General features: G+C 35.1%; 1 protein-coding gene and 1 long non-coding RNA gene across 2 annotated transcripts; one reads left to right on the top strand and one right to left on the bottom strand.

The window, feature by feature from the left end:
- Positions 1 to 79841: 79841 nt before the first annotated feature.
- On the bottom strand, positions 79842 to 129758 carry LOC145667998 (uncharacterized). The gene is made up of 3 exons (XM_081735441.1): positions 129523 to 129758; positions 105383 to 105933; positions 79842 to 81697 (listed from the first exon to the last, which is right to left on the bottom strand). Exons 2-3 carry the CDS (start codon positions 105877 to 105879, stop codon positions 81289 to 81291), a joined length of 906 nt encoding a protein of 301 aa, XP_081591567.1. The 5' UTR covers positions 105880 to 105933; positions 129523 to 129758; the 3' UTR covers positions 79842 to 81288.
- A 721-nt stretch (positions 129759 to 130479) lies between these two features.
- LOC145667999 (uncharacterized) lies at positions 130480 to 141706 on the top strand. The gene is made up of 3 exons (XR_014127936.1): positions 130480 to 131645; positions 135628 to 135762; positions 137225 to 141706. It is a non-coding gene; the product is annotated as an uncharacterized LOC145667999 (long non-coding RNA).
- Positions 141707 to 144179: the final 2473 nt, after the last annotated feature.

Here is a 144179-nt window from a genome sequence, read left to right as displayed (position 1 = left end):
AAAGTAAAAGTGGTAAAAATAGTAATATATTTACTGTATGCAAATGTAACATGTTAATAGAATTATTTTCCTTGTTTAAAAAACATTAAAGACCGTTTGTAATGTTCTATCATTACAAATGTTTTAGATTTTAGTTGGTTTACTTTATAGCTGTATTATACAAGAAACATTAGGAGTCCAAGTACTATATTTGTTCAAATTAAGCAATTCACATATAGAGAATAGGCCTATGAAGGCCGACGTATTATGTATATTATTTATTTTGAAGATTTTTTTTATCTCCATGCTATTATACTTCGGTTACAAATAAGCGCTTCTTGGGCCAAAACACTCTTAATCCCTTTTAAAAAGTTCACATGTTATTACATCCTTGAAGTGTTTTTGCTATTTACTGTACACAATAGTAATTGGACACCTCATACCAGCACTACAACTAATCTTATATCAATGCTATAAGAATTGTGTTATACAGCGCATTAGTTTTCTACTATATTCCTACAAGGGAAAGATTCCGTCTCATTTCGGTGGTTTGAAGCTGAAGAAAGCTATAGCGGATGGAGATACAGATGGAGGCTACCTAAAGAGCTGCATAAAGAAAATAAGTCCTCAATAGCTTTCCTTGTGATTAAGGCGCCGGTTCTCAAACCAAGGCATCATAATAATACAATTTCATAAATGGGCTTACATAATTGTATTTTGAATTTGACTTATTTAGGGGCAAGTCCCACATTTCCAATCGCCTTGACTACCTGCCGCAAAGAATTTTTCGTGTCTAAACAAGATGAATATTGACAGATATTCTTTATGTATTACATGTGTTGTCACTTTGAAAAACTTCAGCTTTTTCCTTCAATAACATTATACGAAATAGTGTTCTAAGTATACGAACATAAGTTTATTTATACTCTTCCTTTCGTCAGCTCTGAGATGTTTAATGTATCGTGGTACATTTGCAAAATATTATATCGTGAAAATATTGTGTTCTGTGTTCAGAGGCCCACAAGTAAAGAAAAAAGCAAACGTTAGAAGAGTTCAGTCTTTTTTAAAGCTTAATCCGCGTAGATTGATTTCTGTTATATTGTTTCTCTCACTGGAACAGAATATTGACTTTATTACTCATCATGGCATATCATAAACGTTCATTATCAAAATACACAATGGATCAATAGTAGAGCGCTTACCTCTAGTGTGACGGGTCCCAGTTTCGAGTCCAAGCCACATGAGTTTGTCGTGTATAAGATTTGATTCGTGTGTTTTATCGCGATTCTGACGTATCCTCCCACATGATCATACTACCGATACTCTTATAATCATTCAATCTCATTAATCATCGATCTCTCTTTGCCTACAGGACATATTTGTGGAATGTAAAAGTAAAATTTTCATTTGATTTTGTTCAGTAATTAGCCAATATCTCCTTTGTTATGATTACTGTATTTTGTATCTCTTTATTTATTATTTTAAATGTTAACTTGTATCTTCAAACCACTTACGCCGATCTGTAAATTTCCACATCGACTAGTATAAACAATTATCGTGTATAAAGAAAACGACAATAAACGTGAAAATATTATGGTGAAATAATATCGATAATGTGTAAAGTAGTTCGATAATAATACTGTTGAATTATCAGACTGCTCTTGAATATGATTATAACCTTCACTTTGCGCGGCCTTGTGTTGGCCTCAGTAAAGAATGTAGGTTATTTTTACTTGGGATTTTTTTTATGTATTAATTTCCTTGGGCTTCCTTCTGAAGGTATAATTATCAAATCCGCGACGAACTTGCATACGAGAATTTACCAATCAAATTACTTTGTTTTATATTGTAGATTTTTCTTAAGAATGAATAAAATTCGCTTCGTAAGATCGGTGGATCACACAGACAGGAGAACATTAACTAGTTTACTACTTCAGGCTGCAAGCAATGTCAATAATATTGCAAATTATTACACTACAACTTTGTTCTAAGGTATTCAAGTATATTCAAATAGCTGGTAATAAATGAATATACAAATAGTTTACTTCTTAAAGAAGTGTTAAATTCTGCTACTTTTCTTATTCTTTGTTTCATTAGTAACACCATTCACATTTGAAACACATGCATCGTATATTTTGCTAATCCATTTCCCTGGTGAACGGCACAGTCATTTTACCCTGTACTTACCTATAACGTACAAACATGGTGGTCATTGTATTAAGATTACGAGTAGCAGACCTGAAATCAATCGCAAATTTCGACTACTTAGAATCATCACATGATCTAAAGGAAGTCTTCTACGTAATCAGCTAACACTGAAGTGCTTTCTAGAGTAAAAAAATATAGCGGAAATGTCCATTACGTGGTATATACTGCGTTGTGCGCTTCAATAAAAAATGTTTCATGCGCCCGTTCTACTGCTGTGAAAGTGTAAACACTGTAGCAAGAATCGAAGTGACGGCCTCGAAGAGACGGGAGTACAGTGACGTAAGGAAAGTCAATTTCCGTGGGAATCGTCACGTCAAACGGCCCATGACTGCCAAGGGAACTATCAGTATCAGGGAATTGCGTGAAAATAGAATAGTGCATACACAGCACCCATTTACTACACAAGTATGTGGCGTACAATGGCACGGATGAAGTTCAACAAGAGGCGAACTATCTGTTACTGACTCCAAACGACTTGCCACAGCCATCTATGTCCCGCGTGGGCATAGAAATACGTTAATGAAACTGCGGAAAATTGGATAATGTTGTGATGGGTTCACAAGTCATTATTTGTGCTACGCCTCTTGGACAGACTTTTGCTTATGTGTCGCCGACAGCACCAGTCTATTAACCCATTGTGCATGATGCGTATTGTAGGCACAGCGGGGCAGCTGTAAGATTTCGGGACTAATCTGTTGGTATGGACTGGAACCTTGATGTGAATAGACCGCAGTGTGACATCCACTATGCATCCGTAGTTGTTAGAGGATCCCATGCACCCTTCAGTGCAACGTACCTAACCACAAGGAGAAGGCTCTTTCAAGGACGACAGTGCACTCTACCCTTGAAGCAGGAGTGTATTTGCTTGTCTTAAAGGACATTCAACGGAGCAGTAGCACATGGATTGGGTCAGGAAAGCACCGGATATTAATCCAATGAAACGTATGTGGCATGTGGTATGTTGTGGAACGACATCGTTTCTCTATGATACATGCACTGACATCTGTGTGTTTATTGCGGAATGCCATCAGGAAGACATTGGATATAACACCATGTATACGTGGAAATATAATAGCGACTTCCAGAATCTACGCCAAACCATGTCCATGCAATCTTTCACGTATAACGAACATTAAGCTTGCATGGGTATTATACCTCTTTTTGAAAAATGTTTGTAATAATAGCAAAATGTCATTTCATTAGAAAGGGAACAACAATTTGCGAACAGTGATATTTTAAAAGATACAGAGTTATTCGCGGAATGAACAAAGCTAAAATGAACAGAGAAGTCAGGAATGTATCTTCAAAGGAGGATTTTCTCTTGGTGAAAAGCGTAAAGAGAACCTAGTAATTATGTAAATAGAATCCCCTGGAAACTAAGGTTCAGAAAGTTTACTTGCTCATTCAGTTCAGTGAACCACTGTTGAAACAGATGTTACTACGCTCCAGCCATGTTGTATTGGCTGTCCTACGAGTTCAGGAAGCACAGTCGGCTAGACCATGAAGTCCACGACGAAGTCGCAGTACAGAAGTGTCGGAAGATGAACTGTCGATGTCTAAATCTAGTCAAGGGAATAGGGTCCCAAAAACGGCCACGAGCAGCTGCGAACCCATGACAATCCAAACCGGAACGTAGCAGTGATCTTCACTTCAGCAACAATATGAATACCTCACAACAAGGAAGTAAGATTTTCTCCGAAGGATTTGAATCCAGCAACTGAACTAACAAGATCAGGTCAAACCTGTTAATTAGTGCGTCGTTAATGTGATATTGGGTATTGATGCCTGCGCAGTTCTCGAAGTCTGCGGTCTGCTAGTTTACATTTGTGAGTAAGAGAAACAATAGTTTCCTTTTCCGTAATGTTAAATACGTAAGGAATAAGTCACTCAAGAACTCTATTAAATTTCTGCACACATAAACTTGCATTGGCATATATATTCAAATTACTTTATTTAGTTCTGAAACTAGACTTCCTCTATCAGAACTTTTCACCACATCAATCTGACCTGACCCTACAGGTCAACGAGCAAATCGTTAATTAGTGAAATGGATTTAATTTCATAATTTCTTGATCTCCCAGATTCATTATCTCATTAATTAATCAACATCCCTTTCTGCAATAAAATTTGAAATTTCCAACTTCAGTAGTAATCGCCCCACTTGAGGCAAATTTTTCAGCCCCCTGGAGAGTGGCGCCCGCCATCCGCCGCCAAAATTTTGCGCCCAAAGCGCATGGCGCCCATTTTTGGGTTACATGTTATGACGTCATAGGGTTACGTGATGTTAGGCCATGCCTTTTTTGGGTTACGTGATGTTAGGCCACGCCATAAATTTTTTGGGAGGCCAATCTTTTAAATTTTTGAAATTGTCCAGTTTAAGCATTCGGTATTATAGTACATGACCTCAATATGTATCATGTAAAATTTGGGTGGTCCACCTTGTTCCCTTTCATGGGTAAAAAAATTGCCAAAATATAAACATAATCAATATGTTGTACCACGTGTTTGGTTTTTGGCCCAATTTATCCCGTTTGATGTGGTCTTATTACCGTATATGGTTATATGGTCTTGTATATAGGTTCAATTCCTATCATAAGACATGGTACATTGATGCACCCTTTAAAATTTGGGAGGGGTATCTTGGCTCATCCACTCAGTTTTAGAAATTGTTTAATATAAGCATTTGGTATCTTCGTACATTTCTTCAATATGTACCACTATAAATTTGGATGGTCCACATCGTTCCCTTTCATGGGTAAAGAACTACCAAAATCAAATTTCGGAGGTTATTGACCCTTTGATAAGTATTTAACACGTTATATGGTTTATTACCTTTATATGTTTATGTTCCCTTTTAAATTTGGGAATTATCAAATAACATAATTCGGTAAACGTTTTCTAGGACCCATTGTAGATGTTGGTGTTCCTCTTATGGCCAAACATTCAAAATTTAAAGGTTATTGACCGGCTTTATTATTGAATAACTACAGGATTTACTACTTTTTCATAAGACACAAGTGTTTGTGTAGCAATCTTAAATTTTGGGAGGGGTACATTTCTTATTGTCATATCAATAATTGGTAATTGTTCTTAAAATTGGATAGTATCTCATTCATTGGGTAAATCATTGTCAAATATGAGTATGATCACGTGATCAGTTATTGACCTATGATGGATTAGGAGTCCAGGACATTGGTACATTTGACCATTGTAGGATAATTTGAGAATTGTCAAATGAAATTGCGTCATTGGTTTGATCAGTTATTGACCTATGATGGGATTAGGTGTTCAGGACATTGGTACATTTAACTTTGTAGGATAATTTGATAATGCGTCTTGGTTTTGATTATTATAGCCAAATATAAACGTAAGCAATACGATGTACCACGTGACTGACCTTGATGAGGTAGTGTACAGGGATTCATTCCCTTTGTTGTGGTACTTCTTAATTTGAGTACACGTTTCTAGACGGTTCTGCTAAGATAAACAATTGACGGACATTATTGACCTTATTGAACATATAATAATATGATTAATTCTGAGACTTAGGTATATCAAGAGAAGTATTCTTTAAATTTGGGAATTGAGTTAAACAGAATTTTAACATAAGGCGCGAAATTTGAAACAATACATTGAACTTTAGTCACAGCTCATAGTTTAAGATCATTTGTGGTGATTGATTTGACCTTGAGCTTTAGAATCTGATAGCTAACCTTATTGAATCTTATGACTCATAGTCTTAAGGGAATACATGCTACAACACTGGCAAAGTTATTGTTGATGCAATTTGATTGGTTAGTCAGTATCTTTCGTGCTATCTGACTGGCTGATCACTATCTTTCGTGCAATCTGATTGGTTGATGAGTTTCAAATCTTTCCTGCATTTAGTTTTGTTTTAACATTTAAAAAGTTTTTGAAATTTTTGTTTGAAAATTTTTTGTTTGAAACTTTGGTTTGAAACTTTTTAGTTTAAAAATTTTTGTTTCGAAACTTTAGTTTGAAATTTTTTAAAATTTTTGTTTCAAAATTTTGTTTGAAATTTTTGTTTCAAAATTTTTTGTGTACAAAATAAAATTCTGTTTCAGAAAATTTTTTTGTACAAAACAAAATTGGTTTCAAAAAATTTTTTGTTTGTAAATTTTTGTTTCGAAATTTTTTGAAAAATTTTTCGTTCCAAAATTTTCTTTGATTTTTTTGTTTGAAATTTTGTGTTTCAAATTTTTCTTCCAAATTTTTTTCTTTTTAAAAATTTTTGTTTAAAAACTTTTGTTTGGAAAATTTTGGTTTCAAATTTTTGTTTGTGCACTCATTAGTAAAGAACAGTAGCTGTTTAGAAGAAAATTTGGTTTGAAATTTTTTTGTTTGAAAATTTTTGTTTCAAAATTTTATTTGAAATCTTTGATTGATTTTTTTTGACATTTTTTAAATTTGTGCACTCATTAGTAAAGAACCGGGACTGTTTAGAACAAAAACATCTGGCAACATTGTGGCGCAATAGTACACGTCAGAACATGGTAATGCAACGTCATCCGTTTTGCATCATATATGAGCATCGTTCGTGTTAGTATTCATGATAACGTCATCATGGCTACTTGTCTGCAGTTTCTAAACACACGTGATGTGATGAAATCATTTACCAAGATTACTGATTTACAACAGAATGTACCTTATAGAATTTTAGCTAGCCAAATGATCCCTACAAAGTTTGGATTAAGAATCGTATTGAAGCTTAAAAATGATAAGGATATAATTTTACCAGCAAGATATTTACCCATGGAAGCTTCAAAACAAGAAGAACTGTTACGTTTCTTAAACACTGGATCTGTATCTTTATGCTATAGGTCGAAGTCATCAATTTGAATTTAGTACACAGCCGGTTTCGTCAGCAATTGTAATGAAATCATGAATTCAAACGTCAGCACATCAGACGTAGCTGTATGCAGAATGCGATATATGAATTTGGTGAGTCAGCATGACGTCAGCAACTGTGATGAAACCATGAATTCAAACGTCAGCACATTCCTTTCCAATGACGTGAGCAATAACTATGAAATGAGCAAATACAGTGTCAGCCCATGAAATCATTTGAGCAAGTGCGTTTCAGGAGGAAAGATGTGTATTTCTAACGATAAAGAATTCCTCTTCGCAAGCTATTATCCAATAAATATCTTTCAAACAAAACATGTGATGATTGGTATGAGTGCTAGAACATTTGAACCTGTGATTCGATTGGGCAAAGCAGAACAATTTGGTGTACAACTGACCTGTGAAGAATGGCAAATATTATGTTCACGAATCGGCCAAATGAACGATTATTTTCATGATGAGCTAAATGTGACCATAGTCAAATCATTAGACTCAAATCATGAAGTGGTGCTGCGTACAGTCCTCGAAGAGAAGATGGTGCTGTTACGTAAAAAGAGTACATTCCATGTCCCTCGCAACATGATGTATCTAACGCAAACGGAATGGAACAAATTCATCAGCGTATTCCACTGTGTTAAATATGCAGTGGAAGTGTGCAACAAAACAAGTATATTCCTGAAAAAGTACTATTTTGAAAAATGTGTTATGCATATTGTACAACATGTTTCTAGATATTGTGATGGTTGTCAACATCGTTCGTGGGTGCATACCTGTATTGATAAACAGTTTATTTGTGATCAAATGGACATTGAGTTTTCACCAATTGATATTGCAATAGACCTTAAAAGACTTCAATTGGAATTAAAATTATATGCTAAAGACAAACTAGTGCAAGAAGTTCAAAATACATTGTATCGACAATATCCAGATCCTATATCTGGTATGGATGTATATGGAGTGTAATAAAATGATCCATTTCAATGAATTGTGTTTTTTCATTTCAAGTACAAACGAAATGTTCTGACGTGTACCATTGGTCCATAATGTTGCCAGATGTTTTTGTTCTAAACAGTTCCGGTTCTTTACTAATGAGTGCACAAATTTAAAAAATGTCCAAAAAAATTTCAAACTAAAAGATTTAAAATAAAATTCTGAAACAAAAATTTTCAAGCAAAAAATTTCAAACCACATTTTCTTCTAAACAGTTACGGTTCTTTACTAATGAGTGCACAAACAAAAATTTAAAACCAAAATTTTCCAAACAAAAGTTTTCAAACAAAAATTTTTAAACAGAAAAAAATTGGAAGAAAAATTTGAAACAAAAAATTTCAAACGAAAAAAATCAAAGAAAATTTTCAAACGAAAAATTTTCTGAAACCAATTTTGTTTCGTACACAAAAAATTTTCAAACAAAAATTTCAAACAAAATTTTGAAACAAAAATTTCAAAAAAATTTCAAGCTAAAGTTTCGAAACAAAAAATTTCAAACTAAAAAATTTCAAACCAAAGTTTCAAACAAAAAATTTTCAAACAAAAATTTCAAAAACTTTTTAAATGTTAAAACAAAAGTAAATGCAGGAAAGACTTGAAACTCATCAACCAATCAGATTGCACGAAAGATAGTGATCAGCCAATCAGATAGCACGAAAGATACTGATCAACCAATCAAATTGCATCAACAATAACTTTGCCAGTGTTGTAGCATGTATTCCCTTAAGACTATGAGTCATAAGATTCAATAAGGTTAGCTATCAGATTCTAAAGCTCAAGGTCAAATCAATCACCACAAATGATCTTAAACTATGAGCTGTGACTAAAGTTCAATGTATTGTTTCAATTTTCGCGCCTTATGTTAAAATTCTGTTTATCACAATTCCCAAATTTAAAGAATACTTCTCTTGATATACCTAAGTCTCAGAATTAATCATATTATTATATGTTCAGTAAGGTCAATAATGTCCGTCAATTGTTTATCTTAGCAGAACCGTCTAGAAACGTGTACTCAAACTTAAGAAGTACCACAACAAAGGAAATGAATCCCTGTACACTACCTCATCAAGGTCAGTCACGTGGTACATCGTATTGCTTACGTTTATATTTGGCTATAATAATCAAAACCAAGACGCATTATCAAATTATCCTACAAAGTTAAATGTACCAATGTCCTGAACACCTAATCCCATCATAGGTCAATAACTGATCAAACCAATGACGCAATTTCATTTGACAATTCTCAAATTATCCTACAATGGTCAAATGTACCAATGTCCTGGACTCCTAATCCATCATAGGTCAATAACTGATCACGTGATCATACTCATATTTGACAATGATTTACCCAATGAATGTGATACTATCCAATTTTAAGAACAATTACCAATTATTGATATGACAATAAGAAATGTACCCCTCCCAAAATTTAAGATTGCTACACAAACACTTGTGTCTTATGAAAAAGTAGTAAATCCTGTAGTTATTCAATAATAAAGCCGGTCAATAACCTTTAAATTTTGAATGTTTGGCCATAAGAGGAACACCAACATCTACAATGGGTCCTAGAAAACGTTTACCGAATTATGTTATTTGATAATTCCCAAATTTAAAAGGGAACATAAACATATAAAGGTAATAAACCATATAACGTGTTCAATACTTATCAAAGGGTCAATAACCTCCGAAATTTGATTTTGGTAGTTCTTTACCCATGAAAGGGAACGATGTGGACCATCCAAATTTATAGTGGTACATATTGAAGACCTGCACGAAGATACCAAATGCTTATATTAAACAATTTCTAAAACTGAGTGGATGAGCCAAGATACCCCTCCCAAATTTTAAAGGGTGCATCAATGTACCATGTCTTATGATAGGAAATGAACCTATATACAAGACCATATAACCATATACGGTAATAAGACCACATCAAACGGGATAAATTGGGCCAAAAACCAAACACGTGGTACAACATATTGATTATGTTTATATTTTGGCAATTTTTTTACCCATGAAAGGGAACAAGGTGGACCACCCAAATTTATCATGATACATATTGAGGTCATGTACTATAATACCGAATGCTTAAACTGGGCAATTTCAAAAATTTAAAAGATTGGCCTCCCAAAAAATTTATGGCGTGGCCTAACATCACGTAACCCAAAAAAGGCATGGCCTAACATCACGTGACCCTATGACGTCATAACATTTAACCCCAAAAATGGGCGCTGGGCGCCCGGGGCGCAAAATATGGGTATATTAATGCACCCGTTGAAAAATTTTGGGAGGGGTACCTTGGCCCACCCCTTTCATTTTAGAAATTGCCCAATTTAAAAATTTTTTATAATAGTATAGAACCATAGTATGTATCACTATAAATTTGGGTGTTCCACCTCGTTCCTTTTGATGGGTACAAAATTGCCAAATTTTAGTACAACCACGTGTTTGGTCTTTTGGCCTAATTTATCTTCTTCGATGAGGTCCTATTACCTTATATGGTTATATGGTTATGTATAAGGGTCTATTCCTTATCATAAGACATAGGTACATTTGTGCACCCCTTTAAAAATTTGGGAGGGGTACCTTGGCTCATCCCTTAAATTTTAGAAATTACCCATTTTACACATTTGGTAGAATAGTATGGGACCCTAATATATATTACTATAAATTTGGGTGGTACACCTCGTTCCCTTTTAGGGGTACAAAATTGCCAAAATATAAACGTAAGCAATACGATGTACCACGTGTTTCGTTTTTGACCTAATTTATTTCCTTGGATGAGGTCCTATTACCTTATATGGTTATATGGTCATGTATAGGGGTCCATTTCCTATCATTAGACATAGGTACATTTGTGCACCCCTTTAAATTTTTGGGAGGGGTACCTTGGCCCACCCCTTCAAATTTGGAAATTTTCCAATTTAAGCATTCGGTATCATAGTACAGGGCCTCAACATGTATTCGGATAAATTTGGGTGTTCCACCTAGTTTCCTTTCATGGGTAAAAATTGCCAAAATATAAACATAAGCAATATGTTGTACCATGTGTTTGGTTTTTGGCCCAATTCATCCCCTTTGATGAGGTCCTATTACCTTATATAGTTATATAGTCATGTATATAGGTTCATTTCCTAAGACATGGGTACATTGATACACATCTTTAAAAGTTTGGGAGGGGGTACCTTGGATCATCCACTCAATTTTAGAAATTGTTTAATATAAGCATTTGGTATCATATTACAGGACTTCAATATGTACCACTATAAATTTGGATGGTCCACCTCGTTCCCATTTCACTGGTAAAGAACTACCAAAAAATCAAATTTCGGATGTTATTGACCCATTTTATTTCATTTGATGAGGTCTTATTACCTTATATGATTATATGGGTATGTATAGGGGTCTATTTTATTTCTTAAGATATAGATATATTGGTGTATTCGTTGAAAAATTGGAAGTAGTACATTCTCCTCTACCTTAAATTTTGGAAATTGCCAAATTTAAGCATTTAATATAGTACTATAAGACCCTAATATGTATTAGTATAATTTTGGGTGTTCCATTTTGTTCCCTTTTATGGATAAAAAATGTTACAAATTTAAATTTTGGAGATTATTGACCCCTTTTGATGCGGTCTTATTATCTTATATGAATATATGAATGTGTTCAGCGGTCTATTTTATTTCTTAAGATATAGGTTCATCGATGCTTCCATCTTAAAATTTGGCAGAGGTACATTGGATCACCCTCAAAGTTAGGAAATTGCCCAATTTGGCATAATAATATAGGTTTTTATAAATTTCGTTTCCTTTCATGGGTAAAAGAATTGTCCAAAATGTAAATTTCAGAAGTGGTTATTCCCTTTGATAAGGATGAATGTGTACAGAGGTTTATTACCTTTATATTTTTATGTTCCCTCTTAAATTTTGTTGGGGTACATAGAACCATTTCTTAAATTTGGGAATTATCAAATAACAAGTTGGTGTCCCTCTTATGGCCAACTATTCAAATTTTAAGGATTATTGACCTATTTTATCTTCTTTTATACGGCTTTATCATTGAATGAGTACAGGATTTATTACTTTTTTCATAAGACACAGGTGTATTTATGGACCAATCTTAAATTTTGGGAGGGGTACACTTCTTATTGTCAAATTAATGATTGTTCTTAGAGTTGGGAGGTATCTCATTCTTTGGGTAAATAATTATCAAATATTAGTATGATCACGTGATCTGTTATTGATCTATAATGAGATTAGGACTCCAGGACATTGGTACATTGAAACTTTGTAGGGTAATTTGAGAATTGTCAAAATGAAATTATGTCATTGGTTTTGATTATTCCCGCCAAATATAAACGTAAGCAACATGATGCACCATGTGATTGACCTTGATGAGGTAGTGTACAGGGATTCATTTCCTTTTCAAAATTCGTGGAAGTCATCAAATAACACGTTTCTAGGCAACAGTTGGTTCTGCTAAGATAAACAATTGATCTAATTGAGACCTAACTACAACATATAATTATATGATTAATTCTAAGACTTAGGTATATCGAGAGAGGTATTCTTTAAATTTGGGAATTGTGATAAACAAAATTTTAGTATGAGGCGCGAAATTTGAAACAATACTTTGAACTTTAGTTAAGCTCATAGTCTAAGATCATTGGTGGTGGTTGATTTTACCTTGAGTTTTCAGAAATCTGATAGGTAACCTTATTGAATCTTATGACTTATACACGAAAGGCAATACATGCTACAACACTTTGAAATTTAATCACAAGGTGATGTAATCTGACACTGGCAAAGTTATTGTTGATGCAATTTGATTGGTTGATCACTATCTTTCATTCACTCTGATTGGTTGATCACTATATTTCGTGCAATCTGATTGGCTGATTATTTTCAAATTTTTGCTGCATTCAGTTTTAAGTTTTGTTTAACATTTAAAAACCATTTTTTTCAAAATTTTGTACTCTCTGATAAATATGATCAAAACCGTTTATTTGTTAATCGAATAGTTTTTTTGACGGTTAACCGTGAAACGTAAATTTTTTTGTTTGAATTTTTTATGAAAATTTTTTTCGTTCATATTTTTTGGTAATTTTTTTTCGTTTCAAAATTTTGTTTGAAAATTTTTTGTTTAAAAGTTTTGTTTGAAATCTTTCGTTTCAAATTTTTGTTCGAAATTTTTGTTTGAAATTTTTTGTTTGAAATTTTTCGTTTCCAAATTTCTTGTTTGAATTTTTTTCAAAATTTTGTTTGAAAAATTTTTTCGTTTCAAACTTTTGTTTAAATTTTTTTGTTCGAAAATTTTTTTTACTTCTTTATTTTATTCCAATACAAGGAAATAATTTTAATGCGCTGTATTTGAGTATTAAATGGAAGTCAAATAGTAAAGGGAATTTTGCCATTTCTCTCACTAGGGTTTGGTAATATGGGTACTATCCGCTGAATTACTCGCTGAATTACTGTTTGTCTGCAACATTTCCATGCAACGTTTAACTAAATTTGTCGCGTTAATCGTTAGAGTGTAGTAGACCGTTGAACATGACAGCTCCATTGTCGATCTGCACAAAGGACAAAATGAGGGCACTGATTCGTTATTTCTTTGCGGAATGAGTTGGAAACCTGCGGAAATTATTCGTTGATTACAAGCGCAGTGTGGTGATTCTTGTTTATCGCCAAGTAAAATGTATTAATTGACATAGCGTTTCAAACAAGGAAGAACTTCTTTATGTTTGAAGAATAGATCGAACAGGTTATCGACATCAACAATGGTTGATCCTCACGAACCGGAAAGTAAGGCTGAGTGCATGAATTGGAAGCACCCATCATCACCTGAAGTTAACAAATTCAAACGTCAACCATAGGTAGTAATTCATGAGGTGCAAACTCGGTTAAAGGTGCGATCGAAAAACATTTTTCCGAAAGAATCAAATACCTTGTGAAACATTGGGGAAAGTGCGTTGAAGGGCAGAGAAATTATGTACAAAGTAATGTATATTTCAGTGTTCTATTATTAGAATAAGTGTACCTTTTTTCAAATGTCTTTACTTTTTTAATTACCATGATAAAGGTAATTGAGAAATAATTTTCTCCAAATGACAAGTAGATACTACTAAAGGTGCTACTTTACATATTATAAGATTATGTTATATATCTTATATTATATACGGCGTCTGATTATGACTTGTTACACAAGTAAAAGGTTTACCAGTAAATTAATAGGTAGGGATTGCAATTTAGTGACCACGAAGGTATAATATTCAAATAAAGCATGTGTATAATTTGTGAAATATGTGATGTGAAATGTGTAGAAAATTATGCTATTATCCAATTCCAATGCCAAAATGTGTTTTTGAAAAAAAAATCTAGTATTTTCAATGTAATGACAAAAGATATATTTGGTTATATATCAATTCATGGTAATGATAATCCAATAAAAATGACAAAATATGAATTACCTTTTATCAAAACGATGACTTGTATACAGCAGATAATGTATTTACTTGGGTTAGTGGTAATTTTAGTAGCGTGGTTTCATATCTACAACATCCAACAAATAAGTAAGTGAGACTAATTTTTAATCTATCTAAATAAAGAAAGGTATTGCAATAACACTAGTTTACTATTCAAAGTACATCCTTCTTGTTTCTATATAGCGAGTGCCACGATCATGCAAGAAGTAGAACGACCTCTGCAACTCACATTGTGGTATGTGCTGTAATTTTGTTGAATGTCGTCCACATTGTCAGAAATGCATCCTTTTAATGGTTACTTCAGTTTAGGGGAAAGACAAGTGTCGACAGGGTACATATGTGGAGAATAGTGAGGTGTTGCAGCAGACACACTTTTTCCAAGATATTCCTGAGCAAGCATTGCCTGGTGAGCAGGTATTTCGTTATTGTAAGGAACCAGCAACCTGATACTAAGTATGCAGAACGAAATCAACGAATTCCCTTTATGAAACGCACCAAAGTACTTAAATAAAACGGAACATTCACTGTATGACCTTGAGGTACAAACTAATGATGATAGATACTCTTATTGTCGTAGAAACGTAGCAGTGTTTCAGTTTCAAGTTCTGAAGTTGAGGTTTCTTGCCTTTTGGAGATTCTGAGAACTTCCACTCGGTTTTCTGGCGTTTAGCTGGATCATTAAAATATCACCAACTTTCGTCATCCACAACAATGGAAGGTAGCAAATTTCTATTCATACGGTCCGTTGCCAGTATGTCACGGAAGTTGGCAACGCGCACTTGTTTTTTGTTTCTCAAACAATGAGTGTGATGCAAATCGAAATGAGATCTTCCTCATGCCCAAGTATTTCATTAAGATAATATGAATTGTCTTTGTGTTAAGACTAAACTTATATGCTATCATTCTTACAGTCATGCAACAATCATCATGCACACATTAATGTGCCTTTGCAATGAGTTCCTCGTTACGAACAAACACTGGACGACCAGGTGGAAGTTCATCTTTAATCGACTCTACAACACGTTTAAAACATTCACACCGTCTAAAGATCTGAGCACTAGATATACATGCATGTTTACACACTCTCAACATAAAACGAATAGCCTCTATGACACTTTTACCGTGTTTAACAGCGAATTTGATATTCACTCTTTCCTTTATCATGAATTCTATAATGAGTATCCATATGTGGATGTGAAAATATAAATATGAATCAGGAAACGGATTGAGCCAAGTACAGAAATAATGTATTTCTGTTTTTTAAAGTTGAGTTGTTTCAAGTGTGTCAACAGCTTTTTTATTGTTTTTAAGTATGTCCATATAATTATTGTTTTAAAAAAATCAAGGAAATGTTCGCATTAACACTTTCCGAGTAACTTAAACGAAGTAAGGGTATAGTCTGTCCTTGGGAACATTATTTTCGGGGAACCATTTTAATTTCAATTAAGAGTATGTATTCTTAGTTTTGACTTACTCACTTAAGGTTGTTTCAAATATCCCTCTTCTTATATTCTATTTCTAACAATATTTCTGCTTTCATTTGGGTATCTGTTTTAGAAGAAAAAAATAGTGTTTCTTTTTCCGTCACAAGTTTCTAGCTACAGTATTATGCCTGGCCGATAATCGCTGCGCACCTTCTGCTCTCTTACGTCTAGTTAGAGTATTTTTTGGTTATTTTAGGCACTACGAAAAGTGTGCTATTTTTGCTAATACAAAACGTGTATGCTACTTACAGTCTTCCGAAGAACACTTAGATTCAATGTGGTAAGTATATCGTCATTTTCGTACTGAATAAATTTGTACAAGTTGTTTTCATTCATGTTTGCAACATCATTTAAAAATTGACTGTATTTCGACCTCTGCATTTTCACCAAATTTCCAAATATCCTGAAAAAATCACCAATAAGAAGCAATATTAAATATTTATGAAAAATGAATCGAAAACTAATATGGAATTTCAAATATAAATGCTCGAAATACTTTGAATTGGTTATCTTACTTAAGTGCCAATTAAAATTCGTATCTATAATTTAGAGAAATAAATCATCCTAGTAGGGGAGATATGTATGTTTTGCCCCACTTTGCCCCTCTACCCCCTAACTGTCCAAAAAAAATTATGAAGCCGCCATTGACTATATTCTTACGCTTGTGCATTCGGTAGGAATGCTTTCGTCGTCGTTTTGAAGAAAGAAAGGAAACTATTATCGTTAACTTGGGAAATATAGCTCACTGGTAGAATTGAGAGGTAACTGAGAAGACGACGAGCGTTTTAGTTTATAGGGCATGTGGGTAGAAATAAATAAAAACAAATATTTAAAAAAAAAAGAGAGTCGAGAGTTTGTTTAGGAAGAAAGAAAAGGAAGGTTGTTTGGGCGTTTAGGACCTTGGATGTGTATTCCGTACCTCCGTTCCTGGTCGTCGACTGGTGGTCTCCATGTCTCGGCTTCTGTGTCGAATTGGCGAGGAACTTGGTATAGGTCTCTCCTGTCGTTGCTCACACTCGCTCCTCGTGAACTTTACCGCTCCTCGTGTACTTCACCGCTTCTCGAGTGCTACTCCCCTCTTCCGGGTCCTGGGACGTTTTTATATGAAACAAAGTAGGAAGATGGCCGACGAAATTACGGAAAAACATCCAAAGTACGCACGTGTAGGATTCAGGAAAGTGCAAGGTAAATGGAATTCTCGACTTATTTAATAATTTGTCAACAGTTACAGAACGCTTTGGTTACATCAGATTACATAAGTTACATAAATTTACCAAGAATGAAGAATGAGGAATCGTCTACTAAAGAGAATTTTGAAATGTTTGCTGACTGTCTTATTATTCCAAGTTGTGTCTGTCTCTCATCATCCACAGAAAATAAAGAAAGAAAAAAAATAAAAAAATAATATCGTTTTTAAATCTTGATTTGTTTATATACTGAATATTAAAAATATTAGGGAAATTCAATATCTCTACATTCCCGCCACTAAATCTTACTGAACGACGAAAAGAGGAACGCTGTCGTTTCAGGTCCAATTACTTATTGAACGCACTGTATATCTTTATGTATGTTAAATACATATAAAAAATAATTAATCACACATCACTAAAAAAAAAACACTTAAATCACTAGCGTTAACAGATAATAAAATGTAGCACTAAACCAATCAATCAATCAATATTTGAAGAATAAACACACAAGAAAGTTAATTTGTCAATTTGAAAGCATCATCTTTCAATGTCTTGGATAGTTCCTGTCTTTTCTCCCATTTAAATAGTTGACGTAATCGTTAAGATACTGAAGCACATGGTCTTGTTTATAACATTGAACTTGAAACTGTAGAATGCTGAATCGGCAGAGTCTCAGCTGCAAGATAATCTACTCCAGCTTGGTCGTTGACCATATGCAAAGGACGTAGTGAAGTTGAAGTAGCTGTCACCAGATGGCAGATGTTATCGGCTTGGCTGGATAGATGACGCTGGGCGTGATGGGGTGTGGCTGTGAGCTTCTTGAAGATGTATAATTATAATATATTTATATTTGCAGTATTTATGTCCGTGACGTGTGATAAGGTGAGTTTTACGTGCATCAAAAAAATTAGTGTGAACAAAAAGTGAGAGAAAAAAACGTTCAGCAACATATCATTCCTTGCGTCGGTTGGTGGGCAAATCGTGAGGTTCAAATCTGAGCGTCGATATCTCTTGATGTCCATAAATCCTCTTCTTCTTAGTGGTGTAATACTGCATTGAGGTACGGAAAGGGGTTGTGGGGAGATAAATTTTTTTATATAAAAAAATATTAAAGGAAAAAAGGAATAGTGATTGAAGTTATCAGAAACATGTGACTCTGTATATGTGTATCTAGGATGAAGATTAAGAAAGGGTGTATATCAGAAGGGTAGAAAGTGAAAATTATAGATGTTATAATATAAAGAAATAGAAATTGTAGCGAAAATATGGCAAAGGAACACAGTTTCTAAGCCGTGGGAAAATGTAAACATGAAAATTTTCAAGATGGCTGCCATGACGCTATGACGGAGGGATGGGAGTTTTCGCAAAGGCTCTCGGTATAGTAATGGCCGATGTTTGTTTACAAACAGAAGGATAAAAGCAAAACGAATGACAAGTTATAATGGCTGTTTTAAATTTGGGGGGGGGCACAAGAGTTCAAAAACAAGGATAATGATATTGGGAAAGTAAGATTTGATTAAGATAACTATTATTAGGCTTTTGAAAGGCGATTTCAAAGTCAAGGTACCTAAACGTGAATCCAGTGGCGTCTCGGGGGGGTTGGTTTTACGAAATAATGGAATTGTGGAGAAGATTTGAAAGTAAGGAAAATTAGAGTGAAATGCGGTAAGGTTATTGTCCGAAGACTTACTTCCGGTGAGAAACAGGGTTGGCAACTCAGGTAAGAATATCAAGGTATCGTAAAAAAAAAAATCAGGGAAGATAAATAAAGGAAGTGTCGTTATTTGAGGACTGTGAGGGTGATTTTTATGAAAGCCTGAGAGTGATCGTAGTATTTCAGTAGAGGTGGGTAGGAGGCATCAGAAAAATTAGGAGAATAGAGAAACATAAAAAAAAGAAGAAAAAGAAAGAATTAGTATTAGTATAAGTACTTCATATTCATGATCTGACCAAATGCCCAAAATATCTAAACAATTTCCTATTAAAATCTTAAATACAATTTCCTTAATATCATATTCTAAAGGGGGCCGGGGGGGCTCATTATTTCCAACATAAACCTAACCCATTTCCTGATTAGGTTGGGAATTTAAGGTAACTAGAGGTTGGATTGGGTTTTATCGCCCAATACTCGATTGTGTTAGTAAAATTATGTTGGAAATAAAAATTGTGGGGGGGAAGGTCTCTAAATTCATAAAAATAGGTATGTCCGGTAATGATTCTCAATTTTATATGGTCGTGCGTATATACGTTCTAATATCTTCTTCTAGATGCTGTTTCACAAAATGCGTGAATTACTCGACGTCTCAGTTTCCGTATCCGCTTTTAAGAATACACTATGTAGTTGGAAATGTACGAAGATTTTACGTTAGAATTCCTTAATTCCAGGACGGTAGAAGGTGGTACTATAATCTCTGTACCAAAACTTCCGTCATTAACTATCAATTCTTCCGGAGGAGGAGGTAAACTCAATTCTGACACTGAATGTGCATCCTCATTCCTGTTCGAAGTGGTGAACTTTTCTGGGGTCACTTCAGGTTCTTGATCTCTTTCTTCAATCCTCTCGTTACATCTATTCTCAAAACTCTTCATCTGCAGTGGCGTATCATCACCAATTTTTTTTTCATTAAACTTTTCATAACTCTATAGAGCAAAATTAGACTTACAATTGCAATAACGGTTTGCACAATGTCTAAAAAGTAGCTCAATTCTTGCAAAGAAAATTCCGTAGACGCACTACATTTTCTACAAAACCATATAAAATTGAAAATCCCATGTTCTCTTAGCAAATAAATAAGTAGAAGAGTTATGATGATATTCCAAATAATAATAATTCCTGGTATAAAATATTCATGCTTATAGATAGGCATCTTAATGGGCGTCTGGTCAATTATCGTAAATGCTGATATATTCATATGTCGGATTGAAGAACTCCAAACATCGTTAAGTAAAGATGAAACATTAAAAAATTCATTCCCTTTATACGTAGATCGTAATAGCATCAGATCATTAGAGACTAGCTGGCTCGGAAAAAGATGTAAAAATACAGGTTCTGTAAGATCATTGTCGAGACACGGAAAATCCGATCTGACGAAAAGATTTCTCTCCACAATTAATTTAGTATTGCATGGTATCGAGAAGCCTGTACACTCTTTCGACTCCTCTGTAATCGGAATTTGGAAGAATCCTTTGGTCAAATCACTCGAGGTATAAAGGAGATGTCCTGCCATACGATTGATTATGTCATCCACCGACGGTGTCGCAAAGTTCGAAGGATGGGACTGCTGATTTAGACCCCTCAGATCACTTACAAATCGGAACTGATTATTACGCTTCCTAATCAGCAAGATGGGGTGGTTCCAGGGCGAGATTTTTTCCCTCAAAATCCCTTGACGAAGCATCGTGTCTAACTGCTGCTTGAGTATTCCACGAAGATGATAAGGCACTGAGTAGGGCGTCTTATTCACGGGTGTGGGATCGGATAGACGAATTTCATGAAGGTAGCCTCGTGCGAGTCCTATGTCCTCCTCAGACCAACTCCAAACATCAGGAAATTCTCGTATGAGACTGTAGAATCTTTCTTTCTCTTCTGGAGATAGCTCGGGGTTGACATCGACACGACTAGGATCACAAAGTCGCCTGGAAACCTCCATCTTCTCCGGGGACGGTAGGCTTTCTTCTACCGACGAAAAACTCCTTTCCTCAGGCTCCTCTGGGACCTCCTCAAAATCTTCAGCATCCCCAAGGTGTGTACCTTGTCGCAGTTTGATCTCCTTAATGGTGGGATTCGTAACATACACCACGGGGCATCCTTCATTCACTATCGCACATGGAATAAATTGTCCAGTATTTCTTCTATCCGGCGAGAGGGTGACAATAATAACTTCTTCCCCAAAATATCCCAACAACTGCGTAGCTTCACCAGAGTATGCGAGCGAGGTGGTAAAATCGTGTTTTCCAATACTCTAAAAATAGCCCGAGATCCCTGCGCAAGCCTGGATGTTAAGACTTTTGACAAATTGACTTCTAAATTCCTCGGAGGTAACGTTTTTGAAGGAGGGCGTCCGAATCGAAAAAGAGTTAAATTTTGCTTATTGTAATCTAAAACAGCCCTGTGCTTTTCCAAAAAATCGGCGCCAATCAAAGGCCCATAATCAAAATTTGGAATAACTCTGAATACATGAGTAAACCAGTTTTTACCAATCCTAAATTTTAATAAAGCTATCTCAGAAACTTGTATAAACTTCCCTGTTACTCCCCGAAGTCTAGTATTAATACGGAAACGTTTAGCATTTTCCGGGACCAAATTTTCCCCCAGACAACTGATCTGGCTGCCGCTGTCAATCATCAGTTCTACGTCTTTCCCGTTCATAAAAGCTGACACATGAGGCAATTCGTTAAAGGACACTATAGGGACTATAACGGAACCTTGAGTAGATTCGTCCCGACCATCTACTCTGTCTGCGTGTTTAAAGAAGGCATACGACAATATCTCGCAATATGATTCGGTAATTTGCATTTGTAACAAATAATTTGGCCTCTATCCGGAGTCGAACCCTGACCTGGCGAAGAATTACTATTACTTGAGGACGCAAAATCACTGCTGGACTTTTTATTAGTATCAGCATTATTATTCTGACTTCTGTTGTTTTGATTACCGTTCCGTTTTCCTTGGTAATCCTGACCTACATTTTTCGGCTGATTAAACTGCTTTTTCCTATATTGAAAATCATCGCTTCTTTCACAATTTGTTGAAGGAGCTAAGGCTGAAATCTGCAGCGTCAACTTTGACAGTTGTTGCTGTATGTCAGTCAACGGGTCGATTACCGGTTGGTTCTGTTGAGTCTGCTGGTTTTGCAAGTATGCTGACTGTGTATTATATGGTTGAGCAGTAATCGAACTTTGAACCCTTACTTCAGCATTATTCTGAGTATTAGCATCTATGCTAGTCGGAGAAAATAAAGACGACTGCAAAACAGCAGAATTCTTTTTCAAGAATTTCTCTAATTCCTTACGCTTCAATAACAATTTAGTCCTTTCCTCGATAATTAGGTCGTTCAGAAGGTCACTGACCGTGTTGTACTCCTTTCGTACTACAACTTTAAAGTAATCGGGTAAAAGTCCTTCCACAATAAATTGTAATTGTTTCTTTTCATTGGCAGTCGGGTCTGCGCGTAAAATCAAATCCTGCTTCGCATAAACGTACTCTAGAACGGATTCTGATTCATTCTGATCACGGGCTCGCATCTGAGCTTCAGATAATTGTGGCACCAAATTGTCCTTAAAAGCGTTTATAAAAGCTTGCTTGAACTGGTCGTAAGTCATTTGGGCAAATTCTGGCTTTCTTTCTATGCCAGCAAACCAGTTTTCAGCGGGGCCACGGAGTAGGCTCCCCAGCACCAATTTTCGTCTCATACCATCCCATGAATTAATGCTAGCGATGGTCTCATATCGTCTGATGTACGTGTTTACATCATCACCCAACCGGGCATAAAAAGGCTCCGGTTTCACAATCGTGCATGGACGGAGGTGGATCGTTTCCTCCTGTTGCCATACTGTTAGAACTAGAACCACGAACAGTTACGTCTAAAGAATCAGGAGAAATATCCGAAAATGATTCCGAAAATTCTAGCTTCTTTTTAAGTTGCTCTAAATAATTACGTGTAAATTTAGTCGATTTAGGAGACGAACAGGCCGCGGGATCGAAATAGACAGTATCACTTAAGTTAAAAATATCCTCTAAAGGTATCAAAAATTCGTCCGCTAGTCTTCGCAACATATAACACAAGTAATAAAACTATTGGGCACAAGTCAAGACCTTAAATATGCTATACCTACACTAAAAACTAAATACAACACATAAAACATACACAAGAGGTATTGGGGCTCCACCACTCTCCGAAAAGGAGAGAAAAAGAAAGGTAATTATAGAATAGCATAAGAAAGATTGCTCAAAAAATAAAAAACAAAAGAGAACAAAACTAGTTTCATAGAGGGTTGGTGGCGGGGAAGTTGGAGGTGATTCTAAAAAGCCTAAAAAATGAAGAGAAAACAGTTTAGAAGTTTGAAAGACAACTAGCATTGATCACCTTCTTACGCTGATGCGAGAAAAAAGATCAGCATCTCCATCATCTTACGCTTGTGCATTCGGTAGGAATGCTTTCGTCGTCGTTTTGAAGAAAGAAAGGAAACTATTATCGTTAACTTGGGAAATATAGCTCACTGGTAGAATTGAGAGGTAACTGAGAAGACGACGAGCGTTTTAGTTTATAGGGCATGTGGGTAGAAATAAATAAAAACAAATATTTAAAAAAAAAGAGAGTCGAGAGTTTGTTTAGGAAGAAAGAAAAGGAAGGTTGTTTGGGCGTTTAGGACCTTGGATGTGTATTCCGTACCTCCGTTCCTGGTCGTCGACTGGTGGTCTCCATGTCTCGGCTTCTGTGTCGAATTGGCGAGGAACTTGGTATAGGTCTCTCCTGTCGTTGCTCACACTCGCTCCTCGTGAACTTTACCGCTCCTCGTGTACTTCACCGCTTCTCGAGTGCTACTCCCCTCTTCCGGGTCCTGGGACGTTTTTATATGAAACAAAGTAGGAAGATGGCCGACGAAATTACGGAAAAACATCCAAAGTACGCACGTGTAGGATTCAGGAAAGTGCAAGGTAAATGGAATTCTCGACTTATTTAATAATTTGTCAACAGTTACAGAACGCTTTGGTTACATCAGATTACATAAGTTACATAAATTTACCAAGAATGAAGAATGAGGAATCGTCTACTAAAGAGAATTTTGAAATGTTTGCTGACTGTCTTATTATTCCAAGTTGTGTCTGTCTCTCATCATCCACAGAAAATAAAGAAAGAAAAAAAATAAAAAAATAATATCGTTTTTAAATCTTGATTTGTTTATATACTGAATATTAAAAATATTAGGGAAATCCAATATCTCTACAATATTGTACTTTAACACAGAAGGGTACTCCCAAGTGAGATTGAATATTCTTTTATGACATTTAAAATCATAAAAACTTACATCTAAAACTTATAACTAAAACTACACTACATATAATTACATCTACTCCTCTTCTATCTTATAATGCCCCCAAGCTAATGTATTTATACCATCTCGCGCTATATATCTTTTATCGTCCTAGGAATCTAGTGCCAGCTTATGAACGGTTATGCTATATATATCGTGCTTATAACTTCTAATGAGGTTTATATCCTTATACGTTTTAACATTTTTAAATAAGCTTTCTTTATAATCATCAAATTGCAACTCCTTGGCAACTACGCATTTAGTTACTCCTTTAGCTTTTTTCTTTTCTTTCTTTTCTACTCTATAAGCATACATCTTTGATCTCAATCCAATAAACTCTGTCATTATCTTACCTTTATTCTCCTCTTTCATCTTACCTATTACTTTTTTGTTTATTAGTGGTAGTCCATATATGTTATTTTCCTTGTATTCACTCGTGTCAAACTGGCCAATTATTTCTGCTATATCTTTGTAAAAGTCTTCAGTCTCAATCTAATATATAAAGCTATCGGTGTCCATATAACATAAATCTATATTGTTTCCATATTTCGGCTTCATCGTGTTATAATGAAAATCATATATTAACAGTTTTGATACTTCTAATACACTCATACCAACATATATTGGCTTATTAAACGTTAATCGCTCTTTTTTCATATGTATAGCACACAAGTTCTCACGAAATATTGTTCTGTAATCAAAGTTAGGTTTAGCAATTAATGCTTCTACCCTCTTAGGATCACATTCTAATTGTATGGGCTGCCTCTTTCTAATATTTTCCATTGTTTTTCCGAATACCGAGTTATTCATGAGCTTATAAAAATCTTTTTCAAACTCATTTTTAGCTTGCGTCCTCATCTCTGTATTTAAATCAATGTATTTCTTTAGCCAGTTTGATTGTTTAAACTCTAATACCCTATACACTTTCTTCAATCTCATTCCAAGTGACATATAAAGTTTTAAGTTTCTATACTGAATTACATATCTTTCCTTATTGTAAAGCGTTGTTAATAATTTCGATTGTTTTGAGCCGGTTGGACACATGTTCTCTGGAGCTAATGGTAAATCAGAATGCTTGTTATGTAAATGCTTTGGATATTCTAAATCTACTTCTAATATGTAGCCAGTTTCTGAGTCATCTGGAATGTTCTTTATATTTATGTAAGGTTTAACCCACTTAAAATCTTTATAAGGCATGTATTGACTCATAGCCCATCCATATAAGTTGTTTGCGTCTAGATATGCTAGGTATGTTGAACACTCATCCTTATTATAATCTTGCATATATTTGTTGTTAGCTTTTACATATCTTTTACTACACTGTGAGATTCCTCCTCTTATACCCTTTTCTAACATTAGTATTTTATCATAATCAGTTAACAATTCCAAATAAATTTTAGTCATCTTTAACATTGCATCCCACGATAGACCTGGTGCTGTATAATACCAAGCAGGATCTAATCAATATGCCTTTAAACACACATCTCTAAAGTTTTCAAATATATCTGTTAATTGAAGGACATCTGTTTTGTTATAATGTTCAGTTAAGTCCTCCAATAACTCTAGATTGAATTCTTTACAAACTCGCACATGGAGCTTATGACGTTCAGGACTCATTTTTTCTCCTGTTAATCTGTTTGTAAATTTCTCTGGAGATAATGGAACAGGTTCTTTCAATTTTTCAAATGAATCAACATAATCAAATGGATAATCCCCTTTTGTAGTAACTAGATCAAGCTTATCAATTGGAAAGAACTTTAATGTTTCTCGAAATTGTTCTGGCTTTAAATTCTTTGTTAGCTCTGCTAAACTCTTTGACATAAATCTAAATGAATCAACAAATCTTAAATTTATTCCATCTTTTTCTGGTCCTGCTTTTACATATTTTTCATATGTTATGTACCTTTCCTCATTATTAGCGATCAGTTTAATTTTCTGTGTATCATAAGCTAACTCCTTAATAAACAAATGCGTATCATAGCCAGTTAAGTTGTGAAGAAATACAGGAACAAAGTTGGGATTTTTATAGTTTAAATTGCAATAACTGTGAGCTGCACCTCTAAACTTTCCAGTTAAATGATCATGATCTCTTACCTTTGCTTTATTTTTATTTATCTTATACAAACATTTTCTTAACTCATGCTTCCATTCTTCTACTTTTTCACTCATATCATTTTATCCTTGTAGAACTGTATTTTCTTCTTCAGTATATTTATTTTTTTCTCAACAGCTGGTGGTAAGTCATTCAAGTTTTTCTCACATATATGACAAGTATCCGAACTGTTATAAACTTCTATTTCCTTCTCACTAAGCGGGGTCATATTAACTACTCTGTTATATATTTTCATAATTTCTATTGCTTCTTTTTGTAACATTTCAATAAATACTTTCGCAGCATCTGGACCTATATAACTAACAGGGTCTTTGTAGTCCCCATTTGAATACTTGACATAGTAACAAAAACTCATTGGCTTATGCTTTTGATATTTTACTGTTTTACTACAATTATGCTCTATTTTTAACTTACATAAGATACATTCAAAGTCAGCAATTATCGTAAATGGAACTCTTAATGATCGATTATAGTTTTGAAACTTTATTTGATTGTCATATGGTTTAGGAAGTTCTATTCTAACAGCCTCATGCTCTTTACAATACAGCTCATGGTTTTGCAACTGCTTCTCATTTCGAAAATGTCTTGTTAAACATCTATCACAAAAGTATAACTTCTCAGTATGTTTTGTCACTTGACTTCTTATTAATCGTGATAAGTCTTTTATCCAACAAAAACGACTGTTCTTTTCATCTTTTACATATAATAAATTGATATGAGTTTCCTGCTTATTTTTTGTGATTTGAAGTGGATATACATTATATTTCTTGTCATAGCCGTAAACATTGATGGAGATATTACTTCTTCTTTCAAATTTTGGAATATCTTTTAACTGTAGAGGAAACTCAATACCATCACAATATTTCTTTTGTAGTTCATTAACAAGTTGTTTATAATGAGAGGGTCTTTGAGGATTTTTTGAAACGGTTCTATCAATAGGTTTTAAATAACTTGCAATAGAATATAAGAAACATTTATTATCTTTATTTTGAATATTTATTACTGCTTTCTTATCTTGAATCTGCTTTGGAAGTTCAATATATGAAGAAGCTCTTAATGGTACATACTTGTTTAATCTGATTTGTAAGTATTTAATTTGGTGTAATGTCCATCCTGATCCTCTACCTTCAAATTCTTCCATTTCTCTACGAAGTTTTTGTTTTGCATGATGTATATATTCACTTAAGTCAGTTGATTCTAATATTCTCTCGTTTGATGTTTTGAAATTGTGCTCTTGTATTTCTTTATCTTTAATATAGTCACAAATGAAAACAGGGTGAATGAACTTTAACAGGGTGAAATTTTAATTCCTCTTTGATTTTGTTAATAGCAACTCTTCCACTTGTATCTAAAAATTTTATTGGGTCTTTATATCCTACTGTGTTTTCGACTTTAATGGTTTGTAAACGCTTCTTGAGTGCTGTTTCTTCTAATTCAACTTTGATGGGTATACGTGCTGGCTTCGGTTCTTCAATTACTTCTTGTTTAAGGGGGAATATATCTCTAATCTGCCTCCTGCTTTGTTCATCGTCATGTTGTTTAAGAAGGTCTATTAGTTCTGCTTTTCTTAATCGGGAATATCTTCTGATTCCCCTCTCTTTACATTGACGCCTTAACTCTATTACAGTAAACTTATTATAATTACTCATCTTATTTGTTATATAGAAAATCTTCGTTAGTACTCTTCGCTGGGTTATTTCAGTTCATTTTCATTTGTCCTAGTACAACGCTTAACATTGTACACTCCTGCCATTGTCTACATATTAAGCGTTGTATTAGAACACGGCTTTTATGGGATTAACCCATCAAAGTCACATATACACATTTAAAACTGAATCATTTTTGTAAGCTTACTCATCATCATCATCATCATAATCATCGCTACCATATTTGTATTCATCATCACTACTCAAATCAGATGTTTTTTGTTGCATTACTAATAACTCTTTTTCCTTTAACAGTATTTGCTTCTCTACTAGTGTTGCTAAGAGTTTAAGATCATGATGAATTAGTTCAAGTCTATCATGTAATAAATCAAAATCTTTCTCCATATTTGTTATATAGAAATCCAACAAAAATGAAATAAATTTAAAAATCTAAGAATAAAAACAAACATGACTAGTGCTAAGGAAATATTATCTTACAAACCTATATTTGATTGTGTATGTACATATTTAGATATTGGTGGTTATAATGATAAAGACAAAATAAATTTTAGCGTGTCCATAGGTATGTTAGATCATTTGTTCAAGAAGGCCACTAAAGAAAACAACTCATTTCTTATACAAAACATTCTCTAAGCAAACGTTATGGACTTGTCTGATGAAATATTAGATTCACTGACTGATGAACAATGGCTATCTATAGGCTATGATGATTATGACGAGGAATATAACTATGATCACATTACAGAAGACTTCATACGCAAATATCAGGAGAAAGTGAATTTGATTGAAATATGTTTATGGAAAAATTTTTCGGAAGAGTTTATAAGAGAACTAGCTGATAAAGTTGATTGGGAGATTATTTCAGGAAGCCAAGACTTATCAGAAGACTTTATAAGAGAATTTGCAGATAGAGTTGATTGGAAAGAAGTATCGTATCATCAAAAGCTATCTGAAGAATATATTAATGAGTTTATAGATAAAGTTGATTTTAATGCTATATCTTACAAAAACGAACTCTCTGAAGCCTTTATACGAGAACATGCAGATAGAGTTAATTGGTGGTACATATCTGGAACTCGTTAATTATCAGAAAACTTTATAAGAGATTACGCTGACAAAGTAAATTGGGAAATGATTTCAATGTCTCAAAATTTAACAGAAGAATTTATTGCAGAGTTCGAAGGTAGAGTTCACTGGACTAACATTTCAACTTATCAAGACCTCTCTGTAGATTTTATATATATATTTAGACATTACGTAGATTGGAGAGCCATAATAAGAAAATATCATAATAATCCTGATTTAGGTAGTATGCTGAATTTAGCGTTCGATGTTGCAGCAGAGGGTTAATGCATAACTAATTATCTTTTATGGCTATTATAAAATAAAAGTTGTATGTTTGAAAGGGAGCCAGTGCTGGTGGCCCCCAGTTGTAACCAAAACTTATTACCTTTACCTCTACAAATCTCTTATACTTAAAAACAAATCAATAACAAACTCATCATCTTCTCCATCTGCATTCTTTAGATCTACATGACAACGATGCGAAATAACACAATCATACTTTTCTTTTACTTTGTTTAGGAGGTTAATCGAGTTTGGGTCTTTGGTTTTAAACAATATAGTCATGTCTGGATATTTTTCTTGTAAGCATTGTAATCTTGTCTTTATGTTACACTCTTGAATTCTTCCAACCCAATACCTTTAACTCTCATAGGTCTTTACTTGTTCTCTTTTGTCTGTTTCATACTTTTGTAATATCTTTTGTAGTTGAATAGGGGAGAGATTCTTTTTAACAATAACTAGTTTGTGTACTTTCCCTGGATCTTCTGTATGTTCTGCAGCTATCTCTCTAAGTCTTGTGTTTTCTATTCTTAAATCGTTCATTTGTTGTTCTATCTCTTCTACTCTTGTTTGAAGCTGATCATTGCTAGTAAGGTATAGCTGTTGAAAGTCTTTAACGAAGTAGTTAATAATGATTTGATTACATTTAAGATAAAACTCAGGAGAAACCCATCAAGATATATCCAAAATCAACTCTTTACATACATATGTTCCTCTTATTTTGTTCCATGTTTCACCTTTACCTCCTGTTACTTTTCTAATAATTTCATCGGCCCGAATTCGGTCCCTGGAAATATAATCTATTAGCTCTTTTGATTCTTTGTTTTCTAACCATTTTTTGAATCTTTTCCCACCATCTTGGCACAACTTGGTAGCATTGAAATATCCTGTACTCTTATCTATAATCAACTTGAAATCACCAAAAATACCATACCAATACTGATCCTTGATCTGTTCATAACAAATATCGTTTAAGCTAAGTGAACTATCCATAGTACTCATATTTATTATATAGAAAATCTTTATTTTTAACTTCATTTTCGTTACCACGTGTTATTTTTTGAAAGATTTAATCGGCTCATATGTGAGCTCTGGAAATATATGCTATGAGAGTAAATCTTTGATCACTGTTTGTACCTTTTGGCTCTATATAATACGTTGAGTTTTGCTGGCTTGGATGTAGGCCAGCTAATTTTTATCATAATATTCAAGTAGTTTCTTACTTCTTACTAATCTTAAAGTCATCCCCACGAATTCGTTGTGATGGTTTTATATAAGAAATTAACTCTGTAGACTGCTTATTTTGTTACCAGCTAGTTTTTACTGTGTAAGATGAGTTTCTGAAGTTCCTAGCTTCGGAGGTATTTTGAAGTGGTCTATATCTAGACCGCTTGTCTTCTGATGTTTTGTTTTGTGTCATGATGGTGTATTTTGCAACTGGAAAATCTTCCGTTCGGGGGTTTGTACCTTTAGATGCGAGAAAATACTTAACAGATAGGGAGCTCCGATCGGTGCTGCCAAAAATAACTAATTATCTTTTATGGCTATTATACCATAAAAGTTGTATGTTTGAAAGGGGTCCAGTGCTGATGGACCCTAGTTGTAACCAAATCTTCTTCTTATAAGAACGTCCGGAACTCATTACCTTTTATCTTTTACCTTTTTTACGCCTATTCATCTTTTAACTCCAATCCTTTTAATTTTTCGATTACTTCATCATCTTGAATTTCTTCTATAACTTCTTTGATCGTGTTGAGTTCACACTTGAAAAATTCACCTTTAGATTTAAATTCATCTAATTGTTTATGTACAAGTGACTCTAACTTTTTAGCATCATTTGCCTTATAGGTTTCTTCATAATGAAATAGCTCGAAGTCAAGTCTAAACTCATTAAACTGGTCTAGGCGTTGTTCAAGGTTTTTTGTATAACCCACTTTATATATACTCTTCTCTTGGTGCTGTTTGGTAGTTGCTATATAAACAAAACCTGACTTATCATTATCTTTTTTCAATTGAGACCATCTTTTTATTTCTTGGAACAAGTCTGGATGAACATATGTACCCGTGATTATCCTTAGTCCTCCTCCTAAAATCATGTAATATATTTTTTTAGACTGATACTTTTCTTCTAATTTTTTTATTAGTTCTTTTGATTCTTTATTTTTCAGCCAGTGATCAAACCTTCTACCATTGATCTGACACAGTTTAGTAGCATTGAAGTAGCCAGTCTTCTTATCTACAATCAGTCTAAAGTCACCAAACAAACCATACCAGTAGTCATCTTTAATCTGTTCATAGCAAATGTCATTAACACTAAGAGGACTATCCATAGTACCCATATTTATTATATAGAAAATCTTTATTTTTAACTTCATTTTCGTTACCCGCTAGTTTTACTGTGTAAGATGAGTTTCTGAAGTGGTCGGAATCCCGACGAATTCGAAGTTTGTTGTGTTGTTAATTTTTGATAATTTCCACAGCTGGAATACAAGCGCTGGAAATATATGTTATGAGAGTAACGTTTCATTACTGTGTAAGATGAATTTTCAAAGTAGCCCGAATTCGGTCCACTTATTTTTTGATAATTTCCACAATCGAAATACCGACCCCGGAAATATGCTATGAGGGGTATCGTTTCGTTATCCTCTTATCTCGTTCAAACTATCCTTTTATGGCATAATAACCATAAAAGACAAACATTTATATTTACACTACAACATTACTCTTATCTATCCAACTATTATGCGAATCATCAAACCCTAACCATTTGACATATACTTTATCACCTTTCTTTCTCAACACCTTTTCTACCAAGTATTCATCCTTATGTTTCGTCTTTAATAGTTCTGGTTCGTAAAATCTACCTTGCACATCTTCTTCTTCTAAATCTTTAATTCTATATGTAGGCGGATTAGATGGAATAACTTCACTAATAACAAATACTTCTGTTGACCAATTAGGTGTATATCCTTTCTCAAATAACCCTTTCGACTTACTTATACGAACATGATCACCTAACTTGTATTTGGGCTTAACACGCTTATATTCTTTTTGATACACTTTCTCCAATATTGTTTGCTCATTCTTCTTATTAACTTCTATAGGTTTTAAACCAATTGTTCTATGAATTTGATGATTATACTCTTTAACTAGTGTTGGTAATATCTCTATCCATTTGTAATTCCCTTGTGTCGTGAACCTTTTCCACATGTTCTGCTTAAGTGTTCTATTGAATCTTTCAACCACAGAAGCTTTCTTACCACTATAGGTTGAGTAGTGATTAATCTTATTTTCATCCATCAACTTCTTAAACTCTTTATTGTAAAACTCTTTACCTTGATCTGTTTGTAAGTTACTAGGTTTTCTCGTTCTTAATATGAATTCGAATGCTTCTGTAACATTCTTCCCACTCTTATCTTTAACAGGAACAGCAAACGCATATTTCGAGAACACATCTATAATCGTTAGCAAATACTTATAACCTTTATTGATTTTGGAAACGCCTTTTAATACTCCGCTATCCATTTCTACAAGATCAGCTTGCCAAAGATCATCGATACCTTTTATAACTACACTTAATCTGTCAAAGTTTTTTCTAGATGGTTTGTGAATTTCTTCTACAATGTCTTCTCTAACACCTTTACCTTCTTCTAGTCAATCAGGCTTCCTAACGAATTGAGTTTTAGTAACACCACATACAGAACAAATACCTTTCTTTAGATATCTTCCATTCTTTGTTTGTTCAATTCTAATGGTATCTTTCTTCGTATCTGTCGATTTCTTACACTTAACACAATACATCCTGTTTATTATATAGAAAATCAATAACTATCGCTGTTAATATTTTGCTATCAACATTCTCACCATCATCATCACTATCTTCGTCTTCTCTTTCTACATGCATAAGAAGCAATAGTATTTTACCATGTTTCAGATCAGAACCTTTAGATGGTCTAATTGCCAAATTATCATTTGTATTAAAGTCCAATGGAAAAGTTTCAACTAGAGAATCATTTAAATATAGATCTATATAATACGTATTGTAAGATGACTCTATATGCATTAACCTACCTTTATAAAGAAATTTGTATGTGATAGAGAGATTATGTATTAAAAAGAACGGAGTTTCGACATTTTCTGATATCAATCGACTATGAAGCTCTATAACATAACTCCGTTTAATGAAGTTAAGCTCTTCTTTCAACATAGCAATATCTTTTCTCACAACTGCATTATCTAACTCTGGTGTCATTTTAACATTACCAAAGATATCCATATTTATTATATAGCAAACGTCTTTAGGAAAGCTCTCTTTCTATGTATATCACAACAAACAATAATTATCCTTCTTCCATAGCAGAATTTTTATTTGGTTTAATCGTAATTATATCGTTCTTCTTAAAGTCAAATGGTATCTCTTTAATCAAAGTATCACCCAAATATATATCTAGAAAGTATTTATCTGAACTTAAGTCCATGTGCATTATTTTTCCATTATAGAGAAATTTGTAACCGTTAGAGAGATTAAATATTCTAAAGATTGGCTCCTTAACGTTTTTAGCTCTTAATCGATATAGTAGAGGCATGGTTTCTTTCTGCATAACCAGTTTAGTAGTATCCATCCTAATCTTTTGAAAATCTTCTTTCTTTATGTATGTGTCTTGTAACGTTTCTAATGCATCTTCAAATCGTTTTCTATCGTTCTCTAATTCGGCTTCTATTGATCTAAGTTGACTTACGCTAACAACATCGTTTAAATTCTCCAACAATTTTAATTTTTCTTCACTAATATCGACATCACCTTTTCTATCTTTAACATTAGCAAATATATCCATACTCATTTATTATACAGAAAATGCCCATCCTAATTTTTCAAAACATTTCTTTAACATCTCTATTTGTCTAGGTGACCGTTTAAAATCAATATCAACATGAACATCGTGCTTTTTCAACATATGGTACAATACACATTTCAAGTTAATAAACAATGCTCTTTCCGGATACAGCTCCCTAAAGACCTCGTGTAAGTTTTCGAAGTCGTTTATAAGTGTTTCCTGCATATGTTGTAATTTTAATGATTTTTGATCGGTAAGGTGATAGTGTATTAAATAGACATCATCATAATATTTTGTGTATTTGTTTTTCTTTAGTACTTCTAGAACATCTTTTGTTGATATTAAATCTCTTGGTATATCTCTAAGTTCATCATTTAACACCTTGAGCACCTCTTCGGGAATAATTCCATCCTGTAAAGCTTGCAAACGAGATAGGTGTAACTTAAATCTTTTTATAGTATCATACCATGGTTTTCGTACGCAAGCAGCTTTCGTTTCTTCACAAGTAATGTAAAACCCAGCCACTCTCTACAGAACAATCATCACAAATGTAACTACTCATACCTTTTGTTAATGACTTACTACCACAATAACTGCATTGTAATGGTCTAGAGCTATAACTCGACAACAAGTCCTTTAAGGTAATTATTGGACGTAACTTTCTCAACTCTTCTTCCGTGTACAAAACTTTTGGTATTAACCTTTTCCATAGATCAATAACATTGTATACGTTGTTTTTATCGTTTAAGTCTATCTCGCTAACATCCTGAAAATACTGATAAAAATTATATCTATCTAGTGCATCTAGTTCATCCTCATGCTTCTCAAAATAATCTAAAAATCTATTGTGTATAGCTTCCATATTTATCTTAAAGCAAAACTTTTATGGATACAAACCATAAAAGCACTTAATCATTTTAATCATATACATAACGTCGCTAAAAGAATACCCTTGATTTAGAAGATTTAAGACCTTAACACAAAGATGACCACATATAACTGAGTTAAAGTCTTGTATTCGTTCGTCATTGTAAAGTAAGTTTTCGGTACCAAGATATTGTACCAGTTGTTTAGGAGGCACACCACCATAAGAATCGAACACGTACTTTATGTTGTTATCTTTCCAATAGCATATCCAATGAGTACCAATGTTTTCTGATTTATCAAGGTTAACTACGCCACACTCATGTACATGGGGTTTTTGTGGAAGTTCATCACTCATAAATACACCTCTAAATCGTTTTATCTTTAATTCTTTAGCCAACCTCTCTATATCGAAGTTGGTCAATGGTTTTAGTTTTTTGACTTCTTTGGTTTACCTGCCCCTTGCTTTTCTTCCATAGCCATATTGTGTCTTTTTTGTTCTTCAAGTTCTTGTTTATTCTTCTTAGCATCCAGTACAGTTTTAGTAATCGCTGCTGCACCACCTGCTAATGAACCAACTGCTCCTAAAGCTGCTAGAATGGCTGGAATTGTAAAAATAAAACCGCCAATATGCTCTTTCTTAATCTTTTTCATTTGTGCAGTAGTTAAAGTTAAATCCATTCCTTTACCTTCTTTAATTTTCTTAGATTTAACGTTAAGTTGTTTCTTTGTTAATACATGATCAATATTTAGATCCTTTAGTTCGTTATAAGGAACACTAAACATACAAACTTTAATGGAGCACATCTTCCTACTTATCTAAAAGAAAATCTTGGTTTGCAAAAGTACAGTTGTTGTTGCTCCACCAAAATCAATTAAGGAATCATTCTCATCTGTTATCCTTATCTCAAAATTATCAACCTTGTCTTTGGATATAGGGAAAAATAATGGATAAGTAGGCTCGTAAATAATACTATGTTTGAACTCAGCATCCGTTTTGAATGATGCTATAATTCCTGTTTCTCTATGTGTGTATTCTGTATCTTTAACAAACATGCCATCTGCTATATTACAGTGAACATTTATAGTATCAAACGGATGAAACTTTGGCAACTTACTTCCAATATGTGTTTTGTTCTTTTCTAAAACTTCAAAAACATTAAACCCGAGGACAGTGCCTATACTCCCAATTGTAACATCATTACTATCAGTTTCAATTTTAACTCTATTTCTTAAATGATCTTCTGATAATGTTATGTTGATGAATTGAGATTTTAAATATTCATTAAGACTGTTTAAGCTGTATTGCCCTTCTGGTATAAAAACTTGTCTATCACCATATGAGAAACTGTTTTTTTGTGTTGTTATGTTTGGTGTCAGATATGTACTGTAAAACCCAACTAGTCGTATACTTAAATAGTTGCTCTTGTTCTCTAATTCGTAATGGAGTTTCTTCTTTAAAACAGAAGTTTTACTCGTTAGCTTAAATACCTTAGCCATTTATTATATAATAAATGAATGAGTTTGATTTACCTAGAGATATTCCAAGAGAGAAAGTAATCAAGTTAATAGAAGATGTCATTCGAAAGTTAGAATGCAGTTTAAAGAAGAAAAAGAGAAAACTACGAATTGTTAAATATGCATACTACACTTTGATCACGTTGTCGGTTATTCTTTCTGCAACAACTGGGTTTATTAATATTTTTATACCTGTAACAATTTACTCAATATTAACAACATCTCTTGCGACTGGAAGTGCTATAATAACAGGTTTGTCTTCGAAGTTGAACATAAGCAAAAGAAAAGAGAAATATAAAACCATTGTCACTTGTATTAACTCATTTACAGAACAGTTAGAGATGATAATAACATTGAATGGTCAAATGGATGGTGAATATACAAAAAATACGTTGCTTAAGATTAGAGAACAACTTAAAGATATAAGGTCATAAGATTTGCCCCGCTGTATTCGGAGGTCCAAAATGTTCTTAAAGGGTGAGCAAAACGCTCACCCTACAGTTCACCCTCAAACTGTTTGAAAGGGGGCCAGTGCTTGTGGCTCCCTGATTTTCTCTATAATAAATGAGTAAGAAAACTATTAATTGGGATGAAAAAGAGATGATAAAAGAAACAACAGCTAAGAAAAGAAATGGAGAGCTTATACCTGATGATGTTCGTTGTCTTATCGTAGGTTCGTCGGGGTCTGGTAAAACGTTTTTGCTCTTTAACTTCTTATTACAGCCAGGTTGGTTAAACAATAATTACTTCTACATATATTCTAAAAGCATGAATCAGCCAAAGTATGAGCAGTTAAAAGATCGATTTGAGAAAGCAGAACTAAAGTTTAAGAAGCAAATAGCAACGTTCTTAAGCGGTAATGATTCTATTGTACCTATTGATGAATGTGAAAAATACTCTGTTGTTGTGTTTGATGATTACATTTTGGAGAATCAAGATACTGTTAGAAATTACTTTACAAGATTTAGGCATAGACATTTAGACTGTTTCTATCTTGCACAAACATATTCAAAAGTACCTAAACAGCTTATAAGAGATAACGTCAACTTCCTATGCATATTTAGACAAGATGATACTAATCTTAAACATGTGTATAATGAGTTTGTTGGGGGAGATATGTCTTATGATAAATTTAAAGAGATATGTTCAAAATGTTGGCAAGAAGATTATGGTTTCATAGTAATTGATATGACAAGGAAGGTAAACAATGGTAAGTATAGGAACAAGATAAAACACTTCTTGAACGTTTGATGTTTATTGACATTTGACGTTTTAACGTTTGACGTTCTTTGACGTTTATTGACGTTTATTGACGATCTTTGACGTTCATTGACGTTTGTTCGTTTGCTATACAATAAATGGATGAGAAAGAAATTGATAAGAATATTAAGTTGAAGGAGTTCTTGATAAAGGGCTTCAAATCTTGGAAGAAAGAAAGAGCAGGTATATACGATAAATTTAAGACACAAGAACAGCCTGTAATTGATGCTATTCAAAACTTGGGATGTGAGATCAAAGAAGTAGCATAACAAAATAAAAATCTAATAACTGAACTTGTTCCAGTTGCACATAAGACGGCTTCAATAGATCCCAGTCTACTAGAAACCCCTAAAAAGATAACTTACGATAGTTCTCCAAGTAGTAGTGATACGCCTATAACGGGAGAAATAAAACAAATGAGAAAACAAATTAAAGGCAGAGTGGAAGGAGTAGAACCTTTAACAACAGCACAGTCATTTGGTAAGATTGCAACGAAATATTATAGTAAAAGAAATGACACTGTGTTTGGAATAAGAACCGTAGAAGAAGATGGAAAAATAATAAACAAGATAGGAAATTTGGAAGTTAAAGTGAATGGTGATGATTTGATAATTAATGGTAAAACTTATAAAGGAACAGAAGGTCTATGGGAATTGTTAACGACGAATACTAGTAAAACCATTGAAGATTATGATGATGACGATTTTGAACAGTACAAGGAAATAATTATAGAATCAGATGCTGCCTTCCAAAAATATAATCGAGATAAAAAGGTAGCATCTAGTAGAGGTTCAAAGTACATTAATATTATCAAGCCTATTTGGGATAATTATATTAAACCAACTTTACCCCCAACTCCTAAAAAGAACACGACACCTAAAAGGACTGGTGAAGGAATTAAACAATATACAGTGATACCTAAAGAATATATATGGGTGGATGATGTGAGAAAGTTAATTGATCGGTTAATAGTTATAGATGGAGAAGAAAAGGCTGGAAATGATAACTTTTACAATGAGAAAATAGGTATAGTGAGTATGATTAATAATAAGCTTTCACAGTTTATTCCTAATGATCCAAAAGGTATAGGTTATTTGATTAAGATCTTAAACACATTACCACCACGATTCTGGAATGATGAGAAGCTTGGGAAAGGGTTAGTAAATGATTTGATTAATAAACTCCCATTTGAATTACATATTCCAGGTTTTAGATTTTGCGGGCCTGGGACTAAGCTTCAAGAAAGGTTAGAGAGAGGTGATGAAGGTATTAACCCATTAGATGAGGCTTGTAAAGAACACGATATATACTACAGAGACAATAAAGATACAGAGTCGAGACATATTGCAGATAAGGAACTGGAAACTAAAGCATGGAAAAGAGCATTTAGTAGTGATGCGCCAATTGGTGAACGATTAGCCGCTTTTGGGATTGGTACTGCTATGAATGCTAAGGTTAAGTTGGGATGGGGATTATAAGTTTTTGATTGTTAATAGGCCCTTCACATGTGAAAGACCAATGATTCTTTTATGGGTATATCCCATCAAAGCGTTGTTTCAAGATTTTCTTTATAATAAATGGATAGTGTTGAAAGTTACGAGTTACAAAGCTTTAAAGCTAACACAAGAAGATTTAATAATTTGAATGAAGCTAACAAAGATATTGAGTTTGATTTCAATGTGGGGGATGGTTTCATACATCCACACAAAGCAGATTGTCATATGACTTTTGAAGTTGTTGGTGCATCAGTTGGAGGAACATTTGGAGCAAACGATACTATAAAACTTGTAGATAACTTCTTCCCATTCTTCTTTTCTCAAATTGAGGTTAGAAAGCATGGAGTTGTTATAGATAAAATCGAACTACCAGGGATAACATCTACAGCTGTCGGAACATTAAAGATTTCCAAGCCAGAAGTTGAATATTTAAAACAAGCAGGATTTGAAACAGATGATAAACTTGGTCTAAGAAAGGACTTTAGTGTTTTGTATCCATTAAGATTAATTCCAGGCTTTTTAAGTGATTATAAAGAGGTTATGTGGAAAGGTGGATTGAGAATAACATTTACAAAAGCTAACAACAATAACGATGTCTTGTACAAATGGACTGGATCGGGAGCAGCTCCTCATGATGGAAAAATAACAATAAAAAGTATGGGGATAAGAATGCCTATTGTTGAATACGAATCTAATTATGAAAACAAGTTAAAGTTGAGCATTCTTAAAGAACCCAAAATCATGTTTTCATTCCATACTTATCAATGTGTTCAAAAGGCTGTTGTAGGTTCTTTCTTGGAGTTTGATGTTACTACTCAATTTAATTCTAGACAATTTGATATGCCTGATTTCGTAGTTGTAATGTTCCAAGCTGATAGAAGTGGTAAACAAACAGCAGATGCAAGTAAGTTTGATCATTGTAAATTAAAGAATATCTATCTTAAGAATGGGAGGAATGAGGTATTTCCAAAAGAATCAAGAAACTTAGATATTGCTAATAAGGATTATTTCAAGATGTATGAAGATTATACTGCGTTTAAGAGAATAACATGTGGCAACACCGAAATGTACTATGACCCTAAAGAGTTTATAGATAACAGGCCAATGTATGTGATTAATTGTAGTAAGAGGAAGAATGTATCGATAAATGAGAGAATGAACATAAAGATTGTTGTAGACTTTGCAGAAGCTGTGGCTGCTGATACCATATGTTATGCGATTTTAATTGGGCGAAAGAACTTTACATATGATCCTAAGAATGAGAAAGTAGTAGAAGAGTTTTAGATAGTTAGCAAAATATCAACGGACATATAGAGATGTTAAGAGTGAGCGTTTTGCTCTCCCCACGGTTCATGAATCTAAAGTCCATCAGCACTGGCCCTTTATCAGTTAGCCATAAGCGACTTTAAAGGGTATCAAAAAGATACCCTTGCATCCTCAAACTGTTTTCATTAACGATTGTTTTATGGAAGTTTTTCCATCAAACGAAATTGATAAAAATGATTAAATATTTTTTTAGTGGAGATAAAAATTGAAGGTTGATTTTCTATATAATAAATACGATGGCAAAACACGTTGATTTTTTAAACAAGCTTGGAAGTCTCGAACAAAAAGAGGTTATTGGATTAAGAGAATTAGAATTAAATACAGAATATAAGATTGTGAAAATGGAAAAGATTAAAACTAAGTTTGGGAAGAGCATATTAGCTGAGTGTGAGAAGTTCAAGGTTTTTCTTCCACCTAGATTTACAAAACACTTAACAGATAAAATGATTGATGAGATCGCTAAAGATGGAATAAAAATCAAATACACTGGTCTAAAAGGTAACTACACAAACTAGGAATATAAACTAACCATCAAAAATAACTGAACATGTTTCTCGCAATTTCTGAAAATTCTGCACCTAAGCAAGGAAGGAGTAATTCGTATAACAATAATTTTTCAAGTGTGTTTTATTTCATTTATTTTTAGAAAATGACAAATGTAAGACTTTTTTATATTGGAGATGTGCAATTTCAAAATTAAACTCAATTAAAAACAAACCATTACATGTTCAGTTTTTCCGAAAATTCTGTTCTAAGAGGGGGATGGAGGATAGTGTCTACCTATTAAAATTTCTTCATTTGCTTACGTTTGAGATGTGAAATTTGGTATTAATATCTTAACTAAAGGTATTTGAACGTACGTTTCCGGAAATTCCCCTCTTCAAGATGGAGAAAAGAGACGGTTCTATAATATTAAAATTTAGCAGCATTTATTCAGAAAATGTCATGAAATGTGAAATACGCTTAAATTCGTAATGTGAAATTTCGTAAACCAACTCTGAACTAAAAAGAATGGAATACGTATTTCAGAATTTTCGAAATTCTCCTTTTAAGCAGAAGGAGGGAGGAATTAATTTACTTATTTCTCGACATTCAAATCGGCGTTCGCTGTCTCATCATCATAGAATGTTCGAGGAGAATTACTGAAGATATTTAGAACTACTCTAGAGCATGCTTTCATGATATCGCTTTCACTGAAATGCGTATCCTAAGGGGAGGGGTCAAGGTCTAAAATATTTGCTAAAAATACAGTATCTTTCAAATCTCTCATGTATGAAGATGAAATTTAATATAAAAACCAAGTAGACATGCAACCCAGCGTTCTAGAAAATTCCACTTCCGTCTCATCTCATGAAAAATGACTGAGAATTTTAGAACATAGTTAGCACTTGGCTGAAGCCAGGTTTTAACCACGTCAGCTTCATTAAAATTCCTATCCTAAGAAGGTGGAGGAGTTAATATATACGTCGAAAATTAAATATCTTCAAAGCCAAGGAGATTAAACTAGGCATATAAACTTTTTACTTAACGAAGTCACCATGTGGACATGCCTTAGCGTTTTCGAAAATTCTGCTTCCAAAAGAGGTTACAGGGCGATTTCTAAAACGTTTGACTTGCCGTTTTGTATTCACAAAATGACCGACATGGTAAACGTCCGAAATGAATTTTTAAACATATTTAGCACGTGGGACATTGCTATTTTATTAACTCACTTTGAAAAAAAGAATCGTAAAAGCAGAAGGGAATGTAGATTTCTTGCAAAGAATAAATACTGCATCGTATGAAACACATTTTTGAACATGGTCGAGCTAGGGGTTTTATTTCATGATTGTTCAAATATGTTACGTAACGGGGAAAGGGTGATCAAATATAACTTTCAAATATTTCCCATAAACCTATTCTACCCGTACGAAGAATGGGCTTGCATATAATAATAGTAAATAATAATAGCCATATTCTCACAAATTTATATTTATTTCCAGCAAGAATCCTGCATAGCATTGTTGAGTTGAGTTGATTTTAGTTTAGCGTCCCTTTCAGCAGCGAGGCTATATGAGACGTGGACCTACTGATTAACGTGGAATCCGAACTACATGAGCTCCCGCCGGGTGCATAGCATTGTAATGCAGTGGAATATTATATTTTACCAGTTTTTTTCTTTAATGAAACCACAGTTCTTACACAATAGTTATTTCGTGTTTAAATGATATTTAATTTAATGTTTGTTACAACATTCGTAATATTTGTAATTTTGAATTTAGTTCTGTCAGAGACTCGCACCCCGAGATTAGGAACCACTGCTCTAGGGACTACCTAGAAACTTGGAGTTTACACCTACATTGGATTTGTGACGTGGGCTACCACTAAGAAAATTTTTTGAAAATTCACGAAAAGATGAGGAAGTAGAGTGGGAGTTATTTTAATAAGACACCTTTATCTCCGAAACGTATAGGAACTTGAAATTTGGTATTTGGATTTCGAATTGAAAATAATTTAACACGTGTTTTAGCATTCCTTTTATATCTTACTCGTTAGTAATAAAGGGGAAGGAGAAATGTGAGAATAGCAATTATTACGCATATAATAGCATGTAGGTATCTCAGAATCTCTGAAAGTTAGAAGCATGAAATTTGGCTTTAGGGCTTCTCATTTAAAACAAAATCTCTTAAAGACAGTAAACAGGACAACCCAATATTTTTCAATTAAAATTGAAACCAGAAGTTGTAGTAGATATCTACCACTTAGTGTTATAGTCTAGTGATTAGAGTGGAGAAGAAACATATTCTAGAAACGCTTAATCGAATACAAAAACCGCGTCGCACTATCTATTGCCGTTTGTCATATACAGTCTTGTTCAAGAAAACTTTGCCACTCACTTCTTTTTGAGTCTTACCTACAGTTAAAATTAAATCAAATAAATGTGAATTTTCTTTGATCGATTAAGAGGTTTGTTTAGATCCACAGCATTATAATTTCTTTTTGCGGTTGCAAGAATATCATCTTTCATAGCAGGGTGCGTGGTCAAGATTTCTTGAACAAGACTGTACAACGATGAACGTTAAAACCGGAAGTGGTTGATTTCTAATAATTACGTTTAATTACAGGGTAAAAGAAAAGATGGTACCTATTTTAATAACGCTAACTTAAAAACAAAACTCTTCTCGTTGTTTCTTACAGGTCATGTTCTATGTATATTAAATTGAAACCGGAAGTCATACTGGATTACCAACAAGGGTGTAGCCAACAGGTTAATGTAGGAGGGGCCCGTCGTTTTTGAATGGCGGCCGAGCCAAAAAAAATGTGTTGCAGCTAGTGTTTTTGAGTCCTGGAAAAAACGGAAAATTTTGGTTTCCTTCCGGAACACTAAAACCACTGCTTTTTAAGCTTATTATTATTATTATTATTAGTAGTAGTAGTATTAGTATTATTTTACTTTACTTTACTTTTTCACCATAAGTTATATTCCAGATAGTTTTTATTATATTTAACCCCGAACTACTGTCCCGGGCCAAATGTTATACCTTTGTGCGTAACTATTTCAGTTTAAGCTTTGGTACACAGAAGCTATCTATATAAGATTGATTTTCTTTGAAATTGCACTTAATTTCTTTAAGATCTCCTAACAAAAATATTTATTTATTATTCGTTCTTCCTGTTTTACACCAAGTAGCGTTTTAAAAAAGCGAATGAAATCCAAACTGAAAAATTGAACAAAAACTATGTTTTTCACCAAATTTTAGATATGATAAAAATGTTTTATAAAACACGAGGTAGAGCATATAAAAATTTAATTTACTTACAAATTAATTTAGTACGAATGTTTTATGGTAGTATTTTAGTACCTTGTTAAAACGTTTCTAATCAAACTGCCAAATATAAATCGCAGTAAATTTTGTAATCTGCTGTCACAGAAAAAGTAAACCATGTTACTTTCCGATCGGTATAAGGAAGATATACCATCAGCGGCATAGCGAGCATTACAAGATTTGGGGTATGGAACTTGACATTGCGAAGTCTTGATTTTAAAAATTGTCAAATCTTATTTAAAAACATGAAAAGTGTTTCGAAATTTTTACTCTCACTTTTACCAACCCTGTGGAAATCTATTACAGCAACCTTATTTTCATATTCGTCCCATTCCATGCCTCGTCTGAGATACGAATACGAACAGCCCTTGTTCCACTTTCGAGTGCAATTTAATACCTCAACTCACGATCATTATCACCATGCACGATGCACAACTGCTAATTTAACAACTTATGGCTAGGTTAAATAATCGGCGTCACGCAATCCTCACGAGGACCTCTAAAGCTATAATCTGTTGTAGAAATGCATTAAGAAACATAGAAGAAGGTAGACTATATTTACTGCTTGTGATATATAATTTACATAACCATTCAATTGAAGGGCTTAGTGAGAGACCAGGCTAACCTGCACACAAATACCTCCTTAGCTCATCTACTTCATATTTTAAGGACGTTTGGTAAAACGCCGGTTCTTGTTGGGTAGGGTACCGAAAAAGGCTCTGGCAGAGAAGAGGGAGAAAGCCTGAGAAAATGTCTTTGTAGAATGATTTTCTACCAAAATGAATCTAGTTAGTGAAGAGGAAATGCACTATAACACATTTTATAATATAAGATTTGGTTCTATATTAAATTAGTATTCCAAAGTAATTACCGAAATTCATATGTAATCAACGTGTATTTCACATTTAACTATTAGATGAACTAGTGATCGCGGTATACTAGTAATATCTAACTTGTATAGTTTACTACTTCTGGATGCCCAAATACCTGAACTTTCTATATCGAAACTTTGAACCATAAAAGTGCGCAGTCTTTTTTTTTTAACTCTTCAGTTCTCGTCTCCTTCCACTTCGATTTCATGATTTCCCACTCTGATGAAATATATTAAATACCGGCAGGAAAAATACTAATATATAACCTCTTTTTTAGGCACCCTCCAACCACGCGCCCGAGGCACGTGCCTCGCTTCCTTCCCCATAGTTGCGGCCCTGTGAGCTACATAAGTAACATACAGAAGTATATGTAATGCTTTGACTTACAGATGCGGAAGAAGGAAGAATTGCAATTTTCTTTTAACTTTCGAAAGAAGCAATTACAGGATTAAAAATAAGGTAGGAAAGGCAACACATTTGTATGAGAATGAAGTGAAACGCACACCGGTCTATGCTTTCACCCAGGAGACGTATTGTTTTGAACTCAAAAATGTGACTTTTGGCATCTTGCACCTAGGTTCACAGCGGAAGCGAAGAAATTACTTGACTCCATTGCCGTGCCGTGGTACATCAGCGCCCGGGGGGAAAGTATACAACGGTGCCCCGGCACATATGGGTGAGATCGACAGACCAGTCGCGAAGCGCCACGATGCTTGACTCGAAGCAATAGGAAAATTTTCAAAATTAAACCCTGCTTTCTCTTGATTTTGAGCACTTTTAATTACTTTTTCCTTGCATTTTATACATGTGTACGCACATACATTTTCCTCCCGAAGTATGTGCCCCTTTACATCTGCACCCGGGACGGTCGACCCACCCCAAGGCACGGCACTGCTTGACATCCATTGTAGCTTTCCTCCCCACCGAACTACGCCCCCGGAAATCTACTGTAATACCATTCCTAAAACACATTTTGTTCAATTCTCCCTACTCGAAAAGCCCTGTAAATAGAGTCTTACTGCAAAACAACTGAAATAATCTATTGTTTTCCTCAGTATTAATATGATCACTTTTTATTCAAAGGGAAAGTTCTATTCATACACAAAGCAGATACGGTTACACAATATATTCACTCTGGTATCAAAATCTACTTCCCTTTATTATTTTACTATTGGAAAAAAACTTTTAAATTTGTCAAATTTGCATACTCTTCTATACATAGTAAAAATTTTATACTGATCAGTCACTGTCTTGTTCTTACGTATTTTATTAATAGGCCTATTAATTATTATTATTCTCTTATTAATCTCCACAGTCTGCGTGTTCTCTTGTATATGCTCTTGTATCAAATGTTTTTGCGTCCAATGCTCTACCTGCAACCAAAACGCTTCTTCTGTCTGTCTTTGTTTTAATTTTGCACGCCACCTCAATTCAGCTTTTGTCAGTAGTACAATTTCCCGATTTTTCATTACAGATTCTTCAAAATGTTTAGGAATATTAAATGAACAAAAGTGAAGCGTAATCACTTGGATAGTCGGATTTAGGTTTAGTGGGGCCCTAAACTGTTGAAGGTAATGCAAGGTGACCAGACGTCCCGTATTAGCCGGGACAGTCCCTTTTTTCAACCGCTGTCCCGTTTTCTTCTGATTCTCAAACGGGACGCCTAAATGTCCCGTTTTTAAGCAAAAGTGACCCAGGTGTCCCGTAATTATTATTCTAAATATAAATGGTCAATGCAGATTCTACACTCTTCCGTACCAACACTCATCGGGAGGTTCAGCTGTGTATGGAACTTCTGAATGTTCCAAGCATAGCTTTACTTCATCAGCAATCAACTTTCCATTCCGCAGTACAAAAGATACAAGGTCAAACATTTACAGTTTTTGAGGTAATTTCTGTTTTATATGATTTAAAGAAAAATTTGCGAGGAAAACTCTTGAATTTGGATAGGGGGAGTTCTATTTCTGAAGGAGCTACGATTCGCCAGTATGTCCATACTTTCTATCAAACTGCAGTTGAATATTTAGATAAGTGAATAAAAGCCCTTGAAACTTTTGCAGCAATTTAGTTAGATTACGCTTATTGGTGTACCATGTTGGCAGGATATAAAAAAACTGTAGACTTTATTCAGAAGAATAGTCCTTTCGTTCAGATTGATGATACTGTTCTTTACGACGACTGCGTGTATTTAAAAGAATACTTGACACCAGAAATATTGACTAAGTGGATCTGAAATAGAGTATCCCAGACAAGTTCTCGGTAGAAGTATTTTCCCATTTCTGTTCTAACGTACCGTACTCAACTCTTCTAAAAGTTGTGGAGTTCCTTCTCTGTTTACCGGGACTAATGATCCAACTGAACGTGTATTCTCGTACATGAATGTTTTCTGCACAAGTGAGAAAACCCAACTGTCTATAGATACTTTGAAAGCTGTGCTGATCAGTAAGATTAATTTTGATCAGTCCTGTATTAATGTCTACAAACTGTTGAATGCAAAGAACTGTTAAAGAGGATTCAGTCATCCCAAAAATAGCAGTGAAAGTTATGCTAGATGATATAGTAAAGAATAACGGACGTTCAATAATGAGGTAAGTAGTTTATTAGTAGTCAAAGTTACTGTTGGATAGTACTTAAGTTAGAAACGATACTCTTACTTGTATATTTTATAATTAAAAACACTAGTGAGTCCCAAAATGCAACCTGGAAGTCAGATATCCACCCCCGTCGCCGATTCGTATGCGTCCCGTTTTTGCAAGTAAAAATTCTGGTCACCTTGAGGTAATGGAGCCCTTTACGTGTCCAGGTGAACATAGGCACCCTATATACAGAAATGGATAAACTAATGATATTTTAGGAAGCAGGCTAGCAGAAGGGGCACCATTACTTATATCATAGTAGCCTACACAACAGGAAGCACTGTTGCTACGTCCTACGTAAATGTAAATTTTATTTTATTGATTGATTTTCTCATAGGCTACATTAGAAATTGATATCCAGTTCTCTTCAGGTTTTCGGGGCCCCGAGACAGTGGGGCCCCTAAGCTATAACTTGTTTAGCTAATACGTAAACCCGGCACTGATCCCTTGCAACTGGTAAAGAAGCTTTCAACGAATATATCTATTTATTTCAAGATAGGAAACTACACAAAATTTATGCAAAGTCTATAAAAGAACTGATAATGATTTGCAGCGGCATTCTTTAAATTGCCAACTAGGTATTTTAATTTGCCAACTTGTTAAGAAATTGAGAACTTTGGGGGGGAGCTCCACCCTTACCCCCCCTAACGAGGCCCCTGAATACCACACTATTTTTGGAATGGTATGGTAAAATAATATTTCCCATACTATTTTACCGTAAATTATAAATTAAATGTAAACTTTGTTATTTTTAAATGACTGAAGCAACGTAATCTTACGATGATGTTTTACAAGCTGTCATTTGGGGGGCAAGAACTCATTTGGGGGGCTGGCCCCGATCCCCCCCGCGTTGTTACACCCCTACTACCAAGGTGTCTATCGGTCACGAAAGGGATTTAAAAAGTCACGAAAGCAGTAAACGGTCATGGAAGTCCAAAAAAAGTCACGAAATCTTGCTTTTGGGTTACGATTCATTTTATCTGTACAAATATAAGTACAGACTGGATTTTTTTTCTATAAAACGTCAAAATTCACCATCAAAAATGTCTATGGTTTTAAACGCTACCAAATCGCAAACAAAGCACGCTTCTATCGCGTGCATGAAAATTTGGCCCAAGTCGCACTCAAATTCGCTCTTGAGAATGTTCCTAATTTAATGGTTTGTTAGAGAAAAGGTCATGAAATTTCATTTTGGAATTTTAGTACACACCCTGTCATTTCTGATTTTATTTGAGTGTTATGGATAGCGAAATGTATTCTTGAGATGCTCAGTCGATTGTCGAAAACAGCTTCTCGCTATCTATTACAGCTTTTGATCCAGAGTAATGAAAAGTAAACCGAAAATTGTTGATTCCTACCGCTTCTAGTTTTATCAAAGTGTTAAGGATAGAAATGAAAGGTGTTCTTGGAATCTTTTAGTCCATTTCCCAACACTGCTTCTCGCTATATATTACCGTTTTTCCCCGTTCAATGTTAAAGCGGGAAATAATTTAATTGTGCCACTTTCTATTTAAATACAGTATTAAGGATGCAGTTCAAAGGTATTCTTGGGATACTAAATCGACTGCCGCAAACCGTTTCTTGCTATCTATTACCCTTTTTGGTTTGCAGGATCAACGTTAAAAGCAAAAATGGTTGATTTCTACCACTCCTGGTTTCTGATCCACAACCTCCTGGGTTATGATCCTCTACTAACGAAATTTTTCGAGATAATTACTCTATCTATAAATTACAAAAAAAAAAAAAAAAAAAAAACAGAAGTCAAATTCAGTTTCCTTCAAGAGTTTCGTGCGGAGTAATGGACGGGATGGACCAAAGTACTAACTGTAAAATATTATTATAAATCTTACTCTGAGTAGTACTTGTATGACCTGATCTAACTTTGGACTTTGACCCCGACATTTTTGACGTCTAGGTCAAAGGTCAATGACCTTGGTCCGAGGTCAATGACCTAGGGGTACCTAGGACCACCCCCCAATTTTTGGCAGGGGTACCATGGCCCACCCAGTAAACTTTGGAAGTAGTACATAGGAGCACCCCCTTAAATTTTAGAAATTGCCAAATCCAAAAATTTGGTATGGTAGCCTAGGACCACAGTATGTACCTCTATTAGTATTGGGTGTCTATGTCGTTCCCTTACCTATGTGTACCTCTATTAGTATTGGATGTGGGTAAAAAATTGCCAAAAATTCAAATTTCGTGGGTTTTTGACCTAATTTATCCCCTTTGATGAGGTGTTATTACCTTATATAGTTATATGGGCGTATACAGGGGTTCATTCCCTTTCATAAGACATGAGTATATTAATGCACCCCTTGAAAAATTTGGGAGGGGTACCAAGGCCCACCTCTTAAATTTTAGAAATTGACCAATTTAAACATTGGGTATTATAGCACAGGACCCTAATATGTATTATGATAAATTTGGGTGGTCCACTTCATTCCCTTTTAGGGGTACAAAATTGCCAAAAATATAAACGTAAGCAATACGTTGTACCACGTGTTTGGTTTTCGACTTAATTTATCTGCTTGGATGAAGTCCTATTACCTTATATAGTTATATGGTCATGTCCATTACCATTACCTATCATAAGATATAGGTACATTTGTGCACCCCTTTAAATTTTTGGGAGGGGTACCTTGACCCACCCCTTTAATTTTGGAAATTGCTCAATTTAAACATTTGATATTATAGTATAGGACACTAATATAGATCACTATAAATTTGAGTGGTTCACCTCGTTCTCTTTTAGGGTAAAAAATTGCCTAATTTTAGTACAACCACCTGTTTGGTTTCTGGCCCAATTTATCCTCCTTTGATGAGGTTCTATTACCTCATATGGTTATATGGTCATGTATAGGTGTCCGTTCCCTTTCGTAAGACATGGGTATATTGATCAACCCATTAACATTTTTGGGAAGGGCACCTTGGCCCATCCCTTAAATTGTAGAAATTCCCAAATTTAAATATTTGGTATCATAGTATTGGACCCTAACATATATCACTATAAATTTGGGTGGACCATGTCGTTCCCTTTTAGGGGTACAAAAAATTGCCAAAATATAAACGTAAGCAAAACGTTGTACCACATGTTAGGTTTTTTGGTACCTTTTATCCCCTTTGATAAGATCCTATTACCTTATACGATTACGGGGGTCTATTTCCTATCATAAGACATGGGTATATTGTTGCACCCTTCTTAAAATTTGGCAAGGGGTACACCCCTTCAATTTTGGAAATTGTCTAATTTAAGCATAGTAAGGACCTCAATATGTTTCGGTGGTCCTATTGCCAATTTTTAGTACAACCACGTGTTCGGCTATTGACTCAATTTATCCTATTTGATAAGGTTATAAGGTATGGACAGGTATCCCCTTTCAATTTGGTGGACCCTTCGGGTGTAGTACGGTCACGTGATCGATGATTTGGTTTTGATGCGCGACTAGATCCTGGTCAATGTTCTCTAGGAATTAGGTGGAAACTTTGAACAAGATTCATGGCATTTGAAACTTTTTTCAACTTTCAAACTAAAGAAATCAAACCAAAGTTTTCAAAACAAAAATTGAAACGAAAACATTTAAACAAAAATCTTGAAACTAAAAAAATTTCAAAAAAATTTGAAACGATAAAATTTGAAACAAAAAAATTTTAAACTAAAAAAAAAATTTAAAAAGTTTGAAGCAATATTTTTGAAACGAAAAAATATTTCAAACAAAAAATAATTGTAACCAAAAGATTGAAACAAAAATTTTCAAACAAAATTTTTTGAAACAAAAATTTTCAAACAAAATTTTTTGAAAGAAAAATTTCAAAACAAATTTCAAACGAAAAATTTTTCAAATAGTATTTAAATCAAACAGTGATCAGCTTTCACTGTTAACTGTTAAATGTTATCCGGTTTTTAACTATTCGAATAACAAATAAACGGTTTTCAACTATTCGATTAACAAATAAACGGTTTTCAACTATTCGATAAACAGATGAACGGTTTTTCCGTTTCTTGCCAACATTTACCAGTGAGTGCAAGAATTTACAAACTAAAACAAAAAAAATTGTACTCGCTTTAAATACGGATCATTTTTGAAACAAGGTGTTAGTGTTCATCATGGATACACAGTGGAAACATCCATTTACCAGTATTCTCGCAGGACCTAGTGGGTGTGGAAAAACGTATTTTGTGAAGCGATTACTGTCATCTCCCAACCATGATCAATGCAAAATTTCGTAAGATATACTGGTATTATGAAGAATGGCAAGACGTGTATGTAACAATGCCGGTTCCAGTAGAATTTCACGAAGGACTTCCACGAATGAAAGATTTTCAGCCTCAAGATGGACCGCATTTGTTTATTATTGATGACCATATGCGAGAAGTGAATAGTGATATTGTTGATATGTTCACGAAAGGATCCCATGATCGAAATATTAGTGTGATTTTTATAACACAAAACGTATTTCATCAAAATAAAGCAAATAGAAATATGAGTTTAAATTGTTAGTATTTGGTGTTGTTTAAAAATCCACGTGACAAATCACAAATCAAGCATATGAGTTATTAAATCATGCCTGAGCATCCACTGTCTCTACAAGAAAGCTATGCAAACGCAACAAGAAATCCACATGGCTATTTAATGATGGATCTTAAACAAGATACACCCGATGAAATGCGGTTTCGTACAAATATTTTTCCCGACGATTTGCATCATTATGTTTACGTACCAACATGTTTAAAGTTTTGTGCATGTGAAAAGAATGACTTAGTCTGTCACGATGTCTCCTACAGTGAAACACGCTGATCTGCTACGTGCTCTGCACAAAGCTAAACCAAGATTGCGTAAAGCTATTATTGCCAATGCAGACGCTTCATTAATTCATAGTATTTGTGAATGTTGTTATAACGTCTTAAAATGCAATGTTCCACTGACAAGTGCGCAGAAGTCAAGATTAAAGCGTTACAAGAACATGCTCCGCTATCTCGTAGACAATACAAAATCATTGGATAAAAAGAAGAAACATTTAGCCGTACAACAAGGAGGATTCTTACCTGCATTACTTGCACCTATTGTAGGAAGTGTGTTATCCAGTATTTTGTTTAAACAATAAACATCATGGAACATAGCAAGAAGATGGTTTTAGTGCCACCAGAAATGCTTCAACGAATGCATGCATCATCATCCCGTGCGAGTGAAAATCAAGAATCTAATCTCGATCCTGAAATGCAATCTATATTGAATACATCGTATCCAAGTGACGAAGGAAAATGGAATCAGTACAATAGAATATTACAGAAATATCTTTATGTGATACGTAAAAAGAAGAACCAATACCACTTACACTTACATCAATGAAACTTGATGGTGACGTTCCAAATGTTGACGATAGCACGAAACAAGAAATTTTAGCCGCAATACCACAAATTAATCGTAAGAAAGCCGAACTACTATTCCGTCGTTTAAAACAAGATGACGCAATTACGTGGGATCATAAAGGAACAGTGTACATCAACGATAATAAAATACATGGATCCAATATTGTAGATTTAATAAGCGATGTGACTCGACAGAGGAAGCATTCTAATCCTCAAGGCTGGGAATTATTTTGCAACTACCTTGCATCGTCAAACACACCTCAAGAATTGATTGGTAATCCACGAAGATTAAACTATATTGTCAAGCATAATAGTACAACAGCATCTGAAGGATCTGTACCACCAAAACCGGCACCTGAATTATTTTCTTCCGGAGAAGAAGAAGAAGAAGATGATGATGATGTTTTAGAAGTCCGACCAAAAATAAAACGTATCATTCCACAATGGTCAACGTACAAACCATGAACAGAAAGTTGAAATCCATTTATTACAATCCAGTACATCCTCCATCATTTTCTACTGCAAAGAAATTATGGCAAGCCACAGGAAAATCTATACCTCTAGCGAAAATAAAACTTTGGTTAAACAAACAACCTACTTACACATTACATCGTCCTGTACGTCGTCGTCGTTTCCGTAGAGATTTTTATCTTGTCAGCAATATTGATGACCAATGGGAATGTGATTTAAATGATTTACAATCACTTCAAAACTATAATGACAATTACCGTTATATTCTTACAGTGATTGATGTGTTTAGTCGGTACGGATGGGCTGTACCACTAAAATTAAAAAGTGCCGAGGATATAGTGAATGCATTTGAAATGATTTTCCAGGACAGGAAACCAATTGTGCTACGTGGTGATCAAGGAACTGAATTAACCAACGAGACAGTACAAAAGTTTCTCAGGAAACACAACGTGCAACATGTTACAACAAAGGATTAAGATATTAAAGCCAGCATCGCAGAAAGATTTAATCAGACATTGAAACATCGTATATGGAAATACTTTACCAAATATCAAACATACAATTACATAAAAGTATTGCCTTTACTTGTAAAAGCATACAATGAAAGTCGACATTCCAGTATTAAAATGGGACCTGCAAACGTTTCTCAGGACAATTTACTGGAGCTGTGGCATAACTTATACGATAAAAAAAACTACAACGTTCAAGACAAGATACGGATTTATCTGTTGGTGATATTGTTCGTATTAGTAAAACAAAACGTATCTTTGACAAGGGTTACCTCGAGAACTGGACTTGGGAAATATTTAGACTAAAAGCCATTGTACCAAGAAACCCACCAGTGTATCGACTAGAGGATTTAAATCATCAACTCATCGATGGTATTTTCTACAGAGAATAATTACAACCAGTGCCGCTCCCTTCGACGTTCCTCACCGATAAAATATTACGTACAAGAACAAAAGGTCACAGAAAGGAGTATTTCGTCCAATGGAAAGGATATCTTTCCTCATTCAATTCGTGGATCCCTGCAACTTCATTAAAGAAGAAGAACGGAACCTGATCAAGATTTTTACGTTACACTTGCCAGTAATAGTTCCATGGATTATTTTCCAGAAAATACATTGACTTCATATATTACAAAATTACAACGACGTGTAGAGTTTCGCCAGAAACGGGATGTGGCAATTGTAGAGATTCATTATCCACATTCTTTGCTGAACATTAACAGTAAAAACAATAAAATATATTACAAATCGTCAAGTAGTAGTGATCAGGAACCGTGGAAGGTTGTAACGATCCTTTTACGCTATTATAACAATATAAGGGATCTTATTCATGCAATTAATATATATCATAAATAAACCAATTTATTTATATCGCATGACGCAAATAATAATATATCCCTCATAAGACATCCCAATAAGGAAATCCATACTTCTATACAAATCTCACCAAGTGTTTAATGCTTATATTTGAACCGAAATGTGATTTAAAAGATATACAAAAGGCACAATATACACCGGATGTACGATTAGGCTTACCATCACAAATGTACGTCTATTTGACATTATTGAAGCTGTCATTGTTGGAGATACAATGGTACCCTTGCTACGAATTGTCAACATGGATCCTGTGAATCATACTTTTGGAAGTCATGCAGTACAAATCTTTAATCCTGCACATTATGTTTCGGTGGAAAAAATTAATTTTGAGGAAATACAAATCGATATAAGGGATAGCACAGGCCATCGTATGCCATTCACCTTTGGAACGGTGTGTACAAAACTACATTTCCGTCGTCGTCGTCATGACTGATCCGTATTTCAATACTACCAAGAACAAGCGTTGTCCGGTATCGGCGACGTCTATGTGGGAAGTCCCTATCAAGCAGAACATGGCATTGGAAGTTTCCTTGGTGGCTTATTTCGTTCAGTGTTACCACTTGTGAAGCAAGGAGCTAAAACTGTGGGGAAAGAATTATTAAAATCAGGTGCCAATATGATTAATGATGTTGTGATCTCGAATCAACCGCTGGAAGAATCGTTTCATCAACGTATGCAAGAGGCAAAATCAAATTTACAAGAAAAAGCTAAAAATAAGTTGAAAACTATGCTGGGAAGTGGATATCATAAACGAAAATGGGAAGACTGTTCTCAGTTTGAGGTTGACCTTGCAACGAAATTCCAAGAGAAATTAGCAGCACCTGCAAACTGTATTGTGTATGGGGAGTTTTCATCACTCCTAGAGATCAACCACCAGCACAACATTATCCTGGACTTTTAAATTACAAGGTACGTATACGTTATGTATCATTTCCATTCACGATGTTGAATACATTACAATTAGCTAGTGCTTTAAACGGTAGTCCTTTATTCAGAAATCATTTTACAGGGGTATTTGCAAGCGATGAGTTGCCCTCACGGATTTCTCTTTCTCTGGCAATAATTGTAAATACAGATCCATCTACAAAACTAGGAAGCCATTGGATTGCAATTTATATTGATAGTCGCGGTGTTGGAGAATATTTTGACAGCTATGGCCTTCCTGCTTATGTACCACAACATGTTGCATTCTTAAAACTTCATTGTATGTACTATAAATATAATAACAGCCAAATGCAGTCTTGGTTCATCCGTATGTGGCTATTATGCTTATTTTTATTTGTGCTGTAAAGCCCAAGGAAACTCTCTGCGTGAAATTCAATACTTGTTCACAACAGTACCCACGGTTAATGATCGTAGACTACTGCAATATACCTTCCAGGTAATTTTATCATATTTATCATTGAAAGTGTATTTGTTTAATCATCATCTATTTCTTTACTAATCATCTTTTTCCTCGTCCTTTTTACAGAATTCACAATACGAAGCTTTGCAAACGGGTGCTATGCTGCAAAACATGGAAACAAATCATCGCAATCAAGAAGAGGAGGCGGTCTAATGAAGAAACCCAGCTCAATATACAAACATTGTCAATATCTTAGTGTAACAAGAAAGAAAAAGAAGAAACCAGAAAAATGAATAAAATACAATTTATGTTTATCTATGTGTTTTTATTGTTCATTCCATCAATATGATACATACAACGTTATCAGGATTCTCCTAAAGAACTGTGCGATATAAACACAGACCCCTGGGCAAAGTTCCCACCTAATTCCTAAAGAACATTGACCAGGGACCTCGTCGCGCATCAAAACCAAATCATCGATCACGTGAGCGTACTACACCCGAAGGGTCCACCAAATTGAAAGGGGATACCTGTCCATGCCTTACAACCTTATCAAATAGGATAAATTGAGTCAATAACCGAACACGTGGTTGTACTAAAAAATTGGCAATAGGACCACCGAAACATATTGAGGTCCTTACTATGCTTAAATTGGACAATTTCCAAAATTGAAGGGGTGTACCCCTTGCCAAATATTGAGAAGGGTGCAACAATATATCCATGTCTTATAAAAGGAAATAGACCCCTGTAATCATATAAGGTAATAGGATCTCATCAAAGGGGATAAAATGGACCAAAAAACCAAACACGTGGTACAACGTATTGCATACGTTTATATTTTGGCAATTTTTTGTACCCCTAAAAGGGAACGAGATGGTCCACCCAAATTTATAGTGATAAATTAGGGTCTAATACTATGATACCAAATATTTAAATTTGGGAATTTCTACAATTTAAGGGGTGGGCCAAGGTGCCCTTCCCAAAAATGTTAATGGGTTGATCAATATACCCATGTCTTACGAAAGGGAATGGACACCTATACATGACCATATAACCATATGAGGTAATAGAACCTCATCAAAGGGGGATAAATTGGGCCAAAAACCAAACACGTGGTTGTACTAAAATTTGGCAATTTTGTACTCCTAAAAGGGAACGAGGTGAACCACCCAAATTTATAGTGATCTATATTAGGGTCCTATACTATAATACCAAATCTTTAAATTGGGCAATTTCCAAAATTAAAGGAATGGGCCAATTAGATCGAAAACCAAACACGTGGTACAATACGAAGCAAAAAACCTGCAACATGAAAGTTTAAGTTCATTGTGAAACTACGCCTAACAGCATAGGGAACCAACCTGACGTCTTTGTGGCACTGATCACGCCAGGATAACCTTCGGCTTCGTCCCCCTGCACACTTCGTTTGGAGCAAGAAATGCATAGACCACGTGGCTACACACTACAAATTTCTCACAAGATGGAGTAATAGATTGAGGTTCTTCTCATTTCTTTTCTCATTTTACATCCTCAGTTTTAAAGAGAGAGAAAGAGAAAAAGGTCAACGCGATAAAAATTAAATAAAGGGGAATATGCGAAATATAAAGGAAAAGAAAACGTGCGCATATGTTGACAAATGACACATGCACTTCAAAGGAGACCACCACAAATTTTGTTATGAACCATATATAATAACTGTGAGAATCAGCAAACCACAAATACATAATTACACACAGTAAGTGTTATATAACACATATTTATTTAAACAAATAAAAATGCTCGCAGAAAGCTAAAAATTTCTTTAAAATCTCAACCATAACTGAAAGAAGAGATTACTTCTCTATTTTTTTTCTTCGTAGCATCCATCTACATGGAGAAATGAGAAAGAGAGAACATCTTAAGTGATTCGCACGTATACAGGATCGGAAACTGCTAAATGGAAAAAATTACAGTCTTTGGATGTGATTCGAACGCAGAACCATTGCATTAGAAATCCCACACTCTACCGATGTAGCTAGTCTGACACTAATTCTCTATTCCTCCATCATTACCTATGAAAGATGGAATGGAGTCTGCAGAAAACTACGTCTAACATGTCCATGACAGACCGCCTATAACCTATGTCTAATTGGTACTTTAAAAAGCTAGCTATACACGTGCATAGAAAAGTAAAAGCAAATGAGTAATTAGTACAGATCACTTTGTCTCTGACTATAGAAATCGAGGAAGAAGAAAAAAGTATAGAGGTGAGAACGCAGAAAGAACAAGCAAAAATAAAAGTTGCAGGGAACTGAATATCAAGGAGAGAGAGAGAGAGACATAGAGACAGAGAGAAAAATAGAGGGAACGGAGCAAATGATTTAATATACATCCGAAAAGAAGGTTCATAACTGTGCTATACATTTAATGTATTGAATACTCTGTTTCTTCTAAATTGCTTGCTAGTTGACAAATATTAATTTGTAAAAACGTAGCAAATGCCCGCGTTGTCTTGTTTTCTTACTGTTTCAGTAATAGTGAAAAAATGTGGTTTATGCAAAATAATAAATTACTACTTTTCCCACAACAACCATGTAGTAGTTGTTGATGATTTTGAGTTTAACGTCCGTTCAGCAGCGAGGCTATATGAGACGTGGACTTAATTATTAACATGGAATCCGAACCATATGAGCTGCTGCCGGGAATCGAAGCAACCATGTAGTGTTAGTAAGAAATTTCGAAGCAAAAGAAAAAAAACTGATCAGCAAAATACATAAAACGATACTCGTGCAAACTATTACTTAAAGAGAATTTATTGTAAAATCAATACATCCATGTGGCGGTATATAGTCGTAAAGTGATTAGAAAACTTAATATTAAACTGTCGATCACATCGTTTTACTTATTTGAATTCAATGTCGTATAGGTTCGGTTTTAGCTCTAGATTTCAGTGTTCTCACTTCGATTCTTAACTTGTTGGAAATATGCACTAATCAAAATTATAAAAGTATAGGAAATTTAACTAGTTAAAAGAAGACAATAACATAAAAATCCGGATTAGAGTACAGTATTACAATAAACATGTGTATTTTGTTTAAGGTTTGCCAGTCATAGCTTATAGGAATTATAGAAAAAAACGTTCGTTGTGAAAGCACAAAAACAAAAAAACAAACAGAGAGTAGACACAAACCTCAGGAGGGTTTGAACACGAGAAGGTGGAGGTAGTAGACTACTCTACTAAACCGCTCGGCTATATCTTAATTCTATAGTACGTTTTGATAAATATTGTCTAGAGTATTTGCACTTTACTTGTTTCTGTTTTGTTGTTTGTCATATAATGTATACGAGTGGCGAATAATAGAATAGAACTGTTTTAGACGAGTATGAACAAATTTCCCGGATAAGTCGTAATCTTATATGTATCTAAATTGCACAAATAAATCAGATTAAATCTGTAGAGTGCTTCGGGGGTTTTGATGGAAGTAAACTGTTGCATAGTTACGAGTTTGTGTTTATGATCACCACTCGATGGAAGTTATTTTCTTGAAAGATAGTAACTGCTACTATATTCTAATCTATTGGATTTTAAAACATTGGAAAATATTTTGTTACTAACAGTGAGTGAGTATTTTTACGTGCAACAACAGTTGATTACAGGCACATCTACTTCTTCTGCGCATGCCTTTCATAATACGACGTCATGTATAGCAATATTGTGCATTATCCTATATTCAAAGACGTTCCAGGACTTTTACTTTGGTGTGTAAGAATGGCGGAATATGATCATTCTGTACGTGAGAGTGTTATCGCTCTTATTGAACATGCGAGATTGAGTGTTCCTGAAGCAGGCGCTCGATTAGGCGTGCATCGTGCAACAGCCTTCAGGTGGTGGAAAAATATGAGAAAACTGGAAGTCTGACTCGAAAATCTGGAAGTGGTCGGCCACGAGTGTCCTCACCGACACAAGACCAACGATTAGTTGATCAATGGTGTCGACAGCCTTTCATGTGTGCTCAAAAACTGCAGCAGTCTACCGCCTTTCCAGGTGATGTAACTACAGTCCGATGGCGACTTCGGGCCGCAGGCTTAAGGTCCTTCCGGGCTGCTGTTAAGGAGAGATTGACAGAAGATCACAAAGTCGATAGACTGGCGTTTGCAGAGCTAAATATTGCTCGTCACTGGGACACTGTTGTCTTTACAGATGAGAAAATATTTTCCACTGGAAACTTTGGGCCGACACGTGTGTATCGCCCATCTGGAAAACGATTTGATCCACAATATATGGCCCGTTCAGCGCGAATGGGTCATGTGACGATTCACTGTTGGGGGTGGATATGCAAGGCTGCAGGTGGAGGTGGTATCCATCGAATTACAGGCCGACTTAATAGTCAAAAATATGTTGATCTTCTCGACTCTATGCTCCCTGAAATAAAAGCACATGTTGGTGACGACATACTACAGCTACAACAGGACCATAGTTCCGTGCATGATTCAGCTGTGGTTCAATCATGGATCCAGAGGCAACCTGATCTCGAGCTAGTCGAATGGGTACCTCGAGGTGCTGATTTGAATCCCATTGAAAACATGTGGGCTGCTGTTGTAAGAATACTTCGTGAACGTTGGTCGGACAATCCACCGCGAACAGATGAAACTTTATGGGAGCAAGTTGAAGAAGCTTGGGGACTTTGTTGCACTCCACGTTTCATCGCTCGCCTTGTTAATTCAATGGGTCGGCGATTAGAAGCCGTAAAGGAAGTCAATGGCGAATATACCCGATATAAATATAATATCTTCTACACCCTTCCCAGCCCTTTTCAGGGCTACTTAATTGCAACCAAATATATGAATATGTACGCGAGTCTGCTGAATGGAAAATTAGTTTTCTAACCACTACTCCACAAAGGATACGTCCCGATCTACCCTAACCTTATCAAAAGATTCTAACAGTGAAAGTATTGCAGTGACACCCAGGAAAGTACGCGTACATACTCATAAATTCGCGTACATTTATTCCCAAAGGGGATAAATTAGGTCAAAAACCCCCGAAATTTGAATTTTTGGCAATTTTTTACCCACAAAAGGGAACGACATAGACACCCAATACTAATAGAAGTACATACTGTGGTCCTAGGCTACTATACCAAATTTTTAGATTTGGCAATTTCTAAAATTTAAGGGGGTGGTCCTATGTACCCCTGCCAAAGTTTAGGGGGTGGGTGGTCGTACCCCTGCCAAAATTTGGGGGGTCCTAGGTACCCCTAGGTCATTGACCTCGGGCCAAGGTCATTGACCTTTGACCTATGACGTCATAAAGGTCGAGGTCAAAGTCCAAACAGATCAGGTCATGCAAGCACTACTCTCTGTAATCCCAATAATTAGATACATATTTCAGCGTTTTTGATTGTGATCTAGAAGGAAAGAAAGGGGTTTGGAAGAGAATAGAGGTGGATTTTACAATTATTATTAAACTAAGATGTTTATATATTGGAATCTCGTAAAGTTGAAGACATGAAAGGTGGTATTTGAACTGAATTTTTTTATGCTTCCAGATATATAAAGTGCAAGGCAATAGGCCGAACAAACACGGTGGCCTGAAAGCAAAGCCCCTAGGTATTTCAACTGAAGCTCAGTATACTTGCAGGTATGTGAGGTTCGAGGCCGTAAGCCGAGCAAACACTGATGATTCAAGGTTTGAGATGCAAAGCGTTAGACCGAACCAATTTGCGGGTCTGAGGACAAAGCCTTCAGCGAGACGAAGACTTGTATTCAATAAACTCTGATGAAGACACTAAAAAGGCTCACACAATATTTTCCTAATTAATAATGAAATAGAAAGTGATAGTAGATTTATACCATTTCCGGTGTTAGTAGAGGGTTAAGGATGGAGATGCAATGTATTCTTGGGACGGTTAATCGATTACGGAAAACAGCGTTTTGTTATCTATTACAGTTTTTCTTTCATAGCAATCAAGTTAAAAACAGGAAATAGTTAATCACTACCACTTCCTGTTTTAGTTGTAGGTTAAAAACAGAGGTATTATGCATTCTTAGGACGCTTAATCGATTTTAAGAAACCTCTTCTAGCTTTCTACTAAAGTCTTTTGCTCTACAGTGATCAATCTTAAACTGGAGTCGCTGATTTATGCCACTTCCAGTTCAAGAGTCACCTCCATTAATTTTAAAACATTTTTTCCTACAGAATTATGTAACACTTTGTTTAATTCCAACTAAACTTGATACATATATGTCTTACAATCTGGAAAGAAATATTCGGGAGAGTAAGGAACCTCTAGTATCCCAAGGAGTGGGGATGGGAGAGCTCTAATGATCGATATTCGTGTTGAATCCATAGTTTTTAGGTCAGTCGCTGATATGGATAATGACTGTTTCCATGCCGTTCAAGTTCATCCCTGATGAATCGGGAAGAGTGACATTTTAAAAGTAATCGAAAATGACGGATATTACAGGCGAATCCATAGTTCTCATTAGTGCTAAGATGAATAGTGGCACTTTTGATACAGTTTAAAAAGAAGTTAGAATGCAACTTTTGAGTTTAATTAATGTAAACTTATGCATTAAGAAAAACTAGACTATTTGCCATCCAAAGTTGTAGGTGCGACTGTAGAGTTTTTTTTTAAAGTATTTTTAAAGTATACTTTTTAAATACCACCACGATATGGGAGGGAGAGATTTCTGACCTCAACATGCTCTTAAACGTTTATAAGGATTTTGTTCAGATTTTCTTATAATTTTGATTTATGTTTGTTTCTTATATTGCAAGTACACACAACTTGTAAGATGTAAAAACAAATTAATTTTGAAGAGACTCGAAAATGGTGACGCCCTTTCCGTTGCTCTAGTAACTAGCACGCACGCCTTTCGTGCACTGGGTCTCACGTTCGATTCCCGGTGCCAGTCCCTTACAAAATTTGAACGATTACTGTATTCGAATTGTCATCTTAATCTTTGAGTCCACGTCTCATATAACCTCGATGCAGAAAGGGAATCCTAAACTTAAATAATTAACTAACTCGAAACCGATGAGAGCACAAAACTCAAGGTTTTCAGAAAACTAGCGCCAAACTTTGGCATAGAAAAAGTATCGAGTGTCCAGTTGGAGGAGGAGGTAAAGGATGGGAACATGGATATAAGTTCCATAAAACGCATTATTAAAATGGCAGTCAGTGATGATTTTAGAGTGGCTCGGGGTTCCTAGAGCTTCGAAATTCCCTCTAGAACATTTGTCTGAGCGTACTCAATCTGAGTTAGAATTTTCACAGTACTATATTCGCCCATCGTTTATTCAATCCAACCGCTCTGGAAAATCTGAAATGAACATTGCCTCCTATCGTGCTCAATGAGTTACAAGTATATATATGAATTACAAGTATTTTAGCAGTACTGCTTTTCATCTCTAGTGTAATGAAATTCTTTAGCAGGAAAATCTGTAATCACTACTGTCAGTACCTATATCCTCGACTAATATACATTTACAAGTACAGCTTTATTTTCGTATTTTTTTCCAACAGTTAACCAGTTTAAAACCGTATTATAATTCAAAGTACTTATCATATTTCTATCGCCAAACAAGAATATGTAGTTAACTTCTTAAATACTTCGCTCCGCAGGAACCCCTTCAGAGCGTGCAACAAGCAAAAACAACATTTGCTTTTTTCTAACAAATGACAAAGGAGAAAAAAGAAAAGCAAAACAGCACAGCAGTGCCTTATCGCAGTCAGAGCTGACAACATAGTTTCGGTCGTCACTTACGCCAATAGACCTACAAGCGGTGTACAAGAGTTATACAGTTACAATATACGTTGTGCCACAGTAGCGCTACAGGCGGAATGTGCACGAACTACAAATGAATATGTTTCTTACAAGTATCAGTCACTGTTGCACCCTCTTTACATTCTACACATGCTTTTTTCTCCCACTTTTTGACCTTGAAAAGCAGAAGTACCACGCTTTCCAACTTCACAACCATAAACTGTTTGTGTACAAAGTACGCTTTTAGGCCTTCGAATGACTGTGAGCGCGAAGAACAAAGGTGATGATCGGGAGACCGTATAAGGGAGCCAGAAACACCCGGTTGCAATGCCGTGAGAATATATATATATTGGGTGTATGAAACCACCAGTCCCAGGCATTTTTCTCGGCTCGTAGTGCACGTAAACACATCAAACAAAAAATTGAATGACCACATCAAATGCGAAGAATCAAATGGTGATGCTTCCATATCCAGTGGCGTGTCGGAAATATTTCTACGGGGTGTCAACTTCAAAATTTCAAATCAAAAGTGGTATCAATTTCAATGTCTCTGGAAGTAGTATTGAAAAAGAAACTACTTTTATAGGAAACAATTTTCGCTAAAGTCTACGGTTTGGCACTTCTGAGCGTTATTTGCTGTTGAATTCCTACTATTAAACCATCCGTACCAGGCATTTTTCTCGGCTCGTAGTGCACGTAGATACTTCTAACAACAAACAGATTTGGTGTCCCAAATAATTCTCTGCAAGATACTGTCACAACAGAGGCAAGGAGTGAAATTGTGTTTTCCACGTAAGTTAGGAGATTCGAAAATATTTTCCCCGATGTGTAAGGAAAAGATTTGTAATGCCATGTGAAACAATTAGCTGATCGCTTAATGCCATTATCACGAAAAAAAAAACTGAAACTAGTTTGACTTAACTGAAGAACTAAAAATCAATCACAGGTTCAACAAGGATAAACTGAGTACTGTGAAAGATTTTTACTACGAGTTTATGAAATGACATCCAAATTTGTTTCTCAGATTACCTATGTCTACAAGTATATTGAGAACAACAACGTTCAATAAAGAATAAATCCTTTACAAATTAGTGCATACTGATGGAGAAATATTCTTTTCCACCATCACGAATATTGAACGCGGATGAGACTGGTATTGTGTGTTCATGTTCATCCCAAGGTGATATTTGAAAAATGGAAAAGAGTTAACGTTGAGCAAACTGGGCAAATTGACTTTGAGTGAAAGAGGTCGAAATATAACGCTGAAATTGTGCATGAGTGCTCCTGGTCAGTTTGTGCTGACTCTCTTCATATTTCCGCATCAGAGAACTCTATGAGCAACATGTTTTCACAGCCGTAATCTTTAGTTGTAAGTAAAACCAAGTATATCATCTCAATCTACAGATTTTTCTTTCTTTGTTTCCAGACGTTGACGCTGTTTTTTGTTAGCACGTAACCGCAGGCAGGATATCCAAAATGGCCTGCAGCGATGTTTCGTTTCGACACCGTGCTGTGTTTGAATTCCTTGTTAAAGATGACCAATCTCCTTCTGAAATTCAAAGCAGACTGCAGCGTGCCTATGGAGATGTGTGCATGAATGCCAGCAGTGTTAGGAGATGGTTGAAAAATTTTATGGAAACACGATTATCGAACATTAGCCACGCAGCGCGCAATTTGGAAGTGCCTAAACGAAACGCAACAAGGTAAAGGTGGATGAGCTGATTAGGGGAGATAGGGATAAAACTTATCCCTGTGAATGATATCGCTGCAAAACATGGTGTTGAACACAGTGCGGTGCAAGAAATGATTCACAGGTTAGGTTATCGGAAGGTTTTTGCCCGTTGGATCCTACGCTATTAACCGAGGATCGCAGACGTCAGGGGATAAACATTGCCCAAACCCTTCTTCAAAGATTTTAATATGAAGACGATGACCTTCTGACAGGTATTGTGACTGGAAATAAAAGCTGGTTCCATTATTATGAACCTGAAACAAAACGACAGAGTGTAGAATGTTACCACTTGATTTCGCCACCGAAGAAAGCCGAAAGAGTGCAGTCGATAGGAAAAGTTATAGGGAGCATCTTCTGGGATTCACAGGGTAGCAATCTGCTTCACTGTCTTGAACCTGGACAAACCATAAATTCTGGCCGCTACATCAAGACACTTTTGAAGCTTCGTCGTGACTTGAGTGATAAGCGCCCTGGAAAGATCATCCTTAAATAGGATAATGCGCGTTCGCATATTTTATGTCCACTATGGAGCAGATCAGGAGGTTTTGGTGGAAAACACTTCTACATTCTCCCTACAGCCCCGGCATGACACCCTCCGACTAATATCTTTTCGGTTTTGTGAAGGAACAGATGCGAGGCTATCGATAAAGACGTTGGAGGATATTCGTCAAGCAGTGCGTCAGTGTCTATAGACAGCTGGAACGGAATTCTATCGCAAGGGCACTTTCAAACTTGGAGAACGATGGGAAGAATGTGCGCAAAAGAACGGAGACTATGTAGAAAAGGAAAGGAAAGGTATATAGATTGAGACAATATATTGGGTTCCACTTACAAATAAAGATCACTGTTGTGAGAAAATATTGCTCACGACTTTCAGTGCGCCCCTTGTAAAGCTTTTGTTCTGTAGTTGCAATTAAATAATAAATAAGACACAAATGCAAAATCGTAGAGTCTAACGAAAAGTGTTTTCTCTAAAAGTAATTTCTTTTCAATAATACTTCTAAACAAATTGAAAATAATACCACTTTCCATTTGAAATTTTGAAGTTGACACCCCGTGGAAATATTTTCGATACGCCACTGGATATGAAAGTATCACCGTTTGATTATCCACATACGATTTTGTCATTCAATTTTTTGTTCGAAATATCCACGTGCACTACGAGCCGACAAAAATGATTGGAACAGGTGGTCTGATACACCTTTATATATATATATATATATATATATATATATATATATATATATATATATATATATTCATACTACGCTATTTAGAGGGCTATATTTCCCCATAAAATTTATGGTTGGTTCTTGGGTGTAGCCTAAAAGAGTTGAAAGAGTGAAACGAAATTATTTACGTTATCTAATGTCCTGGGAACAGAAACAACTTTTACATTTTTTTCTCTGTATATTTAGAGGTAGCAGAGAAAGCATATTCTCTCATAAAAACCTGTAGTTGGGCTTAGGTCTAGCCTGAAAGGAGTTGAGCTATTGCATCGAAACATGCAGGATTCGTAGCCACCATCAGAAATTCGCTAGTTGTCGCCTGGGGCAACAACTCGCCTTAGCGCCCCTTCACCAACTAAACCAAAACGCTCCCACAAATATTTTCCTAATTTTGAGGCCTCCCAATCCGGCGTCCCGAGCATAAGCCCCGTTTGCCCGCCTAATTATGTCACTGTTCGTATCTCTTAGGCCAACGATTAAAACGGGGTATAAATAATATTTTGTATTTATACATGCAAATGGGGGTTGTAGGACATGTGACCCTCTGCTCCTTCTAAATAAGGATATAAAAAAATTCCGAACACGTCAGATGGAATACATTTTACAAGTTTTATCCTATTTGGACAATTTTCGAGGATTATCTTCCTTGCCCCTTTTGTGTATCCAAATAGAAAATGTTATTTTTCGCGTTTTAATGGTACTCCGAGGAGCTAACAATTCTGTAGGTTTCGTTCCAATCGCTTTAGTCCTTCTAGTCTAGTCCAAACAGCCGAACCATAGGTTTTTATAGAAAATATATACCCTCTGGTCCCTCTTAATAGGATAGAAAAAAAAGTTTTTAGAACGACAAATGGAATAAATTTTGCACGTTTTATCCTTTATATAATTTTTGACAGTTATGCTCCCGTCTCCCCTTTGTGTGTGCAAATAGAAAATGTTATTTTTTCCGACTTTAATGGAAAAGGGAAGAGCTATGATTCTGCAAGTTTCATTTTAATCGATCAGTTTCTAGGCTAGACCCAAGAGTCAAATCCTTACCGGAAAATATTATACTTTTCTGTGTATTCAGTGAAATAAAGCAGCTTCCAAGTTAGCTTGTTTTTTTTTAAAATGAAGTATGTCCCTTGTTTATAATTCTAGCGTATTATTCTGCTTTTCATTCATTGATTATTTGGGAAAAAATGAAGAAAAAGGTAGAATTTTTCAGAGAGGAACTTTTCTAAGATTATGAAAATGAAATGAGTTTTACGTCCCACAGTTATGCCGGCTATGCTAAAGGAGATGGTGATAATGAGAAATGAATAAAATGGTGGAACGAAGAAAGTGGGAGAACTTCTAATAAACCGACGCACACGGTGTTTGTCCACCAGAAATTTCACTTGGCGTTTTCTAAGATTGAATGGTCACGAGGGCACCCACACTTAACTCGAGAGGGGGGGGGGGAAGAAATTTGAATCTCTTATTGAATTATTAAACTTTGGTTGTGGTTCCTCAACATTCTCTATATATGCTTTCAATATGCTTTTTTTTTGGAGTTCAAAACATTGTAACTGTAGCCTTTTTCTTATTTTTTATTTATTTATTTATTATTATTATTATTATTATTATTATTATTATTATTATTATTATTATTATTATTATTATTATTATTATTTTGCTTGCGAGTTATTTCTTTTCATGATTAACACATGATAGTGACTTAATTTCTTTGAACCCCGTTTAACTATTTAATGCAATTGTGTTCATGTAATGTTCGATGGGGATGCTACCTTTTACTTTTGCAATGAGTGCACTAAAAACACATGGAAATGAGCGTGTAAGCAGCATAACATAACGAGTATAGTTTTTTCTTCTTCCATCACACATGTCCTATGACTGGAATGACCTTATTATGGTTTCATAGTAACGCTATGATTGGTCATTTAGGATAAAATTACATAGTGGTACCTCATATCACGACTCGATTTCTACCCTATTTTTTTATCTGCTGTTCCTCTGCACCATAACCTTTACAAGAAAAATTACTCTTTGCAAAAACTTTGAATCCTAAATATCAAAAAACAGGTAGTTGCGATTACTTTTCAGAATACTGTTCTTTTAAGTTGTTTATGGCCTTTTGCATACACATATAAGCATAGAACGTAAGAAAACGAATTTCGTATTTAAAAAACTAAGTAAATGGTTTCTGCGGAACATATAGCTGCAAATGTTACATCAACTAAACTATAATTCAAAATGTATGTCAGCTATTGGAAGCAATACTGATATGCTCATTCTATATGCTTTGGTCCATCTTTGCTGGCTACTACTAGATTCTTTGTATTTTACTCAACTTTGCCAGGATTTTTTCTCGAAAAATGTACGCTGAAACTTACATATTCAAGAAATACAGTCCTACTTTTCATAGCTCTTTTCAGGATTGTAGATGGTTGTAATTTTTCCCCATGTCCACTTTTAAAAATTTTAGTTTAAGTTTTTTGGATGTTTCCCTTTGTAAGAAGAGATGCCTCGTGACCCTAATACAACCTAATATTTGGCAAGCTCAAATATTCCCCTTTCCCGTCTTCCAGTTCGAAAACCCAGTCAGCCCCAGGAAATTCAGAAAGGAGTGTCTTTCCTCTCGGGCATTATCTAGCAATTTATAACTCGATTGGAAAACATTTTAAAGAAACAAAAAAAAAAAAAAAACGTTATACGAAAGTCGCATATTTTCGTTGGAGTTAATATTTTAAATCGTTTAAATATTAAGTTCTTGATATCCGTTGATTTCTGACGATAGCTATCGTTAGTTGGAAGATATACAGTAGCAATGACACGCATTTAATATAATTTAAAATTTTGAATTATTTACTTGAAAATATTTTTTAGAACATTTCGTCGAAAGAAACTTTACATTGTAGAACATAAGTTAACCTCATTCTTTTGAATTCCGAGTTTACTTTTTTCAAGGGAGAGAGTAAAAAACATTAAAATGAATGAATACACAATATAAAAGTATTTTATCAAAAGTTTGCAACAATTGTAATTTTACAAACATTATTGTGAGAAGTTATTTTCAATCTGCTCCATATACTCTTCGAAACTTCAACATTTCAAATGGTGTCTAGCTTTCTTATGAGTCATACTAACGCTAGAAGCAGAAATGGAAAAAAAGATACCTTAGATGACACATTTACGAATATTGCGGATAAGAGAATTATTAGAGATGTGAAGAGACAGGGAAGTGATTTTATCTTCACTTTTTCTTATTATTTAAATTTTGCTGTATTGATCTAAAGGTCTTATAATTCGACTCCTTTTTATTCGCCATATATTCGTATTTTTAATGATTTATTGTTTCCCTCACCTATAAGTTTGAACTTCTATGTTGTAATATAAAATCACAATTTTCTTTTACAATATGTGTTGTCTAAAAACAGTCAAGTGTGACAAATGGGCTTTGTAGTGAAACAAATACCAGACAGTAAATTTATATAAATTATCTTCAGAGACTCTCTTCGCAATTCAAAATAATATCATGTTTTGATTCAAAGTACTTACGTTCAAGAACTGCCAAAATTTAATGTTTTGGTTGGAAAAGTATGAGTTCAAGACTCGATACAAATTGATGGTGGAAAATGACAAACTACTAACGACATATTACTTGTTATAAAAATAACAAAATATTTCAGAGGATTATTTGATTGATAGGGGAAATAACGATTCGTCTTATTTTTCAGTACAAGCATAGTTATTAAGAGCTTACAAAATACAGTAACGTCACTCTTGAGACAATTTATTTGAGGTTTAGTAACGTGTAGTTAATTCGAAATTACTTCCCAAATAAGAACAAAGTACTGGGATATGTTCAGGATGTTACACACGAACACGGATAAGCAGTTCTATGCTAAATAAGATCGAACTACTGACTTAACCTAACCTGCGGAAAACAAAAAGACTGGTGTTTACCGCTCCTATTATAAGAAAGATTATGTGAGAATGTGTATTGATAAAACATGCGTATGGATGATGACATGTGTATGGATGGGTACGAATGAATTTCCTCGGCTCCATTATTTTTCTATCCTTTTCCTTGTCTCTCTCTCTCCTCTTGCCTTTTATACAGAGTGGGGCAAATAAAAGTTGCCCGGACGAGCAGATACGATTGGACGTGAATGTATGCATCGAACCTCACCACTTGACGAGCACAACACAGGTTCAGATCTTAGTGCGGGCTGTGTCAGTGAGAATTGAGATGGTACTCACACTGTGAGTAGAGGTGAAGATGGTACAGTAGAGCAAAGGGTGTTCGTTGTGGAAAGTCATGTGAAAATAAATTCGCCGAAAGAATGTGATCAGTTGTTTGCTCATGAACTTCATGGAGTCAAAGTGCCAGCACAGAGAGCAATGCAACGATTAGTCAGAAAATGGCGTCCGACAGGATCTCTTTTGAACAAGTTAAGAAACCTTCCGAAACGTGTCCGAACACCCGAAATTGTGGTCATTTTCATTCATGTGGTCATTTAAGAGACGAATGGTGGTCATTTTCAACATCTACTATATGCAGATTAGCAAACTATTTTATTTGCTGTGTTCCATTGTACTCTGGGACTTGTTTCCCGGGGCAGTTTTAATTGCCCCACCCTGTATAATGACATTTTAAGATGGATATTCAGTTAGTTGCGGAGCACTTACTACTCTAAATGTCATTCATTGTATCATAAGCAGGGGTGGACTGGCTATGTAAAAAGGGCGCGGTCACATACTCTGGGAGGGCGCTGTCCATCTGAGGCTTTCGCTTGTATGGAATACCCCCTCCTAATAAAAGAAAGTGCCGGGGGGCTTCCCTCGGAAAATTAGTACACAAAAAACAACAAAAGATTAAGTAGCTATTGCAGTTAATCACGATAGAATTATACAAATTCAATATTTTCATAAACAAACAAAGAGACTTTGAGTACTAAATACGAGGAGTGTTTTTTAAGTAAGGTCCGTTTTGTTGTAAACATTAGTAGTTCGCGCGCATACCGCAACTAGAGTGTGCGTCGTGTACCGGCATGCCTCGGGAACAACTGTGCTCAGTTTCAACTCTGTAGCTGACCTGTACGGTTATGTTCTGTGCTTTCACAATGTTTAAGACTATCAAGTCGCCCGCCGCGTGTGAGGTTCGCTCAGTGATACAGTTTTTGTCAGCAAGTAACCTGTCTGCTGCAGAAATTCATCGACAGATTTGCGAAGTGTAGGGTGATACTGTTATGAGTGCAAGCAAAGTGCGTAAGTGGGTACAAGAATTCAAAAATGGCCGTGACAACGTCCATGATGAGGACCGCTCCGGTCGCCCTTCTTCGATTACAGATGATTTGGTGGCTTCAAGTTGAAGCGAGGGTTCGTGAGAACAGGCGCTTCACAATAACAGGTCTCTCAAACGAATTTCCCGACGTGTCGAGATCAGTGCTTTACAAAATTGTTTCTGAACACCTAAAGTTTAGGAAACTGTGCTCCCGTTGGGTCCCAAAACTCCTAAAGAGGACCACAAAAACCAAAGATTTGAGTGTGCCATGAAGTTCTTGACTCGCTATCATGAAGAAGATGACGGCTTCTTGAGTCAGATCGTAACTGGAGACGAAACATGGGTTTCGCATATCACGCCCGAATCGAACCAACAGAGCATGGAATGGAGACACACACATTCGCCTGTAAAGGTGAAGGCCAAACAGACTGTCCCAGCGCAAAATCGTGGCGTCGGTGTTTTGGGATAGGCATGGTGTTTTGTTGGTCGACTTCATGCAACGAGGAACCACTATCAATGCAGAAGCATACTGCCAATCCCTGTGAAAGCTACGCAGAGCGATTCAAAGCAAACGACGCGGCATACTGACAAAGGACATTGTTCTTCTCCATGACAATGCAAGACCCCAGACTGCAGCTTAGACCCGCGATTTGTTGGACAGTTTTGGCTGGGAAGTTTTAGACCACCCACCCTACAGTCCTGTTCTTGCGCCGAGCGATTACCATCTGTTCCTCCACCTCAAACAATACCTCAGTGGCAACCGTTACAACGATGACGACGATGTGAAAACGGCAGTGAACTCTTGGTTATCGGAGCAGGCGGTAAGTTTTTATAAAGAGGATATTTTGAAATTGGTTGAGAGATATGATAAGTGTTTGAACAAACTTGGCAACTATGTCGAAAAATAGAGTAAAGTATGTACTTTCTGAAAATACATTTACTTTTTTGAAATAACATTGCGTTGTTTACTTATGCTCAAACGGCCTTACTTAAAAGGAACGCCTCGTATATTAGGCCTATATAAATCTGCACACTTTAACTGAGACTACAAAAATCACACCAGTTGTTTAAATTCTTCGGCTACATTTGTTAACAGCCTAATTATAACTGAAGATTTGAGTTAAGTTTGAGGCTTATGCTATTTTTCATACTTCTGTCCTTTTAAAGCTAAGTTCATCATAACATTAACTTATTTTTCATCTATTTTTAAAACCGTTAATAAAAAGTATACATGAATCATTTACTATAAAGTAACAAAAGTAAATTTAGAATTATATACCTACCTAGCGAAAAAAGAAATTCAATAACAAAACTGGAAAATGAAAGTAAAGTCACTGGTTTATGCCTGAAGGAGCCTTCGCATCTGTTTGCTTTTTTTCACACATTTTGTCAATAATAAGATTTTTTGTCTATTTTGGTCAGAATGTCTCTTTCTGAGTTCATCAAGAACAATGATTCCAGATGTTCATCTGTAAGTCTTGAACAGAGTCTTGTCTTTATGTAACGCCACTAGCGCCTCTAACGGCGGGAGTGGGAGGGAGAGACATGTAAAAATGATCCAAAATGACCGAGATTAGAGTAAAATCAACATATTTCGAAGTCGTTGAGATCATTAATGGTACCACCAAAGCCTAAAACAGAAAGTGCAAGGCCGTAGGCCGAGTAAAGACGGGATCTGGGGCGGAGCAGTGGGTGTGGGAGGTTTGATATATAAAAATCATCCAAAATGATCGATATTAGAGTCAAATCTATAAATTTCAGAGTCCCTAAGATCATTATAATGACATCCCCAAAGCCAAAAACAGAAAGAGCGAGGCCGAGCAAATACTGGGATTTAGGACGGAGCGTGGGGTTGGTAAGGGTGATATGTAAAAGTCGTCCAAAATGACCGATATTAGAGTCAAATCTATATATTTAGGGGTAAATCTAATATCATTAATAGCATTCCCACGCCGAAAACAGAAAGAGCGAGGCCGCAGGCCGAGCAAATATCGGGGTGTGGGGTGGAGCACTAGCTGGCCAAAGGCTAGCGAATTTATAAAATAATTATGTAGCTTTGTTTTTAAAAAACATTGTGTTCAGAGAGGAAACTGTGTGCCTTCCCGAGGCCAAGACGGGTCTTAGGCCCTCCCGAGGAGGGCGCAAAGGCACTGATGTGAGGAGGGCGCAGCGGCTATCGGGCCGGTACTTGATTATGGCCAGTCCACCCCTGATCATAAGCAAGTTTATGATTACTAAATAAAACTGACCGGTAATTTCTTAGATCATGGACTCGGGTTTACTGCTAGAAATTATCACAATTATGGTTTCCTGTTAATAGTTATTGCATAATAACGTTAAAAATGTGAGCCGTGACGTTTCATTACGGCAAAAATAAATTAATAAAGGGGGACGGTATGACGTTAACACTCGAACACCCAGAGGTGGACAAATTATCCTTTTCGATTTGTTGCTGTTCACCATATGGTAAATTTTTGATTCACACGCGCCGTCTTCTGACTTTTCATTATTTTATATATACTTCCAGCGTAAAGAAAATTATTTAATTATTTCGAAACGCGGATACCTTCAGCGCGCTCACATTTTTACTCTGAACTACGGATTTCTGTTTAAAAATAGCGTTCCTTTGATTGTATTGTAGGAGTACAGCCTGTATACCGTGTCGCTTCAATAAGTATTTTTGCGATGATAATAAAACGTTACGGTTCACTTTTCACTCTATTATGAAACAACTATTCAGAAAAAGACAAAATCGAGTTATCACCTCTAGCAGTAAACCCGAGCCCGTGATCTAACAACTATCTAAACTAGCCTAACCTAAATTTAATACCTTGAGTCAGAGTCTTACCCACTTACACTTATTGCGTATCTTTTTCGAGTGTAGCTGAGAGCGATTATGCAATAATAACCTAACGTTCTATTGCGCGAGAACAAACTATAACCAAATCCTTTTCATGTGCGGAAACAATTAACATACGTAGCACAACATAAAATTTATGACAATTTGAAATGTATATACATAATATTAAATTAACTCACTACGTGTATAGCACTTCCACTTCGTACACGGGTTACGATTCCTCAGGTCTTACATGGAATATTATTAGCCGGTTAACATTTACTTTATTCGTCGTGTTCTCTACCATCGGCCACTTACACATCACTCTCTTGTCATTTTCGCTTAACCAGCAACTTGGTACAGTTGCTAGACTACTGTGCACTTGGAAGAGAACTACCGTATAACATACGCACATTTTGTCAATCACAAAACGTCTTCTCTCATTTGTAAACGTGTAAACTCTCTTTGTAACCATTTGAAGGAGTACCACACTGCATCATCATTTAACAAATGAAGACGCGAACCAATCACACAGGCAGTCCAACCAATCGACGATTCCTCCAATCAGGCTCTCTAGCGGCAAAGGTGTTATCGTCCATGGCGGGTCGTCATGCGAATGGTAGCTACAAAACTTCATCGCGGACACTTTAGCGGAAAGATCTGCAAACCGGCATAATCAGGCAACGCCCACATCCCGCCTTGACACCACCTGCTTTGGCCGTTGAAGTAGGAGGCGGTCCGCCATCGATGGCGACAAATTGTCAATGGGGATTCGGCTTTCATAATACTAAAATAATTTTTCAAAGACAAAACAAAGTGGTATCGGAAAAAATATTCGAAATTATATTTGGAACATCTGTTGTAAATGCTTGGGTTCTTTTCAATATGGCTAACAAGAGAATGGAACCTTAAATGAAGATTACAGAATTCAAAAACAAAACACGTTTCAATTTCTTCAAAGGGAGAAACAATTCTCTCAACGGGCGTTGCTTCCTCAGAGGATCATTCATAAGCTTGTGGAAATGGAAGCCAAAAAATCAACAAGGCCCCGCTGCGCTACAAAAAATAATAAAAAAAAACTACCAACAGAAATGAACCAGCAAAAAGAGTTACAGCAAGACGCACAGGTTGTGAAGTTTTTTATGTACATTGACTGCTTTGGTAACACAGACAAGGGACATTCCAATTTCCAGTAATGAATGTGTAGGATGATGCTTGTTCAAAATACGTAGAAGATACGGTATTTTGTGAGCGAGCGCAACACAAATACTTTTTTTTTCTTGTAACACTGCTTTCTTTGCTATTCTTTACTTGTGTACCACGGATGGCTCAAGGAGCCAAGAGACAGGTGTGCAGGTCCTGCGGTCCGTGAGTCACATATGATTCACGCACTTTCTGGCGACGGAATGCAATAAATTATTTCTCTACTCTTTTATTATAATTGGAGACAGAAGACAACAAGTAGAACAAAATTTACTAGTGGCCTCCGGTGGCCATACTATAAATATTTGTAGGCGCCACACTTATTAATTTAGATCTCTTTTACAAATTAATATTTTTAGGTTTCTACGCGCAAGTACGAAACTGAATTTTCAAAAAGGATAGTTTTTGAACTGAAAGTAAAAAAGCACCTAAGCGCGAATTCAATTTAATTCAATAGGAAGATTAATACCTGAGTTAAACAACTACGCAATAAAAATGCATAAATTCATGATAAATGGTTAGTAATATACATTGTAATAATGTTTAGAAATAGGAAATCTCAAAACTACATGAAACAATATTTAACTAACTAGAGATGAGAGACATGACAGTAGCTACTGTACTGATGAGAAAGAAAAATTAACTTTTCGGATGGATACTCATATTGAGCTAGATAGAAGCACGGAATGGACGTCACGACAAACAAATGTGGTGTACGACGCTTCTGTTAAAGCTAATTGTTGTTGAGAAGCTGTAGTGTCTGTAACATAAAATGCGTAGTAAGAAAAGGAAACGCTAAATGACTTACAAGATTATGGGCAGAAGTAATTTTACCACAAGCTAAATGATTAATCAAATGTAAAAGCACCAAAAATGTTTATTTAGAACCAACTCTTTTAATAGTGGAACTGAGCATACGAATCCAAATTATCGTTGTAAATATTCAATTGAATTAGGTTTTCTTTGTTAAGGGAATTTTTAATGATTATTCTTCTATCTGTTCCTCACTTCGACGGTAGTGTTAGACATTCCTGATTACAAGCATAAATCTTAGATAAATTTAATGTATGTCGGACAATTAGCGGTAATCAATAAAAAAATATCAATTAATATTTTCTTGATTTTTTAAAATTCGTTGCTACGTCATCTGTGTGTTTCTTTTGTTTGAAATTTGTGTGCAACTATAGCTGCACTCGGGAACTGGCAAAAACGCTAAGAGTATACTCCATATTACATTATGTGGACCCATAATAATACTTTATTTAATCTGAAGAAATTTTCTCCGATATAGAAGATGACGAATTAAAAATTGGTGTTTCTTCATCAATGCTTTGTCAGATGAAGACTCCAAATTGAGTGATTCTGAAGCTCTCAGTAATTTGGATAAAATTCTGAGGCGAGTATTGATGTGATGTAATGTGAGTACAGCAGATTTGAAGTGCCAATGCCAGGACATCTAGCCGAATATAATGCAAAAATGGGTTAAGTGGAACTTTCAGACCAGTTTCAGCAAACATACAGACCAATCATTAAAACCAAAAACTGACGGTGTTCCTTTTTCTCTAGGTCACGTACAATTTCAGTTGTCAATAGGTTGTTATTATATAGAAGGTTCGGAAAAAACAAAGATCAGATGTGTTTCAAAAGACAATGCACTCTGCAATGGTTTTCATATGAAATCCCGCCGACGGGCAAAGATGTTCGTGCGACTACTTCTTTTCGAGATGGTTATGACGCAGTAAGTTTTGATGGAAATGAGTACTTAATTGTCATTGGCGAATCGACGTACAAAATTTGTAAAATCTGCTTACGGCGAACTCAGTAGCTGTTTAAAAATTTGAATTTTCTTTACACCTAGAATGTTTCAAAATATTTCATACCACGTAAGTATATCTTACATGTAGGACATTGTACGTATCTTAGAAATGTGGACACCACTGGTAAAAATTAATTTAGAATTGCAATATTACTACTATTTACGTTACGAATGCTCATCGAATTGTTACATTCATTCTGCATACATTATGTAACTTGTGATAATATATTAGGAACATAGCAGAAGAGTCTGCACAAACATTGCTTACTCATTGAAGTAAGTAGTTATTCGTGATATATTTTGTGCCTGAGAGCATCTATTCTTGCACGCATGGAAATATATGTAGGACTAGAAATTTAGAAGTTTAGTATGTTTTTTTTATAAAAGCAGAAATAGATAAACAAAAATATGTATACTTATAAATATTCTACGCATAGAATTAAGGGTACTAATGGGTTAACAGCAAAGTGGAGGATAAGCATTAACAAATTATATTAAAGATTTCAACTGAAAAATAAAGAAAAAAAAATATAACATGTGTGGAATGTCTGATTGTTGCGATTCCAATGTACGATTATATACCTGGAGGGAAATCATCATTTAATTAACACACCATACGGCTTTGGATTGTGAATTTACGTTGAAATGAAACTTACTTAATTTACAATACTGTAATATGTTTGCGCCTCTCAGAAAGTATTTGCATTGTTAGTAAGATATACATACTCCAAATCGCTTTCTACAGATAATTCCACACAATCGGCAAGGTGTAAAATAATAGACTTTCCGTATTGGATGTCGTCTTGGATTTTCATCTGTGAGCACAACAGTTTCCAATATCACCCTGTTATTTTTTGTTGTTATTTGTAGTAGCGAGACTATCTTCCTTTGAGGTTAACATATAAAACCAAATGTTACGTTGCTAAACTCATGAAAATCATCGATAACTTATTTGTAAACATACAGCAATTGTAAGCTGATGGTATGTTTCACGTCATGTTGTTAAAACGTAAATAAAAATTTTTAAGAGGTGCAGAATTGTTAGAAAACCACTCATGATTCCGTATCTCATAGCATACCTTTCATCGTCTACCATCGTCTCATGCATCCAGATGAACTCTTGAAATGGACGTACATCGTTCATGATCGAAAGGTGAAACGAAAAATAATCGTATACCATACTTAGATTTAATTCATCATGGAATACAATCGTTGGCTAAGTCATTTAAAAGTGCTGTTCGGTAGCTCCTGGTGGTCATAGACTAAACAAGTATAGTAATTTTCATTTGTTACCGGAATTCGCACTTCTTAAATTTCGACATTTGGATCCATCAGACAAAAATTAACTATCATCTACTTGTACTATGTGAAAAAGAAGTCTATCAAGCTTATGTTTTTATTAGATTTAAAAAAGAAAAATAAAAGCTTTACTATCAATAAAAGGCTTTATCAATTAGCTTACAGCTTTATTAATCGTTATTTAAAAGATACAAACAATTTGATCGTTTACCCTTAAAAAAATCTATTGATATTCAGATAAGAAGATTACCGTGAAATTATGGGTATACATACATTAATTTTCTGAAAATATACATAGTAGAAAATGATATTCTGAAAATCATAAGCTATGTATATAGCGAATATTCACACTATTTCAAGACAAAACGAAAGGAAAAGTACATTCTGACTGCACAACAACATTATTTTATACCTCCAAAACTACACCACAGAGTACGATTGATTTAAAAATTAAATGAAAATGTAGAAAAGGTACATTATAAATTTAATAGAAAAAACTGTAAGCAATAAGGAAGTTCCATACAAAATAAGCATAATTATTTGGTTCAACAGAAAATTAAAGAGGAAGCGATACTATGCAATAATAAAATATTATTCTGAAAGAAATAAAATATTCCACAGAAATTGCGATAAATGACATAGAACAAAAATCAGTTGCTTCAATTATCGAAAGACAATGATAGTCATAAGTAAGTTTTGGGAAGTCTTCAAAGTTCACAAGATTTTCCACTGAAAATATATGTGAAGAGTGTTGATAAAAATTTTGTTCTAATTCCCTAATTATACTGCTACCATCAAAACTACTTTTTACCTGTACGTGTAAATGCGACCCTTGCCAAATAAAACGACTAAATTTCCCACAACATACATGGCAGGTAATATTTTTTTCTGAACTTATGTGTTAACATATATTTTACCGAAAATGCTTTTAAATTAAACCCCTTCGGATACACTTGTTAACATGATGACAAGTACGTGAAAATATATGTCTTACCAAATGTAATTTTAGTCTAAATCTCTTTTCACATACTTGGCACGAATAATTTTTTTCACCTGTATGTGTTAATATGTGTGTTGACAAAGTATCTTTTCGATTAAATTTGTTACCACACACTTCACACGTATAACGTCTGACACTAGTATGTATAAGCATGTGTCTTCTCAATATTGATTTTTGACTAAATTTCTTATTACATCTTTCACACGTATGAGGCCTCTCATCTGTATGTGTTAACGTGTGCAATGTTAAATAATCTTTTCGTTTAAATTTCTTGCCACATAATTGGCACGTATAAAATATTACAACAGTATGTATTAACATGTGTTTTGCCAAATGTTGTTTTAAACTAAATCTTTTACCACAAACTTTGCACGTATGACGCTTTTCACCCGTATGCGAAAACATATGTGTTGCCAAACTTACTTTCAAACTAAATGCCTTACCACACTCTTGACACGTATGATGCCTCTCACGTGAATGCGATAACATATGTCTCCTCAAACTTCCTTTTCGACTAAACCCCTTACCACACTTTTCGCATGTAAAAAGTATATCAAATCTATGTTTTACCATATGTAATTTCATATTTGATATTGCACTAAAATTTTTCTTACACACATGACACGTAGATTTCTCCCCTGTATGTGTTAAGATGTGCTTTGCCAAATGTTTTTTGAGTAAATCCCTTCCCGCACTCTTGGCACGTATGGTTCTTCTCACCTCTATGTGTAATAATATGAATTGTTAGAATGGATTTCTGACGACACATTTTTCCACATACTTGGCATGAATAAGGTTTTTCATCCGTATGTATTAACATGTGCGTTTCCAAATTTGATTTTCGACTAAAACTCTTGTCACAATCCTCGCATGTGAAAAATTTCTCACCTGAATGTTTTAACATGTGTCTTGATAAAGAAGATCTAGTTGTATATCTTTTGTAACAGTCGTTGCTAGTATACGACAGCTCAACTGGAGGAGAAATTAATTTCTTCCTACTAGTAAGCATTTTCTTTTTCCTAAAAAGAGTATATTTTTGCAACTTGTAAGAAATTTAAATAAACAAGGAAGTCATAACGGAAATAAATAGTGTCTAACACCTATAGAATGCAGTAACCTTGTAGTAATATGCCTGTAAATAAATAAACTTCTAATACAGCTGTCTTTGTATTGCTAAAACCTTAAAAAATAGGTTTGCAATCTACCTCAAACGTGACCGGTTTTGTGACGTAAAAGGCAGTTAGAAACTTCTGGAGGCATGTCGAACGGAGACCTCTTGTCTGGGTCGCAAACCCCAAACAATTCTCATACATGAAAACTACTGAATGGCCTTAACATCCACCCAGTTCCTCCAAGAAGTAATTTAAACTAATGCAAGTCTTGGGGGCGTAGATAGCGTAGCTCAGAATTAGAAACATGGGAGTAGAATTTCAAAGATAAAATTCGACAACACAGAAATAATTTAGAACAAGAATTTAATGAACTGATCTTGAATGACTGAAAAACTACAGAGCATGATGTGGACTGGTATGACTTAAAGACTAGAGAAGACAATGCATAATCACTTACTTTTGATAACAATGACGAGCAGAACCTCTGATGGACAGAATGACGTAGTGACAGAAACTAATTATGAATAATTTGACTCGCAGAGTTTCGGCGTCAAAATAGAACTTCTCCTCCCGGAAGAGAATCCGGTAGTATTTATATGATTTTTCCGTCATGTCAACATTCTTGCACATTCTTTCTGAGTCTTCCTAGTTCTAGAAGTCATAGCCGGTCATTTGCATTGTAGAAGTCAAGGCACTCTAAATTTTCCATTGGATTATGAATCCTAAAGAATATTCAAACTGCCTCCACTTCATACATTGCCTGTTTTATACAAATTTTAAAATCCAATTAAATATTATGTTTCTTTACATTGTGGTACACAATATTCCCTGTGCTTTAATTAAATATTTTGTTTCTTTGGTGGTTGAAACAAAAGCTTGGAGAAAAAAATAATAAAAAGTTAAACCAAAACCAAAAATTTCATAAAATGATAATAGTAATAATAATCAATTCTTTTTAAAATATTGACCCATAAATTATGAAACACCCTATATGTTATATAAAGTATCCTATACGTAATACATGATGTATAAAATGAACTTCAAAATAAATAAAAGAAAAATAATGCTTGATTGAAATTTAAAAAAAAAATGTTCTGAAATATTGTCCACATTGGATTATCCTGTATATATAAAAAGAATATTTTATTGTAATGGTAAATAAGTCTTTGCAATATTGTTAGTTAAAGTCTGTTAAAAGCAGACACATAACAGTTCAGGAACGTAGAATAAGCAAAGATGGTATGAAGTCATGTTAGATAACAGATTATTTTTCTGTCGACTTATCACTTTATGTCTGTGGGAACAAACAACCATTCTCTGTTGTTGGCTCAGAGACCAAGTTCTCAAGAATGTTCACAGCGCGTTGCCAACTGCATTTAAATTCACCAAGTTTTAATCACTCAAAGTATGTGGATATACACAACTTAAGAAGTATATAATCACTGGAATAAGCGCTTGCACACAACACTAAAATATATTGTTTAGGAACATACACTCACTCACTTATGTCATCACTAAATATATATAAATAATACGAAAAAAAATAAATTGAATCACTTCACTCAGTAACTCTAGGATATTTAGAGTTAGCAACACTCTTGAATATTCACAGTTGATAGCGGAAAAGCAGCGTAGTAGTATTCAATGACAGCGTAGCAGGGGGGGGGGGAAACTGGAGATGCGTAGAATGACACTGATTAGTAGAATCCCCTCGTAAGATGCTACAGAGCTGGTGCTGAATGCATCTTGTCTTTATTTGTCTATGTGTGAAGTCAGTTAATAGTACAAAGTTTGTTAAAATAATAGTTTCTGTTTTCGGTGTTTCTTATTTTATTGTGTTATTGGTGCTTTCAACATAATATAGTGATGGGTCCTTTGTGTTTTTTAAAGTTCTAGTGGATTGTGAACAAAAGTGAAAAAAAATCGTGAATTCAATTACAGTTCAGAAGTGTTGTGCATCAAAGTGAAACCACTGTTTCCCTTTTCTTTTTCCATCCTCACTTCTTTTCATAGCTAGTCCTGCTATAATTATCTTGTAGAAATCATCCTCTAATCAATCAGTCATGTTGCTTTAGTTGTTAAAAAAAAATTCGTGACCTGCATTGCCTAGGAAGGATATATAGGGTAAAGGGATGCTCTGTTTTAGATAATAGTCATTTGCATATCGCAAACGGCTAAACGTATTTTATTCAAAGAAATTGAAGTAAAGTTATTACTGGATAGAGGAATATTAGAAACATAATTACTAGGAATAGAAATATTGACATCGTCATATAAATGTAATGAATTTGACGTAGATGCAATTACAAATTGATTGTCATGTGACTCGAATGACAGATTAGAAACATAATGAGGTACGTGAGGGCCAGTGGATTGCGGTGTTGCCAAGTTTCGCATACAACATTTCGAGAAGGTGCAATCATATTTGAACAACAGTCTTATAAATAATATAACTGCAATAATTATACAAACTAATGTCGTGGCTTCGATGATAAAAATAATTTGTCCATCCATTCTCTGTAAAAGAAAGAGAGTGAAGGGACTACTAAATATTTTGGCCATAACGAAATAAAATAACATAATATCTACAACAACTACAAGCAATAATAAAACTTATTTCCTATTTCTCAGCTACTTTCTTTTGTGTTCTCTTCGTCTGTCTGAACCTTAGAGATCAACTATAGGTTCTATAATCATCATGAACAAAAGGTACGTTATTCAATCTTAACCTAGCTCAGGATAGTGTAAATCCTGAACAGTCTCAAGCCTGTAAAATAGGGAGAGAGGTTGAATCTCGTGCCTCAATACACTAGTCTTACTATTAATATTTTATATCGTTAATAAAATATTCCAATAAAAACTAAATGTTCCCTGCGCTTTAATACACAGACCAAAAATAACATACTCTTAACATGATTGCATGAAAATAAGACTAACACATTTAGTATGACGTCTCACACCTTGGTAGCCTTAGATCATGAATTGAGTTAATTCAAATAAAAATTAATTACATATATGAATTATTATCATAGTCATTTTATCTTAAATTATTTAGAGAAAACTTAAAAAAATTCTCAAAATCAATACTGAACATTGGAATGAGATGTGGAAGTGTACTTGTGCGTCATGCAAGGTACAGTGCCCACATTCCTATGAACTATCTCTATTAACTTATAATACTAACTTATTTCTACTAATATTTGGAAGTATTTAAGTAAAAAGAAAACTAATATTTTGTTTCTCTTTTCTTTTTTTTTTAATGTATTTTCCAGGTATGTATGCTGTTACTGATATACATAATAAACTTAAATACATAAATATATTGATAAGGATAAAATAAATATACATAGTTCGGTAAGTAGTTCAATAATTACTACCTTCAAGATTGTTTGCATGTGAGTTAGCGTAATTTTTCTCTAGTTTTCTCAATTTAAAAAATAAATACAACAATAGAGCAAGAAACAAAACTAACATAATCGGGATTACAATTGAAAAAATGCTATGCAAGTTGTCAAAATGTAGCATATGCAAACTATTTTCATTAAGTTTGAGTGATTCTAATTCAGCACTGATTTGATCTAAAGATTTAATTGCATACGTTACATTTAAATGTGGGGCTGAGATATTTATTGTCAAAACAACATTCGTGTTGACCACATTAATAGTTTGCCTTGAGGGTAATAGAGTGTGTTTTATAAAGATGTTTTCAAAGTTTTCATACAAAATGAATTGTGTTTTGTTGTTACCATAGACTAATGGTTCAGTATGAAGAACATTATGAGATGTTCTTTTTGTAATGTGTCCTGGTATTAGAGAATTAACTAATAGTCCTGCGGGAGTATAAAGATGACTATACTCAAGCTTATGTGGAATAGTTTGAACATCGCAATCAGTAAATGATTTATTGAAAACCATGTTCGTTAAACATTTCGATGGGGAAGTGACTCGTAAACTAGACGTCTCACATAAAAATAAAAATGAATGCCATTTACATAACAACTTATTGATTTCCATGAATTTGTTGTCGCTTTCATATACCTGTTCTGGAATATTATACTTCACAAGCTTATCAAAATGTAACATTCCTAAATTGGAAACTTGAAACAATTTTGAAATTTTGTTTGGTGTTACTACTGGTGTTTTCAAAACTAAATCAACATTCAGTGTTTCAAAATTGAAGTTAACCAAAAATACAGATGAAATTGAATAAAATAAACCTATATCATGGACATACAAAGTATCTTTTAAAATTGCATGGTTTTTAACTAAACTTAAAACTTGCTTTGAATTTAATATTTCGAGAGTCACTCTATTTTGAAGAATATCAGATATCATTTTCATAATCCTTTGCTGTGATTGATAGTACGTAAACATTACAAGCAAATAGTTTTCTATGCTAACTACTTTACAAAATCCTTCTTCTATCTGTGATTTCATTTTCAGCATAGTGTGTTTGACTGTTAAGGCTACATTCTGTACAATTTTAACTTCATGATTAAAAGCTTTCTTGAGATTTTGAACTTCAGTTGTTAACAAATGATCATGTTCCTGTAACGCATTTACAGATGCCTTTAATTGACTGGTTTGATAAAAATTATAACCTGAAAGACCTAAAGATGTAAGAGCAAGTATCCAAGATACAATTGATCTACGATTACGTTGTTTAGGTACACAATGAACTGAATTGTTCGAAAATTGGAAAGCACATGGTATAACGTCTCTAATTTCTGCAAAAAATTCTCTTTCATGTTCCAATAATTCTTGCCTGAATTGAGTCCAATCTGTACAACTATCATTGTGTGGTAACGTAAAATTAATATCCAAATGAATCCGAAGTGTAGTATAGATGTTCTCTGCATCATGAACTGCAAAGCCTGCTTGCGAAATAGCAATGCCTAGTTCTGCTAAAGTAATTTGTTGCTGAGGGTCAAGATTTAGCTCACAGTAGCTACTCATGGACCATACAAGAATCAGAGTCATGGAAATCCAATTCATCTGAAATGAATAAAAATTTCCACTAAGCGACTTGTTGAAAATGAAATCTCAGATTTAAAATTTATTTATAGGATGTTCTCTAATCTAATGTTTACTTTACAGGATCATTTTTTTTTCTCTAATGTTGATTCGTTTCTCTAAGTGTGGAAAAAAAATCCATAATTCCTAATCTAACCCAAAAGGATAGAATAGAAAACGACACAATTGAAGATTATTAAATTACGTTTTGATATTGAAATTTAGAAAATGTTAACATATTTCTATGTTAACTTCCGTCGATTGTCTGGACTTGGTTGAGGTTCAGCGTCCAGAATTCGCTGAAGCATATCAAAACGCAAAATAATAAGATAGTCCACCACCAGTTAATACCTATACTAAATAATTTTATATTTCATAAACTCTTTTTTTTTACACTAACGTTCCCATTTGGCAATTGGAATCTTCGTAAAACGGTCGTAGTCTTCTAATATCAAATGAATCCTCGACTTCTTCATTTTTCGAATTTCGATAGCGAATTCGATACGAATTTTCATTCAATCTTTCAACAATTGTCCCTTGCGTTCTAAATTTGTTTCCAAAGCAAGCCGGAACTCCTTTCTGCGGGTTAACATCTTTGATTAGGACTTTCTGTCCTAAATGAAATTGTTGATTGGAGTACTTTCTCTGAAAGTATTGTTTCTGCGATTCGAATCTCTTAGAAAGATTTTTCGCTGCAATCTCCCTCGCATCCTGTACATTCTTGATTCGGACTTCGTTCTCCACGAACTTGCATGGAAGATCTAACTTCGCATCCAACATCGTTCTCGCTTCAAATCCGAAAAGAAGATAAAAAGGCGAAAAACGGGTACCTTCATGTTTGTGGGTATTAATACAAAATGTTATATTTGCCAAAGCCGTGTCCCAGTCATTTGATTTCTTGTTTACAAAATGTCGAAGGCATGTTTGTATTTTGTCGTTAAATTTCTCAGCTAATCCAATGGTATAGCTACTAGCTGTATTCGCAAATTTCAACTTGATGTTGAATCGTTCTGCCATTTCTTCCATGATCTTCGATTTGTGAGATGTCAATCTATCTAAGTAAATTAATTGAGGAATACCAAACTTGTGAATTATTTCCTCATAAATGGCATTAGTTATCGTTTCTGCCGTAATGTCAGGAAGACTTTTAGTCACCAAATATCTTGTACAAGCATCCACCATTGTTAAAATGTATTTATGTCTGTGTGTAGCCGATAAGGGAAAAGGCCCGCACTCGTCAATCACTATTGTACTCAGCAGAGTATGCTGGATAGGTTTGTGGATGTAGAGGTGTTCGACCAGATCTTCGTTTGTTCACCTGACAAGATATACACTGCTGACAACGTTTCTGTATGTACTGCTTTAAGGCTGCCATGTAAAGTTTCTTAACTGCGGCTGAATACGTTTTTGAAAAACTTAGATGTCCCCCTCCTAGATTAGAAGAATGAACACAGTCAAAAACATAGTCTCTTAAAGAAGAAGGAATACATAATAAATAATTAATTCCTCCAGGATGTTTTTGTTTACGAAAAAGACGTCCGTCCTTGATCTCAAAGTAGTACGATTGTCTTTCCGTCTTCGCGTCCTTCGGTTCTTCTCCTTCCAAAACTCGGATGATTGGACCGCAAAAAGATTCCTCCGTCTGAAGTTTGCCGACATCAACGTCCTCCTTGAATGAAATGAATGTATTCAGGTCTTCAACATCAAAGTCCTCTTTTGTTGGTTGATTATTTGTTTCCCTGGAAAGTACATCTGCCACATTGTCTGAAGACTTAACATGAATAGGAATATACTGATATTCTGCTAGCTGTAGTTGCCATCTCGCTAGCTTCGATGGTAGGTTAGGAGTATTTTTCAAGTAGGTAATTGACCTATTGTCACAAAGCAATTTGAACTCTCGACCAATTAAAAATACTCTAAGCGCTTTGAATGCACTTAGCACTGCGAGTAACTCTAAAGAATAAATGTCCAAATTCTTCTCACTGTCTCGCAAATTCCTGCTGTAGTAGGCTATTGGATACCACTTCTTATCTTCATCGCATTGCATCAAAATTCCACTCACAGATTTTCGGGAAGCATCTGTGTACAAAGCTAGAGGTTTCTTCGCATCGTACGGCTTCAGTATGGGTGTCTTCATCAATTCTGATTTTAACCTATCAAAACTTCTCTGGTGTTCGTCTGTCCAATGAAATTTCACATTTTTTCTCGTCAGTTTTTGAAGAGGGTCCACTATTTCTGCATAGTCCTTGACGAATTTCCTAACATAATTCGTAAGTCCCAAAAATGATTTTATTTTTTTAGTTGATGTAGGTGTCTGAAATGTTTTGATTGAATTAATGATCTTGTCCGAAATTTTGTAACCAAACCTGGATAATTCATGTCCTAACGCTATTACTTTATCGTGAATAAACTTACATTTCTCAACAGAAAGCTTCAGACCTACATTACGCAATCTTTGAAACACTTTTTCTAAAATTTCAATCATCTGTTCCTGAGAATTGGTTGAAATCAGGACGTCATCCATATAACACATCACATGTTCAGGATAAACGTTCGCTAAACACATAGACATAATTCTAGTAAATATTGCTGGAGAATCTAAGAAACCTTGGGGAATTGAACGATAACGAAATGAACCGATTTGAGGCAAATTAAAAGCTGTATAAGGTCTAGATTGTTCTGCCAAAGGAACACAATGAAATGCATTCTTGATATCTAACGAACAATAGTACAGTCTTCCTCCTATAGTAGATAAAATGTCATGTATTGGTGGTAAAGAGACGGATTGTAACACTGCGTCAGAGTTAAGGAGACGCGAGTCCAAACATAGACGTAAATCTCCATTTTTCTTCTTTACAAACAGTACGGGAGAGTTATATGGGCTTTCACTATATTCAATAACTTTTTGGTCTAAAAGAAGATTGATTTGTTCTCTAATTTGTGGTCTAAGAGCCGCAGGAATGGGATACTGTCTTCTATAGAAAGGAACCTGTGTTTTTAACTCTATTACATGCTCATAATTCTTAATTCTCCCTATAGAATCCTCTGACCAAGCAAACACGTCGGCATACCTGTAGCATAAATCAATCAATTGTTCTCTAATCTCAGGTTTAACCTCTGTACCAACATCTAGTTTTGTACTATCAAACAATTTCTGATCTTTCAACAACTGCTCTGAATCTACATTCTCTGACTGTACATTGAAACATTGAAAATCACTTAAATATGCTAGATCTTCGGCATACCCTAAAATCTCATTTTTCGCTAACGAAATTGAAGACACAAAAGGATTAATAACTTGTACAAAGTGTTGTTTGGGAGATAAAACTGTCCTAGGAATCAAAATTCCTGTCTTGTCTTGTAACGATTTGTTTGGTTCAAGTAACCATTCTTTTCCTGTCTTTGAATTCGCTAATTTTACTTCAACAAATTGTTTCGTTCGAGGCGGAATAGTAACATCATTAACCAAAACAAACGCAGGGTTCATACTATTACAAACTAAATTATTAGCCTGTGGTGATAATTCCTTTGAAATATCCCTGTTATCACTTATAGCAAACCTAGGAGGTTTTCCAAATCTACGTAGCAACAAAACATTTCTATTCAAGTCTATTTGTGCTCTCTGGGATACTAAAAAGTCATTCCCTAACAACATGTCTTGGGAAAAATTGTTTAGCACGCGAAAAGCATGATGAAATGTTCTCCCATTAATCTTAAAACGAACAATTGCTATTTTATTTATCAAAAGAGAATTTTGAGTAATTCCTTTTATGCGTGTATCAATATTCAAAATCTTAGCCTTTGGTGAAACTAAATCTTCTCTAATTATTGATATTTGTGAAGCAGAATTTAACACAGCGTGAGCATTCTTATCTTCTATTAGTATTGGCATTAAAATCATATTGTTTTGAGTGGTAATGGAGGATTTTACAACGTGACCCTTGTTCCCGAATACTGCGTTATCTGTAAATGTACCTCCCACATTTACAGACATTACGCGTTTAAAGACTGCTTCCGCAATAAACATGTATCCTCTGTGTGAAAACCATGACCACAAACAGAACAAATGGGATGTGTTTGTGCCTGAGTCGGATAATGTTGATAATTACTACCATACATAGGTGTTTGGAACTGGTAATTATGAAAATTACCTCTAGGATAAAATTGATTTATCGACTGGCCTCTAAAATTTCTATAGTTACCACGGAATCGACCTCTAAAATTTCCTCTTTGACTAGAGTTATGATTCTGATTTCCTCTATTTTGTCTGAAAATGTTATTCCCTTTTCCTTGAAAATTCTGTCTGTTTTTATTACCATTGTTTTTATTACTACTATTACTGTTATTCTGATCAGATTGTTGCTGACTAATCTGTAAAGTTAATTTCTCTAACTTTTTCTCTAACGACTGCAATTGATCGGAGCTAACTGGACTTTGTGCCTGATTACTTGATTGACTCTGCATTTTCGGATCACTAGCCTCCTGCTTAACTAACTTTTTCTTTTTCTTCCTTTTTTCCTGATTGTTCAGCGGTTTCACCTCTACTTCACTATCTGACTCGACCTCGGAAGAATCTGCTGTTAATGAAGTTTTCAACTTTGGAAGTACGGACTTCCAAGATTGTTTCGTAACGGAAGTATTACGTTCGCGTTTTTCCCTTCTCTGTACACGGGCTTTATTTTTCTCAAGCTTAACTAAAACACCTAACATTTCTTCTACAGTTGTAAATTCATATACTCCAATGCGCTCTAAATAATAAGGTTGTAATGCAGAGGCTATAAGAGCAATCACCCTTTCCTCTGACAACTTGTCATCAAATCTCTGAATCAGCAAAAGCATGTCATACACAAAGTTCGTAACTGGTTCATCAGGTTTTTGTATTCTTTCTCGCAATTGATTTTCTATGTCTAAACCTAGTGTAGATCTACCAAATTCCTTAAAAATAAGTGTCTTTAAATTGTCATAAGATTGTGGCTCTTCACTTTGTCTCTGTAAAAATACCCGTAACCTTTTTCTAAATTGCCCTGTAAATGCTAACGGTAACATTTCCTTTTTCTTAGTTTCGTCCCAACCATTGATCCTACATACGTCATCATATTCTTCCATAAATAAACGTATATCATCACCACTTTTGACATCGAACCTCGGAATAGGCAACAAATCTCGAGCAATCTCAACCTTAACCGAATTGTTTGCCGGAGTTTCTGTATTCGTTCCCTGATTCATTTTGCTGTTTAGCCTAGTATTATATTTATGTGGAAATCTTGTTTGCGTTTGCGCTGACTTTTTCTTTAATTTCACTACATGTAAATGCATGTCATCTAACAATTCTGTTAACTCATCAATGGGCATGAGCAAAATAAGGCAAGAAAAATAATCTTTTAACTTAAATAACTAATATAACATTGTACTCTATGTAATATAACCTTAAATTCCTAAACCACCTTAAATACAACCTTAGCACTTAAATTCTAAAACGTTTAAATACACTTTGAAATATGATTGCACACTCCCGCGCTTGGAGAAACATTACGATACCGAAATCAATTTGAACAGTGAATTTCAACATACAAAATAGCTTGTAACACTATCCAAAAGACCGCGCACTCCGCGCATTAAAAAATAGGTTTGCAATCTACCTCAAACGTGACCGGTTTTGTGACGTAAAAGGCAGTTAGAAACTTCTGGAGGCATGTCGAACGGAGACCTCTTGTCTGGGTCGCAAACCCCAAACAATTCTCATACATGAAAACTACTGAATGGCCTTAACATCCACCCAGTTCCTCCAAGAAGTAATTTAAACTAATGCAAGTCTTGGGGGCGTAGATAGCGTAGCTCAGAATTAGAAACATGGGAGTAGAATTTCAAAGATAAAATTCGACAACACAGAAATAATTTAGAACAAGAATTTAATGAACTGATCTTGAATGACTGAAAAACTACAGAGCATGATGTGGACTGGTATGACTTAAAGACTAGAGAAGACAATGCATAATCACTTACTTTTGATAACGATGACGAGCAGAACCTCTGATGGACAGAATGACGGAGTGACAGAAACTAATTATGAATAATTTGACTCGCAGAGTTTCGGCGTCAAAATAGAACTTCTCCTCCCGGAAGAGAATCCGGTAGTATTTATATGATTTTTCCGTCATGTCAACATTCTTGCACATTCTTTCTGAGTCTTCCTAGTTCTAGAAGTCATAGCCGGTCATTTGCATTGTAGAAGTCAAGGCACTCTAAATTTTCCATTGGATTATGAATCCTAAAGAATATTCAAACTGCCTCCACTTCATACATTGCCTGTTTTATACAAATTTTAAAATCCAATTAAATATTATGTTTCTTTACATTGTGGTACACAATAGTATGTTAAAAATATGACACTTTCGTGCTTTATACTTTGTGATTGATTAAATATTCCTCTTATACTCAATATGTAGAAATGATTAACAGGAAGCAACTGACGTATTTTTTTGTTACCGTGTTTACCAAACTCGAGAATATCACCCTCATTCCTATAATTATCAGTAATTGCATCTATCTATAACGACGACGTTCAGGAGATGATCCTTGACACCAAGATAAGACAAAAAGTATAGACCAACCTCTGCGCCCAAATGTTTCCTTTCGGAGTTATAGGATCCCGAAAACATTAAAAAACTTAAAGGGCCCATAACTCCAAAACTGTGGGACTTACCGTAGTCGGATCAAGGCTTTACTTGAATAACTCTGCATGCCCGTCATGCATACAATAGGGATGGGTACGAGCGGGTTCGAGCGAGTTTTCTTTAAAACTCGACTCGACTCGAAGCAGACATCTTTGAGCTCGGCTCGAAAAATTTCCCCCAACTCGACTGGAACTCGGATCGGGTTTCCAGTCGTGTCGAGGCAAAACGAGCTGATTTGAGCTAAATTCTTTCTGTAGTTCCAAGTACTACTCTCTTCAAGTATCCTACATAGACAATATAATTATCAATGATACTACTAGTACTACTATAATTAATTATTATTATAACACTGTGTATAAACACGAAATATAGGCGGTTTGTATCGGAATACTGAAAATTAGTTGACTGTCGATCTCGGTCGTCAAGAAATCTTCAGGAGGCAGGGACATCGGTCACGAGGTACTAGGTTTGAGTTCAGGAGGAGCAAGTATTCGGGCTCGAACCAAAAATTAGTAAAAGTTATAGGACTCCAGCCAAACATGTTCAAAACTGTTCGACCTGAGTTTAGGGTTGTCAACGACTCAAGCGGCTCTCTCACAGCTCATTAACTTATCGAGCCGAACCGAGAAGTGAGACGAGCCAACAGCTCATCCAGCCAAGCCAGCTCGAGCCGATGGCTCACACGATCCGAGCTGATTGCTTACCCCAACCGAGCCGGTTCGAGCCATCGGCTCAGTTGAGCTGACTCGAACCCAGGCTATGGACTCGTTGCATCGGAGCTGGTTCGAGCCATTGGCTCCAATCGAGCCAAGTCGATGACTCGTCCCTACCGAGGCAACTCAAGCCATCGGCTTAATTGAGCGCAATCGATGGGTCATCCCAACTATGCCAGCTCAAGCTGTTCGCTCAGTTAAACCGAGCCGAGCCGGTTGACATCACTATCCCGGTTGGGCTTCTACTTTGGCTAAAAAATTGGATCGTGCAGTTCTCAGCATTGATGGTAAGAACTACATTATATACTTATATTGGTGCTCATGGCATCATTAACTTGTTCCGCCACCAACAAATTTCGAGGTACTTTGTTTTGCATCTTTTGTGCGTGTTTTGTGTCGCTTTATGCGCCTATTCTCACATTTTGTGCGTCTCCGGAAGTGGGTCAAAATGATACAATGAATTTCGAGGTCGTTTCCTTCACATCGTTTAGTGCCGTTTTGTGCATCTACTACCACGTTTTGTGCGTCATGGGAAGTGGGTTAAAATGAGTCTCCAAGGTGGGAAGAAAATAAATCACTGTTCCTTCAACAACGAATTTCGAGGTCGCTTTTTTCGCATCGTTCAGTGCCAGTTTCTTGCCGTTTTGGGCGCGTATTTTCACGTTTTGTGGCGTCACCGGAAGTGGCTCAAAATGGGCTTCCAAGATGGGACGAAAATGACCAAGAGTTCAGCCACTATCGAATTTCGAGGTCGTTAATTTCCCTTCGCGTACCCTTTTGTGCGCCTATTTCGACGTTTTGTGCGTCACTGGAAGACGGTCAAATGGGCCTCGAAGGTGGAACGAAAATGACCCACTGCTCCGCCACTACTGAATTTCGAGGTCTTTCCTTTCGCATCGACTAGTGAATTTTCATGCCGTTTCGTGCTATTTATTTCCACGTTTTGTGCGTCACCAGAAGTGGGTCAAAATGCGCTTCCAACATGGGACGAAAATGACCAAGAGTTCAGCCACTATCGAATTTCTAGGTCGTTTCTTTTGCGTCGTTTAGTGCCTATTTTTTAAAAAAGTTTTTTGTGCCTACTTCCTCATCTTGTACGTCACCGGAATAAAGTTAAACGGGCCTTTAAAGTAGGAGCTAAATGGCTCACTGTTCCGCCATTATCGAATTTCGGGACGTTTCTTTCGCATCGTTAATGCCTGTTTTGTACGTTTTGTGCATCACCGGAAGTGGGTCAAATGGACCTACGAATGTAACGAAACAAGTTAATGCTGTTCAGCCACCAATGAATTTGGAGGATGTTTACTTCCCATCGTTTAGTGTGTATTTTGTATCCTTCTGTTCGCCTACCTCCACGTTTTGAACATCACCAGAAATGCGTAAAATGGTCCATCAAGGTGTGAAGAAAAAGAGCCATTGTTCCGCCAATATCGAATTTGAAGGTGATTTCTTTCGCATCGTATAATGCCTGTTTTGTACAGTTTTGTGCTCCTATTTCCACTTTAGTGCGATAACGAAAATGGTTGAAAATGGCCTACAAGTATAGCGGAATAACTTAATGCTGTTCCGTCACCATCGGATGTAGAGGTCGTTTCCTTCACATTTTTATGCATGATTTGTGTCGCTTTGTGCATCAGTGGAAGCGGGTCAAAATGGGCTTTGAAAGTGGGATGAATATGTCTTTTTCTACCATATGTATAGGTTTTCTTTGACCCACTTTTGGTGGCGTACAAAACGTAAAAACATGCGCAAAAACGGTACAAAACATGCACTAAACAATACGAAAAAAGCGACCTCGAAATTCGATACTGGTGGGACAGTGGGTCATTTTTCTTCCCACATAAATGCCCATTTTGACCCACTACCATTGATTCACAAAACACGGAAATAGGCTTATAAAACAGTTGAAAACACGCACAAGACGATGTGAAGGAAACGACCTCGAAATCGTTCCTGACGGAACAGCATTAACATGTTCCGCCATATTTGTAGGATAACATTGACCCATTTCCGGTGACGCACAAAACGACGCTAAAATGGAAAATCTTAATTATGGAAATTTTAAGTTTGTACGGTACGCTTACTTATACGGAAAATTTTATACATTTTTTCCTTTACGTTGATTTGGGACTTTCAAATTTTGTTCATTTTTCCACTGAAAAGTATATATAATTCAACAAGGAAATAATTATCAATGATAATTATAATAATGATCTATATAATTGAATTCATTGTAATTTGGTCCATGACAAACACTTTACAATTTCGTAGTAGCTGTTATTCCCGTTCTTCGCACGGATCAGATAAAATATCAATGTAAACAAACTGAACAACAGGAGAACAATTAAGAAACAATTCTAAAATTGAATATATTTTGTGTGAATATTTTTCCAACAACGTATATATGTTATTATTGGGAAGGCCGATGGGGCTGAATTTGAACGTAAACACTATCGGGGGTGTCACTATATATCAGAGCAACTCCGATAAATATGGATTCGACACAAATATTGGTCATTTTTACTACTTTTACATGACCCAGTGAACGCCCCCTCAGACCCCCTTGGTTCGAATTGTGAAAAAAATCTCCTCTGGCCCCTGGCCGATACTGCGAAGACAATGAATGTGACACTAACATCTGCTATTTTCTACTACTTTTTACATAACCCGGTAAAAGCCCCTATGATCCTCTGGTTCCAATTTAAAAAAAACGCCTTTAGTCCGCAGCCGATGGGGGCTGTATTTGGAAGTCAACGCCTGTAGTAGTATCACCATTCATCTCAGCAACAGCAAAAAGTATGGATTTGACACTAATATAGGTCATTTTCCATTATTTTTACATGTCTCACAATTCTCCACGCCCGGTGACTCCCGGCCCGCATACAATGGTGGTTAAATTTGAAAATCATTTCTAATGAGAGTATCACCATTGATCTCAGCGACCGCGAAAACTACGGATTTGACACTAATATCGGTCATTATGGACTATTTTTACAATTCTCGTGATCCCATTTATAATGCCCCCGTTCCTTAGCTGATGGGAGCTAAATGTGAAAGTAAACGCGATCTCGAGTTTCACCATTCAGCTCAGCGACCCTGAAAACTATGGATTTGACATTAATATAGGTCATTTTCGATTATTTTTACATGTCTCGGAATTCCCCCCTCTGGTGACCCAAGGCCCGCATACAACGGTGGATGAATTTGAAAGTCATTGCTAATGTTAGTGTCACTATTGATCTCAGCGACCGCGAAAACTATGGATTTGACACTAATATCGGTCATTTTGGATTACTTTTACGTTTCGGTATTCCCGTTGAACCCCTGCTCGCGCCCCATAGGGTGAATTTGGAAATTAATGAGATCGGAGATTCACTATTGCTCTCAGCGACCGCGAAAACTATGAAATCGACACGAATATAGGCCATTTTCTACTACTTTTACATGTCCCGAGAAACGTCCCCCTGAGACCCCCTTGTTCGAATTTTCTCAAAAACGCTTAGCCTTTGTGCGGGACCTGGACCAAGGTACCCGTGACCAAAATTTGGTTACTTACGGTCAACTTGTCTGGTCCCCAGGCCGCACCCGGTACACGTCCCCCTGAGATCCCCCTAGTTCGATTTTTTTAAAAAATATCTTCGTCTTGATCTGGGGCCTAGACCAAGCTACCCGTGACCAAATTTTGAAAAGTTTCGGTGCACTCGTCTGGTCCACAAGCCCCACAAAGATAGACAGACACAAACAAATTCTTTATTTTATTTATATTAGAAAGGTCAGATCCGCCGTTATTGTAATAGAGCGGTATTTGAGCGATTGATCGTAGAAATTCAAACTCCGATGAGTGATAATTTCATAGGCTAGTTTTATTACAAGTTTAAACTCTTTAGTCAGTAGAGAAGGGGGCGTGAATCATGGGTCAGAGTTGATGACAATGGGTTTTGGTTGGTCTGTAGGTCACAATAGGTGAAAGTGGTTCATGGTGGGTGGTGGGTCAGAGTGGGTCACGGTGTGTCGTGGGTCACGATGGGTAGTGAGTCAAATGGTCGTGGCTAAAGTTTTCATTGTCCCACGCCCTCTCTGAACTACAGTGCTGAAAATTAATCTGTGAAAATCAATTGCAATTGATCAATCAATTGAAAGTAATTGCTGTGGAAATCAATTGCAATTGAATTAACTGCCAATTAATTTCAATTGCAATTGAATTACTGAATTCAATTGCAATTACTTTCCACTGCAATTACTTTCAATCAATTGACTAATTGCAATTGATTCTCCATTATTAATGGCCAACTGCAATTAACAATTAACCATTACTTATTTCAATTGTTAATTGGTTAACAATTAAATTTATAGATTAATTGTTAATTGTTAATTCAATTGAAATTTTCCCAACACTGTTTGCGCTTTAATTTAAAAACATTATTGTAAGACATAACTTCTGCTATATATCGACATTAATACTCAAGACACTGGATGAATTTATGGATACTGAAAATCATATATCTTGAGTGAAGATAAAAGATGCGAATACAGATACTGATTTCTAAAGTTGATCCCTAGAAACGGGTTGAACTTTTCTTAACAAAAAGGGCAGTATAGTGAATTCATATTTGACACATCCAAGAACGAAATTATAAATACTTTCAAATACTCAAGAAGGCAGGAAGATATTAAGTGAAATTAAGAAAAATTGTGGATGGAAGACATGAGTAAATATTACATGCTCGTAATTAACCCTATTTTAGTAACAAGTGTGAACCATTTTATGACTGATTAAAGTGTGTTGATTATTGTTTAACGGTTTATGATACTTTTATATTGACATGTTCGAAACGACGCGAGACAATTCTTTAAGTTATACCGAAATGGAACACGAAAGAATTACACTAGTAGTTAATAAAAAGTTAAATGAAGAACCAAAGAGTAACAGAAAGAGGAAAAGAGCAGTCATAACTAAATCACAAAACACTATATAGCAAGAAATTAGGAGAGTGCAATCTAAGTGAATCATACCACCAGACTGGAATATTAAATTATAAATAAGTAGATAGCAAAGACTATTCAACTGAGAAAAAGATTTCAATAGCATGTCCTGGTTCGTTCATGAAATTACAGAATGGAGAGTAAACAGCTAGTGGGGAAGATCAAAATTCTACTAAGACGAATACTACTAAACAACGGATGGTTATTTGGATTAAAGTTCAATGACCCTGTCAGCACCAAGGTTGTATGAGGCGCGGAGACTAAGGTGAGATCCAAAGCATAGTAGCTCACCGCGGACCTCCAATCCAGGTCTCCCGCTTAGAAGGCGCATATGCTAATCACATATGCACGAGAAAGCAATAAAATAAACAAGACCAGAAGTGTAAATAAATACTTTATAATACGTTTGAAGGTGTTAAATATTTAAGCTATTATAATAATCACTTAAAAGATAAAGGTAGGCAAAATAATAATGGAACTTACAATACTAACATTTAATATTGTTATAATTATCAGGGTGATGAAGAAATAACACAAGCTATGCTTCAGTGGAAGAATAGCAATACACTTAGCATAATTTTACAAAAATTATAAACCTCAACTTCTGAGATATGGATAATTTTACTATAAATCAAAAATGTGCTTCATTGCCAAATTTAAAGTGCATTATTTAAATTAACAGAGTATGAATTGCACATCAAAAAATAATTAGGAAAGGCGAATATAGATGTCTACCACAGTAAGAAATATAACATGTATGTCACAACACGGCACCACACAACGCTAAAATGCAAATAATTTTTGACTAGAGGATCCGTTTAGTAAAATGTAATTGTTTCATAGATTGTAGAAATAATTTTGCTTCTTTAAAAGAGGGGCGAAGCTTCTCAACATATTGCAAAAGACGAAAATGAAACAACACAACGTGTACTTTGTTAATGAAGAACTAAACGTCAATACACTGTGTCTTAGCATTTTATTGGACACCCATGGACTTTCAACCTCAGAGATGTCGGACTTGCATGCATCCTTGTGACTATATAGAGTATACTTAAGGTGTAGTGTACTTTTAATGTCTCTAGATGTATCTATGGTTTAAAAAAATGTTTAAAAAAAATTGGCGTTGTGTATAAAATCTTAAAGATAGCTGGAAGAGAAACGGGTTGAAATAGAAAATAGGGGAAACAAGTTCCAAAACTCACAACTAGATAATCTAATTTCCCTGACGTATATTACATATTACATGTTTTTCATATGAGTTGCCTGAAAACTCACTGTGTACACTTTGGCAATGCTGCACAAATGAGAACTCCATAGGAGGAACACGAAACAATCTAGTAATAACAAAGAAAATGATACGTTAATTTATACATGGAAAGTTCACTTTTCATTTCTTTCGTGAGTTGTATCCGCAGAAGTCATAATTATAACAATGAAATGGCAAAATAAAAGGCACATATAAAGAACCAATTTTAAATGACTTGAGTTGATATCATTATATATCAACATACCTGTATATTTAAAATATGAATAAAGACGTTGTCTATTACAACTTAACGAAAAGATGACTGAGATTTGTGAACTTAATTTTGAAAAAAAAATGAGTACGTAATTCGAATCGAGTACTTATGATGTTATTTACAGTAAAATATCGTAAAAAAGAGGGAGGATTAAAATTGTCCACAAAAAATGAGTCTCAGGAGCCTTTCTTTTTATGCAGACAAAAACACAAGTATAAGTTTTTCATTTGAAATAAATGGTTGCGTGACCCAGTCTTTTAAATAATACATTTAAGAGGAAAAACGGGAGCAATGTGTATGTTTTATTAATATACATAAATGGGGTCCATGTTGTCTGTATGATCATTATGGGGAACGTCTCAATCGATTAAAATAAACTTTTGCACAGCAGTTACAATTGTCTTCTAGCCTAGTCTTAATTTTGTTACCTTCGTTAACATGCAGACCAATTCACCAGGTGAAACTGAATTTTTGACAAGAGGACTTCATTCTTTTGTGATGAGATTTTATTAAAATAGGTATCTTAAGAAAGGGAGATTGCAAATGTACGCTGAAACTACAGTATCACTCTGGTCTCTCAACTAAAAAAGAAATCTAGAAATTTGAGCATATCACTAAAAAAGAATGATTGCGTGCTCTATATCTTACGATACTAAACAATTCCTTTGTCATCAAAAGTAATTCAACGGCATTGTACACAACTAGTCTTCAATATAACATATCAAAAATCTCAAATAAAACTAAATTCAAATTAAAGTAATATTGAATTCAGATTGATGTTTCTAGTCAAAATACTAACATTTCCTACGATTGCAATAATACAAGCTTGATAAGGGAGTGAGTGGCCATATTTTGTACCCGATGAAAAGTCAATTTGAAGAAGTTTTATATTCTAAACAATCGATTATAAATACTAAAAACGTAAACACATATTTTTTGTGTATAAAGGAAGTGCAGCGATCGCTCGTGACAGTGATGGAAAGGTATCTACGCTTGGATAAATTTCTAAGAGATTATTAGTAATAAGTGACTAGTAATAATTTGAGAACGATAAAACCAGTGAAACTACACTACTGGTTATGAAAATTAGAATATCCACAAATACCTATAGGCTACTGGAACAATGAAATTTATTCCAGAGTAAAGTACATCATAACATACAAATAATTAGAAATGCAGAACTGTACATCACCTGCACAGTTGTGCACAACTGTGATCTTAAAAAATCATTATTGTGTGAATACACAACGTGCTGAGATCAGCGTCTCTATATGCTTTTGCATGGAATCAAAGTATCTTCCAGGGGACATTCTGCCACGTGGTGGAGTTCACAAGACATGCAAATTTGCGTGTTGCTCACCGTGACGAAGACGTTTGCGCCCAACCACTTCCCAGACATTCTTTATATGTCTGGTGACCGGTCAGACCAGAGTAGTGATACCTGACTTTCTGCGTATAAAGCTTCCACATTTGTCGCTACATATGGCTTTGGCATTGTGATGATGAAATATGGCGTCTGGAGTTGCCTGTACTTAGAGCATCACTCCGGGCTCTAAAATCCCACCAATATACCAGTTGTTATGTAACTCGCTTGGATACATATAAGTCGCGATCCCATGTTGTAACGAATGGCGCCCTTGCCTCAATCACGACAGACGCGCCAACAATGCAAGCTGACAGATTCCGCTCGCCATGGTAGCGCAGTCCATCAATGTAGGACAGGCTGAAACTGATATAATCTGTAAACAGCACGTTTTGCCATTGAGCACGAAAGAGACGGTATTTGTGTGCCCATATCTCTCTGATGCGTTTATGATTTCTGGGCAAGTGGAGCTGTCGCAACGGTATGCCAGCCACCAGTCCAGCCTTCAGCTACCGATGTTGAACAGTCGACGCAGATATTATGGCAGCAATCGCGACAGCCCTTCAGCATTGAGCCAACACTGTGAATGCCGTTGTCCGGTCCATTATGGCCATCCGGACAAGGTGTTTGTCATTCCATGGTGTGGCCACCTTGTTTGGTCTAGTGCCTGCTCGTCGCTTTGTATGACCGTCTTTTGTCTACTGCTTTCATACACGCATCACTGTCGTCCCAGCATGTCCTAAACAAGGTTAAAAGCAGAGCAAGGCTCCTCGTTACATATGAATCAAATAAATTTCATTTATATGCTTTTGTGTGTTTTTAGAATGGTTTCATCCGTATAAAATTGGCTTTACACGTCTCAAAAGAAAATTATTTCACGAACAAAGGCAATCTATTAACTTACAACTTTAATACTTAAGATATGAATATCTAACTAAAGAAGAAACATTTTCTGGTGAGTTATAAAAATTAATAAATTAAGTATATATTATTATAGTTTGGCATGCTTGTCCGAAGAGGCAATTAATTTCTTTCTTCGGGACGTTTGTGACCATAGCGTCCGCTAGGAAGGTTCGAGGTTTAAAATCCTTGGAGCAACTTATTTTGGAAGCATAAACATTTAGTACATTACGATAAAAAAAAAAAAAAAAAAAAAAATCAAACCACCTGCAAAAACGTATCAGCTTGACCCTTCTTGATGGATTTCTGCGTAAGTCATTGGTTGGCACTGTTGCAAAAAAAAGTGATGTAAAACTTTGGTTTTGCTGAGTGGGTGTTCGCAACTTTAGTAAAATTAAACTTTCATTAACAAGTATCTTCAAAGCAAGAAATTATATACTATATATATATAGTCGTATATAAATGGATGGGCCTTCTCTTTCCTTTTATCACTCACTATATCCTAGAAATTCCAATCTCATGTAGAATGAGGCTCCTGATTCGCAGCTCAGAATTTTTGTTCGATGCAAAGCATCACTCTTATTCGTATCACCTTGCAAATGAACTGCAGTAGGTGTGATCCTCTTACTTTTGCTGAGTAAGGAGAGTGCTATGGTGAATGTAACAGAAAATATAGGTCACTATAAGCAAAGACCATTCGTATGTATTCTAATCTTTTACATAGTGAAATTTTATTAAATTAGTGAAAAACAATTATAATACTTGAATAACATACGTATTGTGCAGTATGAAAATTTTCTTTTACAATATAGTGTGAATAAGCATTCTCAGTACTTGCGTAGGAATACAAATGCTAGTGATTCGCCTAAAAAGAGGTAAAGCGCGCTCCATCGTGTGTGAAGGACGGAGTTTCAAGTGGTAATAAGTATCAAAGCAATAATATATTATTAATTCTTAATCCGATAAAACTTATGCATAAATACTGCCTTATTAAGTGATGTAAAAGTACGACTAATATTTTGAAATGAGTATATTTAAATAAGAAAACAAAACGTTGAAATCCGATTACAAGCAACTTAGTGGAGAAACAATGGACTACTCTATCACACATTTATTAAATAAAAAAATGAAACATCTTCCAATATAATAAAATGAAAAATAGTTCATCATGGGACTATACATTAGACGCAAACGCTGAACCCAACCCCCCCTCACAATCCATAATCACATGTGAAAGTGTGTGCAGTGATTAATTATTGTTAGTGAACTTTTAAGCCGGCTGATCGATAACAGAAGCTATTCTTAATATTACAAGTGTTTACATTTGGGCTGATCTAAAAATTAATGAAAGTTGTACAACAGAAAGTTTTCTTTTGCGTTACATCTTTTATACTAATGGAATTATCATATCGTGCATTCACTATATATGTAATTGAAATTACATATCACGTACGTAAGCATAGAAAATTTAAATAAATAAATAAATAAATAAATAAACGAAGTACGTACCTATGTTGTGAAAACGTGTACATAATTCGAAATACTTATATTTCAATAATTAAAATTATGATTTTGCTGTTTTCTGAAATATGGTGTTAGCATATGAATTTAGGCTTTATAATATGAATCAAGTTGGGTTCCTCCCATTAATGTGTTTGTCAGAATAAAGTATGATTCGAAATTCTTTATATTGACAAACACATGCTTTGTGTCATATAGTCGCGTCATCGAAGTATTGTCATTAAGAGTTCGAATGTCGTGAAGAGTTCACTATCACTGCAAATATACTCTGAACATTCAGGAGAAGTGTGTTGTAAATGTGTGCCTTGTTTCTGGTCTAACCACATGCTTCACTTGATATGAGATTTTTTGGTTGAAGTTTCATGCTAAAAACTGTTACATTATAAATTAATGCCCGAGCAACTGACACTAACCACTGGTTACGTTATAAATTTATCTTCTCGATCAGGGATATATACATTGAACGTGATTTAAACCACAACTAAACACAGATCACGTTATAATATATATGGATGAACTTTTCCAAATGTTGACTATGAACATTGCTACACAACAGACACTTCTATTAGCTATTTAATGAAGAGACTATAAAATACATGTCTGAAATTTGTTGTTCGCCTGCAAATTTAAGTAAGCTATGCAAAATGTTGCTTTTATAATGTTTGAACACTGATGTACACTAGCGAAACATCATAAAGTACGAAATAAAACAATTCACACATAAACACAAAGTTGTCTCCTTATTTTCCACCTAAATATCAGAATTTGTCCCTTTATTGAGTCAACTATTTCAAATTGCATTACCCTAAAAAGTAATCAAGAAAAGGATAACTCAAGAAGTAATGCAAGTGTTGAAGGTACATTAGCACATTACTTTAACAAGAAATTGATACATGTAAACACACCTGGGTTCCTGAGAGCTGAATCTTCTCTGTAGAAAATCCGTTTCTTGAGCATTCTCTTCGTACGGATCCTCAACGAAACCAGATACATGACTGCTTGATTTCTTCGTAGTGTTCGTACAATCATTGATTTTTGATTTGAAATTACTGTGGAAGCTTTCCGCATTTCCAAGTAAATCAGACGCTGACAAACGCTCGATCAAACATATTGCTTTTGCAGTTAACTTCCAATCTGTTATTGAAACATAATCGTTGCATTCTAGAGGAACTGTAAAATTCGGCACAAAATTTCCTCTTAACATAGAACGTCTAATGTCATCATTCTCTGTATCTTTTTGTACTTGATCCCTATATTCTAAACAAGACAAAGAACAAGTTGAAAAATTTTTCTTATACTCCAAATCACGAATATTATTATCATAATTGCGTTCTTCAATAGAGCAAATTTCTGCTTTAATTTTATCTTTTATCGAGGGACTATTCAAAGAATCAAGAGCCATTTAGTTATGACAACAATTTGAGATCTTCTGCACTGTGTTTGAGAATGAACAAATCTGGAAGTATTAAATAAAATTTTATAATTACATAACATTACACTCTATGGAGCAAGACTATCAGAAAGAGAAATAACCAGGTTCAGTCAAAAATACCTTAGATAAGTTAGAATATTAGGTTTTTAAGAGCACATGTAACAATACCATTGCTTACTTCACATAATTCTGATAGATGAAAAAAAAAAAAAAAGTTGTTTTGAAACCGAGACATCGGAAAGTCAAGGGACGTACTAGTGCAAATTGACTTATCGTTGTTATGAACGTTTGTTTCACCACTTGACAAAAAACATACAAAAAAAAAAAAAAATATTAAGTATGAGTCGTCGGTTTTGTGGCGGTCAAGAGACCTATTGTACAACTACCATTTCCAAACGAGCAACGAATTTTTCATGTTGATTATTATTTTGAGAGTCGTATTTAACTATTTGTTGTGAACGAGTTTAGGCAGAAGTATCTGTTCGCAGTGGTGCCAAACAAATGAACAATATCGAGATTAATCGCCAAAATTGGGGAAAGCGCTACAGCAAGAAACAGAAATATATTTGGGAGATTGATTGACACGTTTAAGCTTAAACTGTAAAATGTTAGTAGAAAGAAGCCGTGTTTGCCTTCAAACTGCCTAAGCAGACTATTAGTAAACCTAGTTTCGAGACGGAAGTACTCACAAAACTAAGCTACACCTTGATATATATCATGTTCTGTGTGCGGAAATCGAAAATACAGGATAAAGAAAAATGTTAGATATACGGAACCAACAGCCGTTAATTCTTGACAATGATAGAATTGCGTAGCTTGATCAGGTTTACTGGAACGACAAAGCGTGGTTCCATAGCACTTGTTATGTAAACAGTCGATACGAGTATTTTCTATTTTCAGAAAATTAAAGAGTGCTACCTTCTATTATGTGGTAAAAGTGGACCATGTACATCTTGGAATTCAATTACGATCCTTTGCACTAAAATGTTTTAGAAAAAATATAACTACTTTATTACGGAGTACTAAACTAGATATAGTTTTGCAACCTCGTATACAACTCCATATATCTCGTTGTACAGGAATTCATAACATACATTTAATTAAAATGACTATCAAATGTATTATTTTCCATTGTTCGAGAAAACTCAAACTGATGAAACAGTGAGAAATCCCTCTTTTACATGTATTGAAGAAAATACTTTTTGTTGGAGCAATGTAAACACGTGTTTCAATAGTAAATTTACTCATGAGAAAGCAATATTAACTCATTCGCATTCAATTAAACAGAAAAACTCTTATCTTATTGAGAATTATTTTGTTTGAACTATCACCCACGTTATTAGAAAGCGCCATGACTCCTAAAAAAAATGTTACTAATTGCTGCGTACTTGGACTATATTATATCTCATGCTGGTGATTTACGGATTCCTTTTAATAAATTAAATTAGAGTGTCTGCGCGAGAAGAAGTGCGAACAATGATTTCAAGAAACCAAAGTATTTGGTATATAACACGAAGATTGCCAGAGCTACGTCGGTAAATTTATTTATATTTGTCACATCGAAATATGTAAGCTCTTAGTTGTTTATCAGTATACTAACCAATACAGAAGAGCACTGGAAAGAAATCAATTTCTCTACTTTCAAACAATCCCAAATATAAATTAGGAAGAACAAAGAAACAATAAAAAAAGCACTCAGTGCGTGCTTGAATATCGTAACAATCAACTCACGTGGTTCAAGACTTTTCCTTTTGTCATGAGCAAAATCCAAGTTTAAATTTTGTAACGGCAGAAAAGTGCAGGATGCTCTTTCTACAAAATACATTATAGTGTAGTTGAATGAACGATTTTTACCCGTACGACGTAAATTTTCCACAGTGCATACGAGGTGTGTGAGAAGAGTAACAATACTATTTTTTTAACAATTAATTTTTATGATTTTTAGAATTAAGATTCCATTCAAAATACTTCCATCGGAAAGTACAGAGCGAAAGCGGTTAAGACGTTTTCCATTCTTCGTATGTTCAGAGTGTATCTGTAGTTTTCCAGAGTGTATTTGTATTTTTTCTTTTTTACGCTTTTCTAGATATTATATAAACTAACAAAATGGCGCCTTTGAAGTGGTTTTTAAGTGAAGAGTTTAGAAATGACCACCACTTATACACATAGGCCTACATTAAAATATTTATAGCTGCGCGAGCGACGAATTCGTTACTGCGCCTGTAAATTTAAAAATTACCTGACATGGTCGCTAATGCCTAAATGTAGCATTACATCTTACTGTGATTGCAATCTAATAGTGTGACGAAATCAAATTGCGTATTAAATACTAATCTTCATCATCTGAGACATATTATTTTTCATCCCTTTTCACGCAATTCTAATAACGTTGCTTTTGATTCCTTTTACATGTCAGGATAATAACGGTAGCTAAGCATAAACACTTAATTGGGATAGGGACTGACGACAATAACTTAGAGACTCCGAAAGCTACGGAATCGATACTAATCTCAGACATTTCTGATTCTTTTTCCATGTTACTATTTCTCCGAATACAGAGGGAGCAATAGGTCGAACTTGGGCATAAATGACACAAGAAATCTTGCTATCTCTCTCGGTGATCTTGAAAGTATGGACTTTAAATTAACATCACTCTTTTTGAATTTTTTTCTGTTATTCCTTCCGACTTTCATTAGTAAATGTGCTAGGGGTTCCTACTTGTATTGGAAATCGAATTTAAGTGTTGTCAAAACTGTTGCCAATGAACGTAGGGACCGCAAAGGCTATGGATTCGACACTAACATTGCTCATTTTTAATAAATCTTACATGGCACAATTTAACACTTCGTCTCAGGGTGCTAATCCGGTCTTAACTGAAATGACATCTTTAGTGCCACTCTACCTAAGCGACCCCCAAAATTAAGAATTCGACACTAATATCAGTCTTTCCATAATTTTGCTGTCAGCCCTTGTAATGTCTCCTAGGAGGGATAAGCGAACATTGCCACCGCTTACAACGATAACGTTGTATCTATTATTAGCAATCTGTGCCAGCTTATAAAAAGGGATCAGAGGCGAATTATTTGAGCAGTATTATGTATAAAGAAAAGAAACTGAGAGATTATTATAGAGTTGTTGCTATAGCAACGTCGTAAATAAATGTACATGTAAGTAGACATCTTGTTGAGTAAATAAGTGTGTATAAAGGTGTAGACATCTTGTTGTATATGCAGAAAGTTGATTATGTACGCTTCTCATGGTTAAGTATTAAAAAGCAGCTAAGAAAGTGTTAAAACGTTTGAATTATTTTGAAGATTACTAAATACGAACCAGGAGACACACTTACAAATTGGTGCCACACCACCGGGAAATATAACAAGTGTCGTTTTGAAGAATAGAAAAAACGGCAAGCTTTCAACGCGACCTTAGTGTTACCAAATAGAGAAGTGGAAAAGTGATTAACCGAAATATGGCTATGAGTACAACAAGTAGTAATATAACTGGTGATCAGAGTGTGTATCCAGAATTGAATCCTAGTGAAAATTCGACTGACATTTTAAAAGACTTGGCCCAACAAATAAGATACCAGTCTGAACAAATAAGGAACCAGTCTGAGCAAATTAAGGATCAAGTACGAAAAGGTGATGAGTTAGCCCAACAAATAAGAAACCAGTCTGAGCAAATTAAGGATCAAGTACGAAAAGGTGATGAGTTACCCAACAAATGAGGAACCAGTCAGAGCAAATTCAACACTTTGATGAAAAATTGGACCAGCAAATACAACATTTTGATGAAAAATTGGACCAGAAGTTAACCCAGCTAGCTAACGATTTCGATGAAAAGATAGCGAAGTTGGAACAATGCAATGCAAACAAATGGGATCTTGTTCAACGCCAAATAAATAAGATGAATCAACATGTAGTGGAAAAAATTAAAGCAGTATGAAGAGAAAATGGAAAAGTAACACAAAGGAGCACGGAAATTCAAGAGTCAATGGATGTTCTAGAATCAACGATTAATGCTCATGAAAATCACATCAAATTACTGCAAGACGAAGTAAATTTTATCAAGGAGAGATGTATTACCGAAACTCCATTTCAGGATAACGGATGCATGAATCACCCTACATCTACAGGTTGGATACCTGATCGTCCTCCAGGTCCAACTTTGGAACTTGACGGATCTTCGAGTTGTGCAGAGAGTACTGAAAGAGAAGGAAGAGTAAGGCAAACATCCAGGTGTAAACGCATCTCCAATCGAGGTATGAAGACGAATACAGGTAAACAGTTGCGATTCAGCGAAGTTAAGTCGCTTACAAAATTTAGTGGCGTGCCAGAAGATATCCCTGCTAGGGCATTTTTCGAAAAAATTCAGGATGAATGTGAGCTCGTGTGTGTAGATGAGTCTCAGTTTCTAAAATTATTACCACACATCTTATTACCACCCTGCTTAACATGGTTTAAAGCTATTAGAGATAGTCTTCGTACATATTCAGATTTTAAGAATGCTCTTCTATCAAATTATGTAAACGATTTTATGATAGCGAATAGAGATGCTGTCTTGCGAACGAAGCATTTCAATCCAAAATTACACCGGAGTATTACGGAATTTGTAGTATCTACGTATCATGAGTTAAGATCACTAAATCCAAACCATCCGGAATCCCGAATTATAGCTTCTATTAGAATCTTATTGCCATTTAGACTACAACAGTTGTTAATGTCGGCACAGTGCATTAACTTCAACCATTTAATTATGCTTATTCAGAGTTATGAGAGTCAGTCTGCAATAAAATGCAGGATAGAGGTCATGGTAATTATGCACGTAATCAGACACAATATGCTTCTGTTCGTAATGTAAATATACAACATGAAAATGATTCTAATGTCCGTAGTTTTAATAATAGAATGGGTAGTTATAATGATTCCGGAAATCAAACGCAACCTAACCCTAGAAATGGAACTAGGAATTTCAGAAATAGCAACAGGAGTTTCAGTAGAAGTAATAATTATCGCCGATTTTCACAAAATCAATTTGCAGATGGCAGGAATTTTGTAAATAGGAATCAAAATGTGGTAACAGTGCCTAATCGCTCAAGAAGTACTACAGATTGTGGGATACAATGTAACTTAAATGAGGTTACAAGTCAACGTAATTTAAACTAGAATGTGCTGATGTGGGAGGGGTTGAACCCACGTCAGGATCGAATACTTCTGTTCAATTTTCTGATTGCGAAACTAATTTAAAGCTTTTAGATACAAATATCGTTTATAAATATGTACCAGTTGCCAACTGTTTTTGGAGATTTGATGATGATATGGATGTACATTTAGGTAACATTGACAAAGATTTTGTCTTTTTAAAAACCTTCTGTACGGCGAGAATTGATATAACAGTTAACGAAATTGCTATTTATGCCTTAATTGATACCGGAGCTACAGTTTCGCTTTTATCGTATGCTTTTTAGCGAGAAATAACTAAGGACTTCTCGAACCCAAGACTACAAAAGGTAGACAATTTGTTATTGGTCGACTATACCGGTAAACACAAGAAAAGGGTGTTAGGTAAAACTCAAATCGAAATAGGCATACAGAACTTTAAAATTATGATACCTATATTAGTCATTAACGAGCTAAATGAAAAAATAATAATTCGATTGGATTTCTTAAAACAGCTGCGTACCGTATTAATTTCGAAAATAAAACTTTCACTATAAAAACGTTGGATGATGCTATTGTTCAAAAATTAATTCCTGCTCAAGACAGTATTGCATCTCAGTGTCAGCCTTTTGGAAATGATGTCTTTAATATTAAATTTGACGGACTGAAAGAAAATAATGTTAATATGATAAATAAGTCGACAATTACGGAAGATGAAGATTTCTTTTTTAAGCGCGTAGACGAAATTTTGAATTCATTAAGGTGAGTTGATGAGGAAATTGCTTCATCATTTAGAGACATACTTTACAAACATAAAAGGGTATTTTCACGTAAACCAGGCTGTTGTAAAGATTTCGTATACACTATTGAAGTGGTAACCAAAGACCCCATCGTAACAAAACCATACATTATTCCATACCGCTTTAGAGATAATGTGCGTAAGCAAATAGCTGAAATGTTAGCTCAAGGAATAATACGACCTTCCCAGAGTATCCATCTCAATCCATTACATGTAGTGCCCAAAAAGGATGGAAGAAATCTGAGAATTGTAATGGACCTCAGAAAACTGAACTCGCACATTAAGTTACAACAGGTGAGATATCCTCCCGTAGATGAGATCCTTGGTACTTTACAAGGTAACACTGTGTTTGGGAATTTGGACTTAGTCATGGCGTATAATCAAGTTGTATTAGATGAAGATTCAAAACCGTATACCGCCTTTTTGTTTGAAGGTCAGCTTTATGAGCATAATCGTGTAGTATTTGGTCTGATTAATGGCAGTGCAGCATTAGCTTCTTGTCTGAATAAAGTATTGAAGCAATACTTATGCAATAATGTAGTTTATAACGCCGATGATATTTTGATCATGGATAAAACTCCGAAAGATTATTTGAAAAATCTGGATTTAGTTCTCGAATGATTAGGAAATTTTGGTTTAACAGTAAACATTGAAAAGTCTAAATTCTTTCAGAGGTCTATAGAGTTTTTGGGTTACTTAATAGACGTCAATGGAGTGTGCTATAGCGACTCAAAAGTACAAGCAATTAGAGATCTACCAATTACCACGAATTTAAAAGAAACTCGGCAGGTATTGGGAGTTTTTAATTGGTTTAGGAGATCCATTCCTAAGTTTGCTGAGATTGCCGAACCTTTGTTTTCTATTACGAAGAAAGGAATACCATGGCGATGGGGAGAAGCACAAGAACAAAGCTTTCAACGTTTAAAAACCGGTATAATGAGAAACATCCGTTTAAACAATCCTGATTATAGCCGTCCTTTTTTGTTCAGTGTGATGGAGCACTTACAGGCATTTCTGGTATACTCTGGCAACCTGGGATAAATACTAATGAACCATCAGTGATACATTGCGTAAGTCGGACTCTGAAAAATGCGGAAAAGGCATATACCATAACATAAATCGAATTATTGGCGGTGCGATTTTCTTTGCAAAAATTTGCTCCATACTTAAGTGGATGCCATTTTACCGTTATTACTGACCATAGCTCACTATGCCATTTGAAGAAAATACAGGGATACAATAGTCGCTTGTTAAGATTGTCCTTAGAAATGCAATCCTTCGATTTCGAAGTAAAACATATAAAGGGAAAAGATAACGTGCCTGTAGATACACTATCCCGATTATTCCCCAGTGAAAACCATCATGTATTATCAAATGTCTTCAAAATTTTACAAGATATTTCATATTCGTCCAATATTTCCATCGACGAGTTGCAAAAATCTCAGAGAGAATATGAACCATACGCAAAGATCATTCAACATCTGACTTCATGTCCAGATAAATGTGATTGCCCTCGTTCTTGGAACACCCTGTATCGTATGTCGAACAATGTTTTGGTATTAAGGATTTTAAATTTGAACTTTGAAACAAGATTTGTGTTCCACCTAAATTGGTGCCCCACATATTGAAAGCTTATTACGATGACTTTGGACATTTCGGTTATCTGAAGGTATATTCTCTTATAAATAAATCATTCTACTGGAAATCATTTAGATCTCAGATTAAAAATTATATTAATGATTGTGAAGAGTGTATGAGGATCAAGCACAACTACCGTTCTATGTATAAACCTATGATGTCCATAATACCTGAACGACCACATTCATTCATCTCCATAGATTTGTACGGACCACTTCCAAGAGCTTCCACTGGCGAAACCTTTTTGCTTACTGTAATGGATATTTTCACCACATACATAGTAGCATATCCTTTGCGAAGAGCAACTGCATCAGCGATAGTTAACCGTATTTTAAATGTATACATTCCGCATTGCGGTCCTGTTGAACATGTAGTGTGATAATGGTGGACAATTTAGGAGTCACGTGTTCTTACGTGGTATGAATAATGCAGGTATCAAAGTGCATTTCGTGACACCGTATCATCCCAGTTGTGGAAAACATTCATCGACATCTGGGAATGTTGTATCGACATTGTTGTCGCAATAGTCATAAGGACTGGATTAAATATGTGACTGAAATCACGTATTTTCTGAACTACTCAGTGTCTGATACCATTGGAGTGGCGCCTGCCAATATTCACAATGGTACAGATTACGTAGCACCAATCGAACAACATTTTGGAATTCGACTCGACAATAACAGTGAAATAGATTATTCCCACCTGGTAAGCATGATCCATTTACGAAAATACAGAAATTTAAATCCCGAAATTCGAAAATTGAAGAGCAACAATTGGGAAAAGTTAAAATACAACCTAAAGATTTGGTATTTGTACGATTACATCCTCAGAGTGACGCTACATTAAAAATTATATACAAATTTTGTTATTTGTACGCTGGACCTTATTTATGTTCTAAACAACTCAGTCCTAAGGTATTTGAACTTGTGGATATAAAAACGGGAAAAACTTTAGGACTACGGAATGTTGATGAAGTCAAGCTATGGCAGCCTACTGAAAGTACTAGAAAACGGTGGTTAGATGTAGTCAAAACTTTAGTCCCTTCTGAGGTCATGACGCAAACAAATATAAATAATAACTGATAAAAAAAAGGTTCATTTATTAAACTTTGTTATTTTATCGTTGAATTTCCAGAATTGTATATTTTATCTGATGTTTGATGTTTGTGTTTCATGTCTTTTGCAAAGTTCTCTCATAATTACTTATATGAATATTATAGATATTTTAAAATAAAAGATCATAATTTTAATGTAAACATATGAAGGTAATGACAGACTTATATAAGATAAATGCAACTTATTATACGGAAAGAATAAGAATAATGAATATCGAATCTCTTAATTTTTCAAAGTTTATCAATGTATTAAATGATAATCATCAATGTGTTTATATGTTCTAATTTTGTTGCCTTCTGACCCTGCTAATATTTAGTACTATAAAGATCTTTGTTTGTAATTAATGTTGTTTGTATATGAAGGAATAGTTAATGTGTACCCTTGAAGGAAACTATCAGTTAGGTTTAATTTTTGAATAGCCTCATTCATGATAATTGTAATTCGTCGTTCATAATATTGAGGTATACAGATAAATATAAAAATGTGTAATATTATAATATATTATATATAAATGGAAAGGTAGAATATTTGTATTAAAAGTGATAATAAATATACGATGTCTATTCAGAAAGTAGGTGTTTCATGATATCTAACCCAGGGATATTTCCTACATAGTAGAACTATTACGGAAGTCCCGTCCGAACGACATCTACAACGATAACGTTGTATATACTATTAGCAATCTGTGCCAGCTTATAAAAAGGGATCATAGGCGAATTATTTGAGCAGTATTATGTATAAAGAAAAGAAAGACACCGAGAGATTTCGAGAGATTATTATACAGTTGTTGCTATAGCAACGTCGTAAATAAATGTACATGTAAGTAGACATCTTGTTGAGTAAATAAGTGTGTATAAAGGTGTAGACATCTTGTTGTATATGCAGAAAGCTGATTATGTACGCTTCTCATGGTTAAGTATTAAAAACCAGCTAAGAAAGTGTTAAAACGTTTGAATTATTTTGAAGATTACTAAATACGAACCAGGAGACACCCTTACACGCTCGGGCTGAATTTGGTCTTACATGGTATTACAACTTCTACTAATTATCTTACAGACGCTGAAAACTTACGATTCCACAGTAATATCGGGCAATTACGATATTTTTATGTCCCTGCGTACACACCTTAAGTGCCAATAGAAGCTTAATTGGAGTTCAGTGGAAATAAAAATTGACACTATTTTCCTAAGCGCCCAGAAACTATGGATTCCACAATATCGATCTTTTCCTAATATATTTTTTTTAATGTTCCTTACTGTCCAAAGCTAACCTGAGAGTACTTTATCCCAGACTAACAAATATAGTTAAAATTACCCTAGACATGTCAGATTTATGATGAAACACACATATATCTACTTGATAGCTATCTCTATTTATCTATCTATCTATCTATATATCTATATATATATATATATATATATATATATATATATATATATATATATATATATATGAATGAAAGAGGGAGAGAGCGTTTAATGGATCACCACTTCCATATACGAATGCATTCCATAGTATTGAACTGAAGCCCTATGTAAAGAATTTTCGTTGTCGCATGCTTTATGAAGGACAATTTTAGTCTCTTTACGTGACTTTTGGAAATCAGGAATTTCTTGTGAGCGTTTTGGGGCTATTGAGTTGAATGCAACAACGACCCGACTTTGGATATTCTCTCTTTCATAACCTCTCTCTACACCTTGGAATATATTTCAAGAACGTAAATGATATTCTGTAATGAGAATAGTGAGATGTAGTCTCTATATGACGAATAGCTGCAAATAAATACTCTACATAACTTATTTATTGCTATTACACGATTTTCTTAATTTGTATTTAATATTCACATATTCCGACGTTCTGAAATAATTTAACACATCAATGTTATATTTTAAACATAATTACTTTTCTTTTGAAATGATTATATATACACAACATTGATGTGTTACAATGTAATTATATAATCTTGCATGCATTACGGAGAAAAGAATTTCATACAAAAAATAGTTGACCCAAATGTGAAACTCACGACTTTACGATTTGAACTCCAACGGTTTATTTCGGACCTAACATGACCACACTACGCGAGCACCTTCTAACGAAATATAACTGAATTTACAAACAAATGACATCCATATCAATTGGAAACGCTGATTTTTTGTTTTCTTTTATTTTGCTACGCATGCGAGAATTACGTTCGATGTATTTTCTTTCATTCTTCTTTTACGTATGGAACTGTTCTTTTACATGTGGAAATGCTTTTTTTACGTATCGACATGAAAATGACAAAACGAGCATGCGAAAACAGTTTTGAAATACTGCGCCACTAAGTATTTCAATCAATACTACTTGTTCTACACTTAATAAGATCCTAATATGTCTTATTACATTTAAAAGAATAAAAAAAAAAAAATTTTTCCCATTGCTAACGTTGGCTTGGAGGTTCGAGCAAGCAGCTTTGGTTTACTGTTTTCCGAAGATACCCGAAGTTGGACTCACAGAAATGATGAGAGCGTTCTTTATATTTGGTTTGAGGCGAAAGATGTTCTAATTTTTGCCTCAAAACACAAATAAAGAATGCGCTCGTCCTTCTTAAAACAGTGTGTACAAATTTATGTTACAGCATGCCTGGCAGAAAGTAGTTATGATCTTGACAATATATAATCGTTTGAAAATGTTATTAGTGTGTCGTTTATATATGAGTGCTTGAATGCAGAAGTGTTGTTGAATATGAAAAAGTTGCATTAGTCAGGTGTGCAATTTATTCTGTTCTATTTCGCTTTGATAAGCTAACTGAAATATTCCTTAATTTTGAGGACTGTATTGCGGCGCAACACAAGGTAAGTGGAAAGGGTTTGTTGTTCAAAGAGCGTAATTATTTTATGCAGGGAGAAGTAAGCAATCAATCACGACATTTCTACGTGTTACGAAAGTTCCTCTTTTATATTTTAAAAACGTGGTCATTCAAAAGTCTCTAGTGGTAAGATGCATAGCTGTGCACGCGAATGGCTTATACTATTGTTTCGGGATAAGCGATATATATTCTAGGCATATATTTCTGCCGCTCTGAAGACGGAAGATCAGACACATCCCTTGTAAGTTAAAAAAAAAAGGAGAAAACGAGAGCTAGGATTTACATTTTAATGAATCACTTTAATGTTATTACTTATATGAGCGTGTTATATAGAGTAGGTAAAATTCGCTTGAAATGCATATGAATTAATAAAATTATTTTGAGTTAATGTATTCTAAAGTCAAATAATATTAGAAATTTTCAACATTGTTCAACAACAAAGATTAATTTCGTTCTGAGTCTAATTTCTAGATGGTGTGGTCTTACATACGATAAACAAGGAATTATTCTTAAGGTGGCAGAAAAGTCGTACTAACAGCATTGGAGAATCAAGGATCAGAGAGCAAGAACGATTCATTACGATAGGGCTAATGAATTGAAGAAAAAAAGTGCTCAAAATTTTACTTCTACCTGTTAAGATATAGAGCTGCAAGAGACAAAACTACTATAAGAGGCGCACCCTCGACCATTCGTTCAAAAGAAGTGATGCTTTTAATAAGTTTATCCAACTTAAAGCCAGTAGAATTTCGAATAGAAATATTGCTACGCTATTAACCCACATTTATTATTAGCGTAAAAAATCACGCCCTTTCTATCTTATGCTGTTCGTATGTTCTTATAATTAACACTCACATATAATTGTAATCTGTGTGGTCCATTTGACAATCTTAAAAATTTCATAGCTAATTTGTGACGCCCTCCATGCTGTAGAAAATTTAAGGATAATAAGAAACGCGTCGCTGAACTAATATCTAGATGCATCAAACTTACAAATGCTCGATAATGTCTTTCTTTAACTGGTGCTGCTCTCTTTTTGTATCTTATTTAGTTCATCATGTTGTATTCTTATATTAAAACTAAAATACTGTATATTGCTTATTATGTAGACAAATGTGTTACCTGAGTATAAAATCAATGGAGCGCTATGAAACTTGTCCTTTCTAGTATTTGTTTGTGTTTCCCTTTAAGTGTATATTAATTATTTTATGTTTTCCTTTCATAAATGTTTCTCGAATAATTTCTTTTGTTTCCTTATTTACACTATGATTACGTACAGCTATTTAAGTATTGAGATTACACCAAATAAGACATTTTTCTTTACAAAAAAGGCATGTGATTTCGGTTTAAACTAGCATTATTTATTTCAAGAGATTTGCTTGAATTTTCTTAAACTAGATATAAATACAGAAATAAATTGAAATTAAATATTTCCTCCCATTATGGCAGTAAGAGTAAAACAAAAGGACAATTAGAAGAAATGAATGATAATATTTAGTGGAATGATAATGTAGGAAGACACGGGAATGTCACGTTGTGCCGCACGCATCACAGGTAAGCGCACTACCACTGACTCAAAATTCCTACAGATTTATAGAAATAAGTTGGCCGTAACGTGTTACGGAGAGCACAACACCCTGGTAAAATAGGGTTCCCAAATTTATTTTTTTATGTAATTATTACGTTGTTAAGGGTTGGATTCTTAGTAAGGGCAACACTGCTAAACGTATATTGGGGAACAATGCAATCCATTATAATTTATACCAGCGGTAGATTAGAAGCCGACCCTCCCTCAGAGCATATGAACTGGCCTGCTTTCCTGCCATGCGCGCGCAGCGTAAGCAGTTAAAAAGCAGTTCTGAGTAAGTGCTCGTTGACTACAGTCACGCTGCGTGAGTGCTCGCGGAATAGTCATGTTTACGAAGCAAGATGAGAGGAGCTGGTTAAAATTAAATGCGCTAGAGGTAGGAATGCAAAACAGCGCTACGAAATATTGCAAGATGTTTGTGGTCCAAGTGCGTTACCATACCGTATAGTAGTAAGGTGGGTCAAAGCCTTTAATGATGGACGACAAAATGCCACAGACATGCCTCGCTCCGGCCATCCTTCTGTAAGTGAAGAAGTGCAGAACCTGAACGCGTTAGTGCTAGCAAATTGGAATGCTCGATTTGTCAAATTGGGGGACGAAAAAGGACTAGCGCACTCAAATGTGTTGAAAATTCTGAAGAAGAATCTGGGATCGTGTAAAACCGCCCCAGGATTGGTTTCACATAATCTGACTAAACAACACAAGTGCCTATGTTATAATGCCGCTCGAAAACACTGGAAGTGCTATCAACGTGAAGGTGAGGCCTTCATACGGCGGATCATTGCTATTGATGAGACCGGGGCCTGAGGATATGCGTGTCGTCCTGGGTCACCGAGAAAAACAACAATTCGGAATACTCCAACAAATGTGAAAGTTATGCCCATCACTTTATACGATTGGGATCGTGTAATCATAAACCATACCGTCTTCCCAAGGACACACCGTTAGTGCAGAGTACTACTGCAATTTGTTGCAAAATAATCTGCGAGCAGCTGTAAGACGAAAACGACACCAGATCTTTACAAACCCACCCATCATTCTGCATGATAATCCACGGGCACATTTAGTAGGTGCGGTCACCGATTTGTTGCATCGTTGGGGCTGGGAAGTGTTGTATCACCCGCGTATATTCCAGATTTAAGTCATTGCGACTACGACATCTACCCGGAACACGGAAGTTCTCGGCAAGTGTTCTGCTGTGGGGTTCCTTTACTTCGAGTGAAAAAGGAAAAAATTGGAAAAATGTACTGCTTCAGTTAACAGCGAAAAATACATAGAAATTCTTGACCACAAATTAGTTCCAACAGCTAGGAATCTAAACAAATTCTACTTTCAGGACGACAATGCCTCCTGCCATCGACCTCGTTCAGAAAATAATAGGCTTAAAGAGGTGGACATACAGAGAACCTGGTGGCCTTTTAATTAACCAGATTTTTAAACTATCGGAAATGGACATGTTATAAACAAGAAACAGCAGAAAAGATGGTTTGAAAACAGAAACCAGCTAATATCAGCAATTGTGCACACTTGGTACAATGATTTTGACACGTTAACATGTCACAATATTGTTCGCAGCATGCTTACAAGAACTGAGGCTGTTAGGAAGGCTAAAGGAGACATACAACATACTAAATGAAGGACAGTATTAAAAATGATGATATTGTGTTATTCATTTACTTGAAAATTAATAAATAATAGTTTTCCTTTGCAACTGTCACCTTGTAAGATAGCATTCTCAATTACTGTCTAACGAAAAATTTCTGTCACATAGTTACGTGTGTTCTACGTGTACATTGTTTTATGTTAAGTTTGTAAACAATTGTAGACAAAATGTGTTTGAGCTTACTCAGAGGCTACAATGTACATCTAGTAATGTTCTGGTTAAATTAAAATTTTATAATGTATTAATTTTTTTGACCCAAATAAAATTTTGATGCATAAAACCCAAGTGATGCAGTTACTTTTTTTTTTTTTTACAATGGGATGAATGGAAAAATTATGAGTTACAGTATACACAAAATTTATTTTGGGCACGGCTGTACAATCACAGTGGAATGATGAAGCCAAGAGTTTCTCGATAATGTATATATATGAAAACGGATAGCCCAATTTTATACTGATATAGGTTGATTTCAATCAATGAATATATTATTCCGAGTGAGTGCTGAGTAAAGTCGCTGAAGCCCATATTATGTTGTTCAGCAGTAGGAAATGAGAATGTTATTATGTAATGTACTCAAAAGATCAAACAAAGTTATTCTCACATAAAACTTCTATCTTAAACGCGTTGTTTATTCCTGTTCCATCAGACAGTTGAACATTTACCACTTTTACCGACGAAAACCCTCAAAGCAAGTTCGAAAGCACACACAGACATAATAAGAGAAGTTTTCAGAATGGGAAGGAGAACAAAGTGTCGAAAATGTGAACATGAATTAGAAGCCCAAGTTACAAGGATGAATAAACATTTTCAGAAATGTTCCACTACATGTCTTAGATGTCTTACGTATAAAAGAGAACTCGACGAGAATTCGGGAAAGAATTATCTTTTTATTTAATCAAATATACCGAAAAAGTGGCATTCCAAGTGTAAGGTTAACCAAAGAAATTATTCAAAACGGACAAGACTGATAATCTGAAAAAAAAAAAATCGAAATGCAATGGCCTATATTTAGCACGAAACTCGCCTTGTAGAAATCAGACGATAAAGCCTCAAAATATCCTGACAAACAATCTCAAGATTCGAAACCGGCATGAACCTTTCAGTTCCGACTGAGAACGGTACGTAGTATATCTTACGTAAAATCAAATAAAAATTAAGACTTATAGTCCCGTGGTTGTGAAACTACAGACGATGGAGATAATATAAGAGAATACCTAAGAACGTAAAAGTTGTTTTTTCGGCAGATGTTTTGGTCTTAAGTGTTCTAACATTTTGATTCAGATGTCAATAACGGTATTGAGGTTTCATCCAGGTTTCATTATGATGCGATGAAGGAATAAATTTTGCCATATCGTGTGAGGTGGGTCAGGCAAATGCCCTCAGACGTTTTGGATCACTTTCCTGAAACAAAATAGTCATGAACTATGCTGTTCACTGAACTATATCAGATTTTCAATGCATCTGTAGTGTCGTGCAAACTCACACATTCCAGTCAGTGATGTATGTTGTTGATCTAGTACTTCTCATTATTTTTCAGTCCTATTATTATTTCTGAATAAGTTGCACAATATATATATATATATATATATATATATATATATATATATATATATATACGCGTTTCAGGGAAATACCTCACTCCCTACATCTCTACTAATTTTCGATGAATGCCAAATGATTTCTGTTAATTTGTCCATATATATAGAGAGAGAAAGCTTCTCCAAAATCCCCAAGTTTTAGAAACAAATCCACCTTATTTCTTGAGTCCGGTTTCGTAGTATTTAAGTCTACTGTTTCGACATAAGACTGAACCTATCAACCTATAAACTGACGCGTTGGGGTATAATGTATCGCAGTCTCTCTCTTTACTCGTTTTCGTACAAAGGAAGCAAAAAAAAAAAAAAAAAAGCAAAAAAAAAAATGTAAAAAGATTCTGGTTAAAAGCATGTTGCAATTCTATTGTTGATTGTGATAACACTAACCAGAATCGTGATATATTAGACCACACAAATACGTTCATCCAGATTCAAAGAGAACAAGCACCATATTCTTGAGACAGAGATGGCAAAAAAAAAAAAAAAATCCAAGCAAAAATAAAATAAAATAAAAAAAAAATAAAAATGAAACTTCTTGAATGTTTACGTCTTACAGGAGTGAAAAGAGAATTCTGAAGGAACAGGAATGCACATGTTGAGATGCTGTATAATCTGTAAGCATTTGTTCTTCCTTCTGCGAGTGTTTCGACTGGATAACAAGAAAAAGAGGGTGGGGAGAAGAGACATGATAAATTAGTAGCTATAGATCTCTTTCCGGACTAGTTTATCATAAACTGCATAAGTGCATATGCTCTGAAAACATTTGTACTTATTGAGAAATATATATATATATATATATATATATATATATATATATATATATATATATATATATTTAGGGTGGTGGTGTTATATCCGGTACATACGAGTAAATCTGTTAGATATAGCAACGAACTGTTTGCGTTTTGTGATTCGATTAGTTTCTACAAAAGGAACTTGGAAATACATTGCGAAAAGCAATAATGCACATTATGAGACGTCTTCTTTACTATATTTAAGAATGGAACGGAAATATCACTTTTCATAATAGGTATACAAGTTATTCTCTGCTAAAGAACCACCCGACCTGTATCGGCACAAAAAGGAATGTGAAAGGTGACATACTAGTGAAATTTCAAGCAAAAAATATCGGGAAGTACTTATCTTCTATATTTGCATTTCAGAAGGACATTACTCTAACGTCTTACGTAACTAAGGAAACAAATCTATAATACAGATGTCTACAGTGCATGACACACGGACATTGGAAAAAGGTAATGAATAAACCAGAAATCATTATGGACTATAACATAACAAAGAAGTGAATAGATACCATGAAGCAGTTCTTTACTACTTGTGGCTCCAAAAACAAGTCGGTGGCCTATAGGTGTGTTTTATGTTCTGTTGAACATAGCAGGAATGAACGCTCAAGTTTATTTCCGGAATATCGCGAATGGAAAACAATCCAAAAAAACATTCTTGATCTTGGTATTACCACACATGAAGCGTATCTAAAACAGAAAGTTGCAATAAATTCACTTCCATTTCACTTCCATTTGATATTTCTGCATTTTTTCACAATGCACAGCACCCACTGAAAGTGAAAAAGGAAGTTTGGAATCAACAAAGAAACGTGAATTGTGTAAAAAGTGCGGTCTTGACAAAAAAGATGCCACTACTACATGTTCTTCATGTGACCAATTTGCTTGTAAGCAACATGTACAGTTTACTTACACTTGTGATTTATGTACCAGACACAACGGAACCAAAAATCCGAATTACATGTTTTCCAAAGGAAAAACTAATTAATGATGATAAACACGAACAGTTTCCATTATAAGCTCTAACTATTCTAAGCAAAGTAAGTTCTGTTCTCTGTAAAGAAATTTCCAAACGAAATTAATTTTGTAGTTTACCAACCTGAGTATTATTTTTATTATTGCAGTACGTTTATGATAAACTATAATCACTTTAGTAGTTTGTAATTTTCTCCATGTGATTCATGAAATAAACGAAACTACACATGCGGGGTATCATATACCCTACGCGCCTGCAAATCTTAAGCAAATTGAAATGTCTTTTTAAGGTTTAGTCATACAATCTTAAAGAATACAAATCTGTTGCAAAGATTTTCTATAAAATAAAATAACTTATAGATTCCTCGGTATTTGGTGCATATTTTATAAATTAGGTGTTAAACAAATCTAAAAGCACAAATTAACTTCCTTACTAAAATCAGTACAAATATTTTGGTGGTTTTTAAAGCCTCGGGATATAAGTACAAATATATTTATTATTACGAAGTACTAATTTACTACTTTACAAAGTACTACAAGTATGGTTTAGACATTGTCTTCGGAATTATGTTGGAAGTTTTGAACGATTCTGAGAATTTGAGAAGAAATAACAATACGTTCCTGATACTTTATTCATTGAATATTTCTCAATTCAGTGATTTAAACTGTTATAATAAAATCTTTTGATCTCATGTCGTCGTTGACTGTTTCCATAAATTTGTAAGTGGACGGAATACAATGCTCCGCAGATATACTGCAATCTCATAGACCACATTTATTTTTTTGTTGTATGTGTGATTTGCGAAAGTATTGAATGATTTTGCGGGAAAAAAAATTCGATCTCATTTTTTTCCTTTTCTTACTATCAAAAACTGTGAAGATATAAGACTAGGAAGATTATCATATTATTAGTTATATGAAGTACTGTCATTTTTTTTAATCTCCAAATTATTAAAAACCTACAAGTAAATAATAATAAATGAAAATAAAGTAATTAGGCTCATGATTGTTATAATTTGGAAGATGAAGTAAAGAAATGGAAATAAATGTTTTCCCGCTAATTTATATGGCAGGGAAAACCCGGGAATATTCCCATTTTTTATTTTCCTTCGCATCGGGAATATTCCCACTGCCCATCACTAGCACCAACACGCTCGCTCGGTAATACTACTTAAATTAAATATCAAACTTTGGTACAGAGAGGGCCTAAGCTAGATACCAACTTATATAGAGGGGACCTGTGTTCTAGAACCTTGCCAGAAAATTGTTTACACTGAAATAAAAACGTGGCCATGCCGTACCAGGACCAAAATGTGCTAGTCGGAAATTCAAAATCGCCTCGTGTTAAACAAAGTAGTAATAAAGTAAAATAAATAAAAAAGAAGGTGTGGAAAAATATGACCTCAGGGATGTCTAAGCATTAAAAATTGGAAGTAAACAAGAAAAATAACAGAAAAAAAAACCTTGTGAAAGACAAACACGATTCAAATCTGGAGCCAGTGATGCCAACCTGAAACGTTATAAAATCCCATCGTCTAAGACAGAAATTCTCATTTTGCTCTGAATTTCCCGCGCTATACTCAGGGGCGTCATTTAGGGGGGGGCAGAAGGTGGCAATTGCCCGCCCCCCGAAGAGTTTCAGGAACACATATACTTTAATCAATTGTTTACTAACATACAAGTACAAAACATGACAGTCTTATGTCAGGGGTGCCCTTGCTTCCCCAAGTGAAGTCTGAAATGACGCCCCTGGCTATACTAATAACAAAATATTCTAAACTTAGAAAGTATGAACACAAAATAATGTATATCAGTCTTTCTCTTCAATATGTGAGTTACCGATGCAAAAATAGGTGACAGCAGTGAATGTCTTAAGAAAGCTATATCATAACGTAACATAGTGTTTGTTTATCCATATTTGCAATTACGCGCATACACATCTTTAAAGACGCACCTTCTGCTTACGGACACCCCGCTTCGCTAACGCTGCAACCCCTTGTTGCGCTCATGCCCGTCTGGGCTACGTAGCAATTGTGCTTTCTATTGATCACATAGCGGAAGTTGTTTTGTGGATGTTTTACATCCAAACACTGAAGTTCTCTTAGAGTGAATATGCACCGAGGAAATTCTTTAAAAAAAGTTTCTGAATGTGTGGAAGTGAATTTCCTGATAGATGAGAAAATTTTCACGTTTTTAAGATTGAAAATTCTGCATCGGTACGAAGCCCGGGAGAGTTCCTAAGTTGGGCGTCCGTTTTCAGCAAAATATTTAAAATTTACAGGGAAGATATTAATAATTTGATCGTTTGTGTGCTTGATAATATACAAGGATCTCGAAAAATATCTTTTATTTCTTAAATATGACATAACAAACATGGGACTATTCGTCGAGCGGAGGGAACTACTAGGTGCAAGGTAACAGAAAAGTTGCATTGAGGGCAACAAGCGACCATTTATATTCATTCATTCATTCTTTCATTCATCCATGTCGGACATTATTGGTCAGAGACCAGTAGATAGGACTTGTTGAATAATATAACGACAATTAATATAATAGATATTACATTAATTTACAAATTATCACCCAAGTATTCATTAATATCATAATACAATTTGTTACACAAAAAATTGAATAATTTATTTTTGAATTTCAGTATGCTTTTGATGCCCTTGATTGTAACCTGGGAGGTTATTAAACAACTTAGCGGACATAGCAAGGACATTTCTTTCGGTGCACGTACAGTTTTGATGAACTGTGAATATGTTACTCTTTTGTCGTGTGTTGTATGAATGCACATCGTCAACATGAAGAAAATTACTTTCATTTCTCTTTACATATATGATACTTTTGTCTATGTACAGACAAGGCACAGTTAAAATTTTATTTGACTGAAACTCCCTTTTGCATAGTCCTTTGGTGATAGATGAAAACTAAGATTTACTGTCTTTTTCTGTAGACGAAAAGTAGTAACACTAAAATAGGAAGCTCCCCAGAATATTATTTCATAATTTAACAAGGATTGAAACTTACCATAGTACAATAACAGCAAAGTTTCTTTTGACACTGAACCACGTTGTCTATAAATGACAAATGAGATACGGGCTAATTTGCTATCTAGCTCAGTAATATGTGCATGGGATGTAAGACTGTTGCTTATTGTCACACCTAAAAATTTAGTGAGCTTTGAATACTCTACAACAGTTAAATTTATCACAATGGGAGGTACTATTAGAGGTGTAGATGAGTAATGAAAATTTGGTGCTTTTGTTTTCTTTGCATTTATCAGGAGTTGATTCTGAGATGTCCATTTTATCAAACGCTCCACAGTTCATTTTAATTTACTTTTTACTTCAATTGTATTGTCCGCTCTTACAAGGACATTTACATCATCAGCGTATAGCACAATAAGTAGGGAATACATATATTCAACTAGATCACTTATGTAGAATAAAAAAAGAATTGGCCCAAGAAATGACCCTTCAAGAACACCACCCGAAATAGTAGCAGTTTTGGAAGAAAATGTGACTCGCTTATTGTTAATTATTTTTGTATTTTTACTAATTACTACTTTTCTGTTTGTCAGGTACGAGCTAAACCATTCATGCACTACCCCCTAATACCATATTTCTGGAGTTTTGCCAATATTATCAACATGGCGGCAAATATACCGAAACGATGCACATGAGATGAAGTAACTTAGTTAAATTCCGTGAAGCAAAACGTTTATAACGAGCAAAATCTTCTAACTATGTTAAGAGCATGAATTAGTGAACCCAAGAAAAAATTGTGGGAAGTGTGCCATGGTGATGACAGCAAAGAAACGTGGAGAAGGTTATTGTTCTCAGCACAAACCGAAGTACTAAGGTAAGTGTAAAATAAAACTATTAATTAAAGATTAATGACGACTGAGGACAACGTGCCCTGCGGGGTTCTTAACCAGCCTTCACTCGCTGACGCTCGCTCGGCAATAGTTTGTGAATTAAGTAGTATACTTTGTTCGGACGTCCAACGGCACCTCTGTTGACCTCAGTTGTATATGCAAACCAAACCTAACATAACCTATCTAATAACTCACGATATAACGAAAGAAACCCTAAAGCCAGTTAAGAACCTAGGAATTGAAAAGTATGAGCTTTAATATCCTTTATAAAGATTTTGCTCTAAAATTATCGGACACCCAACTTCGGAATAAATGCCCAAAACCCGTGTAGAATTACTAGTATGAGAAACCATTACGAGTAGTATAGAAATTAAGACATTTATTCTGGATTTGGGCGTCCGCTTTCGCAACGTTCCTGCGCTATTATTTGTTATTAAGTTCATTAATCGGTGCTCTCCACAAACTTTTAAATGATTTTGCTCGTTATCAACGTACTGCTTCACAAATGTTAAAACTGTTAGTTCATTGCCTTTGTAATCCGCCATGTTGATAACATAAATGCTCTTACCATCCCACAGTGCAACTGTTTGGTTACCTTGGGCCAAGTAGTTCGCTCCGCTCTCCGAATAGTACAATGTTTATAACCGCTTATGTATAACAAATAAACATATTTTTCGAGACCGTTAAATATATTATCAAGCACATAAACGATCAAATTATCCAAATCTTTCCTGTAAATTTTAAATACTTTGCTGGAAACGGAGGCCCAACTTTAGAACTTAACCCGAAATTAATACCACTGTCAAAATCTATGCTTCCACGGGACACCTGCTCCCAATAATACCCCTTCAAGTAAGCCCGCCATCTTTGTCATAACTAACACAACTTTCGTGGTTTTTGATAACCATCTAATACACATTGTGTTGTGTCTGGGCACTGTATTCATAGGGTACGCGTGAAATATTTTTTGTCAATGTTCCGTTAAGGGGGTCCAGTGTCTTTGACACCACTTCTTTATATTGATTACACAATATAACGTTATATTAGGTTCTATTAGGTTAGGTTGGGTTAGCTTAGGTCAGGTAAGGTTAGGTTAGCTTAGCTTAGGGGGGTCCAGTGTAGTTTTCGACCCCCTTAACGGAACATGGACCATATTTTTTTTTTTCAATAACTACTCCTGCTAATCTCCTTTAACTTCATCTACGCTAGCTACGGTAGTGTCATGTCGCTGAGCGCGAGTTTTTACGGGAGTGTAAGAAAGGAATTATTGACTTAGAATTTATCAACAATTATTTTAAATGATGTGCGCGAGCTTGACCTGAAGATTACTCAGTTACTGTTTAAACATTTTTTGATATCAGGCATTCAATATTAGACACCTAAAAGAATGATCCCAATTGCAATATCTCAATATCAGTTACCCGTAACCACCCAAAGGAGTAGATTAAGGCCGATATTTATATAGTTTTACACAAAAACTGAGCATTAATAGATTTCACCTTTAACCTACAAAGTTCAAGCTAGAGTGAAAACCTGTATGTATCACAGCTCACCTCCCAGATAGCACGTAAGCTTTCCCTTGATTTTGGCTTAGCAATCTAGGCCTACAGTTGATGCGACAAACAACAATCAGCGTTTATTTTCGCTTGTCTTTAACTTGAAAAGCTTGAATTTAACGGCTTTCTACTAAGCCTATTTCAAGCTTGGTTTAAAGCGCTTGACGCTTGTCGATTGTTTAGAAATTAGAGCCACATGTAGGATTAGTTAGTAATCTCCAAGGATCTTTGGTAATCTCACGGATTTGGCGCAGTGATACCAACCTGTGGGGAAAATCCCAAGTGGAATATTTGATAACATGTTAAGGCATTACTTACGCACAAGGATCTACCATATTTATATCGATTAAGTGGTCATTTTTAACTAGATTTGAGTTATTACTGTTACATAACACTTTACGAAACATAGCTAAGCAAGCGAAGAGGAATAGAAGCCAAAAAGGGCTCGTTTTTCCCTTCCTTTTAAAGTACACACGATTGACATTACAAAAACAGCAGACAGTCATTTTGCAAAGCTTCATATGTAATAACTCCGTATCATTCCTTGCTTGTATTCATTCGCTTTCCGCCTTGTCAAATGCAAGCACCAAAACATACTTAATTTCCCATTTCGTAGAATTCTATATAACACATACGATGTATAGACTCTAAACAAATTAATATAGTTTACTTACTTAGATAGCAGGGTGTCTATCGGTCACGAATGTCACGAAAAAATCACGAAATTAAAATGGTCATGAAACTCATGAAAAGGTCAGGAAATTCAGCTTTTGGGTCACTATTTTTTTAACTGTCCAAATGTAAGTACAGATTGGAAAATGTTGTTCCATAAAACGTCAAAATTCACCACCAAAAATGTCTATGGTCGGTTTAGACGCTACCAAATCGCGGAACTATCGCCAGGTGGAAGGCGGTTGAATAATAGCAAGGAACGAAATGCCAGTAAGTGCATGTAAAGTTTTGGAAAATGACCGTCTACAGTGGCTGCAATGCAAATCGTGACTAACTTAAAAGATAGAAAAAAAAAAGCCTTGTGGAGAGTCTAACCCCCTACGCTCGCTCAGCTGTGGTTTGTAAAGTAGTGCCCCAAGTAGGGATGGGACTTGCGTATTTACCCACTGGATAGGCAGAAAGGCGTGAAGACATATGTAACGCGTTCTACAATGCCTTCGACATGAGTAAAAAACAGAAGTTAAAAGCTTTTTTGGTACTTTTTAAAAAAAATCGAATAACGAAGATTCTAGTCTATCACCGAAAAATAGATGATATAATTTAAAAGAGTTACGTGGTCACTTCAAAAAAGTGGGGGTGCAACTGCCCCTCTTGCCCCCCCTAATCACCGCCCATGCTCATCACCATCGTTTTGCGGGGGCGTTAAACTTAAAGTTTCCTGAAAGTAACGCCAAGAATCGAACTCGGGACGATTGCAAAGTCTATAACGTAGTAATCAATACACGTAAGGTATCCATGTTCACCCCTAAAGCGGAACAAAATGGATCACAAAGTACATATCAAATTTAAGGAAATAATCTTAAGTACATCTCCAAATAATCATATAACATAATAATGCTCCAAAATCAATCATTGATAATCATCAAAGGAAATTGATTATGCAGGGTGCAGCACGTAAAACCGGCCCGTAAAGTGAACACATAAACCCAAGTAACCAAAATGGCCGAGCCAACGTTAAAATATGGTTGCGTTGATTTTTGGTGACAAAAGCAACGTTGGTCCAGTGTTTTTTACGCCGTTATTTGCAACCAACCAAGTCTCAGTGTTGGCCCAACATCATTTTACGTTGAAATAATAGTTGAATTCAACCAACCTTTTTGCAACAGTGGGCCATTGTTGATTTTTAGGTGTATTTTTTATTTATATAAAATATGTATTAATGGAAAGTAAAACAAATATTAAAACAGAAGAAAACACAATTACGTAATTTAGATATGATATTTTTCATGTTGAAATTACCAGATTTTCACGTCTAGTTCATACTGTGGACGGTAGGAGGCAGGAGTGATTCCTACCCAGAGTGCATCAGGCGAACCGGCAGACTTCCGCCCAGCATAGTGTATGTACGAACATTGCGCCCAGCAGTGGATTCCGTTTGCTGGATTTCGGTAAGTTTTCATGCAATTTTATAATTATTTCATGTCATTGTAGATATGTTCAGTAGCATGCCTAACTTATATATAATAAGTGGTTGTAGTTCAATACGCAATTAAAACTTTCGGCGTACATAAAATCCTGTGTTGTGCTCGCTAGGATTATAAACAAAGCGGCAGGTAATTCTACTGATATATGATTGCCCATAATAGGTGTAGGTAAATTTAAAAACGGGTAGAGCAATGTGGGAAGCGTTGCGTTAGCCTGTCCTCCTTCCTCATAGGTTCGTTAAATTTATGTGAGTTTGTTTCAGAAGTGGTAAAATAAACACACATTGTGTCAGTAAAACTTTACCGTGAGCTGCACACGATATACGCCGTTAACGCGATTGTACCAAGTAATTTCGGAACAGATTTGTTTTTTTGAGTACGGTATGTTAAAAAAATGCGATAATAGGTCAGATTAGCTCCTGTCACACATCGTCTGCTATGGTGAAAATCATCGTTATTTCATTGCTAGTGATGTGCATAGTGCTAAAAAGAGTGATATGCAGTGTGTGTATATATGAGTACAAGGGCACACCTAATTTCGGCAATGTGTCCTTGCGCGCAAAAGACAGCGTTGGCTATTGTGCAAATTATCGTTATTTCATTGCTAGCAACGTCCACAGTTAAAAAAGGAGATAGTGTGTGGAGTTTTGAGTGCAAGGTCACATTGCCAAAAAGGTTTATGTGCCCTTGTACTGAAACACGTCCGCCCTTTTTAGCATTGTGGACATTACTACCAACAAAATAACGATGATTTGTACCATAGCAATGCTGTATGACGGAAGGAGCAATTCTGGTAATATTTTACATTAGCCACTTCTCTCATATATGTAGCTTATGATACAAATCAGTGTTATTTTGGTTGCTAATAAATGTGCAGAAGAGAAAACCCAAAGAAAATCCTTAAAAAGGCTGGGGGAGGTACCCCCGTGTTACGAGCGCGCTATACACAGTCCCGCTACTCCCAAATAGCGCTATTTCGTTATTAATTATGTCCACAACCGTGCAAGCATCAGTAATTACCTATTTGGTGTTAGTTTACATTAGCCTCTTCTCACCCTTGTACAACGCTAGCTGGCGTGAGGCTTTTCAGCGATTGGAGTTGCCAGTTAAAATGATCTACCTTTATTTGATTACCACAGCCAACTCTGTGAACGAGAGATGATTAAGTGTCTTATAAGGGTAGGTCCTTAGAGGGCGGAGACGCGGCAAGGTGACGGACGTGTTTGTGCGTTTTTAACACATTCCTTTCCTTCCACAATGAAATTATGGATCTTTGTAGGATTATGGACATAAGTAATAACCAAATAACACTGTTTGGAAGTACCGGTATTGGTACCGCGTATATGGCATGCTCTTAAACCCCCCCCCCTCCACAGGTGCCTTTATTGAGGTTTTGTCTTCGGGTCTTCTGATCTTTTTTAGTAACCAAAATAACATTGATTTGTACCATAAGTAACACTGTATGAGAGAAGTGGCAGCCATTGTGCACAAGTTGTGGGCCAGTTTTTACGACAATAATTGTGTTATTTTTTTCTTTACATATTTACATTATTTTCATATTTACATTATTTACATATTTACATTCTTTACATTATTTTCTTTACATATTTTGTAATTTCCTTTCAAAGTTATGTTAGGATAGGTTAGGTTAGGTTTGTTTTTTTTACTACTTCCTACTTACCTTCATGATTTGTACAACTGCTCAGTCTCTCTTCCCACATACTTGGGGTCCCGGGTTCGATCCCAGCCCCCACCAAGTGAACTTTGTGGTGGACAAACACCGCGTGCGTGGGTTTTCTCGGGGTTCTCCCGTTTCCTTCCACTTTCTTCATTCCACCATTTCATTCATTACTCATCATCACCGTCTCCTTTAGCCTAACCAGCATAAGCGTGGGACGTAAAGCTCAAAGATTTCATTTCATTTTCTCTTCCCACATACGTAAGCACGAAATTTAATATTGAAATATCGCACGATATGCAAGATTAGGCCATTTAGGTACTTATTCACGGCTATATCGCGATTCACTTTCATTTGTTTCTCTTATTTCTCGCTTAAATTTTTGTCACAATTCACTGACGGTTGAATTACGATTCAGTGCTATTAACACTTTTCTCTTGTAAATCTTTCTATTTTTGGCTAAATTTGGCCCCCAACTTTTGCACGAACTCCGAAGCGGCTAACGTCAAATATTACCCAATCGGCTACATTCTAATAATATACCAACCCTGTGAGACAAAAAACAAAGTTTCTTGTAGGGAGTGATTGGGCATGCAATGCGCGCTCTTAACACGGGGGTGCTTTTCCCTCCAAGTGCATTGTTTTTTTTTTTTTTTTATTCTATACATAATTAGTAATCAAAAGAGAGGGAGATAATAGCGGCACAAGCAACACTGTGTAAGTTACTAATCGTAACAATTACCGCTGATTGTTAACGGCCCATTTTCAAGTACATTGGCAGCATTGAGTAGCTACTAAGCGCGTCGTACGATAGAACTAATGAAGATTGCAATGTACACATTTGCCGTAAATTCGGCAGTTACGTTATCTGGTCCTCGATACAGACTTCATGTTAGATAAAGTTAGGTTATATTGCATAAAAATTGTATAATGATGATATGAGGAATGGTTATAGTAATGTTTTGGGCCTTGTGCTAAATGAAATACCATATTTAATGTCACACACAGGGGAGGGGCAGTTTTAACAGGGGTATTCCAGGTTACAAAACCCTAAATTTGTCAGGGAATTTCAGAAACATCTCCCGCTCGCCACCTTGTGCTGTATTAACACATGAGATACATGATGTATTAAATTCACTACAGCACCAGTACTAGAGTTCAATTTGATATTTATGTCAACAATCCACATACCAAATGAGCTGAACATGTGCGTCGATAAGGACGAGGTTCGCGTGTTAGAAAAATTGAGATACGTGAGTACGCCAGGAATGGGATGATAGGAAGTATGTAAGATTAGTAATCTCCACATTAGAGAATAATAATGTTCGTATTTCACACAGTTATAAATGAATTTAAAAAATAATTTTTTTGCAAGAGCAATTTTTAATTAAATGGACATGTTACAAAATATAGAATTATTTTCTTATTTAAATTCTCCACAAACATAACTGTGAGATACGTATGAATTAGAAATGAACTTTTACACAACAGCTCACTAAATAAAAATGTTTAAAAATTTGTTTGGTTAATCCATCTTAAAATTTGAGAAAGCTTTGTTGGTTTGTATCAAAAACGTTTAAGCCTATTTCTGTGCAAAATTTTTTTTTTTTTTTTTTTTTTTTTTTTTTAATTTTACCTTTGTCCAGGTCTTGAAGAGGTTTTGGGCATTTTAAGAAAATCTCACTTCTTCCCGAAAAAGAAAACATTATAAACGGGATTCAGTGTCCTCAAAATTGAATATATATCCTATAGAATACTAGTAACCTGAAACTCACAATTTGCTCCACGACTGTAAGCTTAATGAGTAATAAGAAAAGTACTGTAGGGTTGCTGGGGAATATATATGTATATATTAGAAAAATCCCCGTTTTTGCGTACACCTTAAGTTCATGAAAACGGAAATAAAGACCATGCTAGTTAGCTCTGTTGAATTCTTATTCGGGAGATCATGAGTTCGATTCCTACGGCCGACGATCCTAACCGGGTTTTCCAGAGTTTCTCTCAGTCCTAGCACACAAATGGTGAGATGGTACCTGACAAATAGCACTGATCGGCCCCTTTTAGTAGTTAATGTAGTAATGTATCTAATGTAAAGTAGAGGTCGTTTGAAATGTTAAAAGAATCTACCTGTTCTTTGGGGCCCTGTTCCAAAAAGCGTATTTTTTTTTAATGTATGACGGTGAATATGATCTTAATATTTTGAATAATCTGCGAAAGTTTTCATTTGATATTATCTTTTTATTTTTTATTTATTTTTTTTTTTCTCAGGAGAAGTTACAGAAGGTCGACCAAGTTCAGATGGAAATACATTACCTGACAGTCAGCTGTTTGAAGACGGAACATCAAGAATAATTTCGAACTCGACCTATCCACAGTCGTCCACAGTTTCGGAATGTTCGTGCAGTAAGTTACTGTGATTGATTTTAGTATTGCATTTTTGCCAAAATTTTATTTTTTTCGTGTTGTTTACATGATATTAAAATTTGGTGTTATACGTTCGTTTTAACCATCGCAGCTATGCAACGCGGGACCAAATGAATAACTTTGGATTCCAACCACCCTCAGAACTTTAATGAAGTAACAGTTTATGAAGTGACAGATTTGTTCTTACGTTTCTCCACCATTTTATTTTGCCTGAACAGAAGCTGAATTACAAAGCATTCCCATTATTCATGGCAATGAAATTGCAATTATGTACCCACGCCTCCAAAAGATCATATCCATCTTATTCTGCACATGATCTAACATCAGACAACCAACCATGAGTGAATGATATGAGGTTTAAGAATTACAAAGGCTTTAGAAGATATTTTGTAATTCTGAAACCCTGAAACCGCCCACTATGGTTTGTTGTCTAATATTAAAGAATGTGCAGAATAAGGATGCATTTGCTCTTCTGGAAGTCTGGGTACAAACTCAATTATATTGGCTGGCACAATGACACGCTGGTGACTCCATGTAAATAGTCCGTTTCCTTTAATCTTAATTTAGTTTTCCCTGAGTTTCTTTTGCTTCATGCCTGATGAAAGACGTAGCTCTGTTCGAAAAATCCCTTCTAAAGTTTTAATTGTTAAAAATAGTTGTGGTACATGCCAGTTCAGGCAAATTAACACGTATCTACATTAGGTAGGCATTTTCGTGTTTTCTTTCCAGCTTGATCTGAATATAGGCTCACCTAGTTGGTAGGTATTACAAGAATGTAATACTGTAATTAAAACAAAGAGACACACTTGATAAGTATATAAACACTGGAGGATAATAAAAATCACTTAAATATCTGGAGAAATAAAACTTCCCGTAGTTATCATTTTTTTTTCCTTCTATTTTCGACTTTTAGAGAATAGTCGTGCAGTACAAAGTAACGTAGTACAATTTTAACATATATGAATACAGTACTATATGTTATTTTACATTACATATTTACAATGTTAAAATATATGTCATTAACTTCTCAGTACCTTTGTTTAAGAAAACATTTTCTGGGGTTGGACGTAACTTAATGTCAAGTGTTTCAGTAAAAATCAAGTATTTACCAAGATGTGAGTGAGAGTAAATTAAAAATTACTTATTTCTTTTGTACTTCAGGTTTATTTTATTTATTTACTATCTCTTTTTATTTTAAAATACAACAACCCTAGATATACTTAGGTCACTTATTCTCAATTTAAACATCAAATGGTGTGTTTATGTTATTCTGGCGCTTCGGCCTACCGTCCCTTCCCTACCCCTACCTTTTCTAACAAGTATTTTCTTTCATCCAAAAATTCATACACGTCATGCTTAAACACAACAAGAACTTAATATTTGAGAGTAATTATTACAAAAATTTGAGTATTAATTTTTTCCCATCTTGTTTTCATTCTAGGTTTTGCAGTAGTTGCAAGACACCTTGCAGAAATGAAAAATATGCTAAGAGATTTAAGCAATGATGTTTGTTTACTGAAGGACCAATTAAAAACGGCAAATTCTACATCGCCTGCAAAAGTGAACTTACCGGAAAACTGCACAATTCCATGTACATCAGTAGAAGATGTGTTAAACTTGGAAGAATGGCTTCAAATACGTGATAATGCAACGACGCTGGTTAGCTTGTGTTCTAAATAATAGTATATTTGCATTTTTACGCTAATTTTGTTTCCGTGCATCAATATTTAAAAATTAAATTAAGGAGACAAGTTAAATATTATTCAAGCTGTCTACTTTAATGAACATATTGCCAATTTTAAATACTTTATTCATTCTGGAATATCGTAAATTGTTTATGTAGGAAGATATTTCAAGTTTTTTCTTGGGAGGGGGGGGGCTCACAGAATCCAGAATCAAAATTTATTTTTAGATTTTAGGCAACTGTGGATGAACACAGGGGAAGGAAAGGGCGTGTTAGATATTGGGAAGAAGTCGTAATAAGACCTACTCGTGTAAGGTAACAGTGCAGGAGGCAGAAACAGACCTGCAACTAAACTGCCCGTCATTTTTATCTTACACCCTTCCTTGTCCCGTGTTAACCCAAAGTTGATTAAAAAGAAAAAATAAAAATCGAATGTGGATTCTTCAAGGGATCCTACCGGCGAAAGGAGCCCTCAACCTTCAATGAAAGGAGGTCAATTCAGTACGTTTGAAATATTGAAGAGGACTTTATTTAATTAATTAGTAGAGTGAATTTAACAATCAGTTAAAGTAAATCGGGGGGTGGGTGGAAGGATACCTAAAAGATTTGAAACCAAGGGGATATGGCGTTAAATTTCTTTTATTAAAATAAAATCCCATTAGAATAACGGAGAAATTGGCAAATTAAAAATAATATCTAGAGATGAATTTAATGTGTAAACGTGTCTAGGACTTTAACCTTTCGTTGTGCTACGTTCGTGAATTGTTGAATTAAGTTTACCGAACCCCATTATTTATTGTTTACGCGTCTTAAAAACACGTCAACTTTCAAATTTCGTCCAGGGCAATACATTTTAATTTTTAACATTCTTCTTTAAAAACACTGAAGTACCAAATTGTGTAAACTCGTACCCACAAAGTAGTTCACACTATTGTAGTTTATTTGTGGCAGCCCTGCTTCTAAACAATTATACGTTCAGATAATAAAGATGTTGCTCGCTAAGTTGGGTTAGAAACTTTTCTTTTTTTTTTAACGAAATCAATGGTTCACTTAACGAAGAACAAACCCTGGTAATATTTAACCGGATGGAATGCCTAGAGGAGGCTTTTTCCTTCATATTCAAAACTCTATCACGCACACGTATTCATGGTTCAAAATATTCAACATGAAGCACACCGTCGTCTCTTACGTTACAACTTCGACCTTAAGTACAACGGCGATGTGTGTGTGAGATGTTCTTTGAGCACTCCTGTTCATAAGTAGTTCCCACAAAGTATTAGAGCTTTAGAGCAGTTTCCAATGGATAATCCCGTGTGTCAAACTACCCTAAACATGGGAGATCAACCGATTCGTGTGCTGTGTGCTTTCAAATTCAATGCATGAGCCATACATCACCATGATTGTATCGGTACGCAAGAATGGGATCAAAATCATCCTTTATTCATCTGTGAACAGTTATTCTTCGTGAATAATGTTTTATCTTTTCAAAAGTACGGAGTTGTTTGATTACTAAACAGTTCATTCTGAAAAATTGCATCTTAGTTACCGACTAAACACCTCCAAACAGTTACTAGATTACTTGGGCTTTCAAGCGACGGCTGAACCGTTGCATTCCTTAAATGATGTCTTTGCAACAAAAATTGGACTTTTAAACAATCCTCATCCTATGCACATGTTGGATTCGTTTACCGTTGTATAGTTGTGTTATGTTTTTTTTCTTCTTTTAGATTGTTTAACCGCAGGTTTATCCTGTTTTTGGTGCTTGTTTACTTCTTTCCTGTGTTCTAAGCAGTTCACAGGTGGCGACCCCTTTCTTACATCTATTAATTCGGTGCTCCGGCACTGAACATCAATCTTAGCTGTAGCCTGCCAGGGATTAGGGCCCTCTGGGGCGCTACACACCTGCATTCCACTAAAAAGTAACAATCTCCAAAATTTTATGCCGTAAAAGGAAACAAAATCAACCCCCTCGGTAAAACTACCCCATAAGGGCGTGGCCTAACACCACGTAACCCAAAAAACCATCGCCTAACATCACGTGACCCTACGACTTCATACCACTTAACCCCAAAATGGGCGCCGGGGGCGGGCGCCACGCTCCAGGGGGCGGAAAATTTGCCTCAGGTGGGGCGAGTACTACTAACATATTCCGCCTTATGCAGAGTAATTTTGATGTATGATTAGCATCATGCTAAAGGCTTGATTACTGCAGGAAACATATGTTAGTCAAACTCTTTAGTATGACTCTAATCACATGTCAAAATGACTCTGCATAATGCCTATTAAATTTTTAAACATTATAAACAAATTAGGTTGGGTAACTGCCAGAATACACATGTCCCATCACTATGTCAACATTTACGCAAAAATATGTATGTTCACAACATTTGCAAGATACTTTCCTATCTTTATAATGATGGGTAAATTCCCGAGAAGATTCCCAAAAATGGGAATTTTTCTACAATCACAAAGAAAATTGCATTCTATTACTATATTATGATTTCAAAGTTTAATTCGTTTTTATATCACAGTGTATTATTATTGATGTTCCCAGAGGAATATTTGAAATATATATTCTCAGCGATGTTATTGTGATATATTTTATTATATTTAGAGAGTACGCATAAATGGATGTTTATTTACAATATGTTCTTTGAAAGTAAATTTGTCTCAAAATGGTATAGTAAGTCCACATACCATCAAACCGCTAAAGTGTTTAAATTTACACGTAAGTGGATTTTCTAAACTTGACTCTACTATACTACCGAAATAAACATATTAAAGTTTTAAATGTTATAAACAAATTAGGTTGGGTAGCTGCCAGAAGACACATGTCCCACGATTTTGTCAGCATTTGCGCATAAATATGTATGTTCACAACATTTGCAACATACTTTCCTATCTTTATAATTTTGCTTGTAACATTGCCACACACGACCTTTCTTCCTGCCCATTTTTCGAAATTTCATGCGTTAATAGGCATGTAAAAGTCCGAGTAGGGGAAAGTGTCGTACCTATGGACATTTTTTGAACTTTATTTTTTATTTGTTAAACAAATAACACCAAGGGAGTTAGATTGCTTTAAAAACCTTTAGACATTCTTTCTTTATTACAAAAGTATGTTCAGTTAATGAACGCTTTTTAAAACCAAGCAATAACCGATTTTTGAAACCCATATTTCGTGTCCTGAGGTACAACGGGGGCATGTACCTATGAACATGGGGTGATGTACCTGAGGACAAAAGGCGTAGAAGGAATAAATAATAGAAATAACATCTATTGCGACTTTCCGGTTTTTATACACGGAAAAGTTTGACCCATTAATAAGAAAAAACACGGTTGTGTACAAATGTAAGAAGGTTGGTTCATATAATTCGCAAATACATGCCTATAACAACGAGTCTTAAAATATGACAAAACATTATGGTAAACAAAGAGAAACTGATTATCTAAATTAAAAAAAAAAACATTGTTCACAAAATGGAATAAGTCGAGAAAATGAATAAAACATTTTAGGTCTACTTTTAGATTTCGTATCTTCTATAGAATGACTCAACCAAGGTTCTATCCCATAAATGAGATTGGAAAAGATAATTGCCTTGATTGCCTCTCCGAACCACCTATGATGTTAGGATTAGGTCGCTTTAATTTAATTTCATTTAAGACAACATCATAAACGCTGGGGTCTTTCTCAATTCTGAATTTTGGAGAATCGTCGCTTTAACATTTTTTAAGATACCCCACTGCACACAAACCATATCCCGATTTTTCTCTTATTCTAGCCACAAATGCTTCGAATGCTTTTTGCCTGTCACTTCAACTAGGATATAATCGCCAGGTTCAAGTTCTTGTGGATTGAAACCACACTCTAGGTCCTTGGCTAAGTCTTGATGTTCAGTTAATACGTCAACAAGCTCTTCTTCAGTACTTTCTTCATACAGTTGAAGTAAATCTTCAAGGTTTTCCTCTTCTGAAGAGCTGTTATCAAGTAGTACTTTAAGTTTTGACTTCACTCTTTTTGGTATGGATTTACAACTTCTATATCCCTGTTGCTTATCTTTCCTCTTCCTTTTGAACCATTTTTGACCATAAATCGACTTTTGCGAGGTGAGAAAGGAAGATACGACAGAAGGAAAACAAAGTTATTGTAGAAGCATTATCATCAATATTTTGCATTCCAAAATACGGAATGTTACTTAAAAAACATAACTTTAAAAGAAATATCTACTAAAATGAAAGAACAATCATGGCATTTTAGGCGTGTGCGTAACAGTAATATACAAAATAAATAAATAAATATTACAATACTTTTGAGGGTCTAGATCATTTAGATTAGATATTGGTATTCCAAAGGTAAACAAATGAAATTTTTTTCTTTTGACTGAAAACGTGATTTTGAATTATATATATATATATATATATATATATATATATATATATATATATATATATATATATATATATATATACAGACTGTTATACAATTCATGTAATTTTCTACAGCACTGGGAGAAGATGAAGTTTTCACACCATTAATATAAAATTTGGCACTCTTATTGAGAAATATCTGTATCTTTCGAATTTCTAAAGGAAATAGAAGAAAATTAATGTTTAGCTCCCCTTTTGGAAGTGTAAACACAGAAGTTCATTTTCCTTATGGGAGGTTCAATGTTAAATTTTGGAAGCAGTTTTCTCCAATAATTATTCGTAAAGATTTTGGGGCAAATGAGTTATATTTGTTACGAAATGCAAACACACTCATTCACAAAGCTAGTAAAGCCTTCTCAAACATTATTTTGGGAAGGCCCTCCTTCGGGGGGCAAGGGCCGTAAAAAGCTGGTGGGTGATGTGTTACCACATCACAAAATTTATTTTCGGAGTGCCAGTAAACGTCAGATTAATCACGAATGTCACATAATTAATGCTCCAATGCTCCTTACATGTAAGAGTGACTGATAATGGGGCTACAGCCCCCTTTCAAAAGTAAGAAAATCTCCAGAAATATCCTTAGTAGGGACATACGAGAAGAAGGTGTTTTTGTTAATTAGTGTGAAATTTGGCGACATTGTAGCAAAAGAGTATGCATTTTTGAAATATGGAATGCTATTTTGGTAACGCACCGCCTTAGGGGGGCACAGGGGACGAAGCATTAGATGATGTACCTTTATAAAAATTCAAAATTTTGTTCCGGAAATGCCAGTGAGCGTCAGATTTTTCACAAATGTCACAGAATTAATATTCTAATGCTCCTTGCATGTGCCAGTAACTTGTGTGGGGCTATAACCCCCTTTCATAAAATATCCCCATAATTCTTCAATTTATTTGAGGTGACCTTTGTGCTGCCTCTGTACCATATCGGATTGTGCATTAATGGAAGCCATGGCTAAAAACAGTGTTGGGTAAGTTACTTGTAAAATTGTAACGCGTTACAAGTTACTTTACTTTCTCCTAAAATGTAACGCGTTAGTAACGCGTTACTTGCCCCAAAAAAGTAACTGTTACTTTACTTCGAAAGTAACGCGTTACTTTTAGGTCCGAAACTTTAAAAATATGAAAAAAATATGACTTCAATTTTCCGTACTACTATTACTACCGCTATTATTATTATTATTATTATTATTATTATTATTATTATTATTATTATTATTATTATTATTATTGCACGTTCTGAAGCGCTTTATGTAAATGCAAAGACAAATTTTTACTTGATATATGAACATTTTCATATAATGTAACATTGATAAAATGCCATACTGCGTTACTCGTAGGGATGAACACAAGTGAGTTCGAGCGAGTTTTCTTTGACACTCGATTCAACTAGAAACAGACATCTTTGAGCTCGACCCGAGAACTCGACTCGAAAAATTTCCTCCAACTCAACTCGAATTGGGGTCAAGTTTCGAGTCGACTCGAGCCAAGTCTGGTGTGTAGTTTCGAATACATTCTTCAAGTATATTACGTAGACAGTATAATTATTATCAATGACACTACTACTACTACAAATTATATTATTATTATTACTATTATTATTATTATTATTATTATTATTATTAATTATAACAACACTGTATATAAAAATGAAAAATAGGCGGTTTGTATTTGAATACTAAAAAACGAATTGATTGCCATCCTCGGTAGTCGTGAAGTCCAGGAGTCAAGGACATTGTTCACGAGCTTCTGAATTTGGGTTGAAGGTCTAGGTTGAGTATTCAGGCCAGGTTGAGTTCTGAGGCTCGAGCCAAACAATGTTAAAAGTTATAGGTTACTGGCCAAATATCTTCAAATCTGCTCGGCCCGGGTTTAGAATTTTCAAGGACTCGAGCAGCTCGGCTCACAGCTCATTCACTATCGACCCGAACCGAGAAGTGAGCCGAGCCAATAGTTCACCCAATCGACTCGGTTACAGTCCTCGGCTCAGTTGAGCCGAACCGAGCAAATGGCTCATCCCTACCAAGCCAGCTCAAGCCGATGGTTCACCCCAAATAAGCCGGCTCGAGCCATCTTCTCAGTTGAGCCGAGCCGAGCTGAGCTTGTTATAAAAAATCTCTTGTGGTCTCGCTATCGAAACGAGACGAGATGCGAGCAGTGTCCCCTCTCGTGAGCAACACTAAAAGTATTCCATATTACTGTTTAGCTTACATTTCTCATGGCTTTCGTTTTCCAGTGTAATCAGGCCATGATTTCAAGACGACTTAAAACGAACGAGCCATGT

This window comes from Thermobia domestica, chromosome 13 (assembly GCF_964235325.1).
Source record: "Thermobia domestica chromosome 13, izTheDome1.hap1.1, whole genome shotgun sequence".
Taxonomy (NCBI): domain Eukaryota; kingdom Metazoa; phylum Arthropoda; class Insecta; order Zygentoma; family Lepismatidae; genus Thermobia; species Thermobia domestica.
Note: the sequence above shows the minus strand (reverse complement) of the source record. Positions and strands in the feature narration are given on the sequence as shown.

Coding starts and splice junctions, on each gene's coding strand:
- LOC145667998 (XM_081735441.1), bottom strand. CDS start 105,879: ATGGCTCTTGATTCTTTGAATAGTCCCTCGATAAAAGATAAAATTAAA. Junction 81,698..105,382: donor TTCAGCTCTCAGGAACCCAG/GTGTGTTTACAT, acceptor TACTCTTTTTAG/GAAAAAGAAAATGCTTACTA.